The sequence below is a fragment of the Bos mutus genome, chromosome 7, assembly GCF_027580195.1.
Source record: "Bos mutus isolate GX-2022 chromosome 7, NWIPB_WYAK_1.1, whole genome shotgun sequence".
NCBI classification, from domain to species: Eukaryota; Metazoa; Chordata; class Mammalia; order Artiodactyla; family Bovidae; genus Bos; species Bos mutus.
In genome coordinates, this window is record NC_091623.1 from 71725507 (window position 1) to 71869685 (window position 144179).

Sequence of the window (144179 nt, forward strand, 5' to 3'; positions counted from 1 at the left end):
TTATTTGGTGTTTAATGTGGTGCTTCTTCAAGCAACAGGGATGCCTTGGGGCTAGTGCACACCTTCACAGGTGCCTGGAACCCATGTTTGAGGACCCAGGGAGGGGTTCCTGTACTGGACCAAGATGGCAGCAATTGCTAGGCAGAGACTGGGAAGTAGGAAGCCAGAGAATCCGAATGGGAGTATGTGATAGGAAAGACCACACTGATCTGAGACTAAACTCTTGACATATGTTCCATTGTCCCACTGGATTTTACTTAACAAAACTCAAATTCTCGAACTTATTAAGAATTTCAAAACTGTAATGAAAGAAAATTTAAACCAGGCCCACTTCTGAGGTTCTGCCCAAGAAGAGGGTGCTGTGTAGAGTCTATGCTCTTGACTCCTGAGTCTGTATTCAGTTTACAACTTAGTCTTGTCTTTGGATTGGTATTCTTTAATGTATGATTTGGGCACAGTTGGATTAACCCTGGCTTCCTGTTTGACTAGTGTTGTGTAAAGGTAGTTTTTGTATTCATAAATCATATGCTGAAATTGTAATTATCTTCATATTCAGCTAGTTCTTCTTATCAAAACTGATCTCCTGGAGTGAAGGGGCTTTTCACCCCAGTTGGGGAGTAGGCACTTCAGGCATAAAATATATAGGAAAGGATGTTTTAAAGATAAATGTAGAGCTTATGGGAAATCTGTCTTCTAATTCAGGAAAAATGTGTTTTTAGTATGATTCCATAATGCTTTAAAATTATTTTTATTTACAGTTTTCTACTTTTATTTTGAAATTTTTTATGTACTGTTTATTCTTTTATGTGATCAATTCAGTTTAATTCAGTCACTCAGTCATGTCCGACTTTTTGTGACCCAATGGACTTCAGTACAGCAGGCCTCCCTGTCCATCACCAATGCCCGGGGTTTACTAAAACTCATTTCCATTGAGCTGGTGATGCCATCCAACCATCTCATCCTCTGTCATCCCCTTCTCCCACCCTCAATCTTTCCCAGCATCACGGTCTTCTCAAATGAGTCAGTTCTTCACATCAGGTGGCCAAAGTATTGGAGTTTCAGCTTCAGCATCAGTCTTTCCAGTGAACATTCTGGACTGATTTCCTTTAGGATGGACTGGTTGGATCTCCTTGCGAGTCCAAGGGACTCTCAAGAGTCTTCTCCAACACCACAGTTCAAAAGCATCAATTCTTTCGCACTCAGCTTTCTTTATAGTCCAACTCTCACATCCATACATGACTACTGGAAAAACCATAGCCTTGACTAGATGGACCTTTGTTGGCAAAGTAATGTCTCTGCTTTTTAATATGCTGTCTAGGTTGGTCATAACTTTTCTTTCAAGGAGTAAGCATCTTTTAATTTCATGGCTAAGCACCACATGGCTAATTTTATGTGATAAGCTCTCAGTAAACTTAGATATCATTTTTAAAGTGAATAGTAGTTTTTCATTGTCCTTGCTGTATCACTTCCTTATCTATCCAGCTCTGTCTTTTGATGCTGCAATCTCAAAATTTTTGATTCTTTACAAAGGTGATTCTAGTAATGAATATGTCCTCTAATAATGTATTAATATTTATGTTAATCAGGCTACATGTTTCTGTAGAAAGCAGTACCTACTTGTTTTATTTTTGAAGAACTGAGCTGGATCAGTTAAATGCTGTCAGATATATGAAACAGCAATAGTATTACCATTAAAAGCAACTGGTATGAGACCTCTTTTGTCTTTATTACAGTGTTCCATTTAATGGAAGTAAGGATTCCCAAACGTATACAATGGGGACTCAAGTTTTCTAACTTGAAGTTTCTTAAGACTTTATCAGATTCCACTGTATTTGTCTACTCAGGCTACAACAAAATAGCACAGACTGGGTGACTTAAACAACAGAAATTTCTTTTCTTACATTTGCTAGAACTTCTAATATATTCTACATCATTCCTGATTTTAATGGGAATAGCTTTAATATTTTACCATTTGAAGTGACATTTTGTGTTTGTTGTAGTGAATAGTTTAATAAAACTCAGGTAGTTTTCTTGTATTTGTCTAGCCTTTTTTTTTTTTTTTTTGATATGTAGAAGTGGTTGATGAAATTCATCATGTGCTTTTTCAATTTCTTTTGTTTTGATCATATAGTGTGTTTTTCCCTTTAAAGCATTTCCCCCACATATGTTCTAATTTTATTGTGGCCTTTGGAAAAGTATAGATGTGGACCTTAGCATCAGGCCTGCCTGTATGTGGACCCTAGCAGTAAGCCTGCTCATCTGTGTCTCATGCACAGCCCTCACCAGCCATCCTTCCTGTGGACCCTGCCAGTAGGCTTACCCAGGATCTCTGGGCAGTTTGCCTGGTAAATGACTTTCCTGTGAAGCCAGATTGGAAAGTCTATTAGAGGACAATGCAAAGCTACTATGATAATGGAAATCAAGGAAACATGATACCACCAAAGAAGCAAAATAAAGATCAAGTAACCTACCCAAAGGAAATGGTGACTAGCAATTTTCCTGACAGAGAATTCAAAATAATCATCTTATATTAACCTCAATGAGCTAAAAGAGAGCAGACACATAAAACGAAATATCATCAAGAAAACAATATATTAATAAAATGAGAAATTCAACGTCTTTTCATGATAAAAACTCTCAACAAATTGGGTATAGCAGAAATGTACCTCAGCATAATAAAATCCATGTGTAACAAGCCCAAAGCTAACAGCTTAATGGTTGAAAACTTTTCGTCTGATGTCAGGAATGAGACAAGGATGCTCACTCCCACTATTCCTATGCAACACAATACTGGAAATCCTAGCCAGAACAATTTGGCAAGAAAAGGATATAAAGGGCACCAAAATTAAAAAAGAAGAAGTAGAATGATTTCTGTTTGCAGATGACATGATCTTATGTGTAGAAACCTTGAAAATTCCACACACATAAAAAGTGGACTAATAATATACACATTCTGTAAAGTTTCAGGATAAAAATCAACAAATAAAAATTGTGTTTCTGTACACCTAACAATGTTCTATCCCAAAAGCAAATTAAGAAAACAATCCCATTTAAAATAGCAGAAGAAAGAATAAGATATTTAAAATAAATGTAATCAAGGAGGTGTGAAACTTGTACACTAAAAACTATAAAACACTGATGAAAGAAATTAAAGCAGGGCAAATAAATGAAAAGACGATCCTGTGTCTATGGACTGGAAAAATAAATATTGTTAAAATGCCCATACTACCCAAAGCAAATTCAATGCTTTTAAATAGAAAAAACAATCCTAAAATGCATATGGAATTATTAAAGACCCTAAATAACCAAAACAATTTTGAGCAAGAATAATAAACCTGGAGGCATCACCCATCCTTTTCAAAATATACTACAAAGCTACAGTAATCACAACAGTATGGAAACAGTATGGTAAAAGCAGGCACGCACACACTCACACATGGAACAGAATAAATATTCCAGGGATAAGCCCACACATATAGAGTCAATTGATTTTTTTTTACAAAGATGCTAAGAATATACACTGGGGAAAAGATTTAAAAAAGAAAAACTCTTTTAAAACTCTCACAATAAATGGTGTTGTGAAAACTGTATCTACCTGCAAAAAAGACCTTAAACCACAAAAGTCCTTAAACCAACAAAACATAAGGAAAAAGCTTCTTGACACTGGCCTTGGTAATGATATTGGATATATCACCTAAAAGTTCAGGGAAGTGTAGATAAGTAGTATTACAGCAAACTGAAAAGCTGCAAAACAAAGGAAATCATCAAAATTAACATGCTAAGTCACTTCAGTTGTGTCTGACTCTGTGCGACCCCATAGACGGCAGCCCACCAGGCTCTCCCGTCCCTGGGATTCTCCAGGCAAGAACACTGGAGTGGGTTGCCGTTTCCTTCTCCAATGCATGAAAATGAAAAGTGAAAGTGAAGTCGCTCAGTCGTGTCCGACTCTTAGCGACCCCATGGATTGCAGCCTAACAGGCTCCTCCGTCCATGGGATTTTCCAAGCAACAGTACTGGAGTGGGGTGCCATTGTAACTCACAAAATGGGAAAATTTCAGACCATACATCTGATAAAGGGTTAATATTTGAAAGTTATATGACTCAATACCAAAAGGAAAACAGCCCAAGTTTAAAAAAAAAAAAAAAATGGGCAAAGGACCTGTACAGACATGTCTCCAAAAAAGACATACAGATAACCAGCATGTATGTGAAAATATGTTTAACATCAATAGTCATCCCGGAAACACAAATCCAAATCACAGTGAGATATCACCTTGCATCTGTTAGGATTTCTATAAACAAAAAACAGAAGATAACAAATATTGGTACTAATGTGTAGAAAAAGGAACCCTTACACATTGTGGGAATGTAAATTGATGCAGGCAATGTTTACTGCAGCATTATTCACAGTAGCCAAGACAAGGAAGCAACTTAAATGTTCATCAGTGGATTACTGGAAAATGAAAATGCGATTCACACAAGCACAAAGATATTACTCAAGTTTTAAAAAGAAGGAAATTCTGCCATTTGTAATAACATGGTTGAACCTGGAAGACATCATACTAAGTGAAATAAGCCAGACACAGAAAGACAAATACTACATAATTTCAGTTTAGCCACTCAATCATGTCCGACTCTTTGTGACCCAATGGACTGCAGCACACCAGGCTTCCCTGTCCATCACCAAGTCCGGGAGCTTGCTCAAACTCATGTCCATTGAGTTGGTGACGCCATCCAACCAACTCATCCTCTGTCAGCTCCTTCTCCTCCTGCCTTCAGTCTTTCCCAGAATCAGGGTCTTTTCTAAGGAGTCAGTTCTTTGGATCAGGTGGTCAAAGTATTGGAGTTTTACCTTCAACATCAGTCCTTCCAATAAATATTCAGGACTGATCTCCTTTAGGATGGACTGGTTGGATCTCCTTGCAGTCCAAGGGACTCTCAAGAGTCTTCTGCAACACCACAGTTCAAAAGCATCAATTCTTTGGTACTCAGCTTTCTTTGTAGTCCAGCTCTCACATCCATACATGACAACTGGAAAAACCATAACTTTGACCAGATGGACCTTTGTCAGCAAAGTAATGTCTCTGCTTTTTAATATGCTGTCTAGGTTGGTCATAACTTTCCTTCCAAGGAGTAAGCGTCTTTTAATTTCATGGCTGCAATCACCATCTGCAGTGATTTTAGAGCCTCCCAAAATAAACTCTCTCACTGTTTTCATTGTTTCCCCATCTATTTGCCATAAACTGATGGGACCAGATGCCACGATCTTAGTTTTTTGAATGTTGAATTTTAAGCGAGGTTTTCACTCTCCTTTTTCATTTTCATCAAGAGGCTTTTTAGTTGTTCTTCTTCACTTTCTGCCATAAGGGTGATGTCATTTGTGTATCTGAAGTTATTGATATTTCTCCTGGCAATCTTGATTCCAGCTTGTGCTTAATCCAGCCCAGCGTTTCTCATGATGTACTCTGCATATAAGTTAAGTAAGCAGGGTGACAATATACAGCCTTGATGTACTCCTTTCCTGATTTGGAGTCAGTCTATTGTTACATGTCTAGTTCTAATTGTTGCTTCTTGATCTGCATACAGATTTCTCAGGAGGCAGGCAGGGTGATCTGGTATTTCCATCTCTTGAAGAATTTTCCACAGTTTGTTGTGATCCACACTGTCAAAGGCTTTGGCATAATAAATAAAGTAGAAGTAGATGTTTTTCTGGAACTCTCTTGCTTTTTCTATGATCCAACGGATGTTGGCAATTTAATCTCTGCTTCCTCTGCCTTTTCTAAACACGGCTTGAATATCTGGAAGTTAACACTACATAATACTACTTATATCAGGAATCTAAAACTGTCAGACTCATAGAAGCGGAATAGAATCATGATTGCCAGAGGCTGGAGGGAGGGAAAAGTGGGAAAGTATTAGTCAAAAGGCACAAAGTTTTAGTTGTACAAAATAAATAGGTACTATGTATGATGCTTGGAGAAGGCAATGGCACCCCACTCCAGTATTCTTGCCTGGAAAATCCCATGGATGGAGGAGCCTGGAGGGCTGCAGTCCATGGGGTCGCTGAGGGTTGGACGTGACTGAGCGACTTCACTTTCACTTTTCACTTTCATGCATTGGAGAAGGAAATGGCAACCCACTCCAGTGTTCTTGCCTAGAGAATCCCAGGGATTGGGGAGCCTGATGGGCTGCCGTCTATGGGGTCTCACAGAGTCGGACACGATTGAAGTGACTTAGCAGTTAGCATGGATGATGCTAAAGCTGAAACTCCAGTACTTTGGCCACCTCATGTGAAGAGTTGACTCATTGGAAAAGACTCTGATGCTGGGAGGGATTCAGGGCAGGAGGAAAAGGGGACGACAGAGGATGAGATGGCTGGATGGCATCATCGACTCGATGGACGTAAGTTTGAGTGAACTCCGGGAGTTGGTGATGGACAGGGAGGCCTGGCGTGCGGCAATTCATTGGGTCACAAAGAGTCGGACATGACTGAGCGACTGAACTGAACTGATTTACTATACAGCATAGTTCTTACAGTTAACAATACATTATTGTATGTTTAAAATTTGCCAAGAGGATGAATCTTGAAAACATTTTAGTGTTTTTATCATCAGAACAATAATAAAAAGGACAGGAGGAAACTATTGGAGGTGATGGATATTTTAATGGCATAGATTGTGTTGATGGTTTCACAGTATATACGTCTCTCCAAAGTCATCAAGTTGTATATATTAATTATTTACAGCTTTTTGTATGTCAATTATGCCTCAATACTTTTTTTTTCTTTTTTTTTTTTTTAGAAAAGACAACTATGGTGTATAAAAAAGTAAAGAGAAATGCTACACCTTTCTCTCACTTGAATAAGTGGATAAAGAGAACTTAATATTGAAAAACCTGTCAGTTTTTGAAAGCATGTTGTTTACAATCTTTAGTACTTGAACTATTATTATTAATTCACCTCACCACAGATTCCAACACAACCGAGTATTTCAATCCCAGGTTAAGAACCACTGCATTAAGTTTCTCAGTTATTCTGGCTCTGCACTTTCAATCCTCTATCCCCTGGATGGCAGTGTTGTTCTCCAAATTTCACATTACAATAGAAATTTGACATCTTAAAGAAAGCCATCTGAATGAATGGCTTATGATGATAGCATTTTTGACTTAAAAGGAAAAGAGATGGATCCCTCAGATTTTATATTTTTAATGCTCTGGTATCAATTTTTAAGTTGAAGTGAATTACCAGGCAATAATAAATCCTCAAATTGAGCCACTAATGGATGTATTTGATTCAATGTTTTATATACATAACATACTGAAGAGACAAGTAGTTGGCAAGTCACTAGACTAATATATTTATTTACTAAGTCAATCCTCCAGTCTAACAGATTTTTTTTCCCCTAAATTGCATGTCAATGTTTATGGAATATTTTGGTTAGATTTGTTACTTTATATCTCTGGAAAATTTAAAGAAAAGTTTCTGTTGTAGGAATTTTAGGTCTTAGAAAATTTAAAAATAGCTAGTTAATATTATGTAGTCAAGTTTTACAAAATCTGAAGGGATGGAGTTTAGCAGTTTAGCACTTTGTCTAAGAGCTTTGGCTGTGGAATCAAACTGATATCAAATTCTAATTCTGTCTCTTAGTAGCTATATGCCCTTGGGCAAATTATATCAGCTCTTTGTGACAAGATTTCTTTATTTATAAAAATGGGAATGATAATCACCCTCACAAGATTGTTGTTTAAATGAAAACACAATCTAGAGTTGAATATTTACCTCTCAATAATTTAATCTGCTATTAGTTTCCATTATCCAAATTGATCTTGACAGTGACTTTGGAAGATAGGCTTGGTACATATGAAGAGTGCATGTCTAATGAATAAGAAATATGCCTGAGATCAAAGAGGTAATAAGAGGGCAATCCAAGTATCTTGACATAAAAATGATGGTGGCAGTTTTACAACAACTGTATATGAATATATAAATTACATTAATAATTTATGACTGCTATTCTTTCCCATTCACCTAATTGTTTATTGATTTTTTTTAGCAATTAATGAATGAGCTAAGGTATTTTATAAACTATAAATCAACACATATATGATTTATTTTAATTATTACCAATTAGCTCAAGATAGGCTCAAAGATTATGCAAGAAAATCTATAATAATTTAATCTAAGTTTAGAAAGTATTAAAGTTTCCAAAAACATTATTGGGCAGACATAGAAATTAAAACTTTTTAAATTTTTAAAATATGTTCAGTTCGGTTCAGTCGCTCAGTCGTGTCTGACTCTTTGCGACCCCATGAATCGCAGCACGCCAGGCCTCCCTGTCCATCACCAACTCCCGGAGTTCACTCAGACTCACGTCCATCGAGTCAGTGGTGCCATCCAGCCATCTCATCCTCTGTCGTCCCCTTCTCCTCCTGCCCCCAATCCCTCCCAGCATCAGAGTCTTTTCCAGTGAGTCAACTCTTCGCATGAGGTGGCCAAAGTACTGGAGTTTCAGCTTTAGCATTATTCCTTCTAAAGAAACCCCAGGGCTGATCTCCTTCAGAATGGACTGGTTGGATCTCCTTGCAGTCCAAGGGACTCTCAAGAGTCTTCTCCAACACCACAGTTCAAAAGCATCAATTCTTCAGCGCTCAGCCTTCTTCACAGTCCAACTCTCACATCCATACATGACCACAGGAAAAACCATAGCCTTGACTAGACGGACCTTTGTTGGCAAAGTGTTTGGTGCAAAAATAATTGTGATTTTTATGTTGTTGAAATTTGCCATTTTATGTTGAAATACATTCTAAATAAATGTGGTTATGTTATACATCACTTTAATGTGCATTTCTTACTTTATGTTTTTTTACTAATGACTTATTACTTGCTGTTTGTTTTAGACTATGTTAATGATGTTAGACAAAAAGCAAATTTGAACAATTTTCTTACTTAAGTTCAAAGTGGATCATAAAGCAGCAGAGACAACTTGTACATCAAGAAAGCACTTGGCCCAGGAAATACTAATGAATGTACAGTGCAGTGATGGTTCAAGAAGTTCTGCAAAGGAAACAAAGGGTTTGAAGATGAGGAGCATAGAGGCTGGCCCTCGGAAGGTGACAATAATTGAGAGCCATTATCGAAGCTGATTCTCTTAAACTACACGAGATGTTGCTGAAGAACTCAATGTCGACCTTTAAGGTCATTTGGCATTTGAAGTAAATTGGAAAGGTGAAAAAGCTGGTAAGTGGGTGCCTCATGACCTGACCACAAATCAAAAAAATTGTTATTTTGAAGTGTCATCTTCTCTTACTCTACGCAACAACAATGAACCATTTCCTAGATTGGATTGTGACATGAGATGAAAAGTGGATTATATACAACAACCAGTGATGACCAGCTCAGCTCAGTGGTTGGAATGAGAAGTTCCAAAGCACTTCCCAAAGCCAAGCTTGCCCCCAAAGAAGGTCATGGTAACTGTTTGGTGGTCTGCTGCTGGTCTGATCCACTACAGCTTTCTGAATGCTGGCAAAACCATTATATCTGAGAAGTATGCTCAGCAGAAGGATGAGATGCACTGAAAACTTCAACACATTGGTAAACAGAAAGGGAACAGTTCTTCATGTCAACACCCACCCGCACATTGCACAATCAGCTCTTCAAAAGTTTAATGAATTTGGCTTCAAAGTTTTGCCTCATCCACCAGATTCTCAGGACTGTCCTCTCACCAACTGACTACCACTTCTTACAAGCATCTCAAAAACTTTTTGCAGGGAAAATGCTTCCATGACCAGTAAGGGGCAGAAAATGCTTTTCAGGAGTTTGTCAAATCATGTATTTTGTTGTTGTTCAGTCACTAAGTTGTGTCCAACTCTTTGCAATCCCGTGGCCTGCAGCACACCAGACTTCCCTGTCCTTCACTATCTCCTGGAGTTTGCTCAAACTCAGGTCCATTGAGTCAGTGATGCCATCCAACCATCTCATCCTCTGTCACATCCTTTTCCTCCTGCCCCCAATCTTTCCCAGTATCAGGGTCTTTTCCAGTGAGTCGGCTGTTGCATCAGGTGGACGAAGTATGGGAGCTTCAACCTCAGCATCAGTACTTCCAATGAATATTCCAATCCTTTAGGATTGACTGGTTTGATCTCCCTGCTCTCTGAGAGATTCCCAAGAGGCTTCTCCAGCACCACAGTTAAAAAACATCAATTCTTCAGCATTCAGCCCTCTTTATGGCCCAGCTCTCACATCTGTACATGACTACTGGAAAAACCATAACTTTAAGTATACTAACCTTCGTTGGCAAAATGACTCTCTGCTTTTTTTGTTTCTTGTTAAAACATTTTATTTATTTTTAATTGGAGGATAATTGCTTTACAAGATTGTGTTGGTTTTTGCCATACATCAACATGAATCAGCCATAGGTATACATATATACCCTCTGTCTTGAACCTCCCTCCCAGCTCCCACCCTAGGTTGTCACAGAGCACCAAGTTTGAGCTCCTTGCATCATACAGCAAATTCCCATTGGCTATCTATTTTATATGTAATGTGTATGTTTCTACTTTTGAATACGCTGTCTAGGTTTGTCATAGCTTTCTTTCCAAGGAGCAAGCATCTTTTAATTTCATGGCTGCAGTCACTGTCCACAGTGATTTTGGAGCCCAAGAAAATAAAAATTTGTCACTGCTTCCACTTCTTCCCAATCTGTAGTATTTGCCACAAAGTGATGGGACTGGATGGCATGGTTTTCGTTTTTTTAATGTTGAGTTTCAAGCCAGCTTTTTCACTCTCCTATTTCTGCACTACTTAACTCTAACGCAATTTTCCCCTCAGAAATTGGGGTCATCTTAGAAATGGGTTAGTCATATTCCTCAGTTTGTATACATTTTCATCATCGGTCAGGACAAAATTTCTTTCTTATTTGAGTTATGTATTTACTTTCAGTTCAGTCGCTCAGTCGTGTTCAACTCTTTGCACACCAGTCCTGCCTGTCCATCACCAACTCCCGGAGTCTACCCAAACCCATGTCCATTGAGTCGGTGATGCCATCCAACCATCTCAACCTCTGTCATCCCCTTCTCCTCCTGCCCTCAATCTTTTCCAGCATCAGGATCTTTTCAAATGAGTCAGCTCTTCGCATCAGTTGGCCAAAGTATTGGAGTTTCAGCTTCCACTCCTATTTCCACCCTCTACCCTGGTAGGTAAGTACTCTACTGTATTTAATATGTATCTTTTTAAAAGGAGTAGGTGTGTTTCCATACAAACTATGTATTACCTTATAAATTAAAACATTTTAATTCTCTTTTAAAATCTTCACTGTCCACCATACAGGTCAAACAGAAGATAAAAAACATAAATAATAGCATGATGTAATTAAAAAAAATAGAAAAGGTTGAGTTTTGAGTATCTATTACCTTTGTTGCTAATACAGTTTATTTCATAATAAATTTACATAAATTTTAATAATGGTTATGTTTTGAAACATTATATTCTTGGTTTTTTTTTTCTCCTTTTTTGGTGTATGTTTACTCTTTGAGGAATATCATCTGCCCCCAATGTTTCACCTTTCTTTTGAAACATTTCCCAAGTAATGTTCTACACAATATTTCACAGCATTAGGTCTAGCTAGAAAAATGGTCTATATTCAAATACATTTAGAATTTTCTATATGATTTATAATGTAAAATAACATTGATAATGTAAGCTAAATCCTGTAATTCTGAAATAATAAGCCTCTCAACCATGTTGAGACTAATCTTTTCCAATCTCATTGAAGTGTAGATCACCGTGCGTTTACCAAAGCTACTAGAACTGTATATATGAGTTTCAGAAATATTAGCATAAAAGTTGATAACTTTCCAATATATGTATCCAGTCTTTCCTTTAATCTGAAATCCAAGACTGAATTTTCAACTGTCTCTTACATACCCAGAAGTTTACATAGTCTGATATTAGCAATGAGGTGAAGCCAAAGACTACCAACATACACTTACAGTTAAATGAGTTAAATGTATTACTGGTTACAGCAAGGGAAAATGCAAAACATAGTGAAAGAGGATGTCTCACAAAGAGTATGTTAGATCTTGTAAGATTTTAATATAATTTGAGTAATTTTGAAGAGGACCGAAGGAAGTAGAGGCTAGCTCTAGACTGGGTGCTGCCAGAAAAAAAGAACAAATCTATGACTGAGTATCTCAATAAAATTTTTGTGTCAGAGGGCTGGATAGAGTGAGAATAAAGCTATAATTGGTAAAGGAGTAACAGTTACTTATTTTAGCTGAGGGAGGGAAATATTTGGTATTTTGTGGATTTCCCAATAATCATCTTTTTGTGTTATTTAGTCATGGTTACAGAGTTATTTGTGTTTGATGTTCATCTTTGCTGAGGTTGTTTATGTCCAAGAGCAGAACACCATGGTTTAACTGTTAGCATCATAAGGACTTGTAGTAACACCGAAGCCTACCTGTGTGTTTCAGAACAGGTCTCCAATATCAGGAGCTATTTTGTCTTTCCTTAAATCCTTTACAATGCTTGTTCTTTGTTTTGTATTATTTACTAGCATAACCTTAGTCATCCAAACAAGAAACATATGGTTAATGTTCATCTCTCATATTCCTGACACTTTGGAAGTGAAAGTGAAGGTGTTAGTCACTCAGTCATGTCTGACTCTTTGTGACCTCATGGACTGTGTAGCCCACCAGGCTCCTCTGTCCATGGAATTCTCCAGGCAAGAATACTGGAGTGGGTTGCTAATCTCCTGACATTTTAGAGGATTATTAATCACCAATTTCAACCATAAGTACCCATGAAATATTTTTCAAAATCATTCCTGTACCTCTTATTTCAATACCTAGATTCAGGCCCTCATTATTTCTTACCTGAAGAGTTGCAGTTGCCAATAAACAGATCTTTCTGATTCTGTTTTATAGCCAATCATGTTATCCTTTCCCTATTGTCGAAGATTTCTTCCCAAAACATAAGTAAAATCATGTCCTTCCTCCATTTTACAAACTTAATGGTTCACTTTATCTACACATTTTGTTATGCATTGTATAAGTACCTACCCTGCTATTTATTTAACGTCCTTGACAATTTGATATATCTTTACAGTCTCACTTCACACACAGTCCTGTCACCATATATGGTTTTTGCCCTAAAATTCATTCAATAAATATTTGTTGAAATTATTTATGATGTGTTTTCTTTGGGCCATGTTATTCATCTAAATAAGTTTTAAAATTATATGGCAATTAGTGTGCTTGTTTAATATCTATCTCCATACTAAACTTCAGTTCAGAGTCAGCAGGCGCCATATTTTGTTTTTTCACTATTTCGTTCTCCACCATCAAGCAGAATATTCAGACTGCTAACATAGACTACTTAGTTATATAACAGGTGCAGGATTAAACTGAGGTTAAGTTCAAAATATTTTGAATTGGAAATACTCAAAGTCAGACTTTCTTAATATCCAACTATGATTAATAGTTGAAGGCGAATAAAAAGATTGAGCAATGAATTAAATGAATCCTTGTAAAAGTACACAATGACAATAGTTAGACCACCCTTCTGAATCAATGTTAACATAGATCTGAAAATAAGAATTCTAAATTGTTGTGCTGAGACTTTTTCAACATTGAGAAGCTAAAATTTGATGACTTATTATATCCTGCCAAGATAATATTTAAGTAGATTTAAGGCCTATGAAATAGGAGTCAGAATGATATGTCTAGTACTAATACTAAAACTTAGTAGCTCAGTGCCTGAGAACTCTGCGTTCACTTTCCTGAATCTCAGAATCCTCACCTTTAAAACTAGGGTAGTGCTCTAATAATGCTCCACATAGATTATCTTAATTCTGTAAGATAAAAGATACAGCAAATTCTCCCCCACCTCAAACGCCTTAGAAGTCCATCTCACACTTCTTGCAAGAAGCAGTGGCAGTTTTTTACTTCCCATCATTATGTTCTCCTTAATCTAAAAGATCCATTGATCAATGATAATGTAGTGTGCCCTACTTTATATTTCTGCTTCTCCTGTCTAAAAGACCAAATCTGGTCCCATGAAACATCACGGTAGATCCTTGAGGTGTTCAGCATATATTGAGTTAGTTCTTAAGCCATCAACCACTTTTTACTCAATATTGCCTTTCTCTGTACCTTGTCTCTAATTGGTCTCGCCTTTTTAATCCTTTAAAGTTTTGATTGCTGAACTTTCCAGTTTGTCTACATCTTTCAGTGTACAATATCCTATATTGATAATTCCATAATAACTGACAGAGACTGAGAGTTTGTTCTGTAACTTCTTTTCCTCATCTGATATTGTAAAAGAATCACTGATGTTTTAAACTTAGAAAACTAAAAATATATTCAGTCACCTAAGTATAGATTCTGTTAAGCTTCCTTTACAGATAGGCTAGCCACCTTATCAATTTGTGACCAAAGGGTCATAAATGAAAAGTGGTTTGTATGGCTTATGTTGAAGTGAATGTACCTATTTCTCTGTCTCCTTTACTGGAATGTTGACATAATGTTGACATAATGGCAGGAACTCCAGCAATATTTAAAAACATATAAATGAAGGCTACATAAAATAATGATGAAGTCAAAATTTGGAGGAGTTTGGGTCCTTGATTACTTCATTGAACTGACATGGCCCAAGATAGGGCTATTCCTTGAGTGAAAAGAATTATAAGACAAAATTTGTGTGTTTGAGCCACTTAAATTTGGATTTTTTTTTTTTAACATGAGGGTGAACTTAATTTTCTCTGATATAATAATAATGGTAACCACATTTTTAAGAAATTTCATTTGATTTAGCTACCCATTTGTCACTTTTCTTCCCATACATTACCTATCAGTATCTATCCAAAAGAACTCAATGCAGTGTGGTGGGATATTATAAAACATGAAAATTACATAGTATTAATATGTGTCTACCTCCTTTTTCAATCTCCTGTAATAGTTTCATCTGAACCCTGAAAACTTCTTCTCTTCCCAGTCAAAAGGACAAGAACTACTCAAGAGTAGAGCATAAAGGCTAGAGAAAGTATTAAAATAACAAACAAATGAAAAGAATTTTTGTAAAAAAAATAACAGCCACCGGCCAAAGCAGAGTTTAGAAATCTTAGGATATACACATCTAAGGTTAGTTTTCTTACTTACATAAGCTAAATAAAGTGCATGGGCAGAGGAGAGAAAGAGTTGAAAGAAACATGGGGGTAAAAGAGAATGTGCTGGAGAAATTAAGAGCCTCTGCCAGAGTTACAAAAAACTATTTCTTGATTGGGCTTCCCTGGTGGCTCAGAGGTTAAAGTGTCTGCCTGGAATGCGGGAGACCCGAGTTCGATCCCTGGGTCGATCAAAAGCCAGCTTTAGCTTATGGAATATTAGGTTTCAATTAAAACTTGATTGTGCCAGTCTCACATCTCTATCCAATATATCGTTTAAAGGCAACCCTCTCTCTGATGGCTCAGGACAATTGAAAGCCTCTGCAAATGTGTAGTGGGAGACCCGGACCCTGAAGTTTGAAATGTAACATGAAAGTAAACCTTGCCTCGGTTCAAGGTAAGACAAATGAAAACAGTTTGAAATTGCACACAAAGTGGAACTGTTTTGAGGTTTACAAATATACAATTTGTTGTAGGATAAATTTATAAAGTCAGTAAGGCAAATGGAAAAGAAATGGAAGAAAATAAGATGGAAGCAGAACCTTGGTTATATTCTAAATGGATGCCACATTTTTTAGGGATAAGCCATGAGTTAAAATCTAAGATTATAGTGTTAATATACAGGGAGAAATACAGTAATTTTGATGTTTTAAAAGTTCATAACATAAAATATGTCTTGTTGCTTAGAAATATCTTTTGTTCAGTCACTAAATCATGTTCAGCTCTTTGTGACCCTGAGGACTGTGGTACTCCAGGTTCCTCTGTCCTCCACTATCTCCCAGAGTTTGCTCAAACTCATGTCCATTGAGTCAGTGATGCCATCCAACTATACAAACTAATACTAATACAAAGATAACAGAGAACCAACCTTAGCTTGCTCCTCCTCCCTGAAGCCATCATGTCAATGAAGATATTCTCAAAATTTTTATAGTGAACATATCATTTTTTCCTGTTGTTTACATATTTATCTGTCCTTAAAAGAATGTTTATATTTTGTGTTCTACAACTGAAGGGCATTGAAAGTTTCAGTTCATCAAAGTATTTTTTCAAAATATTAAAGATTAAGTTAAAAAAAGTGGGGAGAGGAATGTTCATCTTCCAGCCTTGAGAGACTAACACGATCTGATATTACTTTCAGATGTAAAAAGTAGAAAACTGTGTGAAATATATTAAATTATATATATAATTCATGTATAATTTTGGTACATTGAACAATAGGAGCACAGGAATGTAATCACTGAAAAAAAGTAAACAAATGAATTTACACCTAATTTAAGATGTTCTTTTATGCTCTCAGAGTTAGTATTAATTATACCTCTTCTGAACAACAAGATCAAGACATTTTATGTTGTGAATATTTTGAGTTTTAAAATTATTTTAATGTGTTTTTTATAGTAGTAAAATCACATCTAAATATCATAGTATCATTTAATCTGTCCTCTAACTCTTATATTTCTTATAATTTGGTACTTAGATCTGGAAGATAAATAGAATTTTTATTTTTCTTAAAATAAAGATACTTCATTTGCAATAATGTGTACCTCCATAAGAAGGCAAGGATATTTGACTCCTGTGACATAATGTAGCTATTATAATCATTGATTAGTTCAGTTAATTTCCTAATGGCTCCAAAATGGCGGTATTTTAATTTCATGGTTAGTTTATTTAGGAGTTTTCTTACTTCTATAAAAATAAACTTCCTTTTGAATTATTTGATCATATTAGGGCACAGTCATATAGGAAAGACAAAGTAAATACTTGCTAGACTTTTTCAATTTTAAAAATGAATTGATTTCCCAGCATGCTCAAAAAATTGACTAAAGAATTTTCTGGGATTTTGTTCGTTTGGTTTTTTAAATGCTTGTTTTAGAAAACAAGTACCAGTTTTGGGGGAAAAGATTTACCTCATTGGGGTCATTTTCTTTAAAATATTTATTTATTTATTTGATTTTGACTGAACCGGGTTTTCCTTGCTACACGCAGGCTTTCTCTAGTTGGCGAGTGGGGGCTCCTCTTTGTTGTAGTGTGCGGGCTTTTCATTGTTGTGGCTTCTCTTGTTATGGGGCACAGGCTCTAGGGTGGGCGGGCTTCAATAGTTTCAGAGTGTGGGCTTGGTCGTTGTGGGGCATGGGCTTCGTTGCCCGGTGGCATGTGGGATCTTCCTGGATCTGGTGTCCCCTGCATTGCAAGGAGGATTCTTAACCACTGGACCACCAGGGAAGCCTTTAGTTCAGTTCAGTCCTTCACTGGGGTCTTAATCATAAGACCGATTGATGACCAGATGGTCAGGAAATAAGTTGAGGTAGATCCCATTGTTTGCTATTGCTATCAGAAGTTATGTAAAGGCTACTCAATTACTTCCTCTCTTTTCATAGACTCACTTCAGGCAAATTGAAATGTTACTGCTCCTTAATAGTTTTCTTTTGTCCTAGGAGAAAAACAAAGTGACAGGAATAAGAATCCTAGGGGGAAAAGTAGGATAGGTAGGCAGAGGGGTATGGATTATCTTAAGCTGGGGATTCACAAACCAATCAGGTTGTTGGGGGAGTCTGTAGTTACATGGCTCTTTGATCAAGCTGTTGATTTCCCAGAGTGGACCAGTGTAGAAAGACCTAGAGAGGGAGAAAATATTGTGTTTTAGACCACAGAAAAGGAACAAGAGAGGAAACTAAGCTCTGTTATGAAGTTTTAGAAGTGATGACTGGGCAAAATACGGGCGGTAGAGAAAAGAATATCAGAGGCCACACAGGCCCTAGGATCAAGAGAAGGGCAAGATCAAAGGCAAAGTCCAAAAATCGAAGATAATTGCTTTTAAAAAGTTGGAGAATCCAAGGGTTACTTTCACTGAGTCAGTTGCACAAGACTTACAAATATGTGGGAGGCAAAAAATCCTTAAAATGCTGAAGTGCTCAGCCCTCAATTTATTCTGAAACATGTGTCATTGCTCAGTCGTGTCTGACTCTTTGTGACCCCATGGACTGTAGCCTACTAGGGTCCTCCATCCATGGGATTTTCCAGGCAACAATACTGGAGTGGGTTGCCATTTCCTTCTCCAGGGGATCTTCCCGACCCAGGGATTGAACCCAGGTCTCCTGCATTGCAGGCAGACGCTTTACTCTCTAAGCCACCAGGGAAGCCACCAAATTTATTCTGGGGTGGCCTAATTTATTTCAGATTTTGGGAGATGGTTGATTATGTTTGATTATATGCTGATTGAAATGCTGTGTATATCTTTATCAGAATAGAGCTCAGTTTTAAATGGAGTTGCTCCAATTTTTACTATTTGGATGATAAAAAGACTTAATTCTAATAGTCCTTAAACAATCATGAATAATAACCTCTTGTCAGAAATCCTAGATGAAAGGATAACAATTGCTTGACAACATCATCAGCCTGCCATGTTACAAATCCTTTATTTTCAACGTTAAGCTTCAACAGCACTGCTGCTGCTGCTGCTAAGTCGCTTCAGTCGTGTCCAACTCTGTGAGACCCCAGAGATGGCAGCCCACCAGGCTCCCCCGTCCCTGGGATTCTCCAGGCAAGAACACTGGAGTGGGTTGCCATTTCCTTCTCCAATGCATGAAAGTGAAAAGTGAAAGTGAAGTCCCTCAGTCGTGTCCGACTCTTCACGACCCCATGGACTGCAGCCTACCAGGCTCCTCTGCCCATGGGATTTTCCAGGCAAGAGTACTGGAGTGGGTTGCCATTGCCTTCTCCGTCAACAGCACTAATGCAGTGCTAAAAATGAAGGAAGCCACTAGAATTCTTAAAGTTGCCTTTGTGTTGTTTTATCTTTTGTAACCAAAAGAGGATTGTGTCTTATTTAGCATATGTCCTTAACACACAAGAAATACTAATAATTAAATAAATTCCCCGACCTCAGTTGCAAATTCAATAGAGGCAAAAAGAGCAATAGTATAAATGATGTTCTTCCAGTGGAGACAGATCAAGTTTGAACAGGCAGAAAAAAGCTAGATGATTAAAAGTCATGGAAAGGTTTGAAAAGAAATGTATTTTATGTGAGAATGCTAAATGTGTCTACTGCTAATAGTATGTCAAATCCAAATAGTGACAGAAGTGGTTTAAAAAAATGTCAGCTTTGATTAGAATTTTGACAATTTTCTAGCATTAAATGATTTTATGTCCATCCAGCATAGAATGCTGTATCTAAACAGAAATGGGAAGAATGGACTCATGAACTTGGCAGAATTATGCCTTATTCATCTATAGAAATATTTTTGTGCCAAAAAAAGAAGCCCAAAGCTATAGTTTTATTGACTTTACCTTGTAATTAGGAATTTTTGCAAGACGGCTTCCATAGCAAATTAAAGAAATGCATTTCCCTTTGGAATAAATGTGACTTTATTTTTCAGTTTTCAAGAAGGGAAAGAACTTTAAATTTTAGCTTTTATTATTTAACACAAGAAAATCTCATAATATTAGTATTTTAAAATGTAGGAATCAATTTCAGTGTTATATGATTGTATATTCTTAAAAATGATCTCTACATGGATCCACTGATCAGAGAAATTTTATATCCTAAATGTATTATAATATGATACCAAAAATAAAAATGCATTTATGAAATGGTTCTTAATTTTTTATTTAAGCAATAGTTTCCTATGGTCAGGTGTATTTAGTGTATTTACTAGAGTTTAAGTCCATTCTTCATTGGCTTAACATTGAGGTTTTCAGGAGAGGACCCCTCTGATGCCAGAGCCAAAAAATTAGGTCATCATTGCTTGTAAAATAAGGGAGCCATGTGAATTCCTAAGGTAATGCAAACAAAGGTATTGAAATAACATTAAGTTTTGTTAGTTCAACTCTGCAGCTATTCTAAGAAAATGAAGACTGCTTCCAGTTTTGTTGACTCCATAAGTATATCAAGGTACATATTGGTAATAGGCTCATGATTATAGTTATGGTTCTTAAAAGTATTACTAAAACAGTAATATTGACATAATATATCAGAACTACTCTTTTCTAGCTATTTGCAATTTTTACTATTTTGAATACTACATTTTGTTTTTCAAATGAGAACATCTTACAATGTATTAATCTTTGTAAACCTCTCTTGACTGTAAACCTCTCTTGATTTCCTTGTTTCCTTCCTGGTAATTTGAATTCTTTGACTGTAATGTTTGGGCTAGCAGTAGACAGGCAGGGAATGATCAAATTTTAGTTCAATATATAAAAGCTACTTAGTAATCTACACTCATTCCCTGATTCTAAAACCCAAATTATCATTATACAAGTTCACATTTGTATTCAACCTCATGTTACAAAAGCAATCTAATATTTCCTTTATTCCAAGCCCTCTCGACTTCCATTATGTCCTCAACTTTCATTACTTGCTGTCCTGAATAGTTATGGGCTCCATGATCATCCCAGAAACCTGAGACTGTCATGAATTTTTCGATTTATCTTACTTTTTGCATCAGTTGGTCCTTGTCCCTAAACATGTCTCATTTCTTTCCATGCTTCTCCATTCCTACTGCCAATTTCTAGCTTAGGTGTTAATCGTGCATCACCTGTCCTTGAAACAGTTTCTTAACTGGTCTTTCTGTTTCTAGAATGATGCCATCCAATCCAAGTTCTATCCTGAATCCAGAGTAGTCTTTGTAACCAGGATATGTTATCATGTCAATGTCACTTCCTTCTGTATGATTTTTCAATAATTCCCCACTATTTACAGGATACATTTGAAACCCTTTCCACATAGCAAATATTATCTTGCCTTTCTCAGCAGCTTTAACTTTTAGAACTCCTACCTTTGCTCTTGTAATATACCACATATGTTCAACTGTTTGAAATCCCTGAAACATCAAACTTACAAATGTCTGAATCTTGTTCAACTGTCCCTACTGCTTAGAAATCCCTTCCTAATCTGTCTGCCTACTAAATATCTACTCTTTCTGCATGTTTTTGGAAAGATACCTACAACTCCTTTCCTTCATTCAGAACTTTATCAACTCAGTTGGTCTTGAGACCACCAAGACCATTCCTACCACACCTTTGATTTTTGTATATTCTAGTCCCTGAAGGAAGCCCTGGGACTCTGTCCCATATGGCTTATGCTTAACCTTATCTGATTCTACTTTTTACCCATATTCCCAATTTCATTTCCTAGATTCTTATAGATCGCCCTATGGAACTTGTGATTTGTCCTTATGAAAACATCCTACATCTTCAGCCTCTTAATTAAGCACTTCCTTTACTTTCGTGCTCTAACCAAGATTTGGTTATAGCCTTATTACATTTTTTTTTTTAATTTATGTCTCTCAGGTAGTGGTTATTTTTTCTTCTCCTATGGCCCTTGTGATTCTGAATCTGAAATAGAAATAAATGGCCATTTTTATTCTCTCTGTTGTATTCAGAATATTGCTTTTCCTTCTTTCCAAAAGGCCTTCAACACTGAAGCTCCTGCATTCAGAATGTGTCACTCATTATTATTTCTGTTAGCTACACACAGACCAGTCTCTCTCATTTCTTGAATACTTAAGTACTGGTTCACTGTCACACCCTGTTACAAGAAATACAAAAAACATTTTATCATTTCAGTATCCATATAGATTCAAGTAGATAGACTTTCCATTTCCTTGTCCTGGTTTCTCAACTCTTTGACTTTCCTTTACTAACCATATTTTTCATCTTTAAACAGGCAGCTTTCATGTTCTTACTCTAAACCACCTGTAACAAATAACTGTACTTCCTCCATGCTTTCATGTTTAAGCATACTGCTTTCTTTTCCTTTCCAGAATTATATTATAAAAAGTTTTCAAACATACAGAAAAATTAAAAGAATTTTTACAGTAAATATCTGTATATCCACATTTAGATTCTATCATTAACATTTTATTGTATTTGCTTTACAATATAGCTATCTGTCTATCCACCCACCCCTTTCTGCATCATTAATTCATCTTATTTTAGTGCATTTCAAAATAAATTGCAGGCATGAGTAAAACTCCTTTAATACCTTAGAATAAATATCAGTAACTGTAATTTAATATTTATTTATGATAATAGTAATTCACACACACACATAATTATGAATATTTGCATTCTGCTTCTGCTTTAAAACAGAACCGTGATCTTCTTGAGCGTATGCACTTATATTTGTATTCTTAAGGGCTAACACAAGAGAATTTCAGTCAGTTCAGTTCAGTTGCTCAGGCATATTCGACTCTTTGCGACCCCATGGACTGCAGCATGCCAGGCTTCCCTGTCTATCACCAACTCCTGGAGCTTACTCAAACTCATGTCCATTGAGTTGGTGATGCCATACAACCATCTCATCCTCTGTTGTCCCCTTCTCCTCCCACCTTCAATCTTTCCGAGCATCAGGGTCTTTTCAAATGAGTCAGTTCTTCACATCAAGTGGCCAAAGTATTGGAGTTTCAGCTTCAGCATCAGTCCTTCCAATGAATATTCAGGATTGATTTCCTTTAGGATGGACTGATTGGATCTCCTTGCAGTCTAAAGGACTCTTAAGGGTCTTCTCCAATAAGAAACTCAATTCAAAAGCTCAATTCTTCAGCGCTCAACTTTCTTTATAGTCCAACTTTCACATCTATACATGACTACTGGAAAAACCATAGTTTTGACTAGACGGACCTTTGTTGGCAAAGTAAGGTCTCTGCTTTTTAAAAACTTTTCTTCCCAGGAGCAAGTGTCTTTTAATTTCATGGCTGTAGTCACCATCTGCAGTGATTTTGGACCCCCACCCCTCCAAAATAAAGTCTCTCACTGTTTCCATTGTTTCCCTATCTATTTGCCATGAAATGATGGGACCAGATGCCATGATCTTAGTTTTCTGAATGTTGAGTTTTAAGCCAACTTTTCACTCTCCTCTTCCACTTTCATCAAGAGGCTTTTAAGTTCTTCACTTTCTGCCGTAAGAATGATGTCATCTGCATATCTGAAGTTATTGATATTTCTCCTGGCAATCTTGACTCCAGCTTGTGCTTCACCAGCCAAGAGTTTCTCATGATGTACTCTGCATATGAGTTAAACAAGCAGGGTGACAGTATACCGCCTTGACATACTCTTTTCCCGATTTGGAACCAGTCTGTTGTTCCATGTCCAGTTCTAACTGTGGCTTCCTGACCTGCATACAGATTTCTTAAGAGGCAGGTCAGGTGGTCTGGTATTCCCATCTCTTTCAGAATTTTCCACAGTTTATTGTGATTCACACAAAGTCTTTGGAAAGAGAATTTAGTAGGTAGTAAATAAATACTAGTTGAATGAATGAAGGTCTCACCTCACAGTAATACCAATATCAATACCAAGGTAAGATAATAGGATAAATCCTACCAGATCACTCAAATCCAGAATTAGATTATCTTGACAAATCAGGCAGAGAACATTGCCAGTGTATTAGGACACTTAAGGATGAGTTCATAGACAAATCAGGCTTTTTCTTGAACCACTTTTCTTACATTTCATTACACCCTGAAGAAGTGACAAAATTGAAATTTATTACATGTCAAAAGACATAATCCTTAATTGGTTTCTTCAAAAAGCCATGCTTGTTATTGTAGTAACATTTATTTTCTATTACAGCTAAGTAGAGGCTAATATTTGTATTATAAGTTTGGTATGCCCAGAATAATTATAGTTATAGCCTCTTGATGTAGAATTACTTCCAGACTGCATTTTCCCTTTGGGCTTTGTTAAGCAAAACTATATCATATATAACAGAAAGATACCATTAATGAATAAAATGTTCACATCAAATCTTGTTAGGTTACATGGATCAGGTATTTAATAAACGGAATGCAATCTAACTTGGCTTTTATACATCTTGTTGATTTTCCATGGTTGCCTATAGTGTAAGTTATATTGATGTTATCCTGTTAATGAGAAAATTTAGGCTGTGTAATGTACCATACTCTCAACAATGTAGTTGTATAATTTATTCCTCCTGCTAAGAGAATCAGTAAGTTTACTTACTGAACAGATGCAAAGAAAGAGAAATGTGTGAGATCTCTGACAGGATGACACCATCCACAATACTAAACAAGAAGCATGTGTCATAAATGCAAACCTTATATAATAGAATAACACCTTTCAAAACACAAGTGTGATTGTAAAACCATCTGCTTCATAATCAGCTTCTCAAGTACATCTGGTATTGCTATATTGCTCACTAAATTGTTCCTAAATGCATTTTAAAAACATAAAGTGAATGCAAATAGTCTATGGAATAAGAAACTAAATGTCCAAATGGCTTCCTTTAGTACCTTTCTAATTTCATCATTGTATTTCTTAATTAAACTCTCTCAGTAAGCATGTAACTGTTACTAATAAAAACATATATTATTTAAATGAGTGTTTAAAGGACTCAGGTACGTAGTGGTTTCAATTTAGCTGTGTAAGTTGGGTATAATTTTATTTCTATGTAATTATTTCTTTTTATTAAAAATAAAGAAAATACATCATGAGTCCTTATTTTAATCATAACATCATATATAGTATGACTGTATTGTTAGAAGTAGCAAGACAAAATGGTAAATTAACGTAGAGCAGAAAATGGGTTCTGACTTTAAACATTTTTAAAACAACAGTTTAAAACTTAGTCTAAACTCACAAGCACCCTTAGATTTTATTATTGACATTAGATATTTTGTTACTGTATTTTTTAAGAGTAACATTTGTGTTGGAACTGTTTCCTGGTTGATCAATATTTCATAGGCAAGTTCAGTTCAGTTCAGTCACTCAGTCATGTCCGACTCTTCGCAACCCCATGAACTGCAGCACGCCAGGCCTCCCAGTCTATCACCAACTGCCAGAGTCTACCCAAACCCATGTTCATTGAGTCGGTGATGCCATCCAACCATCTCATCCTGTCATCCCCTTCTCCTGCCCTCAATCTTTCCCAGCATAGGGTTTTCTCAAATTAGTCACCTCTTCGCATCAGGTGGCCAAAGTATTGGATTTCAGCTTCAAATCAGTCCTTCCAATGAACATCCAGGACTGATCTCCTTTAGGATGGACTGGTTAGAACTGGACATGGAACAACAGACTGGTTCTAAATAGGAAAAGGAGTACGTCAAGGCTGTATATTGTCACTCTGCTTATTTGACTTATATGCAGAGTACACTATGAGAAACATTGGGCTGGAGGAAGCACAAGCTGGAATCCAGATTGCTGGGAGAAATATCAATAAACTCAGATATGCAGATGACACCACCCTTATGGCAGAAAGTGAAGAAGAACTAAAGAGCCTCTTGATGAAAGTGAAAGAGGAGAGTGAAAAAGTTGGCTTAAACTCAATATTCAGAAAACTAAGATCATGGCATCCGGTCCCATCACTTCATGGCAAATAGATGGGGAAAACAGTGCAAACAGTGGCTGACTTAATTTTTCTGGGCTCCAAAATCACTTTCGGTGGTGACTGCAGCCATGAAATTAAAAGACGCTTACTCCTTGGAAGGAAAGTTATGACCAAACTAGACAGCATATTAAAAAGCAGAGACATTACTTTGTCAACAAAGGTCCGTCTAGTCAAGGCTATGGTTTTTCCAGTGGTCATGTATGGATGTGAGAGTTAGACTATGAAGAAAGCTGAGCGCTGAAGAATTGATGCTTTTAAACTGTGGTGTTAGAGAAGAATCTTGAGAGTCCCTTGGATTGGAAGGACATCCAACCAGTCCATCCTAAAGGAGATCAGTCCTAGGTGTTCATTGGAAGGACCGATTTGAAGCTGAAATCCAATACTTTGGCCACCTGATGCAAAGAGCTGACTCATTTGAGAAGACCCTGATGCTGGGAAAGATTGAGGGCAGGAGGAGAAGGGGACGACAGAGGATGAGATGGTTGGATGGCATCACTGACTTGATGGACATGGGTTTGGGTAGACTCCAGCAGTTGGTGATGGACAGGGAGGCCTGGCATGCTGCGGTTCATTGGGTCACGAAGAGTTGGACATGGCTGAGTGAATGAACTGAACTGAAATGGACTGATGTACCTGTTTTGCTTATTTCATAGAAACAACCACAGGAAGTCAAACAAAATAAAGAAACATAGGAGTACATTCAAAGAAAAAGAAAAAACCCTGATGAAATGAAGCTAAATAATTTATCTGATTGAGAGGTCAAACTAATGGTCATAAAGAAGCTCACCAAGTTGAGGAGAAGAATGAAGGAATACAGTGAGAATGTTAACAAAGAGAAAATATGAGAAAGAACTAATCAGAGATGAAGACCATAATGGAAATGAAAAATACATGAGGGGGAATAAGTAGTAGATTATGTTATACCAAAAAAATATATGTGATCTAGAAAACAGAATAATGGAAATCATCCAATCATAATAGCAAAAAAGAAAAAAGAATTTTAAAATATGAGGATGTTTACAAGAATTCTGGGACAACATGATGCACATCAACATTTGCATTATAGAAGAAGAGAGAGAAAAAGGGGGCAAAAAAATTATTTGAATAAATAATGGCAGAAAACTTACCTAACCTGGAGAAAGAAACAGATTTCCAGGTACAGGAATAATAGAAAGTCTGAAACAAGATGAATCCAGAGAGATTCACACCAAGGTATATCATAATTAAAACACAAATATTAGAGTATTAGAGTGGAAAGAAGAGTGCTAGGTGCCAAGAAATTCAGACAGCCTCTAGAAGCTGGGAAGATGGAATGTTCTGGAAGAGATTAAGATAGCAGAGTAGAAGGATGTGAAAGTTACCTCTCTCCATGAAAACATGGAAAATAAATCTTTATGTGGAACAATTCTCACTAAAAAGTAACTGGAGACTGACAGATAGACTCCTATACAACAAAGGCTGTAAAAAAAAGATTCATGTGGATTTGAGCAAGAAGGGAAGAGAAGCAATCAAGTTGGAACCTTTGCTCCTGGGAGAGGACTCAGAGCAAAAGGGAGATTACATGGGTGGGGATCTTTCCTGAGGAGTGAGTGGTTCAAGCCACATATTGAGTGCCCAAGCACTGGGGCCCAACACAGGGAATACAGGCTCCCTTTGTTGTTTGGAAGCTGGTGCAACTAACAAGAGGGCTGTGGGAAGCCTGAACTTGTTCATAAGAAGCACATACATGTTTTCTTGTTCCCAAAGCAGGGCAGAGAAGTTGGATTGAAAATTGCACCAGTGGTTGGATCTGTGATTGCCCTGGTGAATGCTACAGCCTGAACCAAGCAAACAGTCCAGCCTGATGTTTCACGAAACAACTCCATACTGGGGCAAGGGTTTGGCTGTGCGACACAGACCCCAAACTGCATCTGAATAGAGTGGAAAAGCGAAAAGGGAGGTGAAAGTGTTAGCTGCTCAGTCATATGTCTGACTCTTTTCAACTCCATGGACTGTAGTCTACCAGGCTTCTCTGTTCATGGAATTCTCCAGACAAGAAACACTGGAATGAGTAGCCATTCCCTTCTCCAAGGGTTCTTCCTGACCCAGGAATTGAATCTGGGTCTCCTGCATTGCAGGCAGATTCTTTGCTGTCTGGGCCCAGCCATTACTGGCACTTATAGAAGCAACACATCAGAAGCTTTGACCCAAGTCAGATTTCTGCAGCCTGTTCCCAGACATGCACCAAGTAACTACACCAAGCCCTCTTGCTCCAGCACTGTTCCTCTTCTGGGTGAGGATACAGGTGCTAGGAGAAGAGAAAACACACCCCTGCTTGGCCATGATCCTCTGGGCTTCTCTCATGCCACTTGGACCTACCCCTGCTCCTGGTAAGTTGGTGATAGCCACTGAGGAGCAGGTTTAGCCCCAGCTCGCAACTGGCTCCAGTGCCAGTCCTTCCATTTCTAGCCCCACTTCTCACCAAGGTGATAGCTGGCAGCATACCCAGAGGAAAGATGTGACTCGTGTTCACACCAATTCCAGCTCTCGCATCAAAGTACTGGGCATATGTGGGCTATATAGGGATGCCTCACATAAGGAAACCCATTCAAAACCACCAGAGATAACTGCTTCATATAATTTCGTAGACAGAAAGGTTAAGCAGAATGATAAGACAAAGGAATTTATTTTAGTAGAAAGAGCAAGAGAAAACCCCTGAAAAGACAACTAATGAAATAGAAATAGACATTTTACCAGATAATCAAATCCTTAATAATAAGAATGCTACCTGGATTAGGAAAAAATAGATGAAAATAGTGAAAAAATTTGACAAGAAACTAGAAAATAAAAAAAAATAGCAGTCAAATCAGAAGAATACAATTATTGGAATTAAAACATGCACACGCACACACACACACACTCACACACACTAGGAGGAATTAATAGCAGACTAGGAAGAACATCTGGAAAATCCCATGGATGGAGGAGCCTGGTAGGCTGCAGTCCATGGGGTCGCTAAGAGTCGGACACGACTGAGCAACTTCACTTTCACTTTTCACTCTCATGCATTGAAGAAGGAAATGGCAACCCACTCCAGTGTTCTTGCCTGGAGAATCCCAGGGGCGGGGAGCCTGGTGGGCTACCGTCTATGGGGTCGCACAGAGTCGGACACGACTGACGTGACTTAGCAGCAGTAGGAAGAACATCTAAGTGATCTGGAATATAGGAAAATGGAAGTCACCAAATCAGAACAGCAAAAAGAAAAAAGAGTTAATAAAAAGTTTAAGGGATCTCTGAGATAGTATCAAGCACACCAACATTCTCATTATAAATGTCCCAGAAGAAGAGAAAGAGGAGAGGATTGAAAATACATTTGATAAAATTATGACCAAAATCTTCCCAAACCTGAAGAAGGAAACAGATAATCCGGTACAAAAGGAGAGGGTTCTAGACAAGATGAACACAAATGGACCTACACCAAGATATAATTAAAATGATAAAAGTTAAAGGTAAATGTAATTCTAAAGTCAGTAAGAAGAAACAATCATATACAAGGGATTCCCTATAAGGCTATTAGCTAATTTCTTTACAGAAACTTTGCCGGTTAGAAGGAGGCATAAATATGTTCAAACTACTGAAAGGGAAAAACCTGCAACATAGGTTACTCTCCCCAGGATTATATTTGAATTTTAGGAGAAATATGGAACTTCTTAGATAAGTAAAATCTAAAAGAACTCATCAATACTAAAGTTAATCTAAAAGAAGTAATGGGTCTTGAAGTTGAAAAAATGCGATAAAAAGAAGAAACTAGAGGAAATGAAAAATCCCACTAGTAAAGGTAAATATATGGTAAATACTGAGGATCAACCTCTTAAATAAACTAGTATGAAGATTAAAAGACAAAAAAATATAAAAGCAACAATTAGTTGTTAAATAATAAGCATGAAGATTTAAAATATGACATGAAAGCCCCAAAATGTGGAGGAGAGGAATGAAAATGTAGAACTTTTAGAATGAGTTTGATCACTTCTCAGCCTTTTGGCTAAGAACAAGTGTAGGGTGAGTTTGAACTTAAAGGAAAACCTATTTAAATAAGTAGATATAACTATAAGTCAACATTTATGAACTGCATGTTAACCACAAATCACAAACCTACAATTGTTGGGCAAAAATCAGAGGGAAAGGAACATAAGCACAGCACAAAAGAAACTGATCAAACCACAAGGGAAGAAACAAAAATAAGATGAAGAGAACAGAGAACTTTAAAGACAACAGGAAAATAAGTACTAAAGTGGCAATAAGTATATACCTATCAATAATTACTTTTAATGTCAATAGACTAAATCCTCTAATCAGAAAACATAGGGTGGCTAATTGGATTAAAAAAAAAACAAAACAGAACTCATCTATATGTAGTTCAGAAAGAAGAACAGAGACTGAAAGTCAAGGGATGGAAAAAGATAGTAATGTGAATGGAAACAACAAGAAAGGGGGATAGAAATACTCATGTCAGACAAATTACTTTATTAAAAAGTCTATTAGTTGCTCAGTTGTGTCTAACCCTTTGCGGTCCCATGGACTGTAGCCCGTCAGGCTCCTCTGTCCATGGAATTCTCCAGGCAAGACTACTGGAGTGGGTTGCCGTTCCCTTCTCCAGGGGATCTTCCCAACCCAGGAATCAAACCTGGGTCTCCTGAATTGCAGGCAGATTCTTTACCATCTAAGCCACCTGGGAAGCCTGGTAAAAAAAATGGAAGGGCTTTAAATAATGATAAAGGGATCAATACAAGAAGACTCATTGACATGTATCACTCAATAAAGGAGCTTCTAAATCTGTAAAGAAATTACCATCAGACACAAAGGGAGAAATTGACAGTGATATAATAATAGTAGGGGACTTTAATACCTCTCTTACATCAATAGAGAGATCATCCAGACAGAAAAATTAAAAAGGTAACAGTGGTCTAAAATAAAACAATAGATCAGCTGAACTTAATAGATATCTACAGAATGTTTCATCCAAAAAAAAAAGGAAAGTACAAACTTTTTCCAAGTGTACATGGAACATTGTCCACAATAGCTAATGTATTAGGCCACAAATCAAGTCTCAGTAAATTTAAGAAGATGGAGATCATATCAAGCATGTTTTCCAACCATAGCAATATGAAACTAGAAATCTATTACAAGTATAAGACTGGAAAGATCGCAAATATATGGAGACTGAGCAACATGCTACGAAGTAACCAATGAGTCAATGAAGACATCAAAAAGAAAATAAAAAACTACCTGAGACAAATATAAACACAATTTTCCAAAATGTATGGGATGTAACAAAAGCAGTTGCTCAGTCCTGTCCGACTCTTTGCGACCCCATGGATTTTAGCCCACCAGGCTCCTTGGTCCATGGAATTTTCCAGGCATGAATACTGGAGTGGGTTGCCATTTCCTTCTCCACATAGTAATACCAGCCTACTTCAAAAAACAAAGAAAATCTCAAATAAGCAACCTAACTTTACATCTAAAGAAACTAAAAAAGATCAAACCAAGCTCAAAGTTAGTAAAAGGAGGGACATAATAGAGTGATATTTTGTAAGATAGAAAATAAAAAAAGAAATCAATGAACCTAAGAGATAGTTCTTTGAAAAGATAAAGAAAATTTACAAATCTTTAGCCAGACTCATTAAGAAAAAAAGAGAAAGTGTTCACATAAAGAAAATCAGAAATGAAAGAGGAGATGTTATAACTGATATCACAGAAATTTAAAAAATAAGAGATTACTATGACCCGTTATACACCAACAAACTGGAGTAATATTGGAAGAAAAGAATAAATATGTAGAAATATACAAGCTTCCAAGACTGAATCATGAAGAAATAGAAAACCTAAGCAGGCCAATAACCAGTAATGAAATTGAAAGAAAGAAAGAAAGTTAAGTTGCTCAGTCGTGTCCAGCTCTTTGTGACCCCATGAACTGTAGCCTGCCAGGCTTCTCAGTCCATGGAATTTTCCAGGCAAGGATACTGGAGTGGGTTGCCATTTCCTTCTCCAGGGGATCTTCCCAACCCAGGGATCTTCCCAACCCAGGGATCTAACCTGGGTCTCCCACACTGCAAGCAGACTCTACCGTTTGCGCCACCAGGGAAGCCCAATGAAACTGAATCAGTAATCAAAAAAGTTCAACGAGGATCAAGGAGCTTCACAGGTCAATTTTGCCAAAATTCAACATCCATTTGTGATCATCACACGGCTAACATCATACTCAATGATTAAAAGCTGAAATTATTTCCTCCAAGATTAGGAACAAGATAAGGATACCCATTCTCACCACTTCTATTCAAAATATTTTTGGAAGTCCTAGCCACAGCATCCAGAGAAGAAAAAGAAATAAAAGGAATCTAAGTTGGGAAGAAAGAAGTAAATTGCAGGTGACATGATATTATACATAGAATAGAAAATTCTAAAGAGGCCAGCAAAAAACTACAGAAGCTCATCAAGGAATTTGGTAAAGTTTCAGGATAAAATATTAATACACAGAAATATGTTGCTTTCTATACTCTTATAATGAACTATCCAGATGAGAAATTAAAAGAACACACCTATTTACAATTATATCCAAAAAATGAAATATATAGTAATAAATTAGCTAAGAAGGTAGAAGATTTGTAGTCAGGAAACTATAAAACACTAATGAAAGAAATTGAAGATGACACAAACAGATGGAATGATATACCAAGTTCATGGATTGAAAAAGTTAATAATGTTACAATGACTGTACTGCAAAAGGCAATCTACAGATTCAGTACAATCCCTATCAAAATACCAATGACATTTTTCATAGAATTAGAACAAATAATTCTGAAATTTGTATGGAAACAAAAGGATGCCAAATAGTCAAAACAACTTTGAGACAAAAGAGAGCTGGAGATATCATGCTCTCTAACTTCAGACTCTACTACAAAGCTACAGTAATCACAACAGCATGGTGCTGGCATGAGAGCAGATTCATAGCTCAATGGAACAGAATAGAGAGCCTAGAAATAAACCCATACACTTATTGTCAGTTGATCTATGGCAAATGAGACAAGAATATACAGTGTAGAAAAGACAGTCTTTCAATAAATAGAGCTGGAAAAACTGGACTGCTGCTAAGTCGCTTCAGTCATGTCCAACTCTGTGCGACCCCATAGACAGCAGCCCACCAGGCTCTGCCATCCCTGGGATTTTCCAGGCAAGAACAATGGAGTGGGTTGCCATTTCCTTCTCCAATGCATGAAAGTGAAAAGTGAAAGTGAAGTCGCCCAGTCGTGTCTGACTCTTTGCGACCCCATGGACTGCAGCCTACCAGGTTCCTCCGTCCGTGGGATTTTCCAGGCAAGAGTATTGGAGTGGGTTGCCATTGCCTTTTCAATAAATAGAGCTGGAAAAACTGGACAGACTCATAAAAGGATGAGTTTAGAACATTGTTTCATACCTTGTACAAAAATAAAATTGACAAAAGACTTAAATGTAAGACCTGAAATCTTAAAATTTGGAGAAGAGAACATAGGTAGAATACTCCCTGACATAACTCCCTGACATAAATTGTATCAACATATTTTTTTGGTTCTTCCTCCTAAGGCAAAAGAAGTAAACACAAAAATAAGCTAATGGGACCTCAGTTCAGTTCAGTCACTCAGTTGTGTCCGACTCTTTGCGACCCCATGAACCGCAGCATGCCAGGCCTCCCTGTCCACCACAAACTCCCGGAGTTCACTCAGACTCACATCCATAGAGTCAGTGATGTCATCCAGCCATCTCATCCTCTGTCGTCCCCTTCTCCTCCTGCCTGCCAATCCCTCCCAGCATCAGAGTCTTTTCCAATGAGTCAACTCTGCCCATGAGGTGGCCAAAGAACTGGAGTTTCAGCTTCAGCATCATTCCCTCCAAAGAAATTCTAGGGCTGATCTCCTTCAGAAAGGACTGGTTGGATCTTCTTGCAGTCCAAGGGACTCTCAAGAGTCTTCTCCAACACCAAAGATCAAAAGCATCAATTGTTTGGTGCTCAGCCTTCTTCACAGTCCAACTTTCACATCCATACATGACCACAGGAAAAACCATAGCCTTGACTAGACGAACCTTTGTTGGCAAAGTAATGTCTCTGCTTTTCAATATGCTGTGTAGGTTGGTCATAACTTTCCTTTCAAGGAGTAAGTGTCTTTTAATTTCATGGCTGCAGTCACCATCTGCAGTGATTTTGGAGCCCCCCAAAATAAAATCTGACACTGTTTCCACTGTTTCCCCATCTATTTCCCATAAAGTGATGGGACCGGATGCCGTGATCTTCGTTTTCTGAATGTTGAGCTTTAAGCCAACTTTTTCACTCTCCACTTTCACTTTCATCAAGAGGCTTTTTAGTTCCTCTTCACTTTCTGCCATAAGGGTGGTGTCATCTGCATATCTGAGGTTATTGATATTTCTCCCAGCAATGTTGATTCCAGCTTGTGCTTCTTTCAGTGCAGCATTTCTCATGATGTACTCTGTGTATAAGTTAAATAAGCAGGGTGATAATATACAGCCTTGACGTACTCCTTTTCCTATTTGGAACCAGTCTGTTGTTCCATGTCCAGTTCTAGCTGTTGTTTCCTTACCTGCATACAGATTTCTCAAGAGGCAGGTCAGGTGGTCTGGTATTCCTATCTCTTTCAGAATTTTCCACAGTTTATTGTGATCCACACAGTCAAAGGCTTTGGCATAGTCAATAAAGCAAAAATAGATGGTTTTCTGGAACTCTCTTGCTTTTTCCATCCAGCGGATTTTGGCAATTTGATCTCTGGTTCCTCTGACTTTTCTAAAACCAGCTTGAACATCAGGAGGTTCACGGTTCACGTATTGCTGAAGCCTGGCTTGGAGAATTTTGAGCATTACTTTACTAGCATGTGAGATGAGTGCAATTGTGTGGCAGTTTGAGCATTCTTTGGCATTGCTTTTCTTTGGGATTGGAATGAAAATTTACTTTTTCAGTCCTGTGGCCACTGCTGAGTTTTCCAAATTTGCTGGCATATTAAGTGTAGCACTTTCACAGCATCATCTTTCAGGATTTGAAAGAGCTCAACTGGAATTCCATCACCTCCACTAGCTTTATTCATAGTGATGCTTTCTAAGGCCCACTTCACTTCACATTCCAGGATATCTGGCTCTAGATGAGTGATCACACCATCATGATTATCTGGGTCGTGAAGATCTTTTTTGTACAGTTCTTCTGTGTATTCTTGCCATCTCTTCTTAATATCTTCTGCTTCTGTTAGGTCCATCCCATTTCTGTCCTTTATCGAGCCCATCTTTGCATGAAATGTTCCCTTGGTATCTCTGATTTTCTTGAAGAGATCTCTAGTCTTTCCCATTCTGTTGTTTTTCTCTATTTCTTTGCATTGATTGCTGAGGAATGGGATCTAATTAAGCTTAAAAATTTTGCACAGCAAAAGAAACCATTGTCAAAGATGAAAAGATTACCTACCTAATGTGTAAAACTCTTTGCAAATGATAATGATGAATACAGGGTTAATATTTAAAATATAAACATCCCATACAACTCAACATAAAAAAATAACACAATTTTTAAATAGTCAGATACCTGAATAGATATTTTTCCAAAGAAGGCATATAGATGGTCAACAGGTGTGTGAAAAGATGCTGAACTTTGCTAATTATCAGAGAAATCAAAACTAGGATGATTTATTACCTCCTATCTGTTAGAAAAACTATCATCAAAAATCTCCACATAATAGAAGTTGTGAAGGACGTGAAGAAAAGTAATCCCGTACACTGTTGGTTCAAAATGTAAATTTGTGCAATGTAAATTTGTGCAATCACTGTGGAAAACAGGGTGGATTTTCTCAAAACACTAAAAACAGAACTGCTGTATGATCCAGAAATTCCACTCCTGTGTGTACATCCAAAGAAAATGAAAACACTAATTTGAAAAGATACAAGCACCCCAATATTCATGACAGCGTTATTTAAAATAGCTGAGATATGGAAGTAACCTAAGTGTCCACCAAAATATGAATGGATAAAGAAGATGTGGTGTGTATATGTATATAGAGACACTACACATTTATATAAATATATGTAAAATGAAATGTGTATGTGCAAAGTTGCTTCAGTCGTGTCCAGCTCTTTGCAACACTATGGATTGTGGCCCACCAGGCTCCTCTGTCCATCGGATTCTCCAGGCAAGCACACTGGAGTGGGTTGCTATGCCCTTTGCCAGGGAATCTTCCTGACCCAGGAATCCAATGCGCATCTCCTGCATTGACAGGTGAGTTCTTTATCACTAGCGCCACATATTACTTGACTATAAGAAAAAAAAAAAAAAAAGAAATGATGCCATATGCAAAATCATGGATAGACCTAGGAGGTATTATGCTTAGTGAAATAAGTTAGAGAAACTGATACTGAGTGTTATTCCTTATATGTGGAATATATAGTACAAAGCACATGAATGAATATAACAAAACAGAAACAGACATATATTGCCGGGAGCCAGTGTGAGGAACTCCGCCCGTGGCAAAGGTCATGAGGAAGGAGGCTTGGCATACACAAAGGCGGGATTGAGCCTCAGGAGTCCCCCTGGAAATTCTTGAGCATCTACCCCCAAAACCAGTCTGCCTACTTTCCGCTTTGTGCTCTCACCTACACCTCTGACTTTACGGGGCGCTGTCCCCCACAACCTCTCTCTGAAAAAAGAGTTAACTTACAGCTCCAGTTAATAAAGTTCCTGGGCGTGACAAGAGTGTTTCAACCTACAAACTCCTTTGGAAGTCCTCTCAGTTCAGTTCAGTTCAGTTGCTCAGTCGTGTCCGACTCTTTGCGACCTCATGAATCACAGCACGCCAGGCCTCTCTGTCCATCACCAGCTGCTGGAGTTCACTCAGACTCACGTCCATAGAGTCTGTGATGCCATCCAGCCATCTCATCCTCTGTCGTCCCCTTCTCCTCTAGCCTGCCTGAATAGGTTTTTCCGGCCACATGTGATTGTTCAGAGCCTCCCAACTGTGAGAGGCATGAGATGTTCTAAACTGTCTAAATACAGATTCCTTTGAGCAGTTAAAAGATTGATTAGAAATTGTATTGGTGAAGGGTTTTTCAATTGGGCCATTGTTTGCTGCTAAGTTTCCATATCCCTTACCTACTGTTCCCTGGCAGTGTATTGATTAATATAATTGGTGTATAGGAATGTAAGTAGTAGCTTTAATGTTCGTAACCTTGGACCCTTGAGTTAATTCTTTTTCTTGTTATAGCCCACCACACCTTTGCCCTATAGGAATGCAACTTTATCTAATGCTTTTGGAGGGTGGCGCCTGACTGATTAGTCAGGCTTTAGAGAAAAATAAGTTTTCTGAAGAAAGGGTCTTAAAATGTTAACAGGCCTCCAGGCCAGAAGATGATGTAAATCACCTAAACTTTTGCATATGATAAGCTTGCAGGAAGAAAGCCTGGCTTACTGCTGACTCTACCCCTTCCCCCATTATCCCCTATGCACAACTTAAGGTATAAAAACTACTTTGGAAAATAAAGTGCGGGCTTTGTTCACCGAAACTTGGTCTCCCCATGTCATTCTTTCTCTCACCTTCTGGTTGAATTTTCCATCTGGGGCGTGGAGGTTCATCAAGCCTACTAATTTTGCCTGGGCTTCTAAGATCTGACCGGGGAGGCCTTAGTGTCTCCTCTCCTTCGGGAGAACGGGAGGACGCCTGTGGCCTACGTAGGTGACGCAAAATTCCTTGTTTTGGAATTTTATTAGCTTTCCACGTAAACCAAGTTATTCAGCCTCTTTTCTCCACTAAATTTTCTCACTGAGCTATCCTTATTTAACCACTCTTTATATCCTTAATTAACGTTTACTTAAGCAATTGTTTCCTGATCCTCGCTGATGCCGTCCCCTCTTCGAATTCCCTGGATCCACCGGGGCTGGACCTTGGCAATATATAAAGAAAACAAACTAGTGGTTACCAGTGAGGAGAGAGAAGAGGGAGGGGCTGGGGTCGGAGAGTAAGAGGCACAAACTATATGCCAGAATATAACGTTAAATGGAGTATTATCTGTAAAAAATATTGAATCACTGTGTTGTACACCAGAAACTAATTATAATCAACTACTTTGATTAAATAAATAAATTGGAGCCAACAGAACTTTTGCGTTTAGTTCTTCACACTGGCCACTCCTCTGGGAATAGTGAGCAAGAGATCAAGATGATGGAGTTTTGCTGACAACTGTTGTGTATACATGTTGTATTTCTCTAACAATTAGCCTTAGTGACCTTGCCAATCTCTTTGCTGTATTGAAGCTGTTATACATCTGAGTCTCACTGGACATATATATGATTAATCTTACAAGCCAACTGGAGTGCCTGAGGCTCAGCTCTGTAATTTGCCCCTCAGCTACTGTCTGTCACAATTTTTGTGACAGAGAGTTTTAAAGTTTTATTTGTCATTTTTGGCTTACTTGCATGAAATTTATTCCAGCCAGTACTCACCATTACCAGTAGTTAGCTAATTCTGTAATTCTCCTTTCAGTTTTACTACGTATCTTTCTATCATTTTTCTAAGTGAGTTTAAATTATTGAAGTACCACTACATACATTAAACTATACAAATTTTAGGTGTTGAATCACGTATGTGTTATTCGCTTTTGAATTGCGATACTCTTGGGGCTTCCTTGGTGGCTCCAAAAGAATCCGTCTGAAATGCAGGAGACTAGGGTCAATCCCTGTGTTGGGAATATCCCTTGGAGAAGGGAATGGCTACCCACTCAAGTATTGCTGCCTGGAAAATCCCATGGACAGAAGAGCCTGGTGGGGTACAGTCTGTGAGGTCGCAAAGAGTCGGACATGAATGAACAACTGACGCACAGCGCTGCACTCCTCTTGGGTTTTGGCGTTGAAGCACTTGCATCTGGAATAATTTAATATAGTCTATATTTGCTTTATATTCATAGTATTTATAACTTTGCATTTTTCCCTGAAAAGAACGTCTCAAAGTGGGAGCTTATGTCCAAAATAAAAACAATTCATGAGAAATAATTCATGTTTTAGGAATTTTATTTTTAAAAATTAATGTTATTAATTTTCCTCTACTAAATTTAAAAAACTCACAAATTCACAGAATTTGAAGGAGCTGAGGGTGGGCAAAATAAGAACTTCACCTAATCTGACTTCAGAAATTAATTCTACCACGTTTACCTTTGTACCTATTAAATGGAACCTGCCTTTTGTCATATTTTTATTACAGTGTAGCATCAGGAATGGAATCTACTCTCAGTTTTACTTTCTTTTACATGGTTCCTAATATTTCTGTCTCAAATAAATTTCTAGAAAGCCTTTTAAGAAGCATTTATAAGTTTTTTCAGGGTCTTGGTATTTTTCTGTTTACAGAGTAAAATACATAGTTGAGTGGGAGAAAAGTCTGTAAATATTATACATGATTTAAAAAGTTACATATTTTATTTTTTTGCTTGATTTGCAAAAGATAATGCTTATAATGTCACATTGAATAAAACTTTAACTTTGAGATATGCCTGAAGATATTATCCTCTAATATGGAACCAAATTATTCATTTTTTTAGAACTTCAATAACAACTATGAATTGGTTATAGTAATTTAGGTTGACCTAATCTTGATACTTCTTTTGAGCATAGTCAACTTTCAAGTATTTTAAAATTCCTGTTTTTCAAACTTAGGTAATTCTTATAGAGTTATAAGTTTTGACCTGTCCATTTACCACCCTCCTATTATTTACTTAATATTTTTTGAAATAGCTTTTAAATAGAAAATAAAACCTAAGTAATGTTTCAGCCTTTTCCTTATAATCAGAGAAGGCTATGGCACCCCACTCCAATACTCTTGCCTGGCAAATCCCATGGACGGAGGAGCCTGGAAGGCTGCAGTCTATGGGGTCGCTGAGGGTCAGGCACGACTGAGCAACTAAACTGAACTGAAGAACCACAGAAAAAATAGATCTTGCATGTAGTCCTCTTTTAAGAGGAAAGTATGTGGCTGGATTTCTTTCCTTCGCTTGAATGGATGAATGGATGGATGGATGGAAGGATGAATAAATGAGCCACCAGGAAGCCCAGAATAAAATCACAGATTGCTCTATTACTGGTGGTGTTTTAATGATAAAATGGCACATTTGGTAAATATTATTGTACAGACATAAAATCCTCTTGAATACAATCATAATGATACCAAGAGGTATATTATTCTACAGATATAAAAACCTCTGGAATACCAAGATTCCAGAGGTTTTTATATCTGTAGAATAATACCTACCATATATGCTGTTCAATAATTAAAAAGCCACCAGTATTAGAACAATGTTATTATTTCATCCATCCATCTATCTATTCATTCATTAATTCATATATTGAGCTCCTAATATGTGAAAGCACCTCCACCCCTTTACCCTTCGGTAACCATAAATTTGTTTTCTATGTCTGCAAGTCTATTTCTGCTTTGTAAATAAGTCCATTTGTATCAATTTTTTAGATTCCACATATAAGCAATTTCATCTGATATTTATCTTCCTCTTTCTGGCTTACTTCACTCAGAATGATAACCTCTAGGTCCATCCATGTTGCTGCAAATGACTTTATTTCCTTCTTTTTTTTTAATGGCTGGTAATATTTAATTGTATATGTGTACCACATCTTCTTTATCCATACCTCTGTCAGTGGATACTTGGGTTGCTTCCAAGTCTTAACTAATATAAATAGTGCTATAATATACACTGGGATGCATGTGTCTTTTCAAATTACAGTTTTTTTCCAGAGATAGGCCCAGGAGTGGGATCACTGGATCATATGGTGACTCTGTTTTTAATTTTTTAAGGAAGCTTCATACTGTTCTCCTTAGGGGCTGTACTGATTTATATTCCAACCAAAAGTTTATGAGGGTTCTCTTTTCTCCTCACCCTCTCCAGCATTTATTTTTGTAGACTTTTTGATGATGGCCATCCTGACCAGTGTGAGGTGATAAATCATTGTAGTTTTGATTTTTTTTCTCTAATAATTAGTGATACCAACATCCATTTTTAAGTGGAACATGTAAAAGACCAAGTCTCCACTCTGTGGAGCATCTCATCAAGGTGGCCCATTTGGATCAGGATAGTGAGAAACAGATGGATTATAGATAAGTGTAAGGCTAGCTGGTTCTTAAAGCTCTGTGAAAGAGTAACCTAGGTCACAAAAGTTTTAGTTCAGCAAAAAGGACTGAGAATATCTTAATAAAGATGTTGATAATGGCAGTACTTCTGACAGAAATAAGTGCTACTAATCAATTTAATAGTGCTCTCAGACCTCAAACCTAGCTATTGTTAGATAATTGGAAGAACTGGTGCTACTCCATGACACACATGATAGCTTTAAGGAGAGAATTTTGTAAGAGTAATACAGATAGTTTGGGCAGAATATTAGGTATAAACTAGAGTAAGATCAGAGAAGGCAATGGCACCCTACTCCAGTACTCTTGCCTGGAAAATCCCATGGACGGAGGAGCCTGGTAGGCTGCAGACCATGGGGTCAGGAAGAGTCAGACACAACTGAGCGACTTCACTTTCACTTTTCACTTTCACGCATTGGAGAAGGAAATGACAACCCACTCCAGTGTTCTTGCCTGGAAAATCCCAGGGACAGGGGAGCCTGGTGGGCTGCCGTCTATGGGGTTGTACAGAGTCGAACACGACTGAAGTGACTTAGCATCAGCAGCAGCAGCAGCAGCAGAGTAAGATACAAATAGTGTCTACAAAATCAAGTCACATTAATTTATATCATGCAGATTCTAGAGTGTTGTATCTAATTTTGATGTACATTAATTTATTAAACAGTTATTGGATGACAGCTATGTACCAGTCACTTTTAGAGTTCTGGAAATATAAAAACAGAAACTGTTTTCTAACTTAAAGGAGCTTACTGTCGAGTGAAGGATGTTCATGATAGCAATAATTACCTTTCTAAAGAACATTCTCTAAGGACTGGAAAACTCATTTGTGTCTCTCTACAATAAACTCAATGAATTTTAAAAGCTCTTTGTTTGTTGACATATTCATATATCTGTGAACTTTTGTCAGTTCAGAACATATTTATTGACTACCTAATATGTATGCCAAGCATTTTGTGAGAGGTTAGAGAGACCATGACAAAGATTTTGGTCTTACTTTCAAGAAACGCTTAGTCATATGTGATATAGAGCTGACTACATGCCAGTTTTAAAATATATTACTAAGTGAATCCAAACTCAAAGAAAGGAACAAAATATTATGCACAGTCTTGTTTTCTTCTTTTATATTCCTTTTCTCAACTCTTTAGTGCTTTTTGGTTTTATGATGTTTGTGTAAGTTTGGATTTGTTTTGTTTAGGTTAGCAAATCAATTAGGATTCTTGGTGGTGACCAATAGAAACTGACTTTGATTAACTTAAGCAACAAACAAAAGGAATTTAAAGGACACATAATGCATTACTCATAATGGAAAATGAATGTTCAAAAACATAGGCTTTGGGAAAGAACAGAAACCCACTGTTTCTCCAGTGATCTTGGCAGTGAGGACCCATAATCATTTTCCTTGGAAATAACTCAGTTCTGTCTTCTAACTTTTATATGTCACCATCCAATATTCACATTCCTAGGAGAGAGAATTTTGATTGTTCCAAAGTGAGTTATGTGCCCATACCTAGGATAAGGGAAAAATAGCAGCATGATTTATAGTTCTCCTAGAACCACATGGAGTAGAGGAATGGTTTTTCAAGGCAAGAGTGAAAAGAGTAATTTTTAGTCAATTACAGGACAACGGATGCTGGGTATATAAGAACAGTGTTTCTCAAAGTTGAGACATGGATGGCCTCTTAAATGATAAAAAGATGATCACAGCTCTCCTCAGAGTAGTTTAAAGTTATTTCACTTCAACATGATTTTCAATATTTTAAAATGTTCAAACATTTTATGCTTATAAGAAATATACTACTTCCTTTTATAAGTTTGTTGGATGGGGAAGCATAGAAACATGATCACTATTTTTTGTTTCTTGGTTTAAAACAACATGGAAAATTACATGTAATAGTACAGTAATACTGTGTTTCTGTTTTCCTTCCCAATGGGGCTGTCAACTGGTAGCTAAGGGTGGAGAGTAGTTTCCCATAATTTCCATACAACCCTCCTGCGTAATCTTCAAAATTATCTTACCAATCAAATGCAAACAAAACTAAAAGAGAACATAATATTTTTATTTTAAAACATTGCTTGCCTGTGACAGATGATGTTGTTTACTGAAACTTAATCATTGCTCAAAACATATATATGAAACCAGCTGCTACAAGGCAGTTTCCTTTAAGTTTGGAATGTCTGTATCACAATATGCTCAGAGCTACCTCAAAATCTCCTTCATGTTTCTTCACTGAGACAATTTCATAACCATTGTTTTCAGAAACTTTAGTGATAACCGTCTAACCTTCATTTGGCATGAAAATGTTTGTATATTAAGTCCACATCTGTGCTTTTGTCATTAGCTTCAACAAATGAAGCTGTTTAGTTTCACTGTGATAGTATAGACAAATGCAAAATTGTTGAAATGATAAAGCTACTCTTAAGTATAAGGCAGCTATCCAGGATATTCCTGTGTATAAAATTTTAGATTATTATCAAAATAAGTACATTAAATTAAAAGAATTGTCTTGAATAGAAATCACATATCCTAATTGGGCACTGCTTTGGGCAGTCTGATTGAAGAGGCAGGTGAAGGATAGAAGGATAGGAAAGATAATCACTATGGGCAGGACACTGCCTACATCTCTGCATAGCTCTCCTTTCTTTCTTATTTGAACTTGGTTGCCTGGAAAATCCCATGGATGGAGGAGCCTGGTAGGCTGCAGTCCATGGGGTCGCTGAGTCAGGCACGACTGAGCAACTTCACTTTCACTTTTCACTTTCATGCATTGGAGAAGGAAATGGCAACCCACTCCAGTGTTCTTGCCTGGAGAATCCCAGGGATGGGGGAGTCTGGTGGGTGGGGTCAGGCAGAGTCGGGCACGACTGAAGCGACTCAGCAGCAGCAGCAGCAGCAGTAGTCTTTAGTGAATGCACACAGCACTGATCAAGTTTTCTTTTTCTTTTACAAAAAATTTTATTAGGTAGAAAAGAATGAGAGAAACTACACATTTTATAAGATGATTTACTATATGTTATTTGTTGACGCAAATCAGGAAAACTCCTTCTCAAGAAATAGTAGACTTTCATTTATTTATAAAAGGAGACACTTGTCATGAAATTATACATGTGATAGATCCTGGTTCACACTCGGATGGTTCTCCTGCTTTGCAGGCAGATTCGTTACCATCTGAGCCACCAGAGAAGCCCCTTGGATGGTTCTGAAACAATTGTTGTTAACAAATTATTTGAAATTTGAACTTTGTATAAGCAGTTTGTTTCAAGGTGTAATAGAAAGCCAATTCTTTATTAGTAAACATACAACCCTCTTTACAAGGTTGTTGGTTGGAGAAGAATGAAGAATGACTGCCTTTGAAGGAAATTAAATCAGTATTTTGAAGAAATATCAACACACATGTTGCATTATGTGTTGCACACATTGCAGCATTATTCACAATAGTCAATATACGGATACAACCTAAATGTCCTTTGACAGATGAATAGATTAAAAAAAATGTGATGTGTGTGTGTGTGTGTATATATATATATATATATATATAATAGAATATTAATAAGCCATTATAAGGAAGAAAATTCTGCCCTTATCTGTGATAACATGGATAAACTTGGAGGACATTATGCTAAGTGAAATAAGCCAGACAGAGACAGACAGGATCATATGGTATCATGTATATGTGTAATCTTTTTTAAAAAGCTACCTTCATAGAAACAGAGAGAGCTGCCAGGAGCTGGGAAGAGGGTGAAATGGGAGATGTAGTCAAAGGGTTAAAAACTTCCAGATATGCAGATGATACCACTCTAATGGTAGAAAGCAAAGAGGAACTAAAGAGCCTCTTGATGAGGGTGAAGGAGGAGAGTGAAAAAACCAGCTTAAAACTCACTATTAAAAAAACTAAGATCATGGTATATGGTCCCATCACTTCATGGCGAATAGAAGGGGAAAAGGTGGAAGCAGTGATAGATTTCCTATTCTTGGGCTCTAAAATCACTATGGATGGTGACTGCAGCCATGAAGTTAGAAGACAATTGCTTCTTGGCAGGAAAGCTTCTTTGTCATCAAACCCAGACAGTGTGTTAAAAGGCAAAGACATCACTTTGCTGACAAAGGTATGTATAATCAAAGCTATGGTTTTTCTAGTAGTCATGTCCAAATGTGAGAACAGGACAATAAAGAAGGAAGAGCACTGAAGTATTGATGCTTTCAAATTGTGGTGCTGGGAAGTACCTTGGACAGCAAGGAGATCAAACCAGTCAATCCTAAAGGAAATCAACACTGAATGTTCTTTGGAAGGACTGATGCTGAAGCTCCAATACTTTGGCCACCTGATGCGAACAGCTGATTCATTGGAAAAGACCTGGTGCTTGGAAAAATTGAAGGCAGAAGGAGAAGAGGGCTACAGAGAATGAGACAGTTGGATGGCATCACTGATTTAGTGGACATGAACTTGGGCAAACTCCGGGAGACGGTGAAGGACAGGGAAGACTTGCATACTGCAGTCCATGGGGTCGAGAAGAGGCAGATATGACTTAGCAACTGAACAACAACAACACAAACTTCCAGTTATAAGAAGAAGTTATGAGGATCTAATGAGGAACTACCATGATAATGGTAGTTAATAATATGGCATTGTATACTTGATAGTAGATCTTAAGCATTCTCACCAAACACGCACGCACACACACACACACACACGTTAACTATGTGAAGACAGATGTGTTAATTATCTCAATATTGGTAGTCATTCCACAGTGTACATCAAATAACTGTGCTGTCCACTTTAAATATGTACAATTATATCTGTGAATTATTCCTGAAGTTAAGGAAAAATGGTTGTCTAATTTTTGTTTCTAAAGCGATATGAAAATTTGTCTCTAAGTATAGTAATATGAGGTCTTTCTTGACCCATCTGGCAGTACCATCAGTTGGTGGTACAAGAATATGTTCCATGCAGTCTACATTAGCTTCCATTCAAGCCAATCCAAATGGACATAGGCTTTAAATAAAATAGTACGCTTATTATGAAACTATACATTTAAGACTAGTCCCATAGGTACACTGAATCATGATGCTGTATTTCCAGTAGAAATTGGTGAGTTTCTGTGGAAATTCTAGAGCTGCTGGCACATTGCCAAGCCTTAAGAAAAGCTGGCTGGGGTGATTTGACATGAGAAGACCCACATGTTGCTGAAAAAAATTTGGCCTTTTAGCAAACTGACATATTTCTCTGTGAAGAAGCCTAGTACATTTACATGCCAAAAAGAGTTTAATTGACTTTGAATGAAAAGAATTTGAACTACACAAATGTGAAATAAACTCTATTTGGAGGGTAAACACAATAAAAATAAAAATGAATTTACTTAGAAATGGTTAGTTTAGGGTTTAAGACCTTCCCTTTAATGAAATGGCAAAAAATGTAGACTTCATTTATTCTCACTTAGATAAGAATTTATACTGATTATCTGAAGTCAGAGCTAATAATCCCAATCTGTCAAAGGTCAGCTCTTACATGTGGGTTTTACAGTGTGTAAAAACACTCATTTTATGATTTTTCCACTCTGGTAGATTGAACAAAGATTGAATGCTAGCTGCACAGATTTGTGCAAGGTGCTGCAATGAGACAAAGATAAACGGAGCAAGAAAACTGCAGATAAGATACATATACACATTATCATGGCATATTACTGCAGTGACAAGAGAAGTGAGGCGGTAGCTCTAGTAGTACAGAACCCACCTGACAATGCAGGAGACTTTAAGAGAAGTGGGTTTGATCCCTGGGTCGGGAATATCCCCTGGAGGAGGGCATGGAAACCCACTCCAGTATTCTTGCCTGGAGAATCCCATGGACAGAGGAGCCTGGTGAGTTACAGTCCATTGGGTTGCAAAGAACTGGACACAACTGAAGTGACTTAGCACAGTTGTGCATTAGTATAGGAATAGAAACTTTGCACATAGGAAGTAAGAAGGGGGAATGATTGCATACCCAGGTGCTATTAATATAGAGAAAAAATAGATACCAGTCTTTACCTTCATGGAGCTTTCTGTCTTGTAGCAGAAACAGAAGTAGACCAGTAATTATGCAAGTATTTAATCATACATGCTTATGAACACCACAAAGGAGAAGCACAATGTCAGGAGAATATGAAGTAGAAGACCTAATCTACTCTGAATTTTTAACAAAGTGTTCCCTGAGAAGATGGAATCTGAGCAGAGATCTAAAGGAGCTAGGTTACTAGGTTGAATTGGCAAGGGATTAGTTTACGGCATTATTGGGGATGTTGACCTCAGGTAAAAATCTTGGCAGTGAATACAGTGGACTCAGCAAAAGAAGGAGAGTTTCCAGGGAAGATCCAAGACAGCCATCTAATTGTCAGAATCATGGCATGATTTGAGGGGAATCAGTGGGAAAAAGTATGGGAGAAGTTGGGGTCAGAACAGAGTGTGGATTTGAATGCCTTTAATGAATACTTACCAAAGTACTTGGACTTCATTTTGATGTTCAGTAATTGTTGAAGTCATTTGAGCCGGGGGTGTACTGGAAGCAGGACAAGAAAAAGCTACTGTCCTATGAATGTACACAATGCGTTTGTGAGGAATCAGTCAGAGAAGTTGCAGTGGAGGTGTTACTGAAACTTCGAGAAGTCTGAATGAGAGTAACCTCAGTGGAAATGGAAGGAAGGTTGGAGTTAGATGTAAGGGTAAGTGAAGTGGCAAAAGTGACTTCCAGGCTTTGGTTGTTTGATGCCAGTGTCAGAATTTCTGGACACAGGGGATTTGCTGACTGTCCAGTAGTAAGGACTCTGTGCTTCCACTGTAGAGAGCATGGATTTGACTCCTGATGAGGAAACTGAGATCCCTCAATCCACAAGGGGATGGCCAAAAAAAAAAAAAAGAATTACAAGACTCACACAAAAGGATAAACTTTTAAGCTTTTGCTGAAACGTGAATGGGATTTGTGAACTTCAGCTAAGTAAATGCTTTTTTTTTTTTTTTAAAGAAGCAGTAATATCTAATAGGTAGACAGGATGAATAAATTCATGTGACAGATTTCATTTAGTACAAAAGTAGAGGAAAAAAAACTGTAGTTTTTTTTCTGCAAATCTGCTTATATGAATGAAATATAAATTATATTTTTAGGTATCACATTAATTTTTAAACTTTTTTTCCCTTTTTTCTTGTTTCCCAAAATTATTAACACTCTAGGGTTGTTAAAGAGGCAGGGAAGAAGTATGTAGGAAAGATTATTTATAGTGTACTTCCTGCCACTTAGCCAGCAGTTTAATGGCTATCCCCCAAGGGAGAGGCTGGCAGCTCTCTGGTTCAGTAATATGAGTCAAAGGGTAGGGTAAAACCAGGTAGCTTGGCTGTCCCTTTAATGAAGCATCTTTACACGATATATAGTGGCTTGTTTACTCTTCTTCCAGAAGCTTAATTTGTGACCCCGAACAATTAAGGAGTGTTTACTTAATTCATTTAAAAAGAAGCAACAGCTAATCCCACTCTGTCTATAATAACCAGCCAGTTGAACCAATTCAAGGCCTCTTAAAATTTTTTTATTTTGCACTTATACAATTTAAGAAGAATGTCTTGCTAGTCCACAATTGTGTTTTATTCATTCATAAAAAGAGTGGAAAGTCTTATTCCACTCACCCTGTAATATGATAGAGTTAACATGTTCATTCAACCTGCATTCACATTTTGTCAACTGTGGAAGTTCAGTGAATTGACTGTCAGTTATTGGATCAGATCAGATCAGTCTCTCAGTCTTGTCGGACTCTTTTCGACCCCAAGAATCGCAGCAATCCAGGCCTCCCTGTCCCTCACCGACTCCCGGAGTTCACTCAGACTCACGTCCATCGAGTCAGTGATGCCATCCAGCCATCTCATCCTCTGTCGTCCCCTTCTCCTCCTGCCCCCAATCCCTCCCAGCATCAGAGTCTTTTCCAATGAGTCAACTCTTCGCATGAGGTGGCCAAAGTACTGGAGTTTCAGCTTTAGCATCATTCCTTCCAAAGAAATCCTTGGGCTGATCTCCTTCAGAATGGACTGGTTGGATCTCCTTGCAGTCCAAGGGACTCTCAAGAATCTTCTCCAACACCACTGTTCAAAAGCATCAATTCTTCGGCGCTCAGCCTTCTTCACAGTCCAACTCTCACATCCATACACGACCACAGGAAAAACCATAGCCTTGATTAGACAAACCTTTGTTGGCAAAGTAATGTCTCTGCTTTTGAATATGCTGTCTAGGTTGGTCATAACTTTCCTTCCAAGGAGTAAGCGTCTTTTAATTTCATGGCTGCAGTCACCATCTGCAGTGATTTTGGAGCCCAGAAAAATAAAGTCTGACACTGTTTCCACTGTTTCCCCATCTATTTCCCATGACGTGATGGGACCGGATGCCATGATCTTCGTTTTCTGAATGTTGAGCTTTAAGCCAACTTTTTCACTCTCCACTTTCACTTTCATCAAGAGGCTTTTTAGTTCCTCTTCACTTTCTGCCATAAGGGTGGTGTCATCTGCATATCTGATGTTATTGCTATTTCTCCCGGCAATCTTGATTCCAGCTTGTGTTTCTTCCAGTCCAGCATTTCTCATGATGTACTCTGCATATAAGTTATATAAACAGGGTGACAATATATAGCCTTGACGAACTCCTTTTCCTATTTGGAACCAGTCTGTTGTTCCATGTCCAGTTCTAACTGTTGCTTCCTGACCTGCATACAAATTTCTCAAGAGGCAGATCAAGTGTTCTGGTATTCCCATCTCTTTCAGAATTTTCCACAGTTTATTGTGATCCACACAGTCAAAGGCTTTGGCATAGTCAATAAAGCAGAAATAGATGTTTTTCTGGAACTCTCTTGCTTTTTCCATGATCCAGCAGATGTTGGCAATTTCATCTCTGGTTCTTCTGCCTTTTCTAAAACCAGCTTGAACATCCGGAAGTTCACGGTTCACGTATTGCTGAAGCCTGGCTTGGAGAATTTTGAGCATTACTTTACTAGCGTGTGAGATGAGTGCAATTGTGTGGTAGTTTGAGCATTCTTTGGCATTGCCTTTCTTTGGGATTGGAATGAAAACTGACCTTTTCCAGTCCTGTGGCCACTGCTGAGTTTTCCAAATTTGCTGGCATATTGAGTGCAGCACTTTCACAGCATCATCTTTCAGGATTTGAAATAGCTCAACTGGAATCCCATCACCTCCACTAGGTTTGTTCGTAGTGGTGCTTTCTAAGGCCCACTTGACTTCACATTCCAGGATGTCTGGCTCTAGGTCTGTGATCACACCATCATAATTATCTGGTTCATGAAGATCTTTTTTGTACAGTTCTTCTGTGTATTCTTTCCACCTCTTCTTAATATCTTCTGCTTTTTTTAGGTCCATACCATTTCTGTCCTTTATTGAGCCCATCTTTCCATGAAATGTTCCTTTGGTATCTCTGATTTTCTTGAAGAGATCCCTAGTCTTTCCCATTCTGTTGTTTTCCTCTATTTCTTTGCATTGATCGCTGAAGAAGGCTTTCTTATCTCTTCTTGCTATTCTTTGGAACTCTGCATTCAGATGTTTATATCTTTCCTTTTCTCCTTTGCTTTTCACTTCTCTTCTTTTCATAGCTATTTGTAAGGCCTCCCCAGACAGCCATTTTGCTTTTTTGCATTTCTTTTCTATGGGAATGGTCTTGATCCCTGTCTCCTGTCAATGTCACGAACCTCATTCCATAGTTCATCAATCACTCTATCTATCAGATCTAGGCCCTTAAATCTATTTCTCACTTCCACTGTATAATCATAAGGGATTTGATTTAGGTCATACCTGAATGGTCTAGTGGTTTTCCCTACTTTCTTCAATTTAAGTCTGAATTTGGCAATAAGGAGTTCATGGTCTGAGCCACAGTCAGCTCCTGGACTTGTTTTTGCTGACTGTGATAGGAGAATGCTTTGCTGGACAGTTCTAGGAATAGTCCTAATGCTGTTCCAGGAAATACCTCCCCCCGCCCCACCCTCCCCACCATTTACAAGATACTTATGTGTCTGTCCCCTAGCAGATTAGAGGGTTTTAGAGATGCTCTCTCAGTATTTAGGAGTGCATCTTCTGAATCTTTTAAAGAAAAAGTTCAACTGCTATAATTAATTGAAGTTTTGGGGTCAGTTTTATATTCACAATTAACCTGCTTTTGAATTGAGATTTCCATACAATCATTTGGTGACAGTAATAGAAAGACTTAACCAGCTAAATAAGACAAAGCATGTTGTTTTTGTCTTTGGTATTTTTCCATTTGGAGGATGATGGAGATGAAATCATGTGTAATTGAAGAGAATAAGGACAACGCTATGAAGAAAAGCTGTTCAAGCCTTACTGTGCGTGAACTTGAACCTGTGTCTATCCTCTTTCCCCTGTGGCACTTATTTACCCTCCCTGTGAACTGAATGTAGTAATCACGCTTCACTTGATTGAGAGCACACTCTTAGGAAAATTTTCTTTAAAGGCAACATTTGGCCAAGTTTTCCCTGCATAAAAATGCTTCAAACACCCCCGATGATACAATTTTAAAAGGAGAGGCTGAAAATATGAAACCTCAAGAAGAACTTCCACAGACTGGAAATCTAACAAAAGATCATTTGGCAGAAAGCAGAGTAACATTAGCAATTTTCAGAGATTGTCAGTTGAATTGGGACCTGGATAACATTAAGATGGCATATTCAGTCAATTAGGAATAAAGAGGTAAATGTAAACTCTATATATCTCCAAGTATTGGATTTTGGCTTACTTTGCTACCTGTATAGTGGTGTGGAAGAAATTTTATTTTACTGTGGGATATTCCACAGGAAAATGGGTTTCTTTAAAATATAGGCAGATTTGGTGGAAACAATACACTCTAGTTGGTTTAATATAGGGATGATGTGAAGCTCTGCAGTTTTGACAATGTGTTCTCATATCTTATCAAAATACACTTCCTCTCCAATATTCTGTACTCTTAAACGCTTTAAAAAGATATAATCCAGGGTGAAATACTGAAAAAAATTATTCAATTTCACTTTTGTTTGCCTTATAAAAATCCTGGGGGAAATTGCACAGAGAAATGTGTTTGTAGCGTATCCTATAATGTCAGGTATTGTGCTGTTGTGGCTGAAGAATTTCGTAAATACTTCCTTGTATTATCAGAAAGATCAAAATAGAAAATCACCTGGAAGGCTGTTTAAAGTTTCCTTATCTCCTTTAAAAAAGGGCATGCTCTAGTTTAGTAAAATTCAAATAGAAACATAGTGGACGGTTTTTCTTTTTATGTAAATATTTCATTCCTTTCACTGGTGCCTCTTCGCCTTAAGACAGTGTTTCTACTCTGCAATTCAGAAAATGGCTTGGAGGGTTTTTTATGAAGACAGACTGTCTACAGGTCCTTCCAGGCAATAGATTAAAAATGATGTTATTTTTTCAAAGCATGTAGAGGGTATGTGGCCACAACTAACAGTTAAGGTTATGAAATAATATATCCACAGTTATATAAAGTGCTAATTAATGTAAGAAATGTGAAAATTCACTGACTTTCATAATCTGTCTCTTAAAAAGTAAGCCTCATTCTGAAGAGCTCTGGGCTTCCTGCTGTGTGCACATGATTAGCGGTAATGGAAATTAGATAAGCATGTGTAGTGTAAACTCACCCTTGCTTTTACATTGGGCTTGTCAAGTGGAGATCTAAAATGAGATGTGCTGTTAATGCTCCACTGCTCTGTGGACATATGGTAGGCTTTTAGCAAAGTGGCATCCTGGGAGGATATTTGCTTATTTTTCATGCCTGGCATTGAGACACACAGCATCCTCTCCCCTAATGTCTAGTACAGAGTACTAAGAAAAACAAGTGGCTTGTTTTTTGTACTTATGACCTAACAGAGGGTCCCCATTCATTATAAATTATGTCTAATATAAACTTTCATAACTGAAGTTTATTTAATGTATTTTCAATCTATGGTACTCTTCTTTTCTGTCCTAAAGTTTTCTAGAAAAGTCTATAATCTCCTGTTACAGAAAGATTGGAGAATGTAGGATTTAGGAGAGCATGTGGTTAATGTTTTTGAGAATCTATGAGTCCAGCAATGTTTTAATGTTATTTTGTTTAATATTTACCATACACTTTTGAGATAGAAATTATTCCCAATTCATAAACAAGGAAACAAGATGGTTTTGTTCCTTGCCAATAATCACAAAATTTGTGAATGACAAAGTTGTAATTAAAACTCAAAGCTGTAGAACTACACTCTTTCACTCAAGTGTTGGCCATAGCTCTTAATTTCCCCCTACCTTCTGCATCCCTGACTTGGACGGATAAAGTTAAAAGCCTACTAACTTTATATCATGATTCTCTTATCCTGTTACACAATCACCCTACCAGTGAAAATTCACACTCTATGATTATGCAGTTATTAATTGACATTCAGTTTTCTCCCAAAATTCAGTGGGGATATTGAAATGGATTTGGTACCTATTCTTTGCAAATCCTACTATTATCCTGAGTAATTTCTTTTTTAAAATTATTTTTAATTGGAAGATAATTTATTTGTAGTCTTGTGTTGGTTTCTGCAATGTGCTGTGCTGTGCTTAGTCTCTCAGTCATGTCTGACTCAATGCAACCCCATGAATTGTAGCCTGCCAAGCTCCTCTGTCCATGGGGTTCTCCCGGCAAGGATACTGGAGTGAGTTGCCATGCCCTCCTCCAGGGAATCTTCCCTACCCCAGGATCGAACCCAGGTCTTCCACATTGCAGGCAGAGTCTTTACCACTTGAGCCTAAATATGTCCCCTCCCTCTTGAACCTCCCTCCCACCCCACACCTCATCCCACCTCTCTAGGATGACTAGCAGACTCCTGAACATTATCATCATCCAGAAAGGCTCTATCTCTAAAATGCTAAATACTAACATAGAAAAGATTGCTAGTTACCTAGCAACCAATACTTTTCTCCTTCACCTTAAGCATAAAACCCATGACTTGTGGTAAACATAAGTATCTAGAAGAAATATTTTTAATTAATTTAATTAATTTGATTTTTGGCTACACTGGATCTTTGTTGCTCCATGTGCTTTCTCTAGTTGTGGTGAGTTGGGTTAGTCTTCTTTGAGCTGCTCAGGCTTCTCATTGCAGTGGCTTCTATTGTTGCAGAGTAAAGGCTCCAGGGTGCACAGACTTCAATAGCTGTCGGCACATAGTCTCATGGGCTTAGTTATTCTGTGGGACGTGGAATCTTCCTGGACCAGGGGTCAATCTTCTGCATTGGCAGGTGGATTCTCATCCACTGCACCACCAAGGAAGTCCCCGAAGAAATATTTTTTTCTAGATTTTCATATCTCTTAGCCAAATGACAGTTCTGATCAATAAGAGATAAGCAAAAGTTTGTGTAAAACTGTCCTTAAAGGGAGTTGGGGCAAGAGATTACTCTGTTTCCTACTTCTTCCTGGCTTGACAACAAATGTGATACCTGGACCATTTTGAACCATCAGAAGGAAAGCATGAGTTGAAGATGATTGACGGACAAGAGAGTAGGAGACTGGTTCCCTGATTCTTAGACTGTTCTTATCAGCTCTGGGCTGTCTATTTCTGGACTTGCTTTACATGAAAGAAAAAAATAACTCTATTTTTTTAAAGTGAGTATTAATTTATGTCTTCAAATTCAGCCAAGGGTAAACCTGATGTGTTAACTCTCAGACACAGTACCAAGTTGTTCATTATCTCACACTTCAGTGGCTGTCTTCTGATGACCATTGTTTTCCTAGCCAGTCCAGCACTCACAGTCAAACACATGAACAGCTCTTTCACTGACACTGTGGTTATTATTTCCTAGAAAAATCAAAGAATACCATCCCAGACTTTATGCAGCAATCTAGAATTGCCTAGATTTTCTAGACTATACCATTTATTTGCACATTAATTTTCCTTGATCTAGAATGCCAACCTCTCCATGACTCTTCAGAAAATCCTAGTATCTTAAATATCACTATATACAGTATGTAGTATATATTAGGTTGGTACAAAAGTAATTGTGGTTTCTAATGATGAATTTTAAATCATATGACTAGGCTCAAGGGCTTCTCCAGTGGTGTTAATGGTAAAGAATCTACCAGTGCAGGAGAATAAGAGGCATGAGTTTGATCCCTGGGTTGGGAAGATCCCCTGGAGGAGGACATGGCAATCCACTCTAGTATTCTTGCTTGGAAAAATCCCGTGGATGGAGGAGCCTGGCAGGTTGCAGTCCATAAGGTGGCAAAGAGTTGGACATGACTGAAGTGACTTAGCACATGTAGCACAAAATAAGTATAAAATAAATAACAAGTAATATGTCATTAGCAAAAAAATAAAGTGAGAAATATGCATTGAAATGATGTATAATATAGCCACATTTGTTTAAAATGTATTCCAATATCAAATGACAAAGTTCAACAATGTAAAACCGCAATCACTTTTGCAGCAACCTAAGAATATATAATTATGTATGTAACATAATCTTTGGTTACAACTTTATTGACATGATTATACAACACTTCCTCCTGGTCCAGGATACCCAGTTGTTTATATTGTCAGACTTACTGATTTTCAAAACGTTTTCTATTTTCAACAAGTCTGACATTTCTAAGTCATCAATGAAATAGCCTACGAATTTAATTGATGCTAATAGGAGAGAGATGTATACATATATCTTCTAGTATTTTGTAAGAAGAATGTTCAGGGATCATTTGAACATAATGTTCTATATTTGCATTTAAATCTGACAGACATATTCCTCCTTTGTTTTTAAGAAACTAAAACATTTAAAATGATCTAACGAAATATAACTTTCAACTTCAAAAGGCATATGTCCATCCTTTATTTAAATTTTATTGTTGATAATGTCAGACTATTTCTATGTAAATGAAAACAATATCTTTTAATTTAGTTTCATGTAACATTAAAATGTACAGCATAATATCAATGAAAACTGGATTCTCCTGAAAAGTATTTATTATCTAGTATAAATATAGAAACCTATATTTCTATATTCTAGAAAATCTAGAAATCTCTAGTTTAAAAAGTGTAAAACAAGATTGGGCTGTCATTGCAAGTTATGTTAAAATCTCTACAGCATTGCTAGGTATGATACTATATCAGGATAAATATTGTGATCAATAAATGGTATAAATGCTTGGATTTTCAAGTTATTTACAGAATCTTTAGAAAATCTGAAAAAAATTAAATTTCTGAGAGGTGCAAATGAATCTGCTAAGAACTTAATCATTTTTATGATAATTTCTATTTCATTTGTTTTCTCTTCTAGTTTCTCACTTATCAGCGATTCATAGCTGATTATCTCTCACAGACTATAGAAGATTCTTTAGGTAAGATATGATTTCTTTAATCATTACTAATGATTAAAAAAGTATGTTTTAAAACCTAGAAATATTAGCATTTAACAAAATATAGTTGAGACTAAATTTTTGCTGATGAGAAATATTAGAAGGCTAGTGAACTGATGGGCATTTAGGTTGCTTCCATATCTCAGCAACTGTAAATAATGCTGCCATGAACAGGGGTGCGTGCATCTTTTTGAATTCATGTTTTCCATTTTTTCAGATATACACCCAGGAGTGGAACTGCTGGGTCATATGGTAGTGCTACTTTTAGTTTTTTGGGACACCTTGGTACTGTTTCCCACAGTGGTGTACCAATTTATATTCCCACCAACAGTGTATGTGTCCCCTTTCCCTACTCCATGAAATGCCTATTCATATTTTTGCCCACTTTAAAATGAGTTTGCCCCTTAAAAAAGTAATTGTTCTTTTCTTATTGACTTTTATAAATTCCCTGTGTAGTTCGTTCATGAATTCATCACAGTTTGTGTTCTGGGGAAGCAGATACTGAGAGTGAAACATGTGAATTTTATTAAAGAGTAACACCTTGTAAAGTGATTAGATAGGGACCTCACCACTGAACGACTAACACACACAGACACACACACACACATACACACACACACACCAAGAAGAATATGACCTGAGCTACTACATTCTTGGTCAGCATGACCCTGAAAAAAGCATGATCTCAGTTCACAAGCCGAAGGAGACTCTGAAGGTATTAATAGCTGAAAGCTGACAGCTACCCATACTCTTAGTAATGGGTGAGTTCTTTCTTAAAGGGAATACACATCTCTTCATGTGTGACAGACCCTTTTTTAGTTGTATATATTTATTGCAGATATCCTGTCAGTGGCTTGTATTTTCACACTTTTAGTGTTTGTTTGTTTTTTTTTTGATGAATATGACTGTCTAATTTTAATGTAGCTTAATTTATTAAAATTTCCATTCATGTTAATTTTGAGTTCTGTTAAAAACTATCCCAAGTTAATTATGGTATTCTCTTAGTGTTACTTACTACAAGTATTATTGTTTTGACCTTGTACCTTTAGATGTACACACCATGTAGAATTGATTTTGGTCAACAAAGAAAAATAGGGGTAAAATTATCTATGTATCTAGCATCATCATCATCATCTGTCTATAATTATCCTTAGACAAGATATATATAGACATCCAATTAACCCAGCAGAATTTATAGATCATTCTTTTCTACTATTCTTCAGTGGCATCTCTGTCATACCTTAATGGTCAATAAATGCACAAGCTTGTTTCAGGGCATTCTGTTTTATTGTATTAGCCTGTTTATCTCTCCCTGCAGTACCCTCCCTGATTTAATTTCTGTGGTTTCAGAACTACTCTTATTATCTGCTGATATCATTCCTTGTTCTGTTTCTTCAAAACTGTCTGCCAGACTTTCTCAATTGATGTCCTCATCTGAATAGAGGGAAAAAAAATAATTTGAGTAAAAATTTTATCAATTCTCTCAAATATGTTACCATTCTAGATGCACAGGAGAGAAGTTATTAATAACTCATGAAATGGAAGTTTTAGGGCATTAGACTTTAGTCCTCTCTTGAAACTCTGGTTGAGATATCTGAGAGAGCTGTTCATGGTTCCTTGCTTTATTCCAATACTTTGGCCACTTCATGAGAAGAGCTGACTCACTGGAAAAGACCCTGATGCTGGGAGGGATTGGGGGCAGGAGGAGAAGGGGACCACAGAGGATGAGATGGCTGGATGGTATCACTGACTTGATGCACATGAGTTTGGGTGAACTCCGGGAGTTGGTGATGGACAGGGAGGCCTGGCGTGCTGCGATTCTTGGGGTCGCAGAGCCAGACACGACTGAGCGAATGAACTGAACTGAACTGTAATATTTCCAGAAAAATTTTATTGGGAGTTTTATGAGTGCAGAAATTAATCTATATTCCCTTTGAAGAAAACCAAAATCTTTACAATATGAAGTCTGAAGTCACTAATATGATATATTGTTCCAATTATTTAGGTCTTCTTTAATCTCTCTCATTAATGTCTTATAATTTTATAAGATCTGATGTATATTTTGTTAGATTTGTTCTTAGATATTTGTTATGTTGAATGTATGTAAAATAACACTTAAAATTTTTAAAATTTTCATTGTTGACATTATTCAGAAATAAATTGATTTTTAAAATATTGACCTTCTAATTCTTAGCCACAATAAATTTACATATTACTTCTCATAGTCATTCTGGAAATTCTTTTAAATTTTCTGCATGTACAATTGTCTATTGGATCTATCTGTGAATAACTACAGATTACTCCTTCTCCAATCATTTATTTTTTTTATTTTATGGCACTGGTTGCAATCTTCATTACAGTCTAGAAAGAGCAATAATCATACTCATTGCCAATTTCTTGAGGGAAAGCTTTCAGTATTTTCCCCTTAAGTACAATGTAGATTTCTTTCTACAAAGGATTCTCCTTATTATATTAGCAATGGTCTTTGTCCTCTTAATTCTACTAATTTTTATTATGAATGGGTAGTTAGGATGATCATGTAATTTTCCCCTTTAGAATATTAATGTTATGAAATACCTAAATTCAAATGTTAAAATAATCTTGCATTCCTGAAATAAATGCAGCATTGTCATTTCCCCCACATTTTGTATCTTATCAGTTCACTAATGCACTGTTTAAGATGTTTGTACCTACGCTCTTGGGAGAGATTTGCCTATAAATTTCATTTGTTAATGGGACTTTCAGTGATTGCTATCAAAGTTATGCGGCTGCTGCTGCTAAGTCGCTTCAGTCGCGTCCGACTCTGTGCCACCCCATAGACGGCAGCCCACCAGGCTCCCCCATCCCTGGGATTCTCCAGGCAAGAACATTGGAGTGGGTTGCCATTTACTTCTCCAGTGCATCAAAGTGAAAAGTGAAAGTGAAGTCGTTCAGTCGTGTCTGACTCTTAGCGACCCCATGGACTGCAGCCTCCCAGGCTCCTCTGTCCATGGGATTTTCCAGACGAGAGTACTCGAATGGGTTGTCATTGCCTTCTCCAAAGTTATGATAGTATTGTGAATTCAAGTGGTCTCATTTTCTGTTCTGAAAATGATTGACTAAAATATATTTGATCTCATCTTAAATTATTTCTTAGTTGATTGGTAATGTCTTTTGTGCCAGAAGCTTTCTTTGTTTAAAAATGTTTCATTATACAATTATTTAATAAACATAGGACTATTCAGAATTTCTATTTTTTCTTAAGCCAATCTTTGTAAATTTTGTTTCCATGAATTTATTCATTTCACTTAAATTGTCATGTTTTGGACATACAATTCTTGGCCTATTTCCATCTTCCCACTATGTAACAGTGGCTTTTTGAAGTTTTCAGATTTAATAAGTGTGCTTTTTCCTACATTCCAATGCATATTTTTACATTTTATAGTGTACTTTCTGGGTCACTTCAATTGGGATTAATAGGAAGTCAGCTATACCCAAATACCTCACAAAACCAGATGTTCCTCTTAAAGCACAAAGCTCCTTATTAATAATTTTGAAAGTTAAAATTAAAGTTAAAAAGTGTAAATGGAACAATAAATAAATGAACAATTAGTGTGTGTACACACACGCACACACACACACACACACACACACACAGGATGAGAGAGAAACAAGAAAGCTGAAGCCTGAAAACATTGAATAGGTTACCATGCTTTCTACAAAAATTTTCCATAATTTTAATATATATCAACAAGTCTTAACCTACGCAATTATGTGTATAATATGAAGATAGGTAATGTATGAATTATCCAGGTGTTATCCAGCTTTTAATAAAAATATTTCTCAGAGTGTGCCCCCCAAATAATCAGCAACTTGAAGGACAGATTAAAACCAAATTCCTGAATCCAACCCCACATCTACTGAATTAGAATCTCTCGGGGTAAACTGCAGAAACTGTCCTTGTAACCAGCTCTCTAGGGGAGTTTCAGCCACTGATATTTGAGGTTAATCTCTTTGCGATTAATTTCTTTAGATTAACCCCCTGCGGGTAATATACCAGACTGACTTTACCTTTGTTGTACTGTGCTGTGCTTAGTCACTCAGTCACATCCGACTCTTTGTGACCCAAGGACTGTAGCCTGCCAGGCTCCTCTGCCCAGGGAATTCTCCAGGCAAGAACATCGGAGTGGGTTGTTATGCCTCCTTCAGGGGTCTTAACAACCCTGGAATTGAACCCATGTCTCCCACATTGCAGGCAGATCTTTACTATCTGACTTTATGAGTCACCAGGGAAGCCTGAGATGGAGGATAACTGTCTCTAAAGAGAGAAGATACAATATCTGTACAGATATCTGTACAACTGAGGCTGTTATGCCTCCTTCAGGGGTCTTAACAAGCCTGGAATCGAACCCGTGTCTCCCGCATTGCAGGCAGGTCTTTACTATCTGACTTTACGAGTCACCAGGGAAGCCTGAGATGGAGGATAACTATCTCTAAAGAGAGAAGATACAATATCTGTACAGATATCTGTACAACTGAGGCTATAAGAGGAAGACCTTTTCAGACATTTCGTTGATCCAATTTAAAGTGGAAATTGTTTACCTAACCCCAAGACAGTTTATTTGTTTGACTAAAGCCTCATTCTATAATTTTTTTTCTGATAAAGAAGAAAATGAGTTACATAATTGTACTAAAACTCAGTCATAATGAATCAAAGCTGGATATGATATGTGTCTAGATGCTCAAAAATAAATAACTATCATTTGTCACTTCTCAATCTCTACTAAAACAATATCAGTTTAGAGTGGGGGAATATGATCACACAAAATGTATCTTTTTCTAATAATAAATTTTCTTTTTACTTATTGGTGCTTAATGAGTTAACTACAACTGTGTCAATATTTTTACATTCAAACAATATACCTGATGGTAGGAAAGCACAACCATTCTTTCTGTTTTACCTTGAAATGAAAAAAGAAAAGTTTTCTAAGTAAATATTAGAATTTCTGATGATAGTTTCTAGTGATGATGAACTAACGGCTATTACCCTGGGTACTAGGTGTTGTGTGATATTAATAAGCTTCTCTGTAGACCTCATATCTGGGTTTGCTCTACACTGCCTAATGTCATATTCTGCCTTATGTCATGTGTCATACCTTTCTTTAAGACAAAGCAATGTAATAAATTCATCCTATTTATATATACTGTTAACTTGTATATTCCATAACCACCTGGGTTGAACTGGTCTTGAAGCATTGGATGGTATGAAGCTGAGAGAGTGAGTCTTAACATCTGCATTGAGTTTAGCTTATTCATGAGGACAAGGAGATAGCTAGGAGGTATGGTTCAGTTCAGTTCAGTTGCTCAGTCATGTCTGACTCTTTGTGATCCCATGGACTGCAGCACACCAGGATTCCCTGTCCATCACTATCTCCCAGAGCTTACTCAAACTCCTGTGCATTGAGTCGGTGATGCCATCCAACCATCTCATCCTCTGTTGTTGCCTTCTCCTCCCACGTTTAATTTTTCCCAGCATCAGGGTCTTTTCAAAAGAGTTAGTTATTCGCATCAGGTGGCCAAAGTATTGGTGTTTCAGCTTCAGCATCAGTCCTTCATATGAATATTCAGTATTGATTTCTTTAGGATGGACTGGTTGGGCCTCCTTTCAGTCCAAGGGACTCTCAAGAGTCTTCTGCAACACCACAGTTCAAAAGCATCAATTCTTCAGCACTCAGCTTTCTGTATAGTCCAACTCTCACATCCATACCTGACTACTGGAAAAACCCTAGCATTGACTAGATGGACCTTTGTTGGCAAATTAATGTCTTTGCTTTTTAATATGCTGTCTAGGTTGGTCATAGCTTTTCTTCCAAGGAGCAAGCTTCTTTTAATTTCATGGCTGCAGTCACCATCTGCAGTAATTTTGGAGCCCCCCAAAATAAAAGTCTCTCACTGTTTTCATCGTTTCCCCATCTACTTGCCATGAACTAATGGGACTAGATGCCATGATCTTATTTTCGAATGTTGAGTTTTAAGCCAACTTTTTCACTCTCCTTTTTCACTTTCATCAAGAGGCTCTTTAGTTCGTCTTTGCTTTCTGCCGTAAGGGTGGTGTCATTTGCATATCTGAGGTTATTGATATTTCTCCCGGCAATCTTGATTCTAGCTTGTGCTTCATTCAGCCCAGTGTTTCTCATGAAGTATTTTGCATATAAGTTAAATAAGTGAAGTGAAAGTGAAGTTGCTCAGTCATGTCCGACTCTTTGCGACCCCGTGGACTGTAGCCTAGCAGGCTCCTCCGTCCCTGGGATTCTCCAGGCAAGAATACTGGAGTGGGTTGCTATTTCCTTCTCCAGGGGATCTTCCCAACCCAGGGATCGAACCTGGGTCTCCCACATTGCAGGCAGACGCTTTACCCTCTGAGCCATCAGGGAAGCCTGAAGGAGGGTGACAATATACAGCCTTGACGTACTCCTTTCCCAATTTGTAACCAGTCTGTTGTTCTATGTCCAGTTCTAACTGTTGCTTCCTGACCTGCATAGAAATTTCTCAAGAGGCAGGTCAGGTGGTCTGGCATTCCCATCTCTTGAATTTTCAAGTTTGTTGTGATCCACCCAGTCAAAGGTTGGCCTAGTCAATAAAGCAGAGATAGATGTTTTTCTGGAACTCTCTTGCTTTTTTGATGATCCAGCGGATGTTGACAATTTGATCTCTGGTTTCTCTGCCTTTTCCAAATCTAGCTTGAACATTTGGAAGTTCATGGGTCACGTACTGTTGAAGCCTGGCTTGGAGAATTTTGAGCATTACTTTGCTAGCATGTGAGATGAGTACAATTGTGCAGTAGTTTGAGCATTCTTTGGCATTGCCTTTCTTTGGGATTGGAATGAAAACTGACCTTTTCCAGTCCTGTGGCTACTTCTGAGTTTTCCAAATTTGCTGGCATATCATGTAGCACTTTGTAAACTGTTAAGATATATTAGAACAACAAAGTGAGCATTATAAAATATTCATTCCAGAAATCTTCAAATTATTGTCTAAGATATGCTTAAACTTGCCAATGCAGGATTCAAAGATAACATGTTACTTTATAACTGAGATTAGTATTCAGTTTGATTTTGCTTAGTAGTTGCCCATTAAAAAATAATCTTGATGATATTTAAATGAATATACTAGATATTTAACGATGAAGTAATATATTACATACTTAAGAAATTGATGGAATTATTTAATAGAAAGGAATGAAAATGATTCCCTCCTTTATTTTCATCTTCCCATTAGCCCATTATATAGTCAGTATTTTTTTCCAAATACATGAATAAGAAGAAAACTTGCAGAATATCATAAAAATTTAATCAAATCCCTTGCAGGAACATTTACAGACAATTGCTAAATGCTGTAATCACTTCCTGCAGTCTTGATCTTTTATGAGGCAACATAATTAATGTCCTTAATCTTTTGGGAGTTATGTGTAATTATTCTGTGCCTCATCTATCTAGGACTAGGAACTCAACTCTTGAAGGAGAACTGCTCTTACCTTGTCTGCAGTGATAAAGAGTCAAATCCTTTTTCTGAACTTCAGGGATCCATTCCTTGCCATGTATTATTCATTTTAAGTAAGTTAATGTCATTGGGAGTCAGAGTTTCTGCCTTGTATGATAAAATGATTTTAAGTGAGGTATAGTTAATTACTTATCACCTGTGCCCTAGTGTGCTTTTCCATATGGCCTTTTTTTGGCATATGAGTGACAAGAAGTCATCAGGGCAAAATCATAAGCAGAATTTTTATATTAAAACTTTAATGTATCAGTGCCCAGGGCACTAGCTAATTCCAGTTTTCTAGCTACAGAATCTGGGCAAATAATTTACCATCTAGTGCTTCTCAATATGCGTATTTTAGTTCAACTTCTTCTGTCTCTTAAATATAGAATTATCTCCCAAGTGCTTCAGTTGCATGTGTCAGTGACACATGAAGGAAAGTTTTATTAGCAGAACTCCAGTCTCCTCAGGGGTGACATACCAAACCTTTTAAACCACAACTGTCAGTAAAGTTTTGGTGTGAAAAAATCCAAAATGTTCATAGTGGAAAGAAAGTTATAACATTTCTTTTAGTTGTCTTAGATTATAGAAAAGAAGGTAAAATGCTCCTTTACCTTTTATAATTAGGAAACTGTGCTTTAAAATATTCCTTGCTTGACAAATACTTGTTCTGGTACAAGTCTTGTCAACCAATGCATATAATAATTATTGGAACTGAAGAATTAAGAGTGTGAGTGGTTCAGCTCTTTTCTGCCTACCTCAGGGAAGCTTGGGGACAGCAGTCTTGCTGTGTGGGTGGGTTGTGATTTGGCATCATGTTGCTCTTGTGTGTGTGTGTGTGTGTGTGTATGTGTTTAGTGGCTCAGTCGTATCCATCTCTTTGCAACCTCATGGACTGTAACCCGCCAGTCTCCTCTGTCCATAGAATTCTCATAGTAGGCCACTGTTTTTACTTTGTTGGTTGGTTCATTTGAGAGTAGTCTTGTGTCCTATTCCAAATGTGGTCTAAAACTTCTCCCATAATAGGACATGTTACTACTGTGTCATACTGAAATATTAGATCTAGAAAGGTTTTCAAAATTATTTTAGAGTAAATTATTTTATAGTTGAGAAAACTGAGGGCTAGAAGTTAGAAAGATTCAGTCAGGATTACAGTTTAATTCTTTATTGTTTAATGCCATTAAAAAGCTCTCTTAATTCTAAAATAAATTAATACATGTGTGTGATTCACTACTCCTAAATAGGTATCAGAAAACCACAATCAAACCACAATTTTTCTTTTTTCTTATTCGCTTCCCAGGTGGCGCTAGCAGTAAAGAACCCACCTGCCAGTGCAGGAGACATAGGAGACATAGGTTCGATCCCTGGGTTGGGAACTCCCAGAGAAGGGTATGGAAATCCATTCCAGTAGTCTTGCCTGGGGAATCCCATGGACAGAGGAGCCTGGCAGGCTACAGTTCATGGGGTTGCAAAGAGCTGGACACGACTGAAGTGATTTAGTGCAGTACAGCACAGTACAATTCTTTCTCTATGCTGGCTGTAAGAAGGTGGGTACCAAGAAAGCTAGTAGCAACATATGTGTTTTTTAAAGCAGAAATTGTATATACTTTAAGCACAAATGTGAGATATATTTCAGCTTCATAATTTACATATTACATGTTAGTGAAGTTGATTTTGCCTTGCAAAAGGGAATTTGTACTTGGGAAAGATTTTCATTACTATTGCACTTGTCTTAGATGCTTATGATGCTGAATGATAACATTCTTTCAGTTGAGTGAAAAAGGGTGCTTAACTATAATGCTACTTTCCTTACACTGTAGTCATAATTTTATTTTTAAAAATGATACTTTGCATATTGTCATTTTAGAAAGAAATCTTTGATAGAAAGTAATAAAAAAAGAAAGAAGTTTAGTTAACTTCCAATGAAATAAAACTTGCCAAGAAATCAAGGCCAAGTCCAATTTAATAGTGATTAAATAGCAATTATAATTTTAGAGCTATTAAGGCAACAGTGTGAATTGATTTGGGTTCTATTCACTCCGGAGGAGGGACAGACGCACATTGTGTCAACAGATGCAATCACTTCACTACATAATGCTCTGGAGGGAAAATAGGGAGAGCTGAATCTATCATCAGCTTTACCAGTAATTTTGCAGAGCTCCTATTTTGCATCACAGAATTTTAATCTATGGCTATTATTGCTATTCTTGCCTTTTTCTTGTAGAGAGAGTTTGATGGACAAAGAATTCTGAGACAGTGGTAAATTTAAGCAATGTTTTGCATGTTTTCAAAGCATTTCACTACTGAGAATATAGTTGTTGTTATTGTTAGTCTCTAAGTTGTGTCAGACTCTTTGCAACCCCACGGACTTCAGCATGTGATGATTCCCTGTCCTTCACTATCTCCCAGAGTTTGCTCAGATTCATGTCCATTGACTCGGTGATACTATTTAACCATCTTATCCTCTGCCATCCTTTCTGTTACATAAAGTTGTTGTTTGTTCAACGACTAAATACTTAAGTAAAGTAATGCTCAAAATTCTCCAAGCCAGGCTTCAGCAATATGTGAACTGTGAACTTCCAGATGTTCAAGTTGGTTTTAGAAAAGGCAGAGGAACAAGAGATCAAATTGCCAACATCCGCTGGATCATTGAAAAAGCAAGAGAGGTCCAGAAAAACATCTATTTCTGCTTTATTGACTATGCCAACCTTTGACTGTGTGGATCACAACAAACTGTGGAAAATTCTGAAAAAGATGGGAATACCAGACCACCTGACCTGCCTCTTGAGAAACCTGTATGCATGTCAGGAAGCAACAGTCAGAACTGGACACGGAACAGCAGACTGGTTCCAAAGAGGAAAAGGAGTACATCAAGGCTGTATATTGTCACCCTGCTTATTTAACTTCTATGCAGAGTACATCATGAGAAACGCTGGGCTGGAGGAAGCACAAGCTGGAATCAAGATTGCTGGGAGAAATATCAATAACCTCAGATATGCAGATGACACCACCCTTATGGCAGAAAGTGAAGAACTAAAGAGCCTCTTGATGAAAGTGAAAGAGGAGAGTGAAAAAGTTGGCTTAAAGCTCAACATTCAGAAAACAAAAATCATGGCATCCAGTCCCATCACTTCATGGCAAATTGATAGGGAAACAGTGGAAAGAGTGGCTGACTTTATTTTTCTGGGCTCCAAAATCACTGCAGATGGTGACTGCAGCCATGAAATTAAAAGACGCTTACTCCTTGGAAGGAAACTTATGACCCACCTAGACAACATATTAAAAAGCAGAGACATTACTTTGTCAACAAAGGTCCATCTAGTCAAGGCTATGGTTTTTCCAGTGGTCATGTATGGATGTGAGAGTTGGACTCTAAAGACAGCTGAGTGCTGAAGAATTGATGCTTTTGAACTATGGTGTTGGAGAAGACTCTTGAGAGTCCCTTGGACTGCAAGGAGATCCAACCAGTCCATCTTAAAGGAGATCAGTCCTGGGTGTTCATTGGAAGGGCTGATGTTGAAGCTGAAACTCCAATACTTTGGCCACCTGATGTGGAGAGCTGACTCATTTGAAAAGACCCTGATGCTGGGAAAGATTGAGGGCAGGAGGAGAAGGGGATGACAGAGGATGAAATGGTTGGATGGCATCACTGATCAATGGACATGGGTTTGGGTGGACTCCGGGAGTTGATGATGGACAGGGAGGCCTGGCGTGCTGCAGTTCACGGGGTTGCAAAGAGTCAGACATGACTGAGCTACTGAACTGAACTGAAAGACTTAATCCAATATCTTTAACAGAAGATTTTCCTTCTCTTTCTGTTAATCCTTTATATATTTTCCCTGTGTGTAACTTTCTTTCCTTATTCTCAGCTATCACACAAAGCTTGATATCTTGAAAATCTCACTTCAGGTTAGTCACTCTGCTAAGATTCAAGCTCTATTTCTACATGCCAGTTTGATCTTTCCAAATGGATGTCTCATATGCACTTCAAACCTACTAAAGCATCTGAATTTAACTTTCCTGTTATCTTTCTTATTAAACACCTTTCTTTCTTCCAGAAGCTTATTACTTGTGCTAGGAAATTTAGAACTGCTTTGTATAAAGTTCCTAGCTTGGTGTCTAATATGTTAAATTACTAGCAATGATAGCCTCATAAGTACACTATCTTTTCATGAATTTGGCTGCTACAATTATCTCATGTTCACCTTGAGTAGCCTTTATAATGCTGCCCAAAGTGAATACTGGAGTGGGTTGCCATGCCCTCCTCCTGGGTGTGTGTGTGTATATATATATATATACACACATATATATATATAGTGGTTTAGTCTCTAAGTCATGTCCCACTCTTCCGACCCCATGGACTATAGCCTGCCAGGCTCCTATGTCCGTGGGTTTTTCCAGGCAAGAATACTGCAGTGGGTTGCCATTTCCTTCTCCAGGGGATCTTTCAAACCCAGGAATTGAACCCAGGTCTCCTGCATTGCAGGCGGACTCCTGCATTGTAGGCAGATTCCTGCATTATAGGTAGATTCTTTACCAATTGAGTTATGACAGAAGCCCAAAGGGACAGGAAGGTACTTGTATTCCAAGAGTGGGGAGAAGACTTGTTATGGTGCAGAATGAACCTAGATACTTGGAGGTTGGGATGGAGATAAGAAAGGATCTCAAATGCCACCAAACTTCAGACAGTTTGAGCTCTTGAAGGTTTTTAAAGTTTGAGAGAGACTCAAACTTGTTTGTTCTGCTTCTCCCATCCTGAATTGCTTTTCTCCATTTTACTTAATAGCAAAACTTCAGATATAATCATTATATCTGCTTTGAAGTTTTTCCTGACTCCCACCCTTGTTACATAGAAAGGTGATTAATTCCTGCTCTGGAAATTCTTTATCATTTGTTAACATAGCTAATTCTAATTGTTAACCTTTGTTGACTTTTATCATGTTTTTAATACCTCTGTAAGTGTTTAACATATATAAATTTATGCATACTTTATGGGAAGACACTATTTTTAATCCACATTTTTTAGATGAGAACCTCAGGCAAGAGTGATTAAGAAACTTTGCCTAAGTTCAGACAGCCTGCTAGTGGTGGAGTCAGGCTTTGACCCAGGATGTCTGGCTTCTGTGTCTATGCATATATCCACTTTTTGTTGCCTCCCAATAGTATTTAACACTGGATGCACTGTCATGTACCCCTGTCTTATCCTTGGCATTGAGGGAAGACTCCAGTCCTGTGCAATACATGCATCAGTTTGGCTGTAATAAGTACAATTAGAGGCAATTGAGATGTGAGCCCTTTAGGATTATTCAAATGATAGCTGATTGCAAATGGTTTTCACTGCTAACTGGTTTTGAAAGTGTGATTATCCATAATACTGAATAATCAACTTATTAAAGGAGTGATTATTCATTTTTGTGACTTGCTTCTTTGTTATTTACTGACTTTTCCTTTGGCCCGTCATCCCACCCACTTTTTGTTTTGTTTTGCTATTTCTCTGCTTATTAGTGTACCTAATAGAAGAAAAGAGAGGAGATAAATTCTAATCATACACCCTTGTAAGCTACTAGAGTAGGGAAAGGTTATACTATTGGACAACATAGTGCTTAGGGTTATAAGGTAAATTTTTATGCGTACATACTTATTTTACATTATTTTACATTACATTACTAAAACTCATTTAAAATTTAAGAACCATGTGTTGAGTATTTACTGTGTGCTCAGCTTTGTGGATTACATTAACTGTTATTTTAGGAGCCAGGAAGGGTAAACTTCATCTTATATTTTCACCTTTTATTAACATAGAACCAGTCTGAGAAGTCTCATGTAATAACTTTTGACAGTATGTATTAATTAACTTGACAGTGTTCATAAATACATCTGTACAAAAGCTCTGACTTTAGGAAATTTGGTTCATTTTTCATTGGCTGAATATGTATGAATCCCTTGCTTTGACATTTACAGCCTCCTGTTATCTTGTATATACATTGTGCTTCAATTGCAGGTCTCGAAATCTTCCCCAAGAGCATTCTACTGGCCACAGTGAGGAAGTTCCCAAACACACCCCATTCATGTGTTCCAGGAAACTTCATTGTGTTACATTTTTCTTTCTTGTAACAATGATTTATGACACCTTTCTTTTCTTTGACATACAATCTAGAATATTTTCAGTTTATTTAATATATGCCTAATAAAAATCTATTCCTGTCTCTTTGGGTGGGCACACTCAAAGCCTGGAGTAAGGCTGAGTGTCATCAGTGACCCTCTTGTTAAAAAAGACCCTTGAGAAAAAATTTGACTCAGACAGCAGGGGTTGGCATTCTCTTTCTTATCTCTTTTGAAATCTACCAATCACTTTTATTGATACCTTTTATATCTTGTCAAGAAGCTAAATGCTTAGTTATCTTAACATTACAAGCAATCGTTTTTTACTGTGGGGAGTTGTATATAGTTATTAATAAATTTAAAGCCTCACACTTTGCATATTTTGTCCAGAAGATGCCTTTTTCCAGACATTGTTTGCTTAAAAATGTATCTTTCATTTTTAATCCACTATAAAAATACAAATAAACTCTGTGGGTACATTTTTGAGGAATCATTTCTAAATAGTAAACCTCTTAAGATGTATTTTAGCTACAGAAATTAAATTAATTTCTGCTTGGTTTCAGGTTGTTCTGTGAGCTGAGGTCCATGTCGTCTAATCATATAATTTATACTTTTTCAAAATGAACTTTCTCACCCTCTTCAAGAGACACCTCTATATTCAGGAAGGACTTAAGCAGTTAAGATTGAGGGCAGGAGGAGAAGGGGACGACAGAGGATGAGATGGCTGGATGGCATCACTGACTCAATGGACATGAGTCTGAGTGAACTCCGGGAGTTGGTGATGGACACGGAGGCCTGGCATGCTGCGATTCATGGGGTCGCAAAGAGTTGGACACGACTGAACTGAACTGAACTTAGCAGTTAAGACAAAATTTTCCTTTTCATTCTATCCTCTGCCTTTGCTTGGGTCATTTGATCTGTTTGACCTTCTCAAAACTCTAGCCTTATGATCCTTTGACTTTCTCTAGTTTAAAAATCTTAGAAATCTGTTCCAGTTCATCAATTTCTACTTAGCATTTGGAACGTGTCATCACCTACAACTGCTCAAGTTGAAAGATCTCATGTCTTTAATCTCAAAGCTTTATTCTTTTATTTCTGCCACAGAACTTGTTCTTTTCCTTCCCTTGACCATTAGTTGCTTCATGCATGCGTGCGTGCTAAGTTTCTTCAGTCGTATTCAACTCTTTGAGATCCTATGGACTATAGCCTCCCAGGCTCCTCTGTCCATGGAAATCTCCAGGCAAGAATACTGGAGTGGGTTGCCATGCCCTTCTCCATGGGATCTTCCTGACCCAGATTAGTTGCTTCACTGTATCACTAATCTCCCATCTGCCAAGCATTTCTAGACTTCACCCGTGTCTCTATTCATCCTAAACTCTTCTAGCAATTGGATCATGTTCTCTCACTCTTATAAAATTTTGGGGTTCCTGCCTTATCAATATTCAAATATATGATTTATTTATACTTGCCTTCTAGACTTATTTTGTGACCCAAAGTCACATGACTTGAAAAGTTATCTCCAGCACAAATCCCATAATTTCCAAATAAGCGTGTTATAAAAAAGAATAAACTTGAAATTAGATTTTTTTTTTCCTGGAGAAGTGTGAGTTGTTCAGCTTGATACCTTTAGTGGAAAATGAAAGAGAATGTAACTGAAAAGATGAATTAGACCTAGGTCAAACAGTAGTCTAAAATACTCCACTAAGAAGTTGAAATTCATCCCATAGATAAGAGGGAGTAGTTGAGAAAAATCTAAGTGGGTGAATAATATTCTTAAAGCTGCATTTTTAGAAATAAAAATGGTGATGTGGGAGATTATTAGCATGTGAAGAATAATTGAAAGCCATCAGACTTGTTTGGAAGCTGTTGAGATTGTACAATCATGAACCTTAATGGCCTGAATTGGGCAGCTGGGGTAAAAATGAAGAACTGTTTCTCCTTCAGTGTGTTCTTCAGTGAACTAGTATTTTGCATTTTATTTGTAATGATCTATAGCTCTATAGGAGAACTTCAGAAAAATCTCTGGTCTCTTTAATAAGATGACATATTAGTTTATTTTCCTCATGGGAAACAAAGGAGTTTACCATACTATTTTTCCTTTGTAAAATCTGCTATGTATATTTCCAGAAATGGAAATATTATACATACTAGAACAAAGGAATTTAACATGTGATGTTTGTAAACTTTTGAAAAGTATTTTACTGTGTAGAAGTTATGCCAGCTTGCTATTTAATTTCTATTAGAGAGGAGAAATGGTGTTTCCCCTCAGTGTTTCACATGGGATAAGACCACTGAACCTACCTGAAATGATTTAAGAGAGTTATAATTGAATTGTCACCAAGATCATACAATCTCTGCCAGGGACTTAATAAAAATGTTTGGAAGTACTTTCTACTTTTAAAGCGGCCACTGGACTTGACGATATAGCCTGGCTAGGGGTTGTTGGCAGACCCAGTCTGTATTGTCCCAGTGACTCCAGTGAGCTAGGCAAGTTAAGAGTCCTGGATAACACTGCTTGAGAACACAAAACTTTAGACAAAAGATGACAGCCACAAGAATAGCCTGAATGTTCCTTGGCATTGCCTTGGATAGGAAATAAATGTATAGTATAAATTCTTATGAAGTATTTTCTCTCTTTTGTTACTGTGAACTTTCCAACTTACTTTAAAAGAAAAAAAATATTCTCAGGCCTGGGCTGAAGAGGAGAGAAATATCTAATTTTGTCAGTACTGTCAGATACCATTATAATTTTATCATTTCATATAGTCAAATATTTTTCTCTAATTTAAGTTGATGTATTGTCTGCACTGGTAAAATAGAAGTGGCTAGAACCTGTCAGATGGCAACCTATCTTGAAAAAGAATAACAATAAATCAAAATTATATTCTGATGACTCTGATTCAAGTTGCTTGCTATATGACCTTAGTTTTGTATTTTTCCATCTTTTTGAAGATTTTAGGTGGGTGCGTGTAAGTTTTTATGTTTAGTTAGCTGTCATGGAACAGAAATTCAATCATTAACACTTAATAAAGCCTGTGGTATACATTTATTAATTCAGCTTACTCTAATTTGAATGAAACTGATGCTTTATATAAAACTATATCTCTTACTGTAGTTCTCTTTTCCTTCCTCTGTTAAGGTTTGTATATATTTGCTATCTTCTTTCCAACCTTCTGCCATGTTAGGCGTTGGAAAGCAGGGATTGAATCTCTCATTTTTGAATTAGTGCAGCGTCAACACAGTATTACCACCTTTTTTTCACTTAACAGGATAAAAATACCATGAAATCTATCTTAATAGTGCAACTGTTACCCCACATGAAAAAGCATTTTTATTAAATGTTAAGTCTTGAACTTATGTCAATATGGTCATGTAAATATAGGGCATCTTTTACATTTCATTTTATTCAGCAACACTACTTTGAGCACTTAGATTTCAAATTTTTTGTTAGGAACTTGAAATACAAAGAGAAAATGGAGTCCTAGTTGTCTAATAAGGATAATACTTAGGAATTAGAAATCCATTTAGTTTTTCTCAAAAAGAATCTGAATTATTCTTTCAACTAGTTTCCCATTTCACAACATTAGGCAATTATTATGTAGTGGACTTTAGCATGTTAGAAATATGATAATTAATTATTGCCTAGTAGACTATGTGGAAAACGAAGTAGTTTATTTGAGTAGAGAAGAGTTATGAGTTCTGATAGTTTTCAGTGTTCCAGAGCTTTTATTCCTCATTTCACACACACACACACACACAAACCTATACCAAAATGGCTTTATATATGTGTGTGTATATATGTGTATTTACACACACATATATAATTATATGTATATATATACTATATTGTATATATATACTATATGTATGCTTTTGAACAAAGTTATTTTCATTCTAGCATTATCATTGGAGAAGGAGACAATATAAAAAGAGAAGTGTTCTTCTTACTCCCAACAACAAACCCAACTATAGGATGTATGAAATCCTAGGTCAAATAAATCAAAATAAGACCTAATGGAAAAAAAGGAAATATCTATTGAAATTTTTCATGATTGCAATAAATGAGAGAGTGGAAATGAATATTTATGGTTGAATTGATCTCAAAGAACATGAACTATAGTCATAGCTTAGATCTTCTTGGGTTTGGATGCTTCACATTTTTTATTTCAACAATTTTCCATGGATTTCATACATTTCTACATGTCTTATGAACCAAAGCACTGTCTATTTTATCTTAGACTATCTGCTTAAGGATGTTTGTAAAGCAAATACTCTTAGAAGAAGTGGGCAATGTCTTGCTCCAGAGCAAAGCTGATTTACTGTTCACTATAATAAAGATTGGAGAAGGCAATGGCAACCCACTCCAGTACTCTTGCCTGGAAAATCCCATGGACAGAGGAGCCTGGTAGGCTGCAGTCTATGGGGTCGCTAAGAGTTGGACACGACTGAACGACTTCACTTTCACGTTTCAGTTTCATGCACTGGAGAAGGAAATGGTAACCCACTCCAGTATTCTTTTCTGGAGAATCCCAGGGACAGAGTAGCCTGGTGGGCTGCCGTCTATGGGGTCGCACAGAGTCGGACACGACTGAAGCGACTTAGCAGCAGCAGCAGCATAATAAAGATAACATCTACTTTTGGGGCAAAGTTCAAGCAGGTTTACTGCCCATTCCAAGATATTTGGGTTTCCTAACTGCAGGGTTCCGTTCCTGTAATGTGTCCTCCTCTATGTGTGGGTATACCCAGCCCTCTTTGCAGTGACTCATGGGAATTTGGGCTCAGAGAACCGAGCAAAAGCAGCATCTTCTGGCTACTGCACTGCTAGTGCTTTAAGTAACAAATCATGCATTGTTTCTGACTCAGGAGCATAGTGTCGCCCATCAAACTATGGCAGGCTAACTTGTAAGCTCGCAAGTAGGGTAAAAATCTCAAACCCTTCATAGTTCTTAACAGATACAAGAGGTTGATTTCCTATTATAGAATCATATAAATGGACCATCTTTAACTATTTATCAGTAACTTGATATGGAATTGTTTTTATTTTTTTTCCCCAAAGTCATACAGCTTTATTACTATAATTATTATAAATATGACCAAAGCAAGGACAATGGAAGCTTCAGGTAGAAATATTCTCCTAAGAAATACTAAATAGAGTAATTGCATGGTTTTGTTGTTGTTGTTGTTGTTGTTGTTCTTTTAGTTAAATTTTTAGGCTACTACCCTTCTACACAGAGATCTACTTTATCATTTTTACCTCTTCACAATGCTATGCCTTTTGAGATTCTTAGCAGACAAAGTCTAGGTGTATTATAGGAGCTAAATAGAACTACAAATACAGAGCATTTGCAGACCAACCCTCACCCACAACTCTGTGGGGAATCAAGCAAATGGCAAGAGTGTTCTAAATGCAAAGCTTCTAATTTCAGTCCTCTGTTTTGTCTTTTCTGTACTAATGTGAATTTCCATCACGTAGTTATTGGAATCCTTTTTGAAGTGAAGCTTGGACAAGTATTTAATTGAACATTATGTAAGGACTAAAAGGAAAACACTGTATGTTTTAAGTGTACTGTGTGTGTGTGTGTGTGTGTGTGTGTGTGTATGTGTGTGTATGCATGTGATGAACCCATTTAGGAAGCCTGAGATGATTTCCCCAAGTCTATTATCAACATCTCTCTTCATAAAGAGAGTTTAGAGAGACAAATACATAAAAAAGACAAGTATTTTGCTCTTTGTCTTCTCTGCATTGTCATTAACTATGGGCTGCTCACTAAGACATTTTAAAAATAAGCCTGTGAATCAGGTAGTGGGGTAAAGCAAATTTTTGGTGTGTAATTTGTTTCTGTGCCAATATAAATTTTTCTTTAGACCATTAACTTTTAGAAGGCAAAGCCTCTGCCTTATTTATCTTTGAATTTTCACTCGACTCCATTGGGTCTGGCTAATAGGAGGTGTTCAGTGAGTGTTTGTTTGTTTGAATTAATGAAAAAAATAACAGAACTAAAAAATAGTAGATGGGCATTCAGTTCAGTTCAGTCATTCAGTCGTGTCCGACTCTTTGCGATCCCAAGAACCACAGCGCACCAGGCCTCCCTGTCCATCACCAACTCCCAGAGTCCACCCAAACCCATGTCCATTGAGTTGGTGATGCGATCCAACCATCTCATCCTCTGTCATCCCCTTCTCCAGCCCTCAATCTTTCCCAGCATCAGGGTCTTTTCAAATGAGTCAGCTCTCCACATCAGGTAGCCAAAGTATTGGAGTTTCAGCTTCAACATCAGCCCTTCCAATGAACACCCAGGACTGATCTCCTTTAAGATGGACTGGTTGGATCTCCTTGCAGTCCAAGGGACTCTCAAGAGTCTTCTCCAACACCACAGTTCAAAAGCATCAATTCTTCAGCGCTCAGCCTTCTTCACAGTCCAACTCTCACATCCATACATGACCACTGGAAAGACCATAGCTTTGACTAGATGGACCTTTGTTGATAAAGTAATGTCTCTGCTTTTTAATATGTTGTCTAGTTGGGTCATAACTTTCCTTCCAAGGAGCAAGCATCTTTTAATTTCATGATTGCAATCACCATCTGAGTGATTTTGGGGCCCCCCAAAATAAAGTCAGCCACTGTTCCCACTGTTTTCCCATCTATTTGCCATGAAATGATGGAACTGGATTCCATGATCTTCGTTTTCTGAATGTTGAGCTTTAAGCCAACTTTTTCCTCTCCTCTTTCACCTTCATCAAGAAACTCTTTAGTTCTTCTTCACTTTGTGCCATAAGAGTGGTGTTATCTGCATATCTGAGATTATTGATATTTCTCCTGGCAAGTTTGATTCTAGCTTGTGCTTCCTCCAGCCCAGCACTTCTCATAATGTATTCTGCATATAAGTTAAATAAGCAGGGTGACAATATACAGCCTTGACGTACTCCTTTTCCTATTTGGAACCACTCTGTTGTTCCATGTCCAGTTCTAACTGTTGCTTCCTGGACTGCATACAGGTTTCTCAAGAGGCAGGTCAGGTGGTCTGGTATTCCCATCTCTTGAAGAATTTTCCACAGTTTGTTGTGATCCACACAGTCAAAGTTTGGTGTAGTCAATAAAGCAGAAATAGATGTTTTCTGGAACTCTCTTGCTTGTTCGATTATCCAGCGGATGTTGGCAATTTGATCTGTGGTTCCTTTGCCTTTTCTAAAACAAGCTTAAACAGCTGGAAGTTCACGGTTGATGTATTGCTGAAGCCTGGCTTGGAGAATTTTGAGCATTACTTTACTAGCGTGTGAGATGAGTGCAATTGTGTGGTAGTTTGAGCATTTTTTGCCATTGCCTTTCTTTGGGATTGGAATGAAAACTGACCTTTTCCAGTCCTGTGGCTACTGCTGAGTTTTCCAAATTTTCTGTCATATTGAGTGCAGCCCTTTCACAGAATCATCTTTTAGGATTTGAAATGGTTCAACTGGAATTCCATCACCTCCACTAGCTTTGTTCATAGTATATGGACATATTTTCAGCCAAATTATTGTCAAAAGAGAATTAAGAAAATGGTTTACTTCTGACAGAATAATACGTCTCATTTCAAATATCCAGGTATGTTTTAAAAATGGGTCTTCAATAATCTTCATCTACTCTTTTTATAATTTATAATTTTCCTCATTATAATGGGTCAAATAAACAAATAATTATAGCAAAAACTAACTGAAAGCTTACCAAGTGCCAGCTACTGTTTTAAGCTTTCTTCATTTTTACCTCATTTACCCATCAAAAAGCTAAAAAAAACTATTATCTTTATTTCTATTGTGCAAGTGAGGAAATGGGTTAAAGGGAGGATAGATAATTTGCCCAAGGGCACACAACTGGTTTTCAAGACAATATAGAGTCAAAGAAAGACTGCTTGATTCTAGATTTGTGTCTTAATCAATACTGCCTCTTAGAGAAAGGTTAAAGTACAAGTGCATCCGTTAAAGATAATCCGCATCTGCAGTAACTAGCTGTGTGTCGTGTGTGCTCAATCGTGTCTGACTCTGTGTGACCCCATGGACTGTAGCTCACCAGGCTCCTCTGTCCATGGGATTATCCAGGTATTAATACTGGAGTGGGTTGCCATGCCCTCCTACAGAGGATCTTCCTGATGCAGGGATCTAACCTGTCTCTTGAGTCTCCTGCACTGGCAGACAAATTATTTACCACTGTGTACCTGGGAAGCCCTGACACAACTATTAATAGGTATTAATTGGAGAGGTTAAAAGGAAATTGAAATGTGAACTATTTTGAAACAACTTTCTGTTGTAGCAAACTAGCAGCTGGCTTTAAAATCATTTTTGTTTCTTCATCCTTGGCAAAACTTTACTTTCCAGAGATTCTGGCTGGAGTCCATTAAACCTGGATACTGGAAGGGAGAAAAAAATACATTTTGTACTTGACCCGAGGCTGAACTTTATATAAAGATCATGCCACATAACAGGTGTTAAACAAATTATTTTATGGTAGACTGAGGATGGCATTAGATTCTAAATTGCTATCTCATTTTAAACTGATTTGTTTAAACTGATTCCAGTTTACAGACTATCTCATTCCCATTACTCCTTTGATGGAATTTATATCTAAATCTTAAATGAGAATATGACATTGATTCTGCAGTAAATTTTATATGTGTTTTGTATGGTATCATAGTTAGGAAGTGAAAGTGAAAATCACTCAGTCATGTCCGACTCTTTGCAACCCCATGGACTATATGGTCCATGGAATTCTCCAGGCCAGAATACTGGAGTCGGTAGCCTTTCCCTTCTCAAAGGGATCTTCTCAACCCAAGGATGGAACCCAGGTTTCCCACAATGCAGGTGGATTCTTTACCAGCTGAGTATAAGGGAAGCCCAAGAGCACTGGAATGGATGGCCTATCCCTTCTCCAGTGGATCTTCCCTACCCAGGAACTGAACTGGGGTCTCCTTCACTACAGGTGGATTCTTTACCAACATAGCTATCAGGGAACCCCATAAAGTAACTGGCAAACATTTTCTGATGGTGATTCAATTTTCTGACATTTTAGAGTAATTCTGTATGTGTATAAATATATAGGCTAAAAAAAATTAATAGATCAAGAATCAGAAGTCCTAAAGCTTAGTGGGGATTTCATAATATTATGTAAGGAAATTAACTTCCTCGAAATGGTGTTAATAACTCTGAGTTCTTGGACTTTTAATATTCATATCTAGTGGAGTTCAGGGACTTTTCAAAAGAATGGCCTCTAAAATTTTAAAAATCACAAAAATAATCTAAAATTAATTGATATAAAAACATCTGGGGATATTTAAGGACCACGTAATCTAGTACTGAAACAAGATGTGACGGTTGGTGGTTGGCTTTTACCTTGGGAGTGTTTTTCGACCTTCACACTGGCAACACTTTGGACTAGATGTCTCTTTGTTGTGGATCTGTCCTGTGTGTTATACCACATTTAGCAGAATTCCCGGTGTCTAGATGATAGTAACCCCCTTCCATTTGTGACAATCAAAAATGTCTCCATATGTTGTCAAATATGCCATGGAGGCAAAATTGCCCCCATGGAGAACCATTATGCATTAGTGTCTAACAACAAGTTTAAGTGAAGAGGTACTTCCTTTTCTTTTTTTTTCTAAATTGAAGTGTATGTGTGTGTGTTCAGTTGCTCAATTGTGTCTGACTCTTTGTGACCCTATGGACTGCAGCCCGCCAGGCTCCTCTGGAATTTTCCAGGCAAGAATACTGGAGTGGGTTGCCATTTCCTACTGCAAGGGATCTTCCCAACCCAGAGATTGAACCCAGATCTCCTGCATTGGCAGGTGGATTCTTTACCACTGAGCCACCTTTGATTTAAATTATTATATTGGTTTCAGATGTACAGCATAGCGATTCAGTTTTTTTTATAGATAATGCTCAATTAAAAATTTTTGCAAGATAATGATCATAATTTCCTGTGCTATTCAATATATCCTTGTTGCTCATCTATTTTATATGTAGTAGTTTGTGTCTCTGAATCTCATACCCCATCTTGTCCTTCCTCCCTTTCCTCTCCACACTGGTAACCACTAGATTGTTTTTTATATTTGTGAGTCTGTTTTGCAATATACTTTATTTTTTAGAATCTACATATCACTGATGATATATTATTTTTCTTATTTTAGCTGATTTATTTCATTGAGCATTTCTCTAGGTCCATCAGAATTCTGCAAACGGCAGAATTTAATTTCTTTTTTTAAGGCTGAGTTATATATATATATATTTACATATATATATGTATATACACACCACTTTGATGAGAGTTTTTTTTTTTATCATGAATGGGTGTTGAATCTGATAAAATTCTTTGTTTACCTGTATTATCATGTGATTTTTATCCTTTCTTTTGCTGTGTTCTGTATCATATTGATTGATTTGTAAATATTGAACCATTCTTATATTCCTGGAATAAATCCAACTTGATCAAAGTGTGTCATTCTTGTTATATATTGTTGAATTCAATTTGCTAATTTTTTTTTTAGGATTTTTGCACCTCTATTCAACAAAGATATTGGCCTGTAATTTTCTTCTGTTGTAGTCTTTGTATGGTTTTTGATATGAGGGTTATGCTGGTAATCCATCCTTGTAGAATGGATTTGGGGGTGTTCTGTCCTCTTCAATTTTTTGGAATAAGTATTAGCTCTTCCTCCCTGGTGACTCAGTAGAAAATGATCTGCCTGTCAATGCAGGAGACACAAGTTCCATCCCTGGGTTGGGAAGATCCTGTGGAAGAGGGCATAGCAACCCACTCCAGTATTCTTGCCTGGAGAATTCCATGGACAGAGGAGCCTGGAATATTACAGTCTGTGGAGCTGTAAAGAGTCGGATATGACTTAGCAATGAAACAACAATATGTTTGGTAGAATTCCTTTGCGAAGCCGTCTGGTCCTGGGATTCTATTACCTGGGTATGTGTGCACTGTTAGCTGGGAGTTTTCTAAATTGCTAATTCAATTTCACTCCTAACAATGTACGCGTCCTCTAGGAGTGGAGTCTCTGTTTCCTCCAGTCCTGTGTAACTCCTGTGACCAAGACCCACTAGCCTTCAAAGCCAAATACTCTGGGGGCTCCTCCTTCTGATGCCAAACTGCCAGACTGGGGAGCTTGATGCAGAGCTCAGAACTCTCACCCACATGGGAGAACTTCCATGATATAATTCTTCTCCAGTTTGTGGGTTATCCATCCAGGGATATGGGATTTGAATATATTATGAATGCACCTCTCCTACCATCTCATTGTGATTTCTTATCTTTATATGTAGAAAATGTTTTTTAGTAGATTCCGATAATATTTACTGATGGTTGTTTGGCAGTTAGTTATGATTTTGGTGTTCTCGTGGGAGGTTAGCCCAAGGCCTCTACTCCACCATCCTGTCTTCTCTATCATATTTCTGGAAGAGAGAGGCACTGATTCTTTGCACCCACTCTGAGGAATTTAGAACTCAGTTGAAGGACCTACCTGAGTCATGGGAGGTGGAGCTCATAATAGTTTTAATAGAGAAAAATCTTAGAATACTTGAGTCATCAGATATCATAGGATAGTGTAAACTTTCTGAAATAAGGGGACAAACCTGTACTGAAGCATGTAAGTATTATATTTACATTTCATTGCAGCATAATAATTTCATCTATCACACTACATTAATGTTGTTAATTTGAATATTATTGCTTTTCAATTTTGTTTGTATATATTTTTAACTCATTTTGGTGGTAGAATTAAAGCCCTAAGCATAAGCTCTAAGCATTAAGAGTTTATACATAGTTGTTGCTGTTCAGTGGCTAAGTCATGACCGATTATGACCACATGGACTGCAGCAAGCCAGGACTCCCTGTCCTTCACTATCTCCAGGTGTTTACATATATTTAACAAACATGATAATAAAAATTATCAACACCAGAAAGACTCAAAGATGATTTTTAACATTGAAAGGGATTAGTGCATTTCTGAAGTTTGAGAAACACTGGATTTGAAGTATCAGAGGTTGAATGGAGGCAAGGGCAGCAGATCAATGGGGGAAAGTCATCCCTGATAAATTTGGGGGAAACTCTAGACTTAGATGCTGAACTTGTGCTGCATCATCTTAACTTATGTCAAGCACATAAGAAATTAAAATACCTAAATTTACACCTTAAAAAAAACTAGAAAAAGAAGAAACAAAGAACCTCAGGGTTAGTAGAAGGAAAGAAATGATAAAAATTAGATCAGAAATAAATGAAAAAGAAACAAAGGAGACCATAGCCAAAATCAAAACTAAAAGCTTGTTCTTTGATAAGATAAATAAAACAGACAAACCAGTAGCCAGATTCATCAAGAAAAAAATGGAGAAGAATCAAATAAAAAAATTAAAAATGAAAACGGAGAAATCACAATAGACAACACAGAAATACAAAGGATCATAAGATACTACTATCAGCAACTATATGCCAATAAAATGGACAACTTAGAAGAAATGGATGAATTCTTAGAAAAATATAACCTTCCAAACCTGAACCAGGAAGAAATAGAAAATCTAACAGACCCATCACAAGCATGGAAACTGAAACTATAATAAAAATCTTCCAACAACAAAAGCCCAGGATCAGAGGGCTTCACAGGTGAATTCTACCAAAAATTTAGAGAAGAGCTAACACCTATCCTACCCAAACTGTTCCAGAAAATTGCAGAGGAAGGTAAACTGCCAAACTCATTCTATGAGGACACCATCACCCGAATACCAAAACCAGACAAAGATGCCACACAACAAAAGAAAACTACAGGCCAATATCATTGATGAACACTGATGCAAAAATCCTCAACAAAATTCTAGCAAACAGAATCCAACAACATATTAAAAAGATCATACATCATGACCAAGAGAGCTTTATCCCAGGGATGCAAGGATTCTTCAATATTCACAAATCAGTCAATGTGATACACCACATTAACAAATTGAAAGATTAAAAACCATATGATTGGTTTTTAAGAATCCTTGCATCCCTGGGATAAAGCTCTCTTGGTCATGATGTACGATCTTTTAAATATGTTGTTGGATTCTGTTTGCACGATACTGGATGCTTGGGGCTAGTACACTGGGACGACCCAGAGGGATGGTATGGGGAGGGAGGAGGGAGGAGGGTTCAGGATGGGGAACACATGTATACCTGTGATGGATTCATTTTGATATTTGGCAAAACTAATACAATTATGTAAAGTTTAAAAAAAAAAAAACATATGATTATCTCAATAGATGCAGAGAAAGCCTTTGACAAAATTCAACATCCATTTATGATAGGGAAAAAAAAAAAAAACAAAACAAAACAGAAAGCAGGCATAGAAGGAGCATACCTCAACATAATAAAAGCCATGTATGATAAACCCACAGCAAACATTATCTTCAATGGTGAAAAATTGAAAACATTTCCCTTAAAGCTGGGAACAAAGACAAGGGTGCCCACTCTCACCACTACTATTCAACATAGTTTTGGAAGTTTTAGCCACAGCAATCAGAGAAGAAAAAGGAATAAAAGGAATCCAGATGGGAAAAGAAGAAGTAAAACTCACTGTTTGCAGATGGCATGATCCTCTACAAAGAAAACCCTAAAGACTCCACCAGAAAATTACTAGAGCTAATCAATGAATATAGTAAAGTTGCAGGATATAAAATTAACACACAGAAATCCCTTGCATTCCTGTTCACTAACAATGAGAAAACAGAGAAGTTAAGGAAACAATTCTATTCACCATTGCAATGAAAAGAATAAAATACTTAGGAATAAATATACCTAAAGAAACAAAAGACCTCTATATAGAAAGCTATAAAACACTGATGAAAGAAATCAAAGATGACACAAATAGATGGAAAAATATACCATATTCATGGATCGGAAGATTCAATATAGTGAAAATGAGTATACTACCCAAAGTAATCTATAGATTCAATGCAAGCGCTATCAAGCTACCAATGGTGTTTTTCAGAGAACTAGAACAAATAATTTCACAATTTGTATGGAAATACAAAAAACCTTGACAGCCAAAGCAATCTTGAAAAAGAAGAATGGAATTGGAGGAATCAACCCGCCTGACTTCAGACTATACTGCAAAGCTACAGTCATCAAGACAGTATGGTACTGGCACAAAGACAGAAATATAGGTCAGTGGAACAAAATAGAAAGCCCAGAGATAAATCCACACAGCTATGGACACCCTATCTTTGACAAAGGAGGCAAGAATATACAATGGAGAAAAGACAATCTCTTTAACAAGTGGTGCTGGGACAACTAGTCAACCACTTGTAAAAGAATGAAACTAGAACGCTTTCTAACACCATACACAAAAATAAACTCAAAATTGATTAAAGATCTAAATTTAAGACCAGAAACTATAAAACTCCTAAAGGAATACATAGGCAAAACACTCTCTGACATAAATCACAGCAGGATCCTCCATGACCCACCTCCCAGAGTAATGGAAATAAAAGCAAAAATAAACTATTGGGACCTAATTAAACTTAAAAGCTTTTGCACAACGAAGGAAACTATAAGCAAAGTGAAAAGATAGCCTTCAGAATGGGAGAAAATAATAGCAAATGAAGCAACTGACAAAGACTTAATCTCAAAAATATACAAGCAGCTCATGCAGCTCAATTCCAGAAAAATAAATGCTGAATCAAAAAAATGGGCCAAAGCACTAAACAGACATTTCTCTAAATAAGATATACAGATGGCTAACAAACACATGAAAAGATGCTCAACATCACATATTATCAGAGAAATGCAAATCAACACCACAATGAGGTACCATCTCACATCAGTCAGAATGGCTACTATCAAAAAGTTTACAAACAATAAATGCTGGAGAGGGTGTGGAGAAAAGGGAACCCTCTTACACTGCTGGGAATGTAAAGTGGGAATGCAAAGTGGTACAGCCACTATGGAGAACAGTGTGGAGATTCCTTAAAAAATGAAGTAGAACTCCCAAACGACCCAGCAATCCCACTGCTGGGCATACACACCAAGGAAACCAGAATTGAAAGAGACATGTGTACCCCAATGTTCATTGCAGCACTGTTTACAATAGCTAGGACATGGAAACAACCTAGATGTCCATCAGCAGATGAATGGATAAGAAAGCTGTGGTACATATACACAATGGAATATTACTCAGCTATTAAAAAGAACGCATTTGAGTCAGTTCTAATGAGGTGAATGAAACTGGAATCTATTATACAGAATGAAGTAAGCCAGAAAGAAAAACACCAATACAGTATATTAACACATATATATGGAATTTAGAAGATGGTAATGATGACCCTATATGCAAGACAACAAAAGAGACACAGATGTAAAGAACAGACTTTTGGACTCTGTGGGGGCAAGCGAAGGTGGAGTGATTTGAGAGAGCATTGAAAGATGTATATTACCATATGTGAAATAAATCCCCAGTCCAGGTTCAAGGCATGAGACAGGGCACTCAGGGCCATTTCACTGGGAAGACCCTTAGGGATGGGATGGGGAGGGAGGTGGGAGGGGGGTTCAGGATGGGGGACATATGTACACCCATGGCTGATTCATGTCAATGTATGGCAAAAATCACTACAATATTGTAAAGCAATTAGCCTCCAATTAAATTAATTTACAAAAAAAAATCAATGTTCTCTTTTTTATAACTAACAAAATTACAGAGACTGCTCACTGAGTTATTCGGTATATTTCCTGTTGACAATATAAAAAGTTTATAAACACACTGTTGCCTTGTGTAAAGTGCAATGTGAAAAGAATTCTTATTTAAGCAAGATTGCTTCAATTTTGATCATAACTGAAGACATCAGAAACAGAGATGGAATTGGGTATATTTTCAGGTGACTTTGACAATTTATTGTGTCACATTGTCCAAACAAATCACCCCTTGTGATTTTAGGGCAAGTGTAATGGCCTCACAGGCTGAAGATCATGCTCTCTTCATCTGATATGCTCCCATTCCCTTCAGTTGTTGTTACTTTACTTCTCTGTTGTACTGATTTGAAGAACCCTTGAGACTTCACTGCCCTATATACCAAAGGAACTGGAAAACCTTCTGCTTCCAGCCATAATAATCCTTTGCCTCTTTTTTCTTTCATTATCTTCTTGTGGAGAGTGTTTTGGACTGGTGGTCAGCAAAGTACAAGGGTAAAATTGGTCATGAACTCGTCATGGTTGCAGTGGTTGAATTGGAAGCTCTAGCTCCAGGAGAGTTATAGATTATACTCATCCAGTCTATGGCCAGACCACACTGAACATGCCTGATCGTGTCTGAGCTCGGAAGCTAAGCATGGTTGCGCCTGGTTAGTACTTGGATGGAAGATTATACTCATCCTGATAAAAATATAGGCAATAAATCAGACAAAAATTTTACTACAATATTAGGATGGGCCTTTGTTAATTAGGCTCACTCCTTCAAAAAGTTAGATGACTCAGGTTACATTTTAGATACAACTTTTTGGAAAGAAACATTATTTGGTAATTAATTGGACATAATTTTCACAAAGTCTAACTGAAAAGAAGACTGTTTATGCAATTTATCTGTCACTTTATGAGCTCTAATATATAGTACTTATGCTTTGAGGTCCTGATGTTTGAAAAAGGAAATTCTTCAAATTACTGATTTTTGAATCAAGTCTCTCATTCTTATAAATAAAATCAGCATTGTTTGATAGAAAAATTTAAGTCCCTGTTTCATAATGTCAGATTTCAGTAAGATAAGTGAAAATGTAGGTCTAGATTCTTGTCAACATAGTTGGGTTGTAAACCCCAATACTTTTTATGGATGTAACTTGTACTGAGTTTGTTAAAGCTATGGAAAGAAATCCCAAGAAACAGGAATAGAGACTGTAACTTTCTGAAAGTTCATAAGCTCATTGAAAATTGTTTGGACATATTTCTGATTATCTTTGTAAAAGAAACAAGGTCTGATCTCTTCCAAAAGACCAGTCTTCCAGAAGATGCACAAATGTGCTTTATGTATTGACATATTTCTCAGAACTTTAAATTGTTGAAACCAAGTATATCTGAAATTTTATGAAACAAATTCTCTCTTGACTATATTATTTGTTGTCTCTTGAACTTATATTTATATTATAGGGGAACAAGCTGTCATGGTTATTTTAAAATTGCATTTTGAAATTCACTTATATTATGGGTAAATCTGGTTCTATATTGATAAGAAATAAAAAAGCTAAATGATGAAAAATTCATTCCTCTTAAAGATTCAAAAATCATTCCTTTTAAACATATTTTTATTTTATGTTTTAAATAGAAGTAACTTCTAAGTGGAATGCTTTCAGGTATGTGCATCACAAGCTACCTATTATTTTTTATTCTTGAGGAAGAATTCTTTTCTAAGAAGATAATGCTCATGACTGTGGGCATTGAAAGCTGGAATTTCAGGTATCAGACCAGAAAAAATACTTTCAAGCCTTTGATCTGAAATAAAGAGCCATCTGAATAAAGTAGAGACTGATCATCAACCACAAAGAATCTAGACAACCCTTTCCTGGAGCTGGTTTTATAACACTAGAGCACTTTTTCTTCCCTGTTGCAACTTTTCCCCATTGTTCTTATTATGCATGTTTTCCAAGTACAGACTAAAGTATCATGTTTTTCTATTTCTTCTCTGCATCAGAGAGGATTACCTAAGGAATATGGAAATATATTTTCATTGCTAAGTTTTGAGACATATACTTCATTTTCCTTCTATTTCTCTCCATTTTCCTACCTTTCTCCTCATTTGGGGGAGATTTCTTCTCCATCAGTTATAGAATTAACTTTGTGTATAAAGAAAGGCAATGTCTCAGATGCTAATAAAGAATAATTTTCATTGAAGCATTTTTCATAAGATTTGAAACATTACAAAGAGATCTAAATAATTCTTGTCAGAGAGGGAACTCTAATTCTCATGACTTTGGCAATCATTCATTCAGCAACTACTTCCTGTATGCTTAAGATGTACAGGGCACAGTGTATAGCTCCATATATTAATTAGAAATTGTCATCTAAAAAATATAGTCACAACCTGAAAGTAAAGAGTTATTTTAGTTGGTGGGAATGTTTATGACTCTAAGCCTGGGAGATAGCATCTCAGTAGCTCTGAGAAAACTGCTCCAAGGAGGCAGGAGGGGAAGTCAGGATATATACAAGTTTGCAACAAAGGAAGCAGGCACTCTGAACATCAAAGATCAGGTATCAAGTTAAGGAATTTGGCATTCTATGTATGGGAAGATGCAAGCCTCTGGGCTCACAGAATTCATTCTTTTCATATGCATTTCAGCTATCTGAGGCCAATCCTGCTTCCTTGATCACCATGCTTCTTGGATTCTCCCAGCTCCTCATCTTGCATTCGCCTAGCTCCTCATGAATCAAGTGGCAGCATCTGCAGGATCACAGTTTGGGGAACCAGAAATCACTGATGGCTGTGACAATTCTTGTTTATGGATATGGCAGATATTTTCATTTCACAAAATTGCCCGTGTCTTCCTGTAGGAGAAATAAATACTTAATTCAAATTAGATCTATGTCTAGTCAAAGCTATGGCTTTTCCAGTAGTCATGTATGGTTGTGAGAGTTGGACTGTAAAGAAAGCTGAATGCCGAAGAATTGATGTTTTTGAACTGTGGCCTTGGAGAAGACTCTTGAGAGTCCCTTGGACTGCAAGATGAAACCAGTCAATCCTAAAGGAGATCAGTCCTGAATATTCATGGAAAGGATGGATGCTGAAGCTGAAACTCCAATACTTTGGCCACTTGATGCGAAGAACTGACTCATTTGAAAAGACCCTGATGCTGGGAAAGATTGAGGGTGGGAGGAGAAGGGGACAACAGAAACAAGATCATTGGATGGCATCGACTCAATGGAAGTGAATTTGAACAAACTCTGGGAGATAGTGAAGAACAGGAAAGGCAGGCATGCTGTAGTTCACGGGGTCACAGAGTCAGGCACAACTGAGAGACTGAAAAACAAATTTATCATAAACCCACTTGAAGAGCCAAGAATGCTTCCTAGAAAATAAATGGCATTTGAGCTGGATCTAATATATAAACAACAGTTTTACCATGGAAGAACAGAGAAAAGGACATCCAAAGAAAGTAGAAGAATATATTCAAATGCATAGAGGTAGTATCTTATGAAATATAAGGAAGTGTGGTAGACTAAATATTTAAACTTTTTTTTTTCAGCTCAAGACACAGCGTATCACTGACTTTTCCCACTTTTCACCAACCATCTTTATGCTGTTTAACCAACTTTTCCCAGCCCTACCTAGTCACCCCAGTTGAAAGACCTGGTGCAGCTTTGCCCAGCACTTGGAACATTCCTGATCAGAGTTGAAGTCTTATTGATTTCTTTGGTCCCAGCAACAAGGAGAGTCTGGAATCAATCCTGTTATCCTGAATCCAGGTTCAGCTGTGTGGGGGTGGGGAGGTGAGAAGGGGGGGTGAGCTACATACCAGCTCTACCACTTCTTTGGTCCACTGTGCTAAACTTCAGCTAAACTGCCAGTCTCTTCCTCTATTTCAGGGTCCTACTCCCAGCATCCTCATTCCTAGATGCCCTACTATTTTGAAGGGCTTGGTTGGTCCATACTGACAATACAATTGTTTATGTAAAAATATAGTTCCTGCTATCTGTTCTCTTGCCAATGTGCATTTTTCCCTGCTATGAATCTCCTTTAATGTCAAACCTTGACATAACCAAGACTAATGAGTCCACATCACTTTGATACTGCTGTTGGAGCACTGACTTTGTCTATCAGCATCCCTTCTCTCTATTTTGAGGCCAGTTCTAAACTCAGGCCAGCTTCTCAGTGAAACACTTGGGATAATTTTATGAAAGTAACAGAAAACTTATTTGAGCTAATCTAAGAGTGATTGAGACTAGGAAACATTTATTGGAAGAGTATGGGACTTCCTAGGTGGCTCAGTGGTAAAGAATCCATCTATCAATGCAGGAGACACAGGAGACATGGATTCGACCCCTAGATCAGGAATATCCCTGATAAAGGAAAGAGCAACCCACTCCAGTATTCTTTCCTGGAAAATCCCATGGACAGAGGAGCCTGATGGGCTACAGTCCATGGGATCATAAAGAGCTGGACATGGCTAAGCGACTAAGCACACATGCATATGGGAGTTTCTCCCACATAGACAAAAATGTTATAGGATTAAATCTTTGTAAAGGTAATATTGAGTCCAGAGGCAGCAGGAAATGATGGGCCGTTTGTTCAAGATGCCATCACCTCGTAATGAAATCAACTGCATATCTTTTCTCTTGAGATTCTGAGCTTAATTCCAGAGAGAGTTAAGTTCCTTAGAGTAATTGTGTATGTTTGAATGGTCTAGATTAATCTATGTTTTCCCCTTCCATTTGGGCCCCTTAATTGGTGTCCCACAGTCAGTGGGAACAGAGTAAACATCCAAACAAAATGATAGTACTACACACAGAAGTTGTCATGGAGATTGGGTGAGCTATTCCAATACTATCAACTGTACTCAGCCTCTCTTTTTGTGTATGGTCTAAGTTATTTTCTCCACACTGGCTGATACTATTTGGGTCCAGTATGCATCAAGATTAAGCCCTTTCAATGTATGACAATACTAGAAACTAGAGTTGCATTTTCCTTTATGGGGCTTCTTGAAGGATTCTCTTAAATGTTGGTCATCTAGGTTGCTTCCATGTCCTGGTTACTGTAAATAGGGCTACAATGAACATTGGGGTATGTGCAAATTATGGTTTTTTTAGGGTATACACCCATGAGTGACATTTCTGGGTCATATGGTTGTTTAATTTTTAGAGTTTTAAGGAATCTCCATACTGTTCTCCATAGTGGTTGTGTCAATTTACATTCCCACACTACTGTTAAGAAAGTTCCTTTTTATTCACACCCTCTCCAGAATTTATTATCTGTACATTTTTTGATGATGGCCATTCTGACCAGTGTGAGGTAAAATAGATAGCTAGTGAGATGCTGTTATATAGCACAGGGAACTCAGATCGGTGCTCTGTGATGACATAGAGGGGTGGGAGGGAGGTATATGTATCAGATCAGATCAGTCGCTCAGTCATGTCCGACTCTGCGACACCATGAATTGCAGCATGCCAGGCCTCCCTGTCCATCACCAACTCCCGGAGTTCACTGTGACTCACATCCATCGAGTCAGTGATGCCATCCAGCCATCTCATCCTCTGTCGTCCCCTTCTCCTCTTGCCCCCAATCCCTCCCAGCATAGAGTCTTTTCCAATGAGTCAACTCTTCACATGAGGTGGCCAAAGTACTGGAGTTTCAGCTTTAGCATCATTCCTTCCAAAGAACATCCAGGGCTGATCTCCTTCAGAATGGACTGGTTGGATCTCCTTGCAGTCCAAGGGACTCTCAAGAGTCTTCTCCAACACCACAGTTCAAAAGCATCAATTCTTCGGCGCTCAGCCTTCTTCACAGTCCAACTCTTACATCCATACATGACCACAGGAAAAACCATAGCCTTGACTAGACAAACCTTTGTTGGCAAAGTAATGTCTCTGCTTTTTAATATGCTATCTAGGTTGGTCATAACTTTCCTTCCAAGGAGTAAGCGTCTTTTAATTTCATGGCTGCAGTCACCATCTGTAGTGATTTTGGAGCCCAGAAAAATAAAGTCTGACACTTTTCCCACAGTTTCCCCATCTATAATCTAATTCATGTGGTTCTACAGAAGAAGCTAGCACAGCATTGTAAAGCAATTATATTCCATTAAAAATTATAAATTTCTTCAAAAAAATAAACAATGTTTGGTCAGACTTGGGTTGTTTGCCTAATGGAATTAGAATCCAAAAGTCTGTAGTCAAGGGACCACATTTACTTTACTTCTGTTAGACTTGAGAGGAATAACAAGATACGATATCATAACTATAACTAATTCTGGTAAAATCTACTGAAGCTTGAAAATGAAAAAAGTAATTTGAATACAAATTACATCTGTGCCTGTTGTAGTTTAATATATTTTGCAACTGTTAATTATGTAATTAATAAGATTTGATGTTTCTTATTATTGACTTGAGATTCAATACATATTTAAAAAAATTCTTTCTCTTAAAACAATACTGTAACATTTTAAATGTATGTAGTCCTTGTTTTTTTTTTTTTTTTTAATGTTGTTTCTAAATACCTGTCCTTAAAACATTTCTCTCTTTCCAATTGATCAGCCATGAATTTTATTGTTTTGCTTCACTTGAACAAAAGCTGAGTGGTCAACATATTAAGACAAGATGATATTTAAAGCTATTTTCAGTTAAAATATCTGTAGTCAGTGATTCTTTGACACTTCATTATATTGCTGGGCTTTATCTTTTCCTCTTGTGATGAGCATCTTCATACATATAAAAGAGTGCTTAGTTCAATAAATTATAGCCAATTTTGTCTCCTAATTTTGTTCGACTGTGATGCTCAGTATGTCAAAGTGGCTAACTTTAGCATTATGTCAACCAGACACTTTTGCAGAGAACTTTCCTCTTTTGATTACTCTCTAATTATTGGGTTGGCCAAAAGGTTCATTCAGTTTTTTTTTCTAGATAGCTCTAGTAGTGATTAGATGTCCAACTGAACTTATTCAAAACAATTTTGTATTGTGACAGCTGTCAAATCAGCATGCAAAAACAAATTGGTGAATTTGTATGTAGCCATTTTGATATTGAAGATGGAAGAAAAAAGCAACATTTTTGGCTTATGCTTTATTATTTTAAGAAAGGCAAAAACACAGCTGAAGCACAAAAGAGATTTGTGCAGTGTGTGGAAAATGTGCTGTGACTGATCAAATGTGTCAAAAGTGGTTTGCAAAATTTCATACTGGAGATTTCTCACTGGATAATGCTCCATGGTCTAGTAGGCCAGTTGAAGTTGATAGCGATCAAATTGAGACATTAATTGAGAACAATCAGTGTTCCATGGGAGATAACCAACACACTCAAAATATCCAAATCAAATGTTTATAATCATTTGCACCAGCTTGGTTATGTTAATTGCTTTGATGTTTGGGTTCCACATAAATTAAGTGAAAAAAAAAAACCCCTTTTGACCATATTCCCACGTTATTCTCTAATTAAACATAATGAAAATGTTCTGCTTTTAAAACAAATGGTGACAGGCAATGAAAAGTGGATACTGTACATTAATGTGGAGTGGAAGAGATTGTGGGGCAAGTAAAATGAAGCACCACCAACCACACCAAAGGCCAGTCTTCATCCAAAGGAAGTGATGTTGTGTATATGGTAGGATTGGAAGGGTGTGCCTATAATGGGCTCCTTCTGGAAAACCAAAGCATAAATTCCAACAAGTCCTGTTCCTAATTAGATCAACTGAAAGCAGCACTTGATGAAAAGCATCCATAATTAGTCAACAGAAAACGCATTGTCTCCCATCAGGACAATGCAAGACCACATGTTTCTTTGATGACCAGGCAAAAACTGTTAAGCTTGGCTGGGAAGTTCTGATTCATCCACTGTATTCACCAGACACTGGACCATCAGATATCCATTTATTTCTGTCTTTACAAAATTCTCTTAATGGAAAACATTTCAATTTCCTGGAAGACTGTAAAAGGCATCTGAAATGTACTTTGCTCAAAAAGAAAAAGCTTTGGGAAGATGGAGTCCTGAAATTAGCTGAAAAATGGAAAAACGTAGTGGAACAAAATGGTGAATACATTGTTCAATAAAGTTCTTGGTGAAAATGAAAAAAAAATATGTCTTTTATTTTAACTTAAAAACCAAAGGAAGCTTTTGGCCAACCCAGTACATACTGTCACTCAACCAATTTCTAGATATCAATGCATGTACTCTGTCACCAGGAAAAGGTATATCAGGTGGATGAACAACTCAATATAACACATAACCAGGACTGGAGAAAAAACAACTTAGACTTGCTTTTTTTCCCTCTAACAATAGTCTTGTAATATTATCTCAGTTGTAGTACACAAGTGAAATGGTAGCATTGTCAATTTATAAGAAACTCAATTAAAAAGTAAATGATAAGATATTTTCAATTTATTTCTTTGATTGTAACTACTATTTATAGCAATAGTAGTTACATCATCTGGCACTCTTAACTAGAACTTAGCTTTCTGTGCAACACATTTCAGAAATATTTCATGAAAACAAGAAAAGCTATCATATTGTCTTGGGTTAAAAACAGTGTACAAGTTGTAGGGAGGTGGGAGGTGAAAGACTCTCCTGATATTAAATATAATAACATTTATCACTGCACTTCTTAGAAAGCAATGGAACATTTTTAATCTGTGCTCAGCTCCATTGATTTCAATGAATTCTTACCATAAACGCACTGGATCAATCTGGACTCAACTGAAAGCAATAATGTAATATGCGAAATAGTTCTCCCAGTTCTTTGCTGTCAGTGAATCAGCTCATGGTAGAAAACACTATTGATTTCATTTGAAAAGTTGTTAAATATATAGTATGAGTATATAAAAGTATAATTTAAAAAATATTATAACCAAGCCTCAAAAATGCTAATATTTGAAATTATGAAAATATATATTAGGAATTACCTTAAAATATAGCATATTGAAACACATGACTCTTTTCTATGAGATGTATGATAGGCACATTTTGTTACAGGAAGAAAGAAATCTAAGATTGGCATGAAAGCAATAGATTAACAGAAAGTCCTTATGAAATCCACAAATCTATATTAAATACCTATTATAGCTCAGCATAATGCTAACATGGTAGGATAATGATTTTCAAAGGGTAGAGATGGGGACATAACAGAATATGTCATGGAATTTTGAATTAAATACACCTATTTTTGAAAAGAATTTGAAACTATATCCCTGTACTATATATACCTTCAATATTTTTGAGTGTGAATAATGTGATCCAATTGTTATTGAGAAAAACATGAAATGAAAGGTAATTCAAATGAGTTCAAATATTATGTATGCAATAAATCCTCTAGCGTAAATATGAAAAAAGATGTTTATATTTCTGTGAACATAAAAAAAATCAGGTTTTTTCCATACAGGGTAAATGCTGAACTTATATATAAGGGCTCTGAATTTGATGGAATCCTAGGTTTTTTGTTGCTTGGACTAGCTGTGAAAAGAAGAGAAGCAAAAAGCAAAGGAGAAAAGGAAAGATATAAACATCTGAATGCAGAGTTCCAAAGAATAGCAAGAAGAGATAAGAAAGCCTTCTTCAGCGATCAATGCAAAGAAATAGAGGAAAACAACAGAATGGGAAAGACTAGGGATCTCTTCAAGAAAATCAGAGATACCAAAGGAACATTTCATAGAAAGATGGGCTCGATAAAGGACAGAAATGGTATGGACCTAACAGAAGCAGAAGATATTAAGAAGAGAAGGCAAGAATACACAGAAGAACTGTACAAAAAAGATCTTCACGACCCAGATAATCACGATGGTGTGATCACTGACCTAGAGCCAGACATCCTGGAATGTGAAGTCAAGTGGGCCTTAGAAAGCATCACTACAAACAAAGCTAGTGGAGGTGATGGAATTCCAGTTGAGCTATTCCAAATCCTGAAAGATGATGCTGTGAAAGTGTTGCACTCAATATGCCAGCAAATTTGGAAAACTCAGCAGTGGCCACAGGACTGGAAAAGGTCAGTTTTCATTCCAATCCCAAAGAAAGGCAATGCCAAAGAATGCTCAAACTACCGCACAATGGCACTCATCTCACATGCTAGTAAAGCAATGCTCAAAATTCTCCAAGTCAAGCTTCAGCAATATGTGAACCGTGAACTTCCAGATGTTCAAGCTGGTTTTAGAAAAGGCAGAGGAACCAGAGATCAAATTGCCAACAACCACTGGATCATGGAAAAAGCAAGAGAGTTCCAGAAAACCATCTATTTCTACTTTATTGACTATGCCAAAGCCTTTGACTGTGTGGATCACAATCAACTGTGGAAAGTTCTTCAAAAGATGGGAATACCAGACCACCTGATCTGCCTATTGAGAAATTTGTATGCAGGTCAGGAAGTAACAGTTAGAACTGGACATGGAACAACAGACTGGTTCCAAATAGGAAAAGGAGTTCGTCAAGGCTATATATTGTCCCCCTGTTTATTTAACTTATATGCAGAGTACATCATGAGAAACGCTGGACTGGAAGAAACACAAGCTGGATTCAAGATTGCCGGGAGAAATATCAATCGCCTCAGATATGCAGATGACACCACCCTTATGGCAGAAAGTGAAGAGGAACTAAAAAGCGTCTTGATGAAAGTGAAAGTGGAGAGTGAAAAAGTTGGCTTAAAGCTCAACATTCAGAAAATGACGATCATGGCATCCGGTCCCATTACTTCATGGGAAATAGATGGGGAAACAGTGGAAACAGTGCCAGACTTTATTTTTCTGGGCTCCAAAATCACTGCAGATGGTGACTGCAGCCATGAAATTAAAAGACACTTACTCCTTGGAAGGAAAGTTATGACCAACCTAGATAGCATATTCAAAAGCAGAGATATTTGCCAACAAAGGTCTGTCTAGTCAAGCTATGGTTTTTCCCGTGGTCATGTATGGATGTGAGAGTTGGACTGTGAAGAAGGCTGAGCGCCGAAGAATTGATGCTTTTGAACTGTGGTGTTGGAGAAGACTCTTGAGAGTCCCTTGGACTGCAAGGAGATCCAACCAGTCCATTCTGAAGGAGATCAGCCCTGGGATTTCTTTGGAAGGAATGATGCTAAAGCTGAAACTCCAGTACTTTGGCCACCTCATGTGAAGAGTTGACTCTTTGGAAAAGACTCTATGCTGGGAGGGATTGGGGGCAAGAGGAGAAGGGGACGACAGAAGATGAGATGGCTGGATGGCATCACTGACTTGATGGATGTGAGTCTGAGTGAACTCCGGGAGTTGGTGATGGACAGGGAGGCCTGGCGTGCTGCAATTCATGGGGTCGCAAAGAGTCGGACACGACTGAACGACTGATCTGATCTGATCTGGACTATCTTGATTTGTCCCCAACTTTTAAATTCAGAATAAAATCTAGTATAAGATGGCCTAGTGCAGTCATTATTAATCCTGATTGATAAGGTAGAATTAAGAGAAATATTGAGAATTGAGCGCTGACCCAGAAAGGAAGTTCAGAAACTAATTTAGAAAAGAAAATAAAGGATGATGAGTGCCTTATTGACTACTTCCTGAGATGTCTTTTTGTCCATTTGTTAAATGCTTTTGTTTTAGTTAACTGCATTTTTAGTTCAATAAGTTAATAGTCACATATGTTGCTACAAACAACGCTTTATCAAATTTCCAAAATAGCCAATTGGCATTTTTGCTTTTTAAAGGATTGCACAACAGCAATAAGAGAGACCAAGGGCTTTTCTCTGGTTCCATCACCAAGACATCTGATCACCTTTGTAACTAAACTATTTGAACCGTCTGCAGTTTGTTGAACCTTGACCCTACATTAACTGAAGCAGCTTCAAATCCATTACAGGAAAGGTAAGTCACCTTTGTAAGTCAAAGATTATAATTAATTATTTTCATTATAGACTAATGATCTGTGGAGATTTAAGGCTTTCCAAGAGTTGAAGGTACTGTTTTCTGTACTGTGGTGCAGGAGGGAAATTACAAATTGTTTTAAAACTTCAGCCATTTAGAGGAAATCAATTCAGACTCCATCAAAGTAGCATTTTGGACCAGATATTCTGTGGCCATTAGTGCAGAACAGCATTATTTCTTTTACAAATATTGTGAATGATGGATATGCTCTGGCTTATTTTCAAGTTTGGGGAAAGGTCAAATTAAATAGTATTCGTTTATAATAATTCTGATAAACTTTCATTTTTTGCCATATCCCACTTGACACAATTCAATCACTGTGGTAAATGCTTTACACACTTTAAAGTAACACTCTTCAGAACCCTTTCAAGAAAATGAGAAAACAGAGAGAGCTCTATAATTTACCCAAAGCAACACAACTGGTAAGTAAAGAAGTCAGATTTCAAACTCAGACCTGAATTTTAAATCCCTTCACCATTAAGCAGGTGTAATTGCTTTCCCCAAGTCACATGGCTGATGTGTTAGCCAAGATGGTTTATATAAGTTTTTTTTAGACCCTGCCCAAAAAAACCTTATGGAAAGGAAAAAAGAAAATATGTTGGGAGAGTGTAGGGGTGATCAACGTCATTTTTTAAAGTGCTAAAGAAACCAGCTGTCAGGGTCAGGGCTTGAAAACAAGAATAAATTGGACCCATTACTCTTTTCACTTCCTATATTATGGTGGACAAAGAAATTTGGGGCTTCCCTGGTGGCTCAGTGGTAAAGAATCTGCCTGATGATGCAGGAGACATGGATTCAACCCCTAGGTCAGGAGATCCCCTAGAGAAGGAAATGGCAACCCTCTCCAGTATTCTTGCCTGGAGATCCCCATGGACAGAGGAGCCTGGAGGGCTATAGTCCAGGGGATCACAAAAGAGTCAGACATGACTTAGTGACAAGAAAGAAATTTTACACATAGTGTTTTGTGAAAGTGTTTTATACCTTTGCAAATACTGTCTGGTTAAGCTGCCATTATTCCTTTTGTCAGCTGTGATAACTAAGACAAAATAAGTGAATTGATTTGTCCAAGGTGGTTGGCTGTTCCAGAAATAGTGCCCAGCCCTCCAGACACTATGCTCTGATAATCTATTTCTCTTTCATAAAGTCCTATTGAATCAATATTCCTATAAGTATTAAAGACTTTTTGATTTTAGTGAGGCTAATGTAAATGTTAATACATTTTAAGGAGAAAACCAATTTGATATTTGAGATTCTTAAGTGAAAAGCAAAGGAGGAAAGGAAAGATATACCCATTTGAATGCAGAGTTCCAAAGAAAGCAAGGAGAGATAAGAAAGCCTTCCTTGGTGATCCATGCAAAGAAATAGAGGAAAACAATAGAATGGGAAAGACTAGATATCTCTTCCAGAAAATTAGAGATACCAAGGGAACATTTCACGCAAAAATGGGTTCAATAAAGGACAGAAATGGTAGGGACCTAACAGAAGCAGACGATATTAAGAAGAAGTGGCAAAAATACACAGAAGAACTGTACAAAAAAGATCTTTACGAACCAGATAATCATGATGGTGTGATCACTCACCTAGAGCCAGACATCCTGGAATGTGAAGTCAAATGGGCCTTAGAAAGCGTCACTATGAACAAAGCTAGTGGAAGTGATGGCATTCCAGTGGAACTACTTCAAATCCTGAAAGATGATGGTGTGAAAGTGCTACACTCAATATCCTAGCAAATTTGGAAAACTCAGCAGTGGCCACAGGACTGGAAAAGGTCAGTTTTCATTCCAATCCCAAAGAAAGGCAATGCCAAAGAATGCTCAAACTACTGCACAATTGCATTCATCTCACACGCTAGTAAAGTAATGATTAAAATTCTCCAAGCCAGGCTTCAGTAATATGTGAACCATGAACTTCCAGATAGTCAAGCTAGTTTTAGAAAAGGCAGAGGAACCAGAGATCAAATTGCCAACATCCTCTGGATCATGGAAAAAGCAAGAGAGTTCCAGAAAAACATCTATTTCTACCTTATTGACTATGCCAAAGCCTTTGACTGTGTGGATCACAATAAACTGTGGAAAATTCTGAAGCAGATGGGAATACCAGACCACCTGACCTGTCTCTTGAGAAACCTGTATGCAGGTCAGGAAGCAACAGTTAGAAGTGGACATGGAACAGCAGACTGGTTCCAAATAGGAAAAGGAGTACGTCAAGGCTGTATATTGTCACCCTGCTTATTTAACTTCTATGCAGAGTACATCATGAGAAATGCTGGGCTGGAGGAAGCAAGAGCTGGAATCAAGATTGCCGGGAGAAATATCAATAACCTCAGATATGCAGATGACACCACCCTTATGGCAGAAAGTGAAGAAGAACTAAAGAGCCTCTTGATGAAAGTGAAAGAGGAGAGTGAAAAAGTTGGCTTAAAGCTCAACATTCAGAAAACGAAGATCATGGCATCAAGTCCCATCACTTCATGGCAAATAGATGGGGAAACAGTGGAAAGAGTGGCTGACTTTATTTTTCTGGGCTCCAGAATCACTGCAGATGGTGATTGTAGCCATGAAATTAAAAGACGCTTACTCCTTGGAAGGAAAGTCATGACCAACCTAGACAGCATATTAAAAAGCAGAGACATTACTTTGTGAACAAAGGTCCGTCTAGTCAAGGCTATGGTTCTTCCAGTGGTCATGTATGGATGTGAGAGTTGGACTGTGAAGAAAGCTGAGCACTGAAGAATGATGCTTTTGAACTGTGGTGTTGGAGAAGACTCTTGAGAGTCCCTTGGACTGCAAGGAGATCCAAGCAGTCCATCCTAAAGGAGACCAGTCCTGGGTGTTCCTTGAAATGACTGATGTTGAAGCTGAAACTCCAATACTTTGGCCACCTCATGCGAAGAGCTGACTCATTTGAAAAGACCCTGATGTTGGGAAAGATTGAGGGCAGGAGGAGCAGGGGATGACAGAGGATGAGATGGTTGGATGGCATCACTGACTCTATGGACATGGGTTTGGGTGAACTCTGGTAATTGATGATTACCAGGAGGCCTGGCATGTTGCGGTTCACGGGGTCGCAAAGAGTCAGACACGACTGAGCGACTGAACTGAACTGAACTGAGTATACCTCATATGGAAACTCTTCCTGGTGGCTCAGACAGTACAGAATCTGCCAGCAATGCTTGAGACCAGGGTTTGATCCCTGGGTTGAGAAGATCCCCTGGAGAAGGGAATGGCAACCCACTCCAGTATCTTTGCCTGGACAATTCCATGGACAGAGGAACATGACTGAGTCACTTTCACTTTCACTATACCTCAGACATCTTTATCAATATTGACCATATGAAACCCAGAAGTGTTTGGCACTAAATTATAATTATATAAAAATAACCTTCACTAATACAGATTTCATTAATTCTCTGAAAATTTTTTTTCGTTAAAATGCCTTGATAACATATAGCTATTTTGAAATATAGCATTTGGTTTGTAGCTGATATACACAGGGAAAAATACTTTTTTGGTAAAAATTATTCAGTATTCTTTTCCTAGTATTCAAACATGCTAATAAACATGTTTATTTTGTGCAAACATGGTAATAAAATAAAGATAAAGCTATGGATTTGTTTCTGTGATACTTAGAAATTTTTTTACCTTTTGCTTTGTAAGTGATTTCAGATAGACAGGTTTCCAAATTAGATGCCTTATCCACAAGATGGTGTCCTAACATTAACAACCAATAGGTTGTGCTTACAAAAAGTATTGACTTTACTAGATGAAATGTTTTTCAAGTTGAAAATGTCAAGTGCCATGCATAAAAATAATTACTTCTCAGCCTGTGGTTTTGCGCAAAATATACTTGGGAAAATGTATTGTTCAACTCAATTTGATTAACTCTCATCATAGATTTGTATTTATTTATGATAATGCTATACTGGAATAGTTAGTTCATTAACTTCTAATTTATCTAAAACAATGAGGAAAACTGTTTTCCTTGCAAATCACAACAAATTTTCAAATGGTACAATAGTTGAATTTTGTGTAATGTACATTCTTTTTTTAAATGTCATGAGAAGTTCACTTAAGAACTTAATAGTTTTATCTTGTATTTTTAAATTTCCATAATGATTTGCTTTTGAAATCATGGAGGGTAACATTTAGTTAACCTTGCACCTGAATGCATTTAAAATTTGAATATGATAAGTTGTATATTGTTTTTTGCTTTTAAAAACTAACATTTATTTCCAGGATCCTGAGAAATCTCTGGTTCTAAAACTTCTTACTGGTTATCACTGAATTTTGAACACATATAGATACTTTATAATACCAATTTCTGGGGAAAAGAGGTTGAATACATTATACTACATTTAAGAGAGTCTGAGTAAAAAAAGAAATTGTTTCAGATAATATTAAATAGATTGATAGCCTCTAATTCTGTTTTAATACTAATTTAAAATAAATCTGGACTTGCCCTACATTGAAAACAGTACTTTTGCTTTTAAAAAGGTATTTTCACATGGGAAAATAATCTTAAAAGATGGGAGATGTGTATATGTGTAACTGATTTATGCTGTACACCTGAAACTAATACAATATTGTAAATCAACTGCACTCCAATAAAAATAAAAAAATAAAAAGATAGTTTACATGTTTTGTTAGCTGTTAAAAACTTGTTAAAGAGTGTTTTGGGGACCTTTCTATATTTTCACCCTGAAAAAGAAGTTTCATACAAAATCACTTGGCTATAGTAGAGGGCAAGAAAGAAGCATGTAAAATTGAAATATATAGAATCACTTCATAAGTTCTCTTCTGCATTAGTGTTAATTTTATACAGTTTTGAAAATAAATCTGCAATATATATTTGAAAAAAGTATATACATACTGAACCTAGTGCCACCTTTAGAAATCTATCCTACAGAAATAGAAGTGCATATGATATGATATGTACAATAATATCCACTCCAGCACTTTTCATGGAAACCAAAATAAAAGTACTGTAAGACTGTGGGTCCCCATCCAAAGATGAGTGATTGAATATATTATTATATGTCTATACCATGGAATGGGCTTTCCTGGTGGCTTGGTGGTAAAGAATCTTCCTGGATGCAGGAGGATTTGGTTTGACCCTGAACTAAAGAGCCTCTTGATGAAAGTGAAAGAGGAGAGTCAAAAAGTTGGTGTAAAGCTCAACATTCAGAAAACTAAGATCATGGCATCCAGTCCCATCACTTCGTGGCAAATAGATGGGGAAACAGTGGAAAGAGTGGCTGACTTTATTTTTCTGGGCTGCAAAATCACTGCAGATGTTGATTGCAGCAATGAAATTAAAACACGCTTACTCCTTGGAAGGAAAGTTATGACCAACTTAGACAGCATATTAAAAAGCAGAGACATTACTTTATCAACAAAGGTCCGTCTAATCAAGGGTATGGTTTTTCCAGTGGTCATGTATGGATGTGAGAATTGGACTATAAAGAAAGCTGATCACCGAAGATTGATGCTTTTGAACTATGGTGTTGGAGAAGACACTTGAGAGTCCCTTGGACTGCAAGGAGATCCAAACAGTCCATTCTGAAGGAGATCATTGGAAGGGCTGATATTGAAGCTGAAACTTCAATACTTTGGTCACCTGATATGAAGAGCTGACTCACTGGAAAAGACCCTGGTGCTGGGAAAGATTGAGTCAGGCAGGAGGAGCAGGGGACGACAGAGGATGAGATGGTTGGGTGGCATCACTGACTCAATGGACACGGGTTTGGGTGGACTCTGGCAGTTGGTGATGGACAGGGAGGCCTGGCGTGCTGCTGTTCATGGGATCACAAAGAGTCGGACATGACTGAGTGACTGAACTGAACTGATGGGTTGGGAAGATCCCTTGGAGAAGGAAATGGCAATCCAGTCTAGTATTCTTGCCTGGAAAATCCCATGGACAGAGGAGCCTGGTGAGCTACAATCCATGGGATCACAAAAGAATCAGACTTTATTTAGTGGCTAAACAACAACAATACCTTAGAATATTATTTACCTGCTAAAAGAATGTACTAAAGCTTTGGAGCAATACAAATTGCCTAGAGGAAATCTAAACCTATATAAGTATTAATACCTATATATATTAATAGGTATAATAGTGCTTTTGAATGGGGAAATTAAGGAATTTATAATAAGATCTCATTTTAAAAAGCAAAAATCATATATTTATAATATATTATATATGTATATTTATTTGCCCATATGAGACAGTCATGGAAGGAAGCATGGAAGAATTCATATTAGCTTATTTACATGAGCTCCTTCTTGAGGGTTCTTATTGGTTCCCCAGAAAGCAGACTCTGAGATAGAAAATGGAGTGCAGGAAGTTTATGTAGGAGTGGTCTCAGAGTCAACCATTGAAGGGAAATGAAGGATAGTATAGTAGATTAAGCTGAGGCAAAGACTGGGCTAGGCTGCAATCACAAGAGCGGGTCAGTTGAGACCTCTGGAGCTGGGATATTCCTGCATAGTCATTTCCAACTGGACCAAGGAAGTCTTTTTGCTCTACATTCTCTATTTGCCTTCCCCCACCTAACCCTACATGTTGGCTAACCCTCCATGTTTGGATGTGGACTGTCACCAAAAAGGAGGTGTGATATAACTGTAGCTCTGCTGAAGGTGATCCTTAAAAAGCAGGCTTGAGCTGTGAGCATCAACCATCAACATTCCCAACCACTGAAACGGTAAGTGCTTTAGTCCTGAAAGGGCTAGGGAAATTTAGTCCTGAAAGGGCTAGGGAAATTTAGTTGGCACACCATAACATTCTCTAAAGAATAGGGTGAAGAATAATGTGATTGATCGGAGGAGAAAGGAAGAGGTAACCATACAAGAAAACAGAAAAATAATTTTAATAAAAGCATTTAAACAAGTGGTAAATGGGCATTAATATTGCAATGTGTGGGGGTACCAAAGCTATGAAAAATTCATATTTTACCTGGAAAAAACCTTCCAAAACCTTCCTTGACCCAATTTTCTGGGTCATTCTTGCTTTTCAATGTACTGTATTTTCTTTGACAACACCCAAGAAATACAGTGCTCAGTAAAGAAGAACTGAGAAATAAGCTTAAAGATTTTATTTTTAGAAGGAATAAATGTCTGATGAAGGAAATTACATCATTCTCTACACTTACTGCAGTATTTTGGCTATGGTAACTGTATTCTTACTAAGATGCTATATTTGGAAAAAAAAATGTCTTGGGAGAAGAGATAAACATGCTGATAATCTACTGTGCCTTAATATATATTATAGTAAGCCTCTGAACTACTTTTGCTAGACTTTATATACAGCTTTGTAGTTTTCATTTATTGAATAGCTATCATATGCCAGGCAGTTTATTAGGCCCTGGGGGACTAGAAACTACAGACTTAGTGGTTCAGAGCCTTGTAGGAAAGACAAATGCATCAAGGTAATCACAGAGTGATAAACGCCATGGTACAGACAGTTAGAGTGTTATGGGAGCTCAAATGGCTACCCAAACCAGAAGTTTGCAGCCTGAGGGTGTCAAAGCTTTTAGGAAGAGAATACTTCTGAATTGTGGGGTGGATATTTTGAAAACTGAATAATAAAGAAAATCCAAATAGGAAAAGGAGTACATCAAGGCTGTGTATTGTCACCCTGCTTATTTAACTTCTATGCAGAGTACATCATGAGAAACGCTGGGCTGGATGAAGCACAAACTGGAATCAATATTGCCGGGAGAAATATCATTAACCTCAGATATGCAGATGACACCACCCTTATGGCACAAAATGAAGAGGAACTAAAAAGCCTCCTGATGAAAGTGAAAGAGGAGAGTGAAAAAGTTGGCTTAAAGCTCAAAATTCAGAAAACTAAGATCATGTCATCTGGTCCCATCACTTTATGGGAAATAGATGGGGAAACAGTGGAAACGGTGTCAAACTTTAATTTTCTGGGCTCCAAAATCACTGCAGATGGTGATTGCAGCCATGAAATTAAAACACGCTTACTCCTTGGAAGGAAAGTTATGACCAACCTAGATAGCATATTCAAAAGCAGGGATATTACTTTGCCAACAATGGTCCATCTAGTCAAGGCTATGGTTTTTCCAGTGGTCATGTATGGATGTGAGAGTTGGACTGTGAAGAAAGCTGAGCTCCAAAGAATTGATGCTTTTGAACTGTGGTGTTGGAGAAGACTCTTGAGAGTCCCTTGGACTTCAAGGAGATCCAACCAGTCCATTCTAAAGGAGACCAGTCCTGGGTGTTCATTGGAAGGACTGATGCTGAGGCTGAAACTCCAGTACTTTGGCCACCTTATGCCATTTGAAAAGACCCTGATGCTGGGAGGGATTGGAGGCAGAGAAGAAGGGGACGACAGAGGATGAGATGGCTGGATGGCATCACCAACTCGATGCACATGAGTTTGGGTGAACTCTGGGAATTGGTGATGGACAGGGAGGCCTGGCATGCTGCAAAGAGTTGGACACGACTGAGTGACTGAACTGAACTGAAGGATAAAAAGGCCTCCAAAATCACGCAGATGGTTACTGCAGCCATGAAATCAAAAGATGCTTGCTCCTTGGAAGAAAAGCTATGACAAAGCTAGACAGTGTACTAAAAAGCAGAGACATTACTTTGCCACCAAAAGTCTATATAGTCAAAGCTATGGTTTTTCCAGTAGTTGTGTATTGATGTGAGAGTTGAACTATAAAGAAGGCTGAACGCTGAAGAATTGATGCTTTTGGACTATGTTGTTGCAGAAGACTTGAGAGTCCCTTGGACTGTATGGAAATCAAACCAGTTAATCCTAAAGGAAATCAGTCCTGAATATTCATTGGCAGGACTGATGCTGAAGCTGAATCTCCAATGCTTTACCACCTAATGGGGAGAGCCAATTCATTGGACAAGACTCTATGCTGGGAAAGGTGGAAGGTAGGAGGAGAAGGGAATGACAGAGGATGAGATGGTTGGATGGTATCACCAACTCAATGGACATGAATTTGAGCAAGCTCCAGGTGATGGTAATGGCCAAGAAAGCTTGGGGTGATGAAGTCCATGGGATCTCAAAGAGTCTTACACAACTGAGTGACTGAACAACAGGGAGCTGTAAATAGTCTAGTATATTGTAGTCAAGACTGTACGTTGTTTTGACTGGCATGAGGGCATAAGTCTTAGGAGACCATGTTGGAGAAAGAACCATTAGGAGGAGTGGGAACAAGATTATAGTCAGGATCCTGATACAGGGCACAAATAAGATAATTCAGAGAGAGTATAATAAAGCAGCTATTTGTAAAGAAGTGGTGGGGGAGTAGGGCAGGGATTGGACATTTCCACCCCAGGTCTAATACAGCCAGAGATAGAGTGGCTTATTAGAGCCTAAAGACAGAATGGCTAAGTAGAGGGAGCTGCCTTCCTCACAGGAGGCATTGAGTCTGTGGAGGGATGCTGCAGAGCTGCAGTGACATTGAAAGGAGGGAGCTGGGAGAACAAATACCTTGATGGGACTGCAGGGAAACTGTTGTTATGTCCTTGCACTTTAGAATGGAGAGAGGGAGAGAAGAGAGAAAGCTGTTCTGGAAAGGGCAAAGAGAAGATCTCCTCCCAGCATAAGTGACACTTGTAGAATTGAAGATTAAGTAGGAGGTGAGTTGATGGAAAAGGGAAGGAGGCAAACAGAGCAATATGGCAAGAGGCTGTGGCATGAGTGTGCCTGGTGAATCTAGAGATGAAAATAATGCCAGTGCAGCTGGGGTGGAGAGAGCAAGGAGGTGGGATGTGAAGTTATGAAGGCAGACTAGACAGGGCCAGTCATGCCACATTAAATACTTTTGCCTTTTTCCCAAGAGCAATGCAACATCACAAAGGAGTCTGCTCCTGAATATTAGACAGTGGTATGGGGAATAAGTTAACTTTATGTGAAGGTTCTTTATAAATCACACAGTACAATGTTAATAGTACTTAGTGTTATTAAACTTTAAGAACACTGTCTCTATTTCTAGTTTTCTTGAATTCACAATAAATTGGTTCCTATTTTACTATCTATAATAATTCAAAGATACTTATTAAATGAATGAAATGCCTGACAAAAATCAGAAAAAGTGTTTTTAGAATGACACTCTTAACAGAAAATTGGTTTTCTGCTTTGGTGGATATACAGATAATTCTTATTTTTCAGGGCAGTGCAGGGCTATAAAAATGATCTTGCAAGTTGAAACCATCCAAAGTGATCTTAATAATCACTGGGAAAATTATGATCATTATATAACCTTTAAATATTTTTTGGCAAAACATGAAATACTCCCTTACTGTTGGTTATAAATGTAAAGGGAAATGAAAAAAATGGTAAAGCCAATATTTATTTAATACTTAAATTTAAAGTATTTTATTTCTTTGAAAAAAGAGACACAAATGGCCTACACAATGAAAAAGTCTTACTAGCACTGCTTTCCCAACTACCGGGTTTTTTTCTTCATTGAGGGCAAATGACATTATCCTTCCAGAGGTAGTCTTTGCATATGTAAGCAACCATACTCACAAATACACTGACAAAATTTTCTCCCTTTTAAAAACCCCCATTCTAAGCAGCTAATATTTATTGAGCATTTGCCATATACCAGAAAATGTGCTGACCTTTCTATTCTTTTCGAGAAGAAAATGGCAACCCACTCCAGTATTCTTGCCTGGAGAATCCCACGGACAGAGGAGTTTGGCACTGAGCTACAGTCCATGGGGTTGCAAAGAGTTGGACACGACTGAGCAACTTTCACTTCACTTTATATTCTTTATTTCATTTAGTCTCCCAGTAAACGTTGCAATAGGCTGTCATGGCAGAGGGAAATCCGTCTCTGAAAATTTAACGTCTTTTCCCAAGATCATGCGTTTGGTATGTGGTAGAGCAGTTATTCTCATACAAGTATTTTGAATTCTCGAGTGCAGGCTATTAATAACCAGACTACACTATCTAGGATCTGTGTGTAGGTCACGCAATAGTATTTTATTAGTCCGACAGTCCTTTTATGGTAGGGGAAATGCTTTTTTACTAATTCAGTCTATGAAAACATGGTGCTCAGGGGGTTTGAGAGAGACTAAGGTTTGTCCAAAAGCATTAGATATCTCTCTCAGGAGATTGTTTGGCCACCATCTGCACTGGGAAATTGGCCAGGCCGCTTGGAAGGAGTCCACTCCTGAGTGCATGTCTATGTTCTGTTCTCTGAAAACCGTCAGGCAGTCCCTCCTTGCTGGGCATTCTCACCCAGCCCGGGAGAGCCCCTGCACTCGCACGTACACACAGGCGTCGTTTTGCTCATTCCAAAGCAAATATACCCAACAAAGTGTCTTAAACCTACATGATAGAAATATGGAGCTTAGGAAAACTAATACGTGCCAAAGTCTGTGCAACTGGGTGCCCTTGGCAGATTATGTTTAATAGTCTGTTGTAAGCAGAGATACCACCCTGGTCAGCTCTGATGAGCAGTTGTGTGTGTTTTCTAGCTGTCTGCTTCCTGAGTGTGTCTCTTGGAGCACTCTTGAAGTGTCTCATTTTCTCCACCATGGACACCTCACCTTTGTTTGTGACAGTGGTGATGCTGAGTGTTTTCTCCAATGTCTTTCATTTGAGAGTGGAAAGTTTGAAGGTGAAGTTCAACTTTTAAAAAAAGTCAGGTGAACTGTATTGGCTTCAGAAACTCTGGGTCAAATTTCAGAAAGAAATGTATACACTCTGTCCTGAGATATTTTGTCATGCAGACTAAGTGCTTCCCCAAGGAAGTTTTCAAAGGAACTGTGCAAAACCTGATTAACAATTGCAGGTGAAGGACGATGACTTACAATAGATGCTAATGTTCAGGGGAATACGCTATATTTTCCCGCCAATCTGAAGGCCTTGACCTTGGCATCATTGGGTGTTTGTGTTCAAGAGTAAAACAATGTCTCAGGATATTTAAGTGTTTGGAGTCATTTCTTTCTATACTAGGTTTTTGTTTAGAAATCTAGTTTCCACTTGGTTCAGCTCCAGGCACATACTCTTTGACTTGTAGCTTTTTATAAATACTAGACAAAGAGCAAAGATTATATCCCATCTGTAAAATGATTTATATTTACTATTTTGTAATAATATCTGGTAAATGAAACTGTTACGGGAAGCACACTGACTGAAACTGCCCACCCTGGCCAGGCACCATAGTAACCATTTGCATTAGTTGTTTTATGACAGGAGGTCCTGGTAAGGAACACAGAACTAATAACCCACCACCAACCACAAGAGTTCAGAAAAGGTCAAAAAGACACCACATGTGCGACCACCTCCCAGAATCCTTCTTGGCATCCATCTTGGCTGAACAAGGCCTGCACCACTGGAAGGACTTTGAGTCAGAATGATTGGCTAAAGACAACCCGGAAATTAATCCCATAAATTAATCACCATAAAACCTGAGACTGCTAGCAGAGCAGTTTTCCTGGTTTCCCTTTCCCTACTGCTCTCCATCTGGGTGCCCTTTCCCAGTAAAATCACTTGATTTGTCAGCATGTGTCTCCTTGGACAATTCATTTCTGAGTGTTAGACAAGAGCCCAGTTTCAGCCTCTGGAAGGGGTGCCCCTTCCTGCAACAAAGCTAATTAAAATATTTCTAGGTAGAGGTTGCTATATCTCAGTAGATGACCTAATTTGCTACTTTTGATCCTGCGTGGCCTTGGCTTGCAGTTGCTTGCAGTCGGGATTTTAGTTCTGGGCCAGAGGTTGAAGTCAGGCAGTAAGAATGTGGAATCCTAGCCTCTAGACCACCAGAGACCAGTGACCAGTGACAAGGCCCTTGCCCGTCAGCTGTGTAGAAATGAATTTTCACATAGAGATGGGATGTAAAGAAGCAAGTAAAGTGCTTATTAAGAGGAAAAAGGGTACATGTGGATAGATAACACAGGTGGGCTCAGAGAGTTCTGCCCTTGTGGTAGTTTGAATTACTTTTGTGGGGCGTTTTTCTGTGTTTCTTTCTGCCAATCATCTTGCTTTGCCTGGTTTTGAGTTTGTATTTGGTATATCTCAGGGTCCTCCCACATGTGTTGATGGATCTCTTAGGATGGATTCTAGCAAAGAGGCCTATGAGCTGGTTGACATCACTACTCTGGGGTGGCACCCCCTCCCTTTTTGAATTCCAAGAAGCCTTCCTGTGCGTGTGTAGGTGGGAAGGTCTCCTTGACTTCAAGAATGAGAAGTGTGGTCTTTCGTCTGGTCAGGGCTTAGCCCCCTCTCTTCTTCATCTTGAAGTATCTGTCCACAGGGCACAAACTCCAGCTTCTCAGCCTGAGACCCATCTATCTCCTGCCTCACTTTATTTGGAAGATTGAGTTCAGCCAGGGTGAAGTGACTTTCAGTTTCATCTTAAAGCTTATTTTCTTAAAGTTTAATTTCTTCCTCTTTTATTCATTCTGTTTTTGGAGGACATGTCTTTCCAGGTCATACCTAGGTTTTCTTTTAATCTTGTGCTCCATTCTCCACTAGAACCTGACTCTATCACTTGCTTCTCAAATCTTTTCTTTTTACTAGCTTCTCTTGTCCTGAAAGCACTCATAGGCATTCTGTACCCTCTAGTAGCTTCAATTACTTAAAAAAGAAAAACTTTTCAAATAAGAATTCTATATTCTCTACCTGTTTACCCCCATGAATATGGCTTTCTATCTCCACCACTCCTAAAGCCACTATTCTGAAATAACAAATGAGTTACTGATTTGCCAACTCTGATGCCCCTTTTTTAAATTGAAGAATTAATGATTTACAATAAAAAAAATCCTAATAGTTACCAGTGAGGGGAGGGGAAGAAGGAAGGGCATGATAGGGATATGGGCTTTAGAGACACAATCTGCTTTGTGAAAAACAAACAAACAAACAAACAACAGGCCAGGGATGTATTTTACAGCACAGGGAAATGTAGCCACTTTTTTGTAATAATTTTAAATAGAATATAATCTGATGCCTTTCAACCCACAATCTAATTAAGCTCTATAGCATTTGATGGAAACTCTCTCTACTACCATGGCTTCCAAGACAAGAGTTTTTTTTTTTTGGTTTTGATATTTTTATGTTCTTTTTCTGTATCCTGTCAAGGTTTCTTCATCTAATATACCCTAAATATAGAGCTACTTTAATTTTCCAAGTGTCTCTGTCTGGACCCCCCTCTGCTGTCTTTCTTTTTATTAATATATCCTCTCTTCTTTGTCATTTCAGCCTTTTCAATTTTACTTATGATCTCTATGTGGATAACTTTCAGGTAACCAGTGTTACAGAAAATAATGCAGGGGGATAAAAAGACAGGAGTTTGTACTAAAGGGGCAAGATGAAAATTGTTAGCATTGGTAAGATTCAGGATTTTGCTGAATGTCTGGTAGAAGGTATGAGAGAAAGCGAGTGGTCAAGAATGACAAGACCCTAGAAACTGGTAGAATGGAATTTTCTTTTACTATTAAGCAAAAGATTTTAACTAGGTTGTGGAGGATGGAGAAATCAAGTGTATGTTTTTGATGTCTATGTTTCGTAGACATTTCATATTTAATATCAGACCACCTTAACTGCCTCTTGAGAAGTCTGTATGCAGGTTAAGAAGCAACAGTTAGAACCAGACATGGAACAGTGGATTGGTTCCAAATTGAGAAAGTAGTACATCAAGGCTGTATATTGTCATCTTGCTTATTTAACTTCTGTGCAGAGTACAGCCTGTGGAACCAGGGCTGGATAAAGCAAAAGCTGGAATCAAGATTGCCAGGAGAAATAGCAATAACCTCAGATATGCAGATGACACCACCCTTATGGCAGAAAGTGAAGAGGAACTAAAGAGCCTCTTGATGAAAGTGAAAGAGAAGAGTGAAAAAGCTGCCTTAAAACTCAACATTCAAAAAATTAAGATCATGACATCCAATCCTATCACTTCATGGCAAATAGATGGAAAAACAATGGAAACTGTGACAGACTTTATTTTCTTGGGCTCCAAAATACTGCAGATGGTGACTGCAGCCGTGAAATTAAAAGATGCTTGCTCCTTGGAAGAAAAGCTATGACAAACCTAGATAGCAGAGACATCACTTTGCCAACAAAGGTCCGTCTAGTCAATGTTATGGTTTTTCCAATAGTCATGTTTGGAAATGAGAGTTGGACCATAAAGAAAGCTGAGTGCAGAAGAATTGATGCTTTTGAGCTGTAGTGTTGGAGAAAACTCTTGAGAGTCCCCTGGATTGCCAGGAGATCAAATGAGCCAATCCTAAGGGAAATCAGTCCTGAATATTCATTGGAAGGACTGATGCTGAAGCTTAAGCTCCAATACTTTGACCACCTAATGCAAAGAGCTGATTCATTAGAAAAGACCTTGTTGCTGGAAACGATTGAGGGCATGAGGAGAAGGGGACAACAGAGGATGAGATGGTTGGATGGCATTACAGACTCAATGGACATGAGTTTGAGCAAGCTCCAGGAGATGGTGAAGGACAGGGAAGCCTGGCGTGCTGCAGTTCATAGGCCTGCAAAGAGTCAGACATGACTGAGCGACTAAGCAACAACAATGAAACATCTAAGGGGAAATATCAATAAATATTTACATACATAATTTATTTTTTTAATTGGAGCATAATTGCTTTACAATGTTATGTTGGCTTCTACCATACAACAGTGCAAATCAGCCATAATTATACATATATCCGCTCCCTCCTGAACCTCCCTCTCACCCCTCTGCTGCTGCTATGTCACTTCAGTCGTGTCCGACTCTGTGCGACCCCATAGATGGCAGCCCACCAGGCTTCCCTGTCCCTGGGATTCTCCAGGCAAGAACATTGGAGTGGGTTGCCATTTCCTTCTCCAATGCATGAAAAGTGAAAGTGAAGTTGCTCAGTCGTGTCCGACTCTTCGTGACCCCATGGACTGCAGCCTACCAGGCTCCTCCATCCATGGGATTTTCCAGGCAAGAGTACTGGAGTGGGGTGCCATTCACCCCTCTAGGTTATCACAAAGCACCAGGTTGAACTCTATATTATATAGCAACTTCTCACCAGCTGTTTTGTTCATGGTAGTGTGTATATGCTGATGCTACTTTCTCCATTCATCCCACTCTTTCCTTCCCTCACTATGTCCAAAAGTCCATTCTCTGTCTCCATTCCTTTCCTTCAAACAGGTGCATCAACACCATTTTTTCTAGATCCCATATATATGCGTTAATATACCGTATTTATTTTTCTCTTTCTGACTTACTTTACCCTGCATAACAAACTCTATGTTCATCAATTTCACAGCTGCTGCTGCTGCTAAGTCGCTTCAGTAGTGTCCGACTCTGTGCGACCCCATAGATGGCAGCCCACCAGGCTCCCCTGTCCCTGGGATTCTCCAGGCAAGAACACGGGAGTGGGTTGCCATTTCCTTCTCCAATGCATGAAAGTGAAAAGTGAAAGTGAAGTCGCTGAGTCGTGTCCGACCCTCAGCTACCCCATGGACTGCAGCCTTCCAGGCTCCTCCGTCCATGGGGTTTTCCAGGCAAGAGTACTGGAGTGGGGTACCATTGCCTTCTCCGTTCCATGTCCTAGCTACTGTTAAAAAAAATGGGTGTAAAACTTAGACAGACACTTCTCCAAGAAGGATATACAGATGGCCATAGAGCACACGAAAAGCTACTCAACATCACTAGTTATTAGAGAAATGTGAGTCAAGGCTACAGTGAGGTATCACCTCACACTAGTCAGAATGGCCAATATAAAAAAATCTACAAGCAATAAATCCCGGGGAGGATATGGAGAAAAGGGAGCCCTCTTGCACTGTTGGTGGAAATGTGGATTGGTACAGCCACTGTGGAGAACAATATGGAAATTTCTTTAAAAACTAGGAATAAAACTACAGTATGACCCAGAAATCCCACTAATGGGCATCTACTCTGAGAAAACCATAATTGAAAAGCACACATGTACTCCAATGTTCATTACTGGTGATCTTGACAACAAAACAAAACAAAACAAGGTTGGTGTGGTGAACAGTGAACACAGCCTTACTTGGGAGGTACCAAAGAGAACAGAAAAATTGGACCCAGGAAGCAGGAACAACTTTTTCAACTTTCATTGTAAAAGAGAAAGTGGTAACTTAGTGTTTGCAAAAAGGAATGTAGATCCAAAGGTGAAATTTTTTATTAGAAAAAATAACACTATTTTTGTTTCTCATGGGAACCAACCAATAGAAAGTGAAAGAATAATTGTAGGTGTGACGTCCTTTTGTCCTTGAGTGTGTGGGAGGGTTGGGACTCAGGGCAAAGCAGGAGATTGGTTTTAGAAAGCAAAATATATGCTTCAACCTTTGTAGCAGATTAAAGTGCTTTATATGTGAACACCGGGGCAAATACGTAATCAATTCAATGAGGAGAATATGTGAAGTTCTTCCATGATTACTTCTGAATTTTCAGTGAAATAAGAGGCTTATCAAATGACATTGTGGAAGGAGAGGAGACTGAGAGATTTGAGATGAGAATGTATAATAATTTTCTAGGATAATGGCTATTGAATGTTTTTGACAGAAACATAGAATAAGAAATATCACTATCCAAGATGTAAATACATGAAAACACGCACACACTAAGAATTTCAGGATACAATATCCTTACTTCACTTACTTTCACTTCAATTCTATTTTATTAACAAAAGGTGGATAGCAACTCACTAATCTTATGACACATCTATAGGCTGCAATATGCAGTTTGAAACACACTCATCTAGAGGAACTGAAGAGGACATTTTCTGCAGAAATGTAATAGCACTCCTATGAGGCAAGATAAACCAACTTAAGTATAGACTGTATAGTGAGATTGATCCACATAATCAAAAGCAAATCATCATGGACTCTCCAACCTCAATTATTCCTCTTGTTGTGATTCCTGCTTTTTTTCAACTTGTCTATTCTGTGGTTTGAACTCTACACATTTTCTTCCTATACCCCACTTCTGAATTCTCTTCATTAAAGCATCTGCAAAATTAAAAAGATTCTATCTCTAAACTCTCTCCAGCATGTCTTTGTTTCTATATTCTTTGGTTTCAACATGGTTCAGCCCTTTTTGCTTTATTTTATAGTTTTACTTTTCTATCATTATGATAATTGGTGCCCATGATAAGAAATTTATTTTAAAAAGACAAGTAGCTAAAGAAAATAAATATCAAACACAACATCACTAAGAGATTTTCCAGTTACATTTGTTGGTATATATATTTCCATTTTTATATGCATATATTTTATATAATTTCCCCTGGAAGTCTATACATATGCAATTATATAATATAACCCTACCTTGCAATATGCTTATTTTTAAGATAACACATTGTGAATTTCTGTCCACCTCATTATGTGTTTGACAAAATTGTATTTAATAGCTGCAGAACATTTCCAAGTATGCGGTTTTAAATTGTTTTGTTGAGTTTGTGCAGTCATGTGTGTGTAGCTCTCAAACCTGGTACTGAAGGGTGCACAATTTGCCAAAGACCCAAGCTGCTGTGCTCTAAAATCGATCCATCCCTTAGTTTGTTGCAAGGCTGCACTTCCTATGGCCATGACTCTTTGCAAGCCTATGGACTAACCCGCCAAGACTTTTCTGTCTATGGGAGTCTTCAGGCAAGAATACTGGAGTGGGTTGCCATTTCCTCCACCATGGGATCTTCCCAACCCAGAGATTGGACCTGTGTCTCCTGCGTCTCCTGCATAAGCAGGCAGATTCTTTACCACTGAGCCACCTGGGAAGCCCCTCTTACGGATCACTCCTAGTCAATAACTGAATGCCAGAAGTGTACATAAGCAGGCCCATTTCTCGGATGCTTGATATTCTTCTGATGAGCAATTTTAGCTGGAGGTCTCCCAGACAGGTCTCTCTCTACTCTATTCAATTGTAGAATTTCCTGGAGAACTATGTACAACTTCTCTTTCTTCCTTCTCTCAGGATCAGACTCACACAGAGTCTGAAGTCTCTCTCTGCTTCTCCCAGCTCTTTTCCCATTTCCTTTCAACATCCTTTATTTTTTCCCTAATACAGTTCTTCCCTGCACTTAATCCCATCTTGGCATCTGTTTCTCAGAGGACCCAAACTAACACCAACATTGAGGTTGTTTTCAGATTTTTATTCTCTACAACTAAACTTCTGATTGTTCAACATTTAGCACAGCATTCTTCTGTTGGGATCCCTTTGAAGCACTGCCATTGCTCCCTAAACTGAACCTAACCTTTCCTTCTCACCTCCGTAGTTGGGCTCTAGCCCATCTTTCCAAACACCACCCAGCACTCTTAGTCTAGCCAAAGGTCTACTGACCAAAATACATTAAGTCCCCTACATACGAATGAGTTCCATTCCAAGGGCAAGTTTGTAAGCCCAATTTGTTAGTAAGTCCAACAAGGTTAGCCTAGTAATCCAACTAACACAATTGCATATAGTACTGTACTGTAATGGTTTATACTGCTTTTCACATAAATAATACACAAATGACAAAAACTACGATGTTTCTAATCTTACAGTTTAGTACCTTGAAAAGTACAGTAGGGCAGTATAACATCTGGCATACAGGGGCTGGCTGGTATTGAGCAAAAAGGCCAAGAAGAGATACTGGCTGGAGGATGGAGACAAGGTGGGAGAAAACAGAGTTGAAGGATCCATTTGCAATAGAAGATGGAGGACAAACTGCAATTTCACTCATGCCTGGTGTTGCTGGCACAGGTTCTGGTTTCTTGCTGGATTCAATTCTACTTAAAAAGATACTGTACTACTATACTCTATGTAGTGTGTGTGTGTGTGTGCGCGCGTGTGAGCTAGTAACTCAGTCCGACTATTTGTGACCCTATGGACTGTAGCCCGCCAGGCTCCTCTGTTCATTAAATTCTCCAGGCAAGAATACTAGAGTGGGTTGTCATTTCCTTCTCCAGGGAATCTCCCTGACCCAGGGATCAAACCCTGGTCTCCCGCATTGCAGGCAGATTCTTTACCATCTGAGTCACCAGGGAAGACACTCTATACAGTGCTATACAGTAAAGTACACAAAAGCACAACCACTTGCAGAGGATGCACACATGTGACAAAGTACGCCAAACACATGAACTAACTTAACATGATTGGACATGTGAATGCATGCTTGCATCTTTGAACGCTCGAAACTTAAAGGTTCGTATGTAGGGGACGTACTGTATTCTCCTACTCACTTTATCGCCCCTTCTCCCACCTCCCCAAGAAAACATCTGCCCAGCTGATGCTTCTTTTACTCTGGATCCCTTCTTGACTTTTCCATCCTAATGTTCTTTCAGCTTCACTTTAAAGGCCACAGGAATGTGTTTTCTGCAATGTATTCACTCTTTTTGGTATGTTAAAAGGGAGGCTGTATAGTCTATTATCAGATACATAGGTATGGTTATATTATCATTGCTACCATGAAAAGCTAGCTGAGATTGGGTTTGTTTGGGAAACACTGAGCTAAATGAAAAATAAACCAATAATTTTTTTGGTTTGGATTTTGTTTTTAATTTCAAGATTTACCAGAGCCCTGAAAGTGTTAGCACACATTGTGTCTTTCCAAATCCAGCATTTATACTTTTTTAGCTTTTCTTGAATTTGGTTGATCACAAAATCCTTCAAAAACAGATTGCACTTTTAGAAAAGGGTAAAACTTGTTAACAGAACTTTGCTCGGATTATTTTTGCAGTACTACATATCCTTCATCTTGCTATAGTTATTTGCATATTTATCTTACACATATTTCCACTTTAGCCTTTAACATAACGTCTTGAAAATAACAGGCATTTGTTGAGTTGAAATTCATCGATATTTATTGCAGGGTCATGGTCTGGAATAATATTTGGTAACTGTAAAAATTTAGTTTGCATCTATTTCAGTAGCTTTTTTGCAGTCTTTTTTATACCATCTCATTCTGGGCTGGGAAAATCATCTTGATGCTGGGCAAACAGCCATTGTTAACATGGAGCTAAATACATTTTCTCTACAAATCACTTTATTGAGACATTATAAGAGAAGAATATAAAAAGAAAGGAGGAAACAGCTGCCTCTGGGTTCTGGCACACCTTGTTTGTGAAGGCAGCCTTTGGGTTAGTTGTGATTGTTTTCATTTCCAAGGGTATGCTTGTCAAAAAGGTACTCTGCCAGACCAGACTCGGGGGCCCCCATCTTAACCAAGTTATTCACGTGGTCACCTAGTTCTTTGATAGACTTCACCTGCTCATTCAGATAGTGGGTTTCTAGGAAATCGCACAAATGGGGGTCACCTTTGTCTGAAGCCAGAGTGTGCAATTCCAGCAACGACTGGTTCACATTCTTTTCCAAGAGCAGAGCACACTCCATTGCATTCAGCCCACTCTTCCAGTCGTTCTGGTCCGGTTTCTTGATGTCCTGCAAGCAGATCAGTCCTCCCCGCTGGTTCTGCAGCCTCATCAGCTTCTCCGCGTGCTCGGTCTCCTCCCGGGACAGTCGAAGGAAATATCTGGCAAAGTTGTGCAAGGCCACGTCATCTCGGGAGAAGTAATAGGCCATGGACAAGTACACGTAGGAGGCATACAGCTCCAGGTTGATCTGGCGATTAATGGCGGCCTCGGAGTCCGGGTGGAAGTTCTGGCGCACCCGGGAGGGGGCGCCGGCGCCATCCGCCGGCCCCCGGGAAGAGGCGGCTGCGGCCAGCAGGCGGATAGGGGCAGCGGGCGGGTAATCCGAGGACAGCCTGGGGACCCAGCGCGGCAGCAAAGCGAAGCCGTGGCGCGCACTGCGCAGGAACACCAACGATGTGCTGATGTGCTTGGGCAGGAACGAGAAACAGGGTAGCATGGCCTCCCCTATTTAGAAGTAGGGAAACTGAGGCCAGGCCGGCTCAGCGCGCAGTCAAGCGCCGCCCGGGCACCAGATCTGAATCAGAACGCAGCCTTAGGCGACAGCGACTGCGTCACACGCCCCTTCGCTTCCATACTCACCGAATTCCAGGCGGAGGGCTGCTGCGGGCGCGGGCGCGCGCGCGTCATTCGCGGTGGGGAAAAGGCTGATAACAGTTATAAGCATTGCCCCCATCGTCGACGCGAGGTTTCTGGTCTTGGGCGTTTCTAATTTACTATTTCATCTAAGTTTAAAATGCTGTCGAAAAAGTAGATGCTGTGACTTGAGTCAAACCTTACTTGGCCTCCCTCTCTGACCTTTTTCTGTCCAAGGACCAAGAGATGGGGGAGACAAGGCAGTGAAATAGGATAAAACAAAAATCAACACTGATTCATCTGAGAGTAAATAAAGGTCCACATCCAAAGAGGATGTTTATAAATTGACTTTCTGGTTATTTTTACAAATTTAAGTACGGAAATAGTTGCCAGTATTGCAGTAGGTGTATACTGGTGCGTGCATGCTAAGTAGCTTCAGTTGTGTCCGACTCTTTGCCACCCTGTGGACTGTAGCCCACCAGGCTCTTCTGTCCATGGAATTTTCCAGGCAAGAATACTGGAGTGGGTTGCTGTGCCTTTCTCCAGGGGATGCCTCCGACTCAGGGATGGAACACGGGTCTCCTGTGGCTCTTGCAGTGCGGGCAGATTCTTTACTGCTGAGCCACCAGGGAAAGTGTATACTGGTATTTCATTGTATTTTTAGTTTGCACTTCCATAATAATTAGTGATGTTTAGTATATTTTCACATATTTCTTGCCAGCCATATGTCTTTGATGAAGTGTATGTTCAAATCTTTTTCTCATTTATATATTGGGTCATTTTTTATTCTTCAGTTCAGTTCAGTTCAGTCGCTCAGTCGTGTCTGGACTATTTGTGACCCCATGAATCACAGCACGCCAGGCCTCCCTGTCCATCACCAACTCCCGGAGTTCACTCAAACTTATGCCCATCGAGTCGGTGATGCCATCCAGCCATCTCATCCTCTGTCGTCCCCTTCTCCTCCTGCTCCCAATCCCTCCCAGTATCAGGGTCTTTTCCAGTGAGTCAATTCTTCGCATGAGGTGGCCAAAGTATTGGAGTTTTGGCTTCAACATCAGTCCCTCCAATGAACATCCAGGACTGATCTCCTTTAGGATGGACTGGTTGGATCTCCTTGCAGTCCAAGGGACTCTCAAGAGTCTTCTCCAACACCACAGTTCAAAAGCATCAATTCTTTGGTGCTCAGCTTTCCTCACAGTCCAACTCTCACATCCATACATGACCACTGGAAAACCCATAGCCTTGACCAGAAGGACCTTTGTTGGCAAAGTAATGTCTCTGCTTTTCGATATGCCATCTAGGTTGGTCATAACTTTCCTTCTAAGGAGTAAGTGTCTTTTAATTTCATGGCTGCAATCACCATCTGCAGTGATTTTGGAGCCTCCCAAAATGAAGTCTGATGCTGTTTCCACTGTTTCCCCATCTATTTGCCATGAAGTGATGGGGCCAGATGCCATGATCTTAGTTTTCTGAATGTTGAGCTTTAAGCCAACTTTTTCACTCTCCACTTTCACTTTCAACAGGCTTTTTAGTTCCTCTTCACTTTCTGCCATAAGGGTGGTGTCATGGTTGTTTAATTTCTTATGGTTAATATCTGAATCTTTGATAGTAGTACTGCTTCTGTTCAGGTCTTGTTTATATTATCTATATATTACTTTCCTATATTTCTGTGTGCAAGTCAAATTTCCTGTCTAGGTCAGTTTCCTCAGTTGTAAATTTAGGATCCCCCTTGCCTCCAGTGAGTGGTTGAAAATATTAAATAAGAGAATGTATACAGAGGACTTATCAGAGTGCTTGACATGGAATAAGCACTAGAAATATTGTTTCATAGTTTTTATTGGATAATTTCTAAGTGGTTATTCATAATCAATATATTATTGAGCAAGTGATGATGGTTATTATTGCATTTGGTAAGACTTACACAACTTATAAAGAATGCTGACATGTATTATATAGTTGCTATCATGTATGGGTAGTGAGGTAGAAATTCTTTTATTATATGAACATATCAAGCTTGTAGCTTTGGAGTAAGCTCCCTAGTCTCAAATGAGCTTCTTAAAGTGTACCATAAATAAAGATGGATGCCTCAAATCTAAGCTTCCCTGATAGCTCAGTTGGTAAAGAATCTACCTGCAATGCAGGAGACCTCAAATCTAGTGATACTCAAACTCTGTAGTAGAATGTGATTGATATTCACTGAGCAATTTCTCACTAATTTTTGCTTCTCCAAACCCATTTCTGCTTTTATTTTCCTCAAACTTTTTCTACTCCTAAAATGTAGTTCCCTAAAGAGAGGTTATGAAAATGATTCTTTAGAGTGGTATTAAATGCCAACTGCTCCTACTAGTGTTTTAGGAGAAATGATGCTCTTCATATAAATGCTTATCCCCAAGGTAATAAAAAGCACAGATATAAAACAAATGAAATACATGAGATGTAATGAAAAATAACGCCATAAAATAAAATGCACATTTAAATATCACATGTTAACTTGTCAAAAATGTTTCTTTTTCTCATTACAAAATTTGTCATATATTTTGCTAGACTTCTAAAACGCAAAGATCTGGTAGGTGTTATTTTTATCTTATGGACATTTTAAAAAATCTTATGGACATTTTGATTTCTAGTATTCACAGTAAAATTAATGTTGTTATACTAAAAATATGAAAATAGATCATCACCCACCCCTCTTCACAAATCATTTCTTCCTCAGTTTCAATGGCTTCTTTTATTCTTTGAACACCTCCTTAAGCTTTCATGCTTCTCTAGGATTCCCTCTGCTTCTTTACCTTCCTCTCTTCCTTTTTTTCACTGTCTCATGAAATCTATCTCATCTTTTAATTTCCCATCAAATATATTCCCTACTCTTGTAAGTCTTACATAACCTCATGTAGAATTCATGACTACTTTTTGTTGTTGCTGGCAAAAATTTGTTTATCTTGAGAGCTTATCATATATTGTATCATAATTATAATCATTATCATAGTTATAATTCCTTGTGTAAAGTGTATGTATGTGTCCTTAAGGGCAGAACCATCATCTTAGTCATTTTAGAATCCTCAGGCCTAGCATAAAGCTTGACTATTTTTAAAAAGCACAAATAAATCCTTTCAGGTGCCAAAATAGATAGGGACAGAAATTTTTACTTCATATTACATACCAGCTTGGTTGGATGCACTTTTATAAAGTATATTAGTAGATGGCTTCACTTTAAGTTCTCTGAGCCTGTCCAGAAAAACCTCTGTACTTAAATTTCATTCTCCAAATGAATAACAAGATTCACTCATCTCTTCTTTTTGGATATATTGGTTATTTATCTTATATGCTAAAATGCTTTGCAAATTGGAAATTAAAAATTATATGAATGTGGATTGTTATTCATTCAGTCATGTTTTGATTTATGTAATACACATGGATCAAATTTTATGACATTATTTTCTTTAAAGCATTTGGTTGTAAATACTAAATTTTTAAAAAAACTTACCTACTTTGGAAAATATTTAAACAACACTCTACACTTCTGCATAAAATAGATGGAAGCAGTTTTATAATAAGGGAAAGAAAAGATGAAAAGTAACTTCACTCTCATATTTGTTTTTGTAGTAAAGGTATTTTTTTCTCCTGTTTTCATTTCTTTTTATTCTCATTGCTGTTGCTGTTGCTAAGTCACTTCAGTCGTGTCCGACTCTGTGTGACCCCATAGACGGCAGCCCACCAGGCTCCCTGTCCCTGGGATTCTCCAGGCAAGAACACTGGAGTGGGTTGCCATTTCCTTCTCCAATGCAGGAAAGTGAAAAGTGAAAGTGAAGTCACTCAGTCGTGTCCGACTCTTCGTGACCCCATAGACAGCAGCCCACCAGGGTCCCCGTCCTGGGATTCTCCAGGCAAGAACACTGGAGTAGGCTGCCATTTCCTCACTTTTATTCTCATGTTTACTTTCAAAAAAGGTTAGTAGCATAAACAACTCTTCATTTTCACTGATTCTGGTCCTTTCTAAAATTGCTTTTCTGTGAGACGTGACAAAGCCAGGGTGGAGAAAAGTCCATTGATTACTAAGGATCATCTACTTGCTGTTAATAGAGTATTTGAGAATTTTGAATAGAGAACAATAGAGGAAGTTGTCTTGAAAAAATAAAAAGTATCATATATGTATTGCTAGTCTGTGTATTATCACTAGGAAATCTCTCAAAATTCCACAGGGAGTGTTTGGACTCAGCTGTGGAGCCCTTTCTGACCTCACTCTGGGATCCTTTCAAAACTGGGAAACCTTCTGGCTCACCTGATCAATGAGCCAGAACTGAACTCTCAAGGGCAGTACATGCTGCCTCTAAAACTGGAAGAGGTCTAGCAAACTGTTTTGTTCATTTTATTCACCCAGGGTCAGAGGGGCAAGGTGCAGTCACTCTTACTTTACCTTGGAAGAGGTACCTGGCAGGCCTCAAACTGTTAGACTCCAAAAACTACACCAGTATCCTAGCCACTGACTATCTTCCACCTTCTAAACCTGAGTATCCAGAGTATTTCTTTGCTTACCAGATCTGATCAGCTTACTGCCATCTTTCTAACATGATGCCCTGTGGAATGTTCAGATGAGCCAGACTGTCTTTGGACGTATTGTGACAGAGGGCAAGCAATTTAGCATATCTCTGAAGTGAGAATGAGAAGACACACTGCTGCCTATCCTAGGTGAATGTGAACTACTTCAGGTGCTCCTTCCTGGTAGATATTGAAAATCATACATACTCTAAGTTCAAAAGTCACATACATGAACTAGAGGCTTAGTTGACCTGTTTCAGTAAAGATGCCGTACCTAGAACAACAACTTCAATTAGGGCTCCTGTTTGGATAAGTACACTATCCTCCAGTATGATTCATGGGATTTTGCAAAGACTAGATTGGTGACTTAAATGGTGACGTATGTAGTAGTAGTAGGGACCATTACGCTTGCCTCTTTTAAGCCTTTAGGGATGGCCCTGATCGTTGCCATTGTAGCCAGCGTGTGGCACTCATTGGCTTTAAGAACTCTGATGGATGGGGGCTTGTTCTCAGCCTTTCTGTCAGCTCTTATTCCATGTGTCAAGGAATCGGTGTAAGGATCCTGGGACCTGCTAAGTGTCCATTCCAATTATGCATTCAGAACTGAGATGATAACTAGATAGGTCCACAGATATATTGGACCCAAAGTGAGATAATCCTGGGAACCGAGGCCTTTACCTATAACAGCACCCTTTCTAGTCAGTCCTGGCCCACATTTCTGAGCTTCTGATGAATGCTGGTGATTGCCTCCCCATCACATTATATTTTGTCTTGTGTAAACAGTGAGTGCCACCAGTCAGTGGACTGTTGGATCTTATATACCAGACCCAATCTATCATGCTCACTTTCTAAGCCTTTCCTCACTTAGAATTCTGCATTCTGCCAACATTTTCTTACTTAGACCATGCTGAGATTTGAGCTTAATTATTCATATAAGGGTGGATGGAATGAATATCTGTGTGCTAATGGCACCCCACTCCAGTACTCTTGCCTGGAAAATCCCATGGATGGAGGAGCCTGGTAGGCTGCAGTCCATGGGGTCGCTAAGAGTCAGACACAACTGAACGACTTCCCTTTCACTTTTTACTTTCATGCATTGGAGGAGGAAATGGCAACCCACTCCAATGTTCTTGCCTGGAGAATCCCAGGGATGGGGGAGCCTGGTGGGCTGCGGTCTATGGGGTCACACAGAGTCGGACACGACTGGAGCGACTTAGCAGCAGCAGCAGCAAGTCACTTCAGTCGTGTATGACTCTGTGCAACCCTATGGACTATAGACCTCCAGTCTCCTCTGTCCATGGGATTCTCCAGGCAAGAATATTGGAGGGGGTTGCCATACACTCCTCCAGGGAATCTTCCCAATCTAGCGATGGAAACCATGTTTTGTACATCTGCTGCATTGGCAGGAGGGCTCTTTATCACCACCTGACAAGTTCTTTGCAGATATAATCAAGGTAAAAGGAGACCATACTAGATTTGGGTGGCAGTGACTTGAATTCCCACGTGGCACAAGTGGTAAAGAGCTCTCCTGCCAGTGTAGAAGATGTAAAAGACATGGGTTCCATCCTGGGTCGGGAAGATCCCCTCGAGGAGGGCATGGCAGTCCACTCCAGTATTCTTGCCTGGAGAATCCCATTTACAGAGGAGCCTGGTGGGCTACAGTCCATAGTGTCACAGAGTCAGACATGACTGAAGTGACTTAGCATGGACACAGCACGTATTTAAGTGACTGGTGTCACTAAAAGAAGAGGGCAATTTAAAACAGACACATAGATACACAAGGGAGAAAACCATGTAAAGTGAGGAAGAGATTAGAGTGAGAGACTCCTTGGTCAAGGAATGCCAAGGATTGTTAGAGATCGCCATAAACTATAAGAGGCATGGAAGGATGCTTCCTTAGCATCCTCAGAGACAGAGTATGTCCCTGCCAATATGTTTCAAATTTCTAGCACCCAGAACTGCAAGAGAATAAATTTCTGTTGATTTAAGCCAATTGGTTTGTAATACTTTGTTATGGTAACCCAGGGAAACTAGATTTATGCTGTTCTACAAACCCGGGCTTGTAGGACACCTGCCTCTGTTGATGCCTCTGTATAGACTCTAGACTAGCTAGAGAGGGGCATGCTTCTCCCTTTTAACAGGAGGAAATGTGCTGCTTTTGCAAGCCAAGAAAATCCCTGTAAAATCTGTCAGTCAAATAAACTTGAGTGCATCTTACCCAGATGTCTCCATTCCAACTCTCTGTCCTTCTCTATCAAAATCCTGATTTTGGTGAGGGCTGCAAATTCGGTCTTCACTGAAATTCTCCCTTCACAATCAAGTTGTATGTCTTGTCTACAGCTCAGGCTACCCTCAGACTCTAGGACAGGGATTTGCAAGCTTTTTCTATAAAGGACCAGATAAATATTTTAGACTTTGTGGACCATACAGCCTCTGTCACATCTGTCAGCCCCACTGTTGTAGTGTGGGTGCAGCCATAGACTATACATAAGCGATAAGCATGTCACGTTCTAATAAAACTCGATTTTCAAAAACAATAGTTTGTCTCATTGTGATCAGGGCAGGACCAGTTAGACAATAGATGGCACATGTAAAAATTAAAATAGTTCTAGAAAAGTTCAATAAAGGGATTATATATGGATATATGTGAAAGGAAGATAGATGAGATAGTTCATCAACTCTGGAGCCAATCTTAAGAGCAGTGCTGTGCTTAGTTGCTCAGTTGTGTCCAATTCTTTGCAACCCCATCCCCTGTCCATGGGGATTCTCCAGGCAAGAATGCTGGAGTGGGTTGCCATGCCCTCTTCCAGGGGATCTTCCCAACCCAGGGATTGAACTGGGGTCTCTTGTGTTACAGGCGGATTCTTTACTAGCTGAGCCACTAGGGAAGCCCTCAAGAGGAGTACTGGTTACCAGAACCCAGGTGAGATTGTGCTGTTGAGAGGGACCCACCTGGGAAGGAGCAATGACACTTAGTCAAGGGACAAAGCCCATTCAGGAAACCTTATGGGAAGAATCCAGGGAAATAAATACATGACCTCGCTCACTTCTTTCCCTTGCATCTCTGGCTAGAGCTCCACACAAGTGTAATGTAAGTATGATTACATCATTCCCTACATCAAATCTTTTACTAATTCTACATTAAACTATAGTCCTGCAAGATACATTCTCCCTTGCTTCTCTGTGACATTTCTTTCTCATTCCCACACTTTTTACACTTCTGAACACTTGATATGCTTCAGTCATTGTACATTTCTTTTTAGACACTGGAATGTACCCTTTTTCCTTTCCCTAAGGAGTCTACAGGCTGTCTCCTCTACCTCGAGCACTGTTTTGCCCAGAAGTAATCACAGAGGGTTTGTGGGTAGAGGGTTAACAAAATCTTTCCCATATCTGCATGAGATTGTGACTGCTGATTAGTCTAGTTCTGTTAAGATGTGGAGTGTATGTCTAGGCAATCTCGCTTGTAGAAAAATTACCTCCGATTGGCAAATTAACATTCTTACTTCCTGGAGTATGGTGACTCTTGTTTCTGGGAATGCCTTTAGTGCATTTGCTATGAGAGATACTGGCTCCTCTGGGACATGAGGCTTTTTAGCAAGGGCATCTTCCATACTCATTTTATGGGAATCTTGAGAGGAAGCTTGGGATATTCTGATGCCGGGAAGCTGTGGTTCTTATCCTCTGTTCTTCTGAGTGGTATGGCGCTAGTCTTGAAATATGAATGTTTAGTTGAATCCAGGAAGGCCCTTTGTGGTTGCTACAGGGACTAAATAGATTAACATTAATTTACCTTCTGACCAACCCCTGACTGCTGCTGCATCCCATAGTCATGCAACTGTGTCTGCCACTCTTCCCTCTGCATCTTTGTCTTCTGGCTAATTCCCACTGTTTTCTTGATTACATTTTAAATGGTTTTTAGAAGCCTTCAGTGAGTCCCATAATCTCTTTTACTAACCCTATTACCAGTCCAGGTTCAATGCACGATACTGGATGCTTGGGGCTAGTGCACTGGGACGACCCAGAGGGATGGTATGGGGAGGGAGGAGGGAGGAGGGTTCAGGATGGGGAACACATGTATACCTGTGGTGGATTCATTTTGATATTTGGCAAAACTAATACAATTATGTAAAGTTTAAAAATAAAATAAAATTAGAAAAAAATAAAATAAATAAATAAAATTAGATAATATAAAAAAAGAATAAATTATAATTATCTATTTAGGTTTTTTTTTACCCCAATATATTGAAAAATTCTGATTATTAGGAGAATTTCCATCTTTTTCATTCTTATATTTCTAGTGTTTAAGATGCACTCAATAATACTGTTAATAAAGTGAATTAGGGACTACAATTTCCTCAAGTCTCCAAACTTTCATTTCCAAATAATACTTAAGTAGCAAAGTTAAGGGAGTTATAATTTAACGATTTAGTTGCAGTTCATTTAATAGCTTATTTTTTGTCATGCTCGACTACTACTAGAAGCCAGTGAATAATTATTAATTTTGAGCCTTATATTCTTAGAGGTTGAACATGCATCATCTTCAATTTGATTTGACTTAATTGGATTCAATTCCAAGTAAATATATTGAACACTTGATGCTAGAAGAGTAAGTATATGATATGGTTGGATATTGAGGCCTTTGTGGATTCAAAAAATTGATATAGATGATTTTATTTACAAAGCAGAAATAGAGACAAAGTACCAAACAAGGGGCTTCCCTGATATCTCAGTTAGTAAAGAATCAGCCTGCACTGCAGGAGACCCGGTTCAATTCCTGGGTTGGGAAGATCTGCTGGAGAAGGGATAGGCCACCCACTCCAGTATTCTTGGACTTCCCTTTTGGCTCAGCTGGTAAAGAATCTGCCTACAATGAGGGAGACCTGGGTTTGATTCCTGGGTTGGGAAGATCCCCTTGAGAAGGGAAAGGCTATCCACTCCAGTATTCTGGCCTGGAGAATTACACGAACTGTATAGTCCATGGAGTTGCAAAGAGTTGGTCATGACTGAATGACTTTCACTTTTTTTTTTTCTCCCCACAAGTACAGAACAAATGTATGGATGTCAAGGAGGAAAATGGGGGGGTGGGGTGAATTGGGAGATTGGGATTGACATAAATACGCTGTTGATTGCTGTTGTTGCTTAGTCTCTAAGTTGTGTCCAACTCTCTTGCAACTTAATGGACTCTAGCCCGCCAGGCTCTCCTGTCCATGGGATTTCCCAGGCCAGAATACTGGAGTCGGTTCCCATTTCCTTCTCCAGAGGATCTTCCCAACCCAGGGATCGAACTTGTGTCTCCTGCATTGGCAGGAGGGTTCTTTACCGCTGAGCCACTAGGGAAACCCTGTATACTGTTAATACTGTGTATAAAACAGATAACTAATGAGAACCTACTGTATAGCACAGGGAACTCTATTTAGTGCTCTGTGGGGATCGAAATGAGAAGGAAATCCAAAAAAAAAAAAAAAAAAGAGGATATGTGTATATGAATAGCTGATTCACTTTGTTCTACAGTAGAACATTATATAAAGTATAATTTTGTAAAGCAGCTATATTCCAATAAATTTTTTTTTAAAGATAAAATAGAAGAGCCACATTCAATCATTGAAGTTTGACTGCATTAGCATCTCAAACCAAGTTCAGGATTATTAGCGACTGCATTGTAGAGAAGGTCAGATTTGACTATGGTCTTAAAAGAAGTTGGGAGATGGGAACTCTATGCAGAAAAAACATCATGGGAAGTTCCCAAAGGAGAGAGGATATAGTTTCATTTGAACAGAAAGAGGGTAGGCAAAACTTCAATGGCATTTGTTTGCAATAGGGACAGTGTATACACTGTATCTTAGGAGAGAATTGATTTAATTGGATCAAAGTTTTGAATCTTCTAGGTCTAAAGAATTTAATTATTGATGCCATCCTTTTGTACTGTAATATGTTGCAGTTTGAAATCTTTTAAAACAATAAAGTGCATAAAACATACTTGTGCTGACCTTTATATATGCTTGGAGTAACTATTTTAAGTGCAAGAACCCTGGGATGCCACTTCCACCAAAGATGTGCTTTGCCAATGTTACTTAAGTTACATAACAAAGGGTTCTTTCAGTTCATGGGTTGGATACCAACAATGGTTTATGACAATAAATGTATTCTTTTTAAGCTCCATTCTCTCTCAACATTAGCTCAGGACTAAATATGTTTGAAAGAATTATTTTCTTTATAAAAGGAGCAGGATCACATACTTATGTCATAAAATTTTGCTATAATGATTTATTACTTAATTCTGCTATTGTGAATAATTTTATAATTTAAAACAGGATATAGTGATACAACATTTTAAATTTTATTTTTATTTATTTTTAACACCAAATCATTTTGTATTGGGGTATAGTCAATTAGCAATGTTGTGATAGTTTCAGGGGAACAGTGAAGGGACTCAGCCATGTGTATTAATGTATCCATTCTCCCCCTAAAGCCCCCTCCCACCCAGGCTGGCACATAACATTGAGCTGAGTTCCATGTGCTATACCATACATTTTTGTTTGTTATCCATTTTAAATATAGCAGTGTGTACATGACATTCCCAAAGTCCCTAACTATCCCTTCCTCCCTGGCAAACCTGAGTTCATTTTCTAAGTCTGTGAGTCTCTTTCTGTTGTATAACTGAGTTCATTTGTATCATTTCTTTATAGATCCCACATATAAGGGATGTCATATTTCTCCTTTGTCTGACTTACCTCACTAAGTACGATGCTCTCTAGGTCCATTCATGTTGCTGCAAATGACCTTATTTAATTCTTTTTAATGGCTGAGTATTATTCCATTGTATACACACACACACACACACATATATACCATATCTTCTTTATCCAGTGATACAGAATTTAAACATAAACTCAAAACCTTCTCCAATGATCATGAGAAAAGTAATAGTCACTAATTAGCTGTATGTGAGAAGCCCTATACAAGTTATTCTAAGTACTTTCTCTCACTGTATCTTCACAAAAGCACTGTAGAAGGAATAAGTACATCCATTTTGACTGTTTACAAATTAAAGAGAATATACACACATGTAACTCAAGTTTTACATAATCTGAAGGGATTTAGGAAAAAATGTTTCTAATACTTTCATTTTCAATCAAAATAGGAAGAATATTTTAAAAGTTGAATAGTATGGCAATGCTATCTTTAGTGACATGAATTATAGTAGAGAATTTTAGAGCCAGAAAGGACCATAGGGTTTGTCTATTTCACTTATCTGTTTTAAGAATGAAGAAGCTGTGTACTAGAGAGTACTGGCACAGAGTGACAAATTTGGATAGCAACACACTTGCCTTAAGAGTGTATTTTTTTTCAAGTATACTATACTCACTTAATACATGCTCTATTTTCCCAAAAATGATTAGTATTTTAGAATTCAGTAAAATCATGAGATGCTAGTGCTTACTCAGTGACAATGCAGTATGGCTTTCCTTTCTATCAAACAGAATAAAACATTACCTCTCAGTAAAGAATTGCCTATCACCAGAACCTTGTAAACTGAAGCTTTAGATGGCTGTCTAGATAGTTTTATTTTTTGGTTGTAGGGAAAAGTGATGGAGAAAGCAATGGCACCCCACTCGAGTACTCTTGCCTGGAAAATCCCATGGATGGAGGAGCCTGGTAGGCTGTAGTCCATGGGGTCGCTAAGAGTTGGACACCACTGAGCGACTTCACTTTCCACTTTCATTCATTGGAGAAGGAAATGGCAACCCACTCCAATGTTCTCGTCTGGAGAATCCTAGGGATGGTGGAGTCTGGTGGGCTGCCGTCTGTGGGGTCGCACAGAGTCGGACACGACTGGATCGACTTAGCAGCAGCAGTAGCAGCAGCAGTAGCAGCAGCAGGGAAATGTGAAATGGCCATTCAATTGTATTTGTTCAGATTGTTTACTAGAGCCAGTGTAGACAACCACTAACACCATTTGATAACTACCATGGGCTTCCCAGGGGGCTCAGTGGTAAAGAATCCACCTGCCAAGCAGGAAGCTTGGGTTCTATCCCTGGGTTAGGAAGAGCCCCTGGAGCAGAAAATGATGACCCACTCCATTATTCTTGCCTGGAAAATCCCATGGACAGGAGAGCCTGATGGGCTACAGTCCATGGGGTCACAAGAGTTGGACACAGCTTGTTGACTAAAGAACAACAAACTACCATAGTTAGAATATTATATGAGTCCTGTAGGAATCTACATATAAATTCTATTTACAAAAATGTCATAAAATGTTTTGATTTAGCAATCCTATTTTGAGAAATTTATTATAGGGAAAAATATGGTACATAGTAAGTACATAAATACATGTTAATCGCAGTGTTGCACTTAAAAATAAAACTATCATTCATTGGAGCATTGATAAGTTATAAGTTATGAGTTATACAATGAAACATCATACAGCCCTTTAGTAGAATAAAATAGTTCTCTTTGTGTTAATATGGCTGCTGCTGCTGCTAAGTCGCTTCAGTCGTGTCCGACTCTGTGTGACCCCATAGACGGTAGCCCACCAGGCTCCCCCGTCCCTAGGATTCTCCAGGCAAGAACACTGGAGTGGGTTGCCATTTCCTTCTCCAATGCATGAAAGTGAAAAGTGAAAGTGAAGTTGCTCAGTGGTGCCTGACTCCCAGTGACCCCATGAACTGCAGCCCACCAGGCTTCTCCATCCATAGGATTTTCCAGGCAAGAGTACTGGAGTGGGGTGCCATTGCCTTCTCCAGTGTTAATATGGAGAGGTATTCTAAAGATATTCTCAATGGAAAAATCAACATGTCTGTGTTTTTATACACAATTTCATATTTGAAAGGAAAAAAAGAGTGTATATATAAGTGTAAAATATTAATATAGAATAGTTGTGAGAAAGATTAAGAGCAAGTGTACTTACTGGAAGGAGAAATGACAATTTGTGATAGCCTAGAACACAACTGAGCAATTGAGCACACACACACACACACACACAGAAAAAAATATATAGATTCTAGAGAATTTCCCAGGAATCTAGGGCTTTTGTATTGTTATAGGTGGGTGTTGCAGAGGCTTTGATTTTAATTACCTTTTAAAATGTTATTCATAGTTTATCAGCATATTTTCTATTACTACCAGAGATATTTTCTATTACTCTTCTTATAATTTGTCCACCTAAATATAACTTATAGTGAAGAAAATATAGTTAAGAGAATATATTTCAAAATTGACATATAAGCTTATTCTTGTTTTAAAAACTAAAAATAATACAAATTTCAGTGCAATAACCTTTACAATAATTTCTTGTTGCCTTTGAACATGAATAAATTTCTGTTCAAAAAATCTGCAATGTGTTTTAATAAATAAGTTTTGTGGTTCATTTAATTGTAAGCCTAAAGCTAAGTTGTGTATTTATCTTCATGATATAGAAAAATGGTGTTATCAAACTTCTCACTCACTGAATTGATGACATGCACTCATGCATGCCTACTGGAAAAACACTAACCAAAATAAATGAAATATGGAGTTATTTTAGGGTAGTGTATGCAGGACACTTTTGAGACTGTCTCACTTCATCCAATAATTGTTTCTGTAACTATAGATATTAGTCATTTTTACCCAACTAATTTAAAAAAGATCTCACTTTATTTTTCATTCTGCATAAAGTAAGATTGTATTGCTTTGTAGTAAGTACTCATAGGTCTTCCCTGGTGGCTCAGTCGATAAAGAGTCTGCCTGCAATGTGGAAGACCGGGTTCAACCCCCAGGTTGGGAAAATCCCCGGGAGAAGGAAATGGCAACCCACTCCAGTATTCTTGCCTGGAGGATTCCAGGGACAGAGGAGCCTGGTGGGGCTGCATGGGGTCACAAAGAGTCAGACACTACTGGATGACTAACACTTTCTTTTCACTTTCAAACTCATAGGGTACATGGCATTCATAGTTTAGGTCCCTGTTCATAGTCCATTTATAATCCAACCAGAAGATAGATGACTGGGACAAGCATACTATAAAGGCATTCTACCTTTCTTTCCCTCTCTAGCAGATAAAAGAGTTCCTTGGGACAAAATCAGTCACAAAGCTTGCAGGAATTTCATTGCTGTGGAATTGACAGTTATTCACATCTTTTGGCTTTGGGATTCTCCTGACTGTTCTCTCTGATCTCTGTATTGGCCCCCAAATCTCCTACATTTTAATCTTTCCAGCTTAATGTTTTGGATTGCAGGGGTGGCATTGAGTTGGAATGTTTGCTGGGGGCCTGTGTTGTTCCCTAATACATTCTAAGTCCCACCACCTGGAAGAGGACTGCCACATATGATTGTGCAGTTTGAACAAGTGGGTATAACTGAGGGATCTATAGGTGGCCAAAATCCTGCCTGTGATTCCTGTGTAGGCTGTGTCCCTTGAAAAAGGGGGTGCTCATTGTACAACAGCATTGTTCAAGTGTCAATCTGAGACCAGTGGGGTTGCTAGTTTTTAATTTGTATGAAGGCACTGTATGGCTCAGCACTGATCTTGACTTGGAAGAATTTTAATGTTGATCCACATTTTAATGATATTTACATTGACATAGTGATTATGTACTTCAATCATAGGTCCAAGGGTCCAAATTTTAAAAGTTTGAATTTAGTTCTCATCTATGAATTTTTCAAGGACAGGGACCTTCTCTTCCTTGTTTCTGAATTCCCAGTGTCCTGGATATTGACTAGCATATTCAACAATAAGTAGTTTATAAGTGAAAGGGTAAATGAATAAATGATTGATTCACTCAGCTCCAAATATTACATGTACGGGTGGATAATTAGGTGATAGAGAATGGCACCCCTATAGGATAGTAGACTGGATTGTTGTGAGTGATTGATAAATGTTTTGCTTTATTTTCTGATGTGTAAAGGAAAGGCTAAAAGAGTTTACTGTAGAAGTGCCGTTAGTTGTTTCAGTTATGCAAAGATATGACTCTGTGTAAAAAGCAGAGACATTACTTTGCCAACAAAGGTTCGTCTAGTCAAGGCTATGGTTTTTCCTGTGGTCATGTATGGATGTGAGAGTTAGACTGTGAAGAAGGCTGAGCGCCGAAGAATTGATGCTTTTGAACTGTGGTGTTGGAGAAGACTCTTGAGAGTCCCTTGGGCTGCAAGGAGATCCAACCAGTCCATTCTGAAGGAGATCAGCCTGGGGATTTCTTTGGAAGGAATGATGCTCAAGCTGAAACTCCAGTACTTTGGCCACCTCATGCGAAGAGTTGACTCATTGGAAAAGATTCTGATGCTGGGAGGGATTGAGGGCAGGAGGAGAAGGGGAAGACAGAGGATAAGATGGCTGGATGGCATCACTGACTCGATGGACGTGAGTCTCAGTGAACTCCGGGAGTTGGTGATGGACAGGGAGGCCTGGAGTGCTGCGATTCATGGGGTCACAAAGAGTCGGACACGACTGAGCGACTGATCTGATCTGATACTTGATCCATATACCAAGACTTTAGTCCAGAGGTAGCTGAAAATCTGTGATGGAGTCTATTAGAGGTGAAGGAATCCTAGAGGGAGCACAGCATTTCCTGTGGGACACTAAAGATTTGACATCCCGAAGAGCCAGCTCATTAAGATCCTAGCACATTGACTAGTGTTATGGACTGAATTGCTTTCCCTGCAAATTCATATGTTTAAGTCCTAATTCCCAATGTGACTATAGCTGGAGATAGGTTCTTTCATGAGATAATTAGGTTAAACAAGATCATAAGAATGAAGCCCTAATCTGATAGGGTTGGTGTTCTTGTAAGAAGAAGAGGAAGAGACACTGGGATTGAGCTGCACAGAGAAAAAGCCACGTGAGGGGGGAGAAGATGATTGTCTGTAAGCCAAGGAGGGAGTTCTCACTAGAAACCAACCCTGCTGTCACTTTGATCTTAGAGTTTTAGCCTCTAAAAAATAGGCTTCCCTGGTGACTCAGTTGGTAAAGTATCTTCCTGCAATGGAGTAGACCCAGGTTCAATCCCTGGGTGGGGAAGATCCCCTGGAGAAGGAAATGGCAAACCACTCCAGTATTCTTGACTGGAAAATCCCATGGACAGAGGAGCCTGGTGGGCTACAGTCCATGGAATTACAGAGTCAGACATGACTTAGCAACTATACCACCACCACCACCACTATAAGAAAATAAATTTTTGTTGTTTAAGCCACCCAGTCTTTGGTATTTTGTTGTGGCAGCCCTAGCAGCCTAATACAGACTAATTTAAAGCTGATGATTCAAATAGCAGTTAAAAGAGCTATTTTTCTGGTTGGAATTAGACATTTATGGGTTTTTTTTGGTAATCAGATTTTTATTTTTTGGCATATGGAATAAACAAATTTTTAAGGTAAAGCTTACTTTTTATCACTCATTATTTCCTTTTTACATTGTTTGACTTGCAAATCTTAGCAATTTGATGCAAATAAATTCATACATGGACCCTTTATGCTTTGGTAAAAGTGTTTTTCATTATCATTCTAAATGAAGAGCTGTTTCATTATTCTTCACATTATGTGCACTCCTCAATATACCATGTGTGTGTGTGTGTAAATACATTTGTGAACAATTCTTCCATGAACTTGTATTATCATTTATGAATAACCTCTAAACATTACCGTCTACTTCTTTTAATGAAAGCAGTTAGGAAAATAAAGTTACCTCTACATTTTTAAAAGTATCTAATTCTCAGTATTCTCAGCATATGTCTTACATGATTGCTAGAAAAAATTTTTAAATGGCATTCTTAAAAATGATGAATCATTGTAACAGAGGGTATTCTGAAAGCCTTGAGAAGACGATTGTTCTAAGAGGTGTGATTTTTGCAGATATCCATAATCATTAGATTCTGTCTCTTGTCACATCCAACAGCTTCAGTTTAGGGCCAACCACAGGCAAGAGCCAGGTCAGGGAGACAGATGTGAAATGATTTTGTCCTCCAAGCATGACATCCCCTGTAAAACCAATAGGTCACAGGATTGGCCTGACTCCTTACTACTTAAAAAAAGTAGTAGGAATCTACTGTGATTCTAATGGTCTGGTACCATTACTTGTTTCAGGAAAGAGAGCTAAAAGTGTAATAGCCTGATATAGAATACATAGGAAAAGATCCCTTAGAAAGCTGTGAGGGTCAAAAGTGGTAACTCGTTGAAATTTTAATCTTTGATGATGCTTATATAAAAAATGGTATAAGTGATTTAGAGCAAGACTTGAAATAAAATTTTTTACTTTGAGGAGAAGATGAGTTGAATGCTGTATGAGTGGCAGATAGGGATGTTATATATATTTTTGATTGACACTGTAATTTTTCCATTTTTTATTTAAAAAATTAGAGGTAATGATATATCTGGGATGAATCAAGTTTTCCAAGTCTTTTACATTTTTGTCTGTTTCTATCTACAATTTAATCCCTTATCTACCGAATCAAAAGAATATTCTTGCCTAACTGAAATGAATTATTCTTCATCAGATTTGGTTTACTAATACTTTACCAGAGGATTTCATAAATTTCATTTCCAAACAGTATAATTCAATATTTAACCATTATTCAATAAGTAGAAATTACTTGTGAAGACGATTATAAATAGTGCAAAAAGTTCAAGTTGTTTTCTTACAATGTTAAAAATGGCCCAACTTGAAAGATATAACTTACTCCATATGAAAGAATACATTATATTTAAGTGTGCTTATTGGAACCTTTAGTGCAGGAGGTGCAGATAACTAAATTGGTCATATTGATATAGAATATTTGAATCAATGCTCACAGATAATGGCTGCTGATTAAGCAAAATTGAAGTTTAGAGGATGTATTTCCAATAAATTTTCAATACAATATGTGAAACACAGCTTTCACCCCAGATGATCCCTAGCTCCTGTTATCCACACTTTTGTATAATACCCTTCCCTTGAGTGTGAGCTGGACTACTTACTGCCTTGCTAATGAACCGAATATGGTAATCGATATGGGATGTGACTTTCAAAGCTGGATGGAAAAAAGACTATGAATTTTAGTTTGGTTGTTCTCTCCTGCCTACTCTTTCTTGGATCATTTACTCTATGTGGAAACAAATTGCTATGTTGTGAGGCAGACCTGTGGGAAGGGACAAGTGAGCGAGCTTGGATGTAGGTGTTCCAGGGCTTGCCAACCCCCACCTGACGCACCTTGGAAGGCCATCCTCTCTCAATCTAGTCTTGTGATAAGAGCTTGACCCCAGGCAGCAGCTTGACTGTAATTTCATAAAGGCTCTGAGCCACAGGCACCAAGCTGTGTTGCACCTGGAGTCAATCCACAGGAACTGGAAGGTAATAAATGTTCGTTGTTTTCAGCCACTAATTTTGTTAAATAGAAATAGAAAACCAGTACACCATGTTTATTAATTCATTAACTAATATTAGGTTATTAAGCCATCTGTCACCTTCTTATTTTAATTGATATAATTTCAAATGCTGTCTTACTAAAGACAGCTTGAGTTGAATAATGCAGATATTTGGCATAGCATTTGAATTGATTTATATTACATGTTGCTGGTATTTTTAGGAGAATTTATGTTTATAAGGGAAAACCTTATATTTACGAGAGTGTATTTGATTCCTAAATTTCAGAAATGCTTACATCCAGGGAAGGCAAGGTGAAAAATTTAGAAATGGAAATTGTAAAATGATAAGATTAAATCCATTTGCTTTAAAAGACTATTTGTCTTTTGATCTATCAGATCACCTTTTGAAGCCTTTATCTAAAATTAATTTTGTATTGCTATTTTTAACATAGTTTTGAAAATGTTTATATCCAGAATATGATTTTTCTGGCCCTCCCTCGTAACTTGCTTCAGTGGATCTATGCCTACTGCTTCTAAGGATAAATAAATACAAAATAATAGAAATCTATTTCCAAGTACATTCTATTAAGGGCCTAGGTTACAGAATAATGATTATTTTACATGGGAACACACTGTCTTCTAACAATTATAGTGTACATAAAATATTCATAGCATTTCTGAATGTGTATCGGTATAACAAAAGATATCAACTGATTATGATAGTTTTCATAGATGATCTCAAAGTACTTTTTCAGAGTCAAATTCCTATTTCTGATGTTCCTAAATAGGGCAGCGGCTATTATCTTTAAGAGAAATACACCTGAATTTTAAGCTTCTGTCAATAAAACAAAGAGGAATAGAGTGAGAAGGATCCAGTGACATGCACACATGCTTGACCCCTCCCAACCTGCAGAGAGAATCCAAGCCTTAAATCATAATGATAGTTTAGCTGGATCCAACAGTCATCCTACTCCTAACAGATAATTACTGTGTTTTTCCAGTGGCTGCCAGTTCCCTCTGGTTAGGTCTTCATTTCTAAAAGTGAAGCAAATGCATAATTTCATTGAAATAAGAGTCAAAATATAAATCAAGGAATTTAGACAAAACCTTTGACCGTGGAATGCAGGTCTCTTAGGAATAAAGAGTAGACTAAGCAAATGTGCTTGGCTTTCCTGGTTAAAGTCCACCCTGAATTATCAATTATGTAGGCTGGTCTGGCAGCCAGTATTCTAGCAGCTGTCCATGGTTGTCTGGAAACTGACTCAGCTGCTGCCTCTGCTTGCTCGCATGCATGCTAAGTCACTTCAGTTGTGTCCTACTCTTTGCATTCCTATGGACCACCAGACTCCTCATCCATGGGATTCTCCAGGCAAGAATACTGGAGTGGGTTGCCATTCCCTTCTCCATGGGATCTTCACAACCTGGGGATCAAACCCAGGTCTCCCACATTGTAGGCAGATTCTTTACCATCTGAGCCACCAGGGAAGTCCGTGCTGCCTCTGCTTGGTGACTGTCATAAAGTGACCTTTGCTACAAAGTATACATTAAGAAGTCTCACTTGCTTTCCCCGCCCCCCCCGCCCCCTTACTTTGTTTGTAGTGTGTTGATATTAGGCAAAATCTCATACCCACAGTCTAGTGTAATCCTAAGCTTTTTAACTTGCAACAAAGCACTGAAATGTCACACTTAATGAGAAAGAAAACATCATGCAGAGTGTGAGCATTTCCACTCCTTTGGAAAAACATCTTCCTAACTAGGATAATCAGGTTTTGCTGTGACACCTGCTATACTACAGGAGCATGGGAAGAATCTGAAATGAATTCTTCTTCTTCTGTCTCAGTGCATTAAATGATCTGTTGGAGGAATCTGTCTTGAACAAACAGCTAAATAAGTCATAAATCTCTTGATACAACATGAAACAAAATGTAACAGTGATACTACACTGTATTAAATCATTGCTTTCTCTAAGAGCTATTAGCAGCCTTCTGCTCTATTATCTCAGTGATGTGACAAAGAACAGTGAGATACGTGAAGCCATAGGTATGAGAGGTGCTGTGGCAGAGCTTTGGCACTTGCTGCTTCAACAGCATTGTCTAAAATCTGTCATAACTGGTCATTTTACTAAGACGCAAACTTGAATTGTGTGCATGGTTTGTTAGGATGAGGTGAGGAATGTGTCACCTAGCTTTCTCAGGAGCTTTGTCTAGTTTTGATACCTGCAATTCAAGAAAATTTCACTGGTCCTTACTAGAATTCAGTATCGCTTTGAAGTGCTCAAGTATTTGATAATTTAGGGAAAGTGCAAAGTTATTCAGGTTAATTTTATAAGAATAGAGGCCTGCTAGCAAGCATCACCGACTCAATGGGCCTCAATTTGAGCAGACTCCAGAAGACAGTGGACAACACAGGAGCCTGGCATGCTGCAGTTGCAAAGAGTTGGACGCAGCTTAGTAGCTGAACAACAACAATTAGCAAGTAGAGTTAAGGCTGCTAGAGATCTTCTGAGATCAATGGAACCATTTCCTGGGACTGGACATGTTGTTTGATGTTCAGTCACTAAGTCGTGTCTGACTTTTTGCAACCCCATGGGCTGCAGCACACCAGGCTTCCCTATCCCCCACTATCTCCTGGAGTTTATTCAAATTCATGTCCATTGAGTCAGTGATGCTACCTAACCATCTCATCCTCTGTTGCGCCCTTCTCCTTTTGCCTTCAATCTTTCCCATCATCAGGGTCTTTTCCAATAAGTCAGCTCTTCACATCAGGTGGTCAAAGTATTGGAGCTTCAGCTTCAGCACCAGTACTTCCATTGAATATTCAGGGTTGATTTCCTTTAGGATTGACTGGTTTGCTCTCCTTGCCATCCAAGTGACTCCCAAGAGTCTTCTCCAGCACCACAGTTTGAAAGAATCAATTCTTCAGCGCTCAGCCTTCTTTATGGTCCAACTCACATCTGTGCATGATTACTGGAAAAACTTTGACTATAAGGATATTTGTCGGCAAAGTGATGTCTAATTTATATAAAATTCTAGGAAGAGATTAGGCCGTTGTGAGTGGTTTAGTTCATTCTTCCCAATTAGAGAACAGCACATAAACCGGCCAAAGACAAGGCTGCTTTCTTGATTGAAGATCCATAAGGAGTAAGCTTTCATAACTCTCTGGATACCTTATTATTTGTGTGTTGCTATCCAGAAGGAAGAAAGCAGCCAGGGAGTTTTGGTGGTCATAGTTTTAAGTTTATAGAAAATGTAAAATTTTATGGTCTTGCCTTGTATGCTTCAGGGTCTACTTAGACAAGCACATTTTCTGGCACTAACAGGGCCCTTGAAAATCATGGTATATTGCTGTTCAGTTTTCTGCAGATATTCAGTGGAAACAGTTTTTCTCTCAAACATTTTCAAAACATATTCTTCAAACTAACTTTTGGTGGTTTCCTGGGAGGTAATAACAGTAGCAATTTGCAAAAACTACACCATAACTTTTAAAGAGATAATGGTTTCAGCAGATGCTTTGTAAATCAAAGATAAGCAAAAGACTATTTTGAGAATATCACCATTGCACTGTTGGGTGGTAATCCAAGAAAATATTGACATCCTTGATAGAAACTTACAGTCAACACTTTTTATTTTAGATATCTAGAATTCAAATAGAGTAATGAATGAACAATAAAAAGGGAAAGATAATATTGGGTTGGCCAAAAAGTTCATTTGGTTTTTTACATGCTATCTTATGGAAAAACCTGAACAAACTTTTTGGCCAACCTCAATACTTAAATTATGCTTAGCAGTGACAATAAGGTTTTGAGGAATATGTATGATATTGGCAGATACCAAGTGAAGCAAATAGGACTCTGTATCTTGGCCAACTTAATGGCCAATTTAATGGTAAATTTACTATCTTGCTATGAAAGGGGCAAAGAATAAAAAAAAAAAAAAAAGTCTTAGTTATTTTTTGTCTAGTTCTCAAGTTTGTTGGCTAGGAACTTTCTGTGAATATTGATGGTACAATATTGTGTTACACAATTTTTCTCCATCAAACCTTGGTAACTAGTTCTCCCTGGGACAAGAAAAATGTCTATGTTAAAATGGGAAAAATCAAGACAACTCTAATGGCTTTTGTTCCGTACTAAGGCACACTGAGCAGAATTGTAGTATCACTTAATGGTTGTGAGTGATGAGTGTTAAGAGTTTCCTAACTCAGCCATTCTTTGAAAGTTCAAAAGAAACTTTATAGGAGCTGTCACATTCCCAGAAAGCACAGGATATATCTGTTTGCTTATCTCAGTGAAGTCCATACTCCTAATTCGTGTCTGGTACTACAATATGCCTGCTCCCCAGAGCTCGTGGGCCCCTGAAAGCAAAGGACAAGTCTTGTTTTGTTATTTCCCATTAATGGTCCTTTGAGAGGTGTATCATCTCTGTTTCTGTGGATCTTCTTTCTCTGTGACAACTCAGTTATGCTAAGTACCCATAGGATCAGCCAAAAGCAGAAACATAAATCAAATTGACATGCGTCCAATTCAAAATCATAAATCAGTTTGACAAAAGTTGAATTTTAAAATGTATGAGCTATCCAAGATTGACTGTGATCTTCTGAAGCTGTTTCAGTAGAAATATTTGGTCATGGTAAATCATTTCGGGAAGATTTTAGAAAAGGTTGACATACAGGCCAAAAACTTGCCTGGGCCTCTAAAAAACTTGGCCATCATTAAAATAACTCCTCCATATCAGTTTTCTTTTTAAAATTGATCATGGACGTGGTTACAGTGACTTACTCTTACATTTGACCTCACTCAGATATATATTTAGTATATTAGATATTTTCAATGAAAAATCCTGTTGTTCACCTTATTTTAAAAGTTTCTGTTTACCTTATAATCTATCCTTAATTTGCAGATGTCTTCTTATTTTATCATGTCATAGTTTCATCCTCATATGTATAATTATTGTCCAGGCAGAGAAAATAACCTTTCAAATTTAAGGTTCTAATATTTCAAATATTTCTACACTCCCTGAATAAATCATTCTGTGCCAGCAGGATCTCTCTGATGACTGAAGCCATGTTCTCATATTAGGGGGTATAATTTTAGACTGCTAGCAAAATACAGGTCTGAGAGCTTTGTCCTCCTATAAATCGCTGCATATTGTGCTGACATTGTGATTATAGCTCTTTAAGTCATTTCCTAGAAGCCCATGATGTATCTGGGTTTAGTAGAATGTTGTTCTTCTGGTGTATGTTTATTGTTTGGAGGATTACTGATACATGACTTCACTTACAGTTTTAATCTCACTCTTTACTACTAAACTGAGGAAATCCAGTTTTTCTCCCTTATATGCTATATACCTCAACATACATATAGAGTACAGTAGCAGAATTCTATGGAATTTTTTTTTTTTGGTACTTCTTCAAAATTATAGAAGATGTGAAGATGGATTAAGAGGCAGTTCTTGTAGGAAAATATTTACATGCATTTTAAGAAGATGGAGGTCTTCTCATGCTGGCTGCTGACATTGGTCTTTTCTTGTAAATCCATTTTCCAGGGGCTGATTATGTCTTGTCTGGATGAAGATGATCATGAACAATGTTTCCTCTGTCTGCTCTTCTTCTCCTTCTCTCCCATCTCCTACTCCTCCTTTTCTTTGCCCTGTCCCTTCTCCTCCCTTTCTTCTTTTTCCTCTTCTTCTTTCTTTTCAAGGTGAATGTCATGTTAGTGAAGAAGCATGTAATGGTAGAATGAGGAAGACTGAGGCAAATGTTAGGCAACTCAGGCCCATGATGGCTGTGAAACTTTGGACAAGTGATTTAACTTCTCTCAGGTCCAGTTTTCTCATTAAGATGATAAATGAACTATTGAATGCTAATCCTTCATGAATCTACGAATTTATTTTGTGACCTAGAAAGCACCAGGTTTCACCATTTCTCTCCTCTTGTGGCTATGGCTTCTCCAGAATTTGCTTCTATTCTCATCTCCATTTCCTTGTTTTTGCTGTTGTTCAGTTGCTAAGTCCTGTCCAGCTCTTTTCGATCCCATGGACTGCAGCACGCTAGGTTTCCCTGTCCTTCACTATCTACTGGAGTTTGCTCAAACTCATGTCCATGGAGTCAGTGATGCCATCCAACCATCTCATCCCGTCACGCCTTTCTCCTTTTGCCTTCAGTCTTTCCCAGAATCAGGGTCTTTTACAATGAGTCGGCTCTTTGCATTGC

General features: G+C 38.0%; 1 protein-coding gene and 1 long non-coding RNA gene across 2 annotated transcripts; one reads left to right on the top strand and one right to left on the bottom strand.

Moving 5' to 3' along the window:
• The first annotated feature begins 11067 nt into the window (after positions 1-11067).
• Positions 11068-97126, top strand: LOC138988640 (uncharacterized). Its single transcript, XR_011464911.1, has 4 exons — positions 11068-11193; positions 15441-15555; positions 55966-56026; positions 96991-97126. It is a non-coding gene; the product is annotated as an uncharacterized lncRNA (long non-coding RNA).
• A 21136-nt stretch (positions 97127-118262) lies between these two features.
• On the bottom strand, positions 118263-118991 carry FTMT (ferritin mitochondrial). Its single transcript, XM_005894569.2, has one exon. The coding sequence runs from the start codon at positions 118989-118991 to the stop codon at positions 118263-118265; it is 729 nt and encodes a 242-aa protein (XP_005894631.2).
• Positions 118992-144179: the final 25188 nt, after the last annotated feature.

Bases quoted from the DNA above. Each gene is read 5' to 3' on its own strand.
- FTMT (XM_005894569.2), bottom strand. From the start codon at position 118,991: ATGCTACCCTGTTTCTCGTTCCTGCCCAAGCACATCAGCACATCGTTG.